The 120,718-nt window shown below is 43.3% G+C and overlaps 3 protein-coding genes across 6 annotated transcripts; 2 read left to right on the forward strand and 1 right to left on the reverse strand.

The window, feature by feature from the left end:
- Positions 1-1,361: 1,361 nt before the first annotated feature.
- alpi.1 (alkaline phosphatase, intestinal, tandem duplicate 1) lies at positions 1,362-45,369 on the reverse strand. 3 transcript variants are annotated; one of them, XM_080771130.1, is made up of 11 exons: positions 45,160-45,369; positions 31,232-31,357; positions 27,686-27,801; positions 22,965-23,139; positions 14,688-14,860; positions 13,691-13,825; positions 10,247-10,322; positions 7,936-8,070; positions 7,046-7,237; positions 6,512-6,628; positions 1,362-4,095 (listed from the first exon to the last, which is right to left on the reverse strand). In XM_080771130.1, the coding sequence occupies exons 1-11, from the start codon at positions 45,209-45,211 to the stop codon at positions 3,791-3,793; spliced, it is 1,602 nt and encodes a 533-aa protein (XP_080627256.1). In that variant the 5' UTR covers positions 45,212-45,369; the 3' UTR covers positions 1,362-3,790. The 3 variants fall into 3 exon arrangements, with proteins under 3 accessions (XP_080627256.1, XP_080627255.1, XP_080627257.1); XM_080771129.1 differs by lacking the exon at positions 45,160-45,369 and adding an exon at positions 33,930-34,086; XM_080771131.1 differs by lacking the exon at positions 45,160-45,369 and adding an exon at positions 33,496-33,621.
- Positions 45,370-66,709: 21,340 nt separating this feature from the next.
- srek1ip1 (SREK1-interacting protein 1) lies at positions 66,710-71,376 on the forward strand. Of its 2 annotated transcripts, none has more exons than XM_080769420.1 (5): positions 66,710-66,848; positions 68,535-68,582; positions 69,331-69,489; positions 70,090-70,168; positions 70,694-71,376. In XM_080769420.1, the coding sequence occupies exons 1-5, from the start codon at positions 66,815-66,817 to the stop codon at positions 70,968-70,970; spliced, it is 597 nt and encodes a 198-aa protein (XP_080625546.1). In that variant the 5' UTR covers positions 66,710-66,814; the 3' UTR covers positions 70,971-71,376. The 2 variants fall into 2 exon arrangements, with proteins under 2 accessions (XP_080625546.1, XP_080625547.1); XM_080769421.1 differs by having other exon boundaries at positions 70,093-70,168.
- Positions 71,377-91,348: 19,972 nt separating this feature from the next.
- On the forward strand, positions 91,349-95,370 carry LOC308319573 (glucosamine-6-phosphate deaminase 1-like; the record flags this gene model as incomplete). Its single annotated transcript, XM_080769675.1, has 6 exons — positions 91,349-91,472; positions 91,807-91,908; positions 92,024-92,206; positions 93,319-93,494; positions 94,301-94,475; positions 95,315-95,370. 6 exons carry the CDS (start codon positions 91,349-91,351, stop codon positions 95,368-95,370), a joined length of 816 nt encoding a protein of 271 aa, XP_080625801.1.
- Between the last annotated feature and the right edge of the window lie 25,348 nt (positions 95,371-120,718).

Raw genomic sequence — 120,718 nt, forward strand, 5'->3', positions numbered from 1 at the left:
GAATAAAAAATTGGCTTAAAACTCTTATTCGTCTATAGTACTATTGTTGACCTGGAATCCTATAGTCATGTGTGTATAGTTTAAATATACAGTATATTCTACACACTGATGATAGGTTCTGGATACCTATGATTCTAGATTACTATTTCTATGCATTTCATGTGTTGTGTTGCTTTGTGTTGTCCTTGGTTACTGTAAATCATTCTGAATTAAGTGTGAGTGGCAAACAAAAGATAATAATTAAAGTCTGCAGCTAGTTTAATACTCCACTTATTTCTTGAGTAACCTTCTCTTATCTTTCATGATTATCTGTCCTGCACCTGGACTGGTGAATGTGGGTGGATCTTCCTTATCTGAGTGACAAATAAAACCGTGCGTGCCTGCCTGCATGTGTGTGTGTGTGTGTGTGTGTGTGTGTCTGTGAATGCGTGTATGCGCCAGTGTTAGTACAAGTAGTACTAAAAATAACTTAGTACTACTTGAGACTGAGTATAGGCTACTTGAGTACATATCTAGGCCTAACTTATATTACTTGAAAGTTAATCTGGTAGGCCCGGCCGGGCCATTTGTGCCAGACTTGCTCCCCTACAAGAAAATGTAGTGGAACAATGAAAGGGGAAAGTCATTTACCACCAGGTAAATCGTAAATGTAATATAGCTGATAAAATAAATATCTGCAAGAAACTATTTCAAGCATTCATTTTAAGGGTCATTAATTGTGCTCTTGAAACACAAGCGATGTCTGAACGAATGAAGATGCTGCCCGGATGCAGCCAGGAGGTTATTGAAGGTTGTGCATGTAAAGTGTAAAAGATGGCTGGTACTCTGAGGGAAGCATTAACACCAACTGCAGGGTCTGGGTGATAGGATAATAGGACAATACTGGGTCCCGTTTGCACTACGATGATCTTACAGTGCAGTACATAATAATCAGTCCATATAGTTTGTATAAATTATTAGGTGTCGGAGTTGATGAATCTGACTAAAAGTAATTTGTCCAACATCAAACTTGGAACGGAGAGAGAACATCCGCCATCTCCCAGTAAATGTAGTGGAGTAAAAGAAAAATGTGTTCTTGTAAAAACGCAATTTAATGGGATATTTCACTTTCAAATAAAATAAAATAAACTTAAACTAAATGAAAAATGTATGGAAAAATCACAGCCAGCCTCATGCATTCAAATGTTATTTTAAAGGGCGATGGGGCTGTCATTTTTCCATTATTTTCTTTATTTTATTATATATAGCCTACACTGCAGTATATATATATTTTAAGTGAAATATCCCCAGTATAAATCCTCCAAAAAGTACAGTAACAAAGTACTCAAAAATGAACTGGACTCTGGGTCACAGAGGCAAAGTGATTGTTCAGTTTTTCTTTTAATTATTTTGTACATAACTAACCCTTTGTAAAAACATGGTATAAAAATACATTAACAATATAACTATCTGGTTAAAAAATACATTCATGTTTTCATGTATTCAAACACAATCTCGAAGAAAAGAAAAGCCTTTTGACATTTGGAAGCCATTGAGGTTTACTAAAACAAAAGCAACCTTGAAAGCCACACATCTTTGTCCTTGGTGGTGAGGGAAGGTTTATGTGTTCCCCATGTCGTCCCTGCCCGTGACATATTGTAAAGCAGCACGGCGGCAGTGGTTGTCATAGAGACCTGTCCTACATCCAGATCCCGTCCATAGCTAACCTGTGCCCAAACTGTCATGTGCCGCTTGAGAAGGACACACTGAAACCCTCCTACCTGCTCACGCCATTAAACATTGCCCTGGAAAACGGTGTCAGCCTGAATGTTTAGAGTGTAATAGTTAAGTGTAGAGTAAATTGTAGCACAGTGTGATAGTTGGATACAACAGTGTATCATTCCAGCATTATTCCTAATGTTGATTTCATAGGACCGTACCTATATGTATTATGTACCCTATGTTCCCCAAGCTCAATATACTGTAGGATTAAATGTTTGCTCTGGCAGCAAACATTTAACACAGTCTGGCCAGACTGGCTAGCCTAAAACTCTGTCGTGTGCGTAAAAAAACGAACCGGGGCAATTTTAATGCAGTCACGCAACGCAACGCTGGCAGTGGAGGCGTGGAGCCACCCTTCATTGATTAAAAAGGGAACATTCCCTGGCGGTGACGGAGACGCGACGCTGGCGTGCCCGGTGGAGCCCCGGTGGAGCCCCGGTGGAGCCCCGGTGTAATGCGTACTTCATTGTCAGGGACTATTATGTGCGATAATAACCTATTCCGTCTGCCATGGCTTGCCACGTGGACGGCGCACCTGTCGACATGCAAGGAGGCCATTAGCTCGATGCTACTCGTCTGGGGTACACGTCTCACTGTCAAACACAGTGAAATCACAGTGATGGAGGCGTGGTTACTGTACATGCATATACAACTGGGGAATTACACTATAACATACAGTAGGACCCCCTTTTCATGTTCCCAAGTAGGACCCCGGGAACAAAGAACCCTGAATATATAGCAATGACGACAACCATTTTGAAGAGTGCTGCTAGAAACCAAAGTCGTCCTTATGTGTGTTTGTTTGTACCTCCAGGTGGTACAAACACCTCTGAAATCTCTCTCTACTCTGGTTGACCATGCATGAAACACGACCTGTCGCAAGAAATCTCCGTACCTTCATGCCAAGTGCCGGAGGGCACAGGGAGATCTGGGTATAGGCTGCACAGCTTCAGTGGCTCGAGCGACCGGCGGTATTGAACTCAGAAGAGTTCTATGGCAGAATATGAAACTTTCTTTGGACTGGCCAGCTAAAAAAAGTGTGTCAGACGTAGTATGTACAATATAGGCCTGTTAAATGAAACGGAACCCTAAAGCTGCACTATGTAACTTTAATCTTCTACCCCGGATTTGAACCCGGGGTGCTGAAATTTGTAGGCTATACTGTCTTCTTTTATTTGTATTTTCCTGTGTCTATAGGTGAGACATGACCTTTGACATCATCTAAAAGTCTCAATTGAAAAGCAGGGAGACAAAATACATCTAGCCAATTGTATAAGTAATACTAAATTAACATTACCATATTACCATACAGATTGGACAACAGTACATTGTATTAATAAAAATCACACTCGTGTGAAGTGGGGGCGCTCTCATTGTCGTACATCGTCAGACACACATGACATAAATTAAACTTTGAGTAGGACAAAAATAGCCGATTTGCTCGTCCACATATGACGTCAATTCTCCTTTCAAGGGCTATAGCGCCCCTCGAAAAATACTAAAATAGTTACATAGTGGAGCTTTAATTGGTATCCTTTGTAACAACCTGTCTTTACCCTACTATATCAATATGTCAACATTGCTGCTGTTAAAATAGGTATATCGATGGAGATATTGAAGTGCTTCAAAACCAGCCACCATGATGTGTGTTGTCTAAGTCTGGGTTGTGTTTTCTCCTTCCATTTAATCAGTTCTTGAGATCAATGTGCATTGGAACCGTGCCCAGGGAAACACCCTGTGAAGTTCTTTGGAACTCAACCTGTGTGAGATGTACCGTCTATTGGATAAAGCTTTTTTTATATATAAATATTGTGTTGGAGTGCTTGTGTTCGTTTTTAACATGATGAATACCTGCGTCTGCGTGTGTGTGTGTGTGTGTGTGTGTGTGCGCGTGCGTGCATGTGTGCTTTCTTTTTGCGTAGCGTATTTGTGTGTTGCGACCACACCACATATACGGTACATGTCCATCTCATACACGCACATTGTTCTCGCGTGCATATATAAGTCTACACTGTGTGTGCGTGTGTGGTCATCTGACCAGCAGCAGCCAGAGTAGACCGGTCAGACTCAGCATTAGCGGCGACCCAGGGTGCACTAGCGCTGCACGTGTCCCGGGCGCTCCGGAGGTGGTGTCCGTGGGGTCCCGCGGAGGGGGACAGTCCCTGTAGGGCTCCAGGCACGCGGCGTAGGCCATGACGTGAGCCACGTAGTGCTGCTCCTTCACGCCGTGGAACAGGTGCGCCATGGGCCCCCGGGCGTAGATGGCCACGTCCTCCCCGCCGTGTGTCTCGGCGTCCAGGGGCACGGCCGCCTGCTGCATGTACTCCTCGTCGTCTGGAGGTCGCGAGAGAGCGGAAGATGTATTCGTCACGTTTACAGCGAACGACCATTATGGTTGTGAAACCTCTTATCATACTTGATCTTATACTACAGCGACTGTACGCACAATAGTATCAAAAGTAGCTGTTCGGCAAGCTCGAAACGTGGAGCCAAACGATGCGTTTTGAGCTTTTAGATCTGCTACAAATCGTGCTACGTTTGAATTTGAGTCCTGAAAAGTAACAGTTTTGGACCATGTGTGGTTTCCACCCGACAGAGATGTTTTTCGACAGATAGAGATGACATTTTTCATTCTGACACTTTTCCCCACTGGTTGTAGAGGCAAGAAGCAAGTGAAACACAATGATAAATCCATTTAGAAGAAATGCTCCACTGGCACATTTGGGATGTTTAGTCAATTATGTGACATTACCACTTATAACCGGCTGAGGAAACACAATTCTCCTGTCCTTTTTCTGAACATGCAGCTGACAAAACCCAGAATTCACTGCAAAGAAATGGCTCTCAAGCAGTTCTTGGTGCCATAATCTGTGTTGCCTGAAAGGCCCATTTATTGATAATTACTATCAGCGATGAATGTTCAAAAACAGTGGAAATGAACAGAAGCTTGTTCAGCCATGGCCTCCAGCTGTCAAAACAGTGTGTCTGTATAGTGTATGGACTGCATGCTTCATAATGCAAGTCGTTAAAGACAGCTAAACTAATCTTTTTTTTATCAGTTCCACCGTGGTCAGGGAACAGTTTGGCGACAGTTTACGTTCACTGTGTTCAAGTGTGTTGACATACAGTAGCCTAATGCTTTTCCACGCCGTGATTAAAGTACTTCACTAAAGAATGGATCCTAATGCTTCCTCCTTAAGCCTCTTATTTCAGCCATAGCATCTCTGTCGGGTGGTAACCTCATATGTACAAGACTGTTGCTTTTCAGAATTCAACTAGAATAGCAAAAGTAGCAGATCTACAAGCTGTGTTTCAAGCTTGCATATCGTCTGCGTGACGCTGAGTGATAGGGCATTAATTTAAAAATTAAAAAACAGAATATGGAGATAAGCGTTTTTTCTGCCCAACAGCAACGATATAGAAAATGTCTACATTCTTACTTATTAGACAGTACAATGGAGCAGAGAATTTATACAGTACAGAGAGACGACATGTCAGAACAGCACAGACGTCCCATCTGGATTCACATCCCTGACATGCATTGAGCCATCAGCTCTGGCAGAGCTAGAACTCCAGGCCAAGGCTAATACATTATACATCCACATACATGTGGGTCTGCAGAGTGGGGATCCTTAACCAACATGTGGGCCAAGTGAGAGGGGATCCTTAACCGCTGCTCCAGTGGGGCATTAACTGAGGATTAACTGAGGAGGGCTTTAACCAAAACTTGGATTCGGTTTCTTATTTCTAAGACCAAAGCCTACAGTGGAAATGATGAGCCTCTCGTATACCAAGAGTTTGCTTCAACAATCTGTCTTGGCGTGCCAGTTGGATGCCGTGTCCGCTTCTGGGACAATTCTCTTGCTTTCATTGCATTAGTGTGTGTGGTTAGTGTTTCTCAGGAAGAAAAATAAGTCAAAGGATGGAAGAAGCAGATTTTTCTGCGGTTATAATCCAGTTCTCCAGCCCAGAGTGGATGTTATCTGCATCTGTATATTTCAGAGACATAAAAATCGACTGTAAAATGAATGGTGTGGAACAGGAATGGGTATAAAAGGGGGTGATCGATGTTCCACGCTTCCCGCGAAAGGAAAACAAAGGCGTTACATAAGTCAGGCAACGCCGCAACGCATATACAAACAAACGACAACATGAATAGAACAGAAACAAAGTCAGCATGCCCCTCAATGCCACACTCATCATATTTTATCTGCGGCTTTCTGAAGACTGATGCAGGAGTGAGTCATCCATAGAGACCGCATATAGGGTGACTGGGTGAGGGACTGAGGGTCTGCGTTGTCTATACACACACTCACCGCAGGGTGAGGGACTGAGGGTCTGCGTTGTCTATACACACACTCACCGCAGACTAAACTGCAGGCACGTTAGTGGCACAGCTGAAAGACATTAGGTCGTCGCAGGGTATTTGGACAAAGCCAAGAGGAATAAGTGTTAGTGTGCATTTTGAAACGTGGCTTTTATCTCGCTGTGTGTACTGTACCTCACTGCTCTGTTGCTGTTATGCCCTGATGAAAAACAAATGTGCACCTTTGATTTGAGGCCGTCGCGGGTCTGTCTGTCTGTCTGTCTGTCTGTCTGTCTGTCTGTCTGTCTGTCTGTCTGCCTGCCTGCCTGCCTGCCTGCCTGCCTGCCTGCCTGTCTGTCTTTCATTCTTTCAAAAACTAATTTCATTTACATTCCTTCCTTCCTTCCTTCCTTCCTTCCTTCCTTTAATTCCGGTCATACTCACAGTAGTCCACCATTGTAATGTTCCCTCTGGTTCCATTGACGTGCACATATCCGGGTCCGTTGGCATAGAGGATGCTGGTGAAAGGCAGTTTGTCATCTGCTCTCTTCGGCGACAGACCTGGATGATATGACAAACAAATGGTGGTTAAACGAATTTAAAACTGTAACACTACAATTGAAGCTGATATGGATACTGATTCGCTGAAATTGGCTACCCATCTGAAAATGTATTTTCTGTTTATTATTAAAGAGCTGGAGAGACGGGCAGACTCCTGTTATTGAACAAACACTCTTGCAATCATTACTATCACAATATATTAACCTTTCAAAAAAAAAGGAAAAAAATAACCTTTTGTTTTAACCAAAGCATGGTTGGCTTTTACAGCTTTTTTGTCCTAAAAACTCTTGTCACATTTACCATTGACAATGAAAGGAGAATATACGTCATATGTGTCTGAACAAATCGGCTTTTAACACAAACATTAAATGCCATTGACAATGAAAGGAAAATTCAAACACTCTCGGACACTCTTACCGAAGATAGGATTTCCTCGGGGGGTGTTCCCGCCGAACGTGAAGACATGGGAGTGGTCGGCGGTGACCACGGTGAGCGTGTCACTCTCTTTGGTGAGCTGCGCGGCGCGCTGCACCGCCCGGTCAAACATCACGGTCTCCGTCAGCGCCAGCTTAGCGATGCCGTCGTGATGTCCGTGGTCGATTCTCCCTCGTAATGGAGAAGGAAATAAGGGCAGTGCGTTTAGCTAAACGTGTGCCTGAACAGTGTAATGGTTAAAAATACAGGTAATCAATGTCGATGTGGACTATGTCTGTGGCTACATCTAAAAATAAAATGGGGTACTTTTAAGCCATTTTGGGCGGGAACCCCTTTTGGTGTTCTTAAAGCATTATGTTATACTTTAGCTATTGAAAAATAGCAGATCTACAAGCTCATAGCGCACCAGGTCTGCTATTTTTGAAAAGTCGTGAAAATGTGCCGCAAATCTTTGAATATATATTTCAGAGTGAAAATTTGTAACTAAAATATTGGCTTCTGGGGGGTCCCTGGAACTACATATTTTCAGATGGGGGTCCGTGGTCCAATAGAGATAATTCTGGGGGTCCTTGACATGAAAAAGGTTGAGCACAACTGACATAGAAACAAGGGTTTTTCAGAAAACTATTAGAATTTATAAGCCTTTTTTTTTAATCGACCACAGTCCAAAATGGGTTAAATAGCTAATGTTTGTGCAGGAACATCGTGACCCATAGCCAATAAACAAGGGATGTGGCCTTTCCAAGTTCCTGTTTCCCTTTAAGAATAATAATAATAAAAAAACTGTATTTTTAAATTGCTACATTGCTAACAGCAGAATTATTGTAGAGGTAGGTGGTGCTCGTGGTGGCGGTGGTACAGTATATACTCATCTTCAACAAACAGGAAGAATCCTTTGGGGTTCTTGCTGAGGATGTGAATGGCCTTCTCCGTCATCTCCACGATGGACGGGTCGCGCGTGCCATTCCGGAAAACCTCAAACCTCATGTCCTTTGGCTCAAACAGGCCTGGAGGAGAGACGAGGGGGAACACAAGACGGAGTCAGGCTCATGCAGGGGAAAAAGCCACAGCGGAAAAAAGAAAATTGCCAATAGCTTCTGACATTTAACAAGGGTTTGTTTTGTTTCATGTTCTACCCTCAAAGTAAATGTCATGTTATTCAAAATAAATGTGTACACAGGAAAGTGTCAGTCGACACTTTTTATCAGTTAAAAATATGTACTTATTTACAGTGTACAGTGAGTGGGTGCACTGCTACGTCCACAAGTGTCACATATGTTGTGTTATGTTATTTGATTTACTGTATACCCTGAAAAACAGTGAAAAAAGAATAATGTACTTATTGTTTGATACGTGTTGTTGATACTTGCTGAAACATTCTTGTGAGGAAGTGCAGCATAAATGAGCCCCAGGATTGCAGTAGGTGTAATAGTAAGCTAATATAATATGAACAGCAATATTCAACGACCCAAATATCTTCAGCTGCTGTTCAAGTCATTGTGACAACGTAACACTCATATACCGTAAGGCGCAATAATGTCAGATAACAACTTGTGACTTTACTGTATTATCACTGTATTACTATTATCGTCTTTCCTGTATAGAGACTGTAATTCACTGATAAGGTTTTATTTTTATTTTTAAAGAAAAAAAAGAAGGCGCTGTCAAAACTTTGTACAGTTTCTCCCATACTGTATGTGATGTTAAGATAAGTATGCAAACATAGACTGATCTACACACCGACAGATTACACATGTACCGTACATACATGTGTATCTGTCGATCAGTCTTGCATGGGCAGTTACTTATTACTATGCAATATGGTTCCCAAACGTTTTCATGTCAAGGACCCCCAAATTGACACTAATTAGCCCCGCGGACCCCGGTTTGAAAACATATGCCAGGGACCCCCTTAAGAGAAGATTTTTACCGCTCTAGCTAGTGCTTCTCAACCCGTTTAATTTCAAGGACCAGTGCCGTCATCAATGTTAATTGAACAAAAGAGTGTACAAATGGAAGGTCCATTTGGTTCCATTTGTACACTCTCAGAGTTACAGACCCATAAGGGTCCATTTGGTTCCATTTGTACACTCTCAGAGTTAAAGACCCATAAGGGTCCATTTGGTTCCATTTGTACACTCTCAGAGTTAAAGACCCATAAGGGTCCATTTGGTTCCATTTGTACACTCTCAAGAGTTACAGACCCATAAGGGTCCATTTGGTTCCATTTGTACACTCTCAGAGTTACAGACCCATAAGGGTCCATTTGGTTCCATTTGTACACTCTCAGAGTTACAGACCCATAAGGGTCCATTTGGTTCCATTTGTACACTCAGAGTTACAGACCCATAAGGGTCCATTTGGTTCCAAACTATCATTTAGCTGGGGACCCCTGGTACTCCCTCAAGGACCCCTGGGGGTCCCTGGACCCATCACTGTAATATTATTAGCAGTGATGGAAAGTAACATAAATGTAGAAGTACATTTACTTACAGTAAGTACGGTTTTGAGGTATTTCTACTTTACTTGAGTATTTCCAATATCCAGTACTTTTTTACTTCTACTCTACGCAAATATTGTACTTTTATTATACTACTTAGTTACTGGTTATTTGAGCTTGTAGATCGGGCTATTTTCAAAAGACGCTTATACATTTGAAAACTTGAAATAGGACATTCTGCATAATGAGTACTTTCTACTCGTGGTACTTTCAGTACATTTGTACTTCTACTCAAGTAGAAGTACAAATGTATTCTATATTGCACTTTTACTTTCCACCAACTGATTATTAGCCTAAATTTGGCCATAGCCACTTGCCAAAATGTGCCCAAATATGCATTTGTGATGATGGCTATATGGCTGTTTTTAGGCCAAGTGTTTTTCGTGCAAAACTAATGCTTGGAATGGATTCAGAATCGCATGATGCATGATGATGACATTTGGGACACTTTGCCCTATATATATTGACACTGGCGTGGTATACAAAAATGGCCATAAATGTTTTTTCGCAATGTTTTCGGCAGAGCAGGCCTCTCATTCTGTGGCGTGACATCACAGGTCCTGTCCAATTGTGGGCCTGTGGCTCCCCAGCTATTACACTCTGGCTGGCACAAAACATTTTGTTATGGGTGTATAATGGCTGAAATGTTACTTTTAATTCGTCAGTATAGACACAGTACCAACCCATGAGCCTGTCCGTGTTCTTTGTGCTGATCTCATCAAACTGCTTCTTGTGCCAGACGTAGTGGGACCTTTTATTCTGAAACACAAAGCAGAAGACGGACACAATGTAGCGATGGGACTTTTTTTATTCTGAAACTCAGAGCAAGAGACGGACACACACTGTCTTTAAACCCATTAAAGGAGAATTCAGCGCTAGCGCTTTTCTTACCATAAACCCAATGCCAAACTGCCAAACTGCTGTAGAGGCTCCAATGGGCACCGCTCTGGTGACGTAAATTCTCCATTCATTGTCAATGGGAATGTTGTGTTTGTGTAAGACGAACATCTACACTAATAGCTGAATGAAAAAAATTAAAAAAACATCTCTCGTGCTCCGCTATACATAACCAAGCCCTCTGATACTCCCTGGGTGTACATAAATAATTAAATATGCACCAATCAATGGCAGCAGTCTCAGGAGATATGGGATGGGAACCCTGCGAGGTCCGGTGGAAGGTCTGCACCGCCAGGTTGTGGAACAGATTAGTGAATGACCAGTAAGACGCGCAAACGCGGGAAGCTAACAAAGAAATTATTGAACTAGGACAAACAACATATTTATCCACATACTGTGTAGGCACATATATGAACCTGAATATGGCATATATGCACTATGCAGCATAGGCTATATTCTGCATATACTTGCCAAATTGCCATATTGGCATAATATGTTAATATATTTAAAATAAAACCATAACACCACCATGTCGGACACCCCCTAGAAGGCACCCGCGGACCACATGGGGTGCACGCACCTCAGTTTGGGAACCGCTTAAATGGACTAATCACACACAACAGATTACAGAGCATGTTCCATGCACCCCTGAATGCCCACACACACACCCAGTGATGTTTGTAAACAAGAAGCCTGACCTGTATATGTCTATTGATGCCTGTGAGGAAATGTGTCCCCTGCATTTAACCACATGAAGCCACGGACATTTGTCAAACATTTCAAACAGTCTCACAATGTGTCGCAACAGATCTCGCAACGCAACAAAAGCGGTGTGGTGTAGAGGGGGGGAGACCAATTATATGAGGGTCTTTAGTCTTTAGTCAAGAAAGTACCATATAAGGTTTGGGTATAGTCTTGCAGGCCTCGCCCTACTTGCAAGTATAGGCTAGTGACAAGTGGTGCTCAACTTTTTTCAAAGTCAAGGACCCCCAGAATTATCTGCATTTGGCCACGGAGTCGGACCCCCATCTGAAAACATGTTTTTCCAGGGCGCCCCTCCTCAGAAGCAAAGATTTGAGATTAAAAACTAGTTAAAAAGACAAAGTAAAATATTCTCTTCCCAAAGACGATGTCTGTAACATTACAGTGCTGACGTCATTAACTGACCTTACCGGGTACAGGCGTCATTGTACACTGTATCCATTGAAAACGGGTAGCTGGAACACATGAGTCACCTTTTTGCCCATATATGGGCAATATATAACTCCATGCAGTGACCACAATGCCCAAATATGTAGGCATTGCATCACATGCAATAGGGGAGGGTATAAAATGGCTGATGAACAGATAGATTCTGTCATTCCCAGTTTGTGCTCAGTCTTGTGTTTTAACGTCAGAACAAGAGACTATCATCAGAAATGGCTGCTAACATTCAAGCAATGAACGACACCGTGATGTCCGATATTCATGGAGAGATGGTGCGAAAACCGAGGAAGTTTGTGATCCTGCGTTGGGATAACGATGCCGGAAGCATGACTACTGACAAGGAGATCTGGGCGGAGAAACCTCAAAACTACTTCCAACAGTTTCTAAAAGAGCTGCCAAAAGATCACTGCCGCCTCGCTCTGTATGACGCGAGCTACGAGTACAACTCCAAAGGCGTTCTGACGAAAGACAAAGAGGTTGTCCCCATCCTCTGGACCCCCCAAGATGGCCAAGGAAAGGACGAGGCGGTTCGTTATGATAAATACTTTAAAGCGAATTTCTCCAAAGCAACACTTCTCTCCGCTTGCAAGCTCAGATCGAAAGACGAGAACACAAGTCTGTACGAAGTCGCCAAACATCTACGCATCGCCGCGAGAGATGGATGCTCTGTGGAAGGGATATCCAAAGTGGATATGCTTAAAGGGATGGATAAGGTGATATAGCCTGAAAACAAAAATCCAGAACCTCATAATTCTACTTCTCGCACATTTATGAAGAAGAGGGGCAGCGGTAACCTGTTTGGCAGAGGAGAGTTTGTGTTGTGGCTGAAACATTCCCGGTTTGATTCCCCGGCCGGGGAGTCTACTGCGTGGGGAAGTGAATGACCGACGACACTCACACCTCCCTCAACACCGTTGAAGTGCCCTTGAGCAAGGCAGTGAAACCCCCCCCAAAACCGCTCCAATGGAGCTGCTCAGTGGCCGAGAATACATGCCTCACCTGGATCAAACGAATAATACACATTCAACACTCCGAGCACTGCAAACCTAAATACCTGTTGTAACTGTATGAAGAACAAGGTTTTGTTCTCTGGGGTTCCATTTTGAATGACTGCAGAAGAAAAAGATCTCAGGGAAAATGTATATTCACCATCCTACACTAAACTTAATTTGATTTTTTTTCCTTTTTTCGGGGCCAACCCGTCTAGAAAAGGGTTTGTCAGTGTGAATGGGGATAACCAAGGAAGCAGCGCGTCATTATCACGCCCCCAATTCCCATCAAAGTCAATGGCAAAATGGCCTGGGCCATGGCTCAGTGGTCCAGGCACCTTGGCTAGTGGTAATCCAGTCTGGCAGTGTGCCGCGGGTTCGACTCCCGATCCCGACGGCCTTTACTGCATGTCTTCACCCCATCTCTCTCCCCATTTCATGTCAGCCTACCTACTGTCTGTCCCACCCTAAAATATATAAAATAAAAGGCGAAAGCCACAAAAAACCCATAAAAAAAAAAGTCAATGTCAAAATAAATTCATCATGTGAGCCACTACATCGTCATCTATACGCCATCATCAAATACTTGATAGTGGGTGGAGCAGATCAGAGCTGTGTGATGTCATGTTATCATGAGAGAAGGCTCCCCTCACTCATCTCTTTCTTCCAAGTGTTAAACGCCAGAGGGCGTTCGTCGCCCCATGTCTGAATGACCCTCAGTGGCTAGGAGACGCATAGAACATGGCAGGAACTCAAAGTAAAGAAATAAAAAAATATATATCTGTTTCAGAAAAAAATATTTATCTCCCATTGTTTTCCCAGACTGTTTTTGGTCAAAACCAGATTTTATCCACGGCCCTAATAAACCAATGGTCGCGGTTGATATATATATACAATGAGGCACGTTGGTAGACTCCCTTTGTTTATATAATATATACAATGTATTTTTACACGTGAAATAACAGACGATCCTCGGACACATCGCACGTGCAGTGGCTCGTCAAAAAAAAGGAAAAAAAAACAAATCGCTCTTACCGGTTTGGCCCTCAGCCACACGTCAATCAGGTTCTTCTTGTCTTTGCGATCCCCCTTGCGGGAGTTAGAGGTGGGGTACTCGGGGTCCGGTGTGCCCTTGGGGGTCATGTACATCCGTCCTCCTCCCAGAATCACCTTTTATAGGGAGACCCCACATTTAATTACTGTAGCAGTACAGAAATGTGTGTCTTTGTGCAGAAACATGGAAGCAAAAAAAGAAAAAAAAAAGAAAAAGAGAACCACCCACACTAGTACCGTTTCCTAAACAATTAACACAATATGCAATAGGATGATGTTTAAGTGATATTGTTCCTGATTAGTTTGACTAATAAGTAAAAATAATAAGCGTAAGATAGTTGCATTCCCTTTGAGAGCCACAAATGTAACCAATGTTCCCTTAATGTTTCAGGTCTGACTGTGTTCGGCATCCTGGCAAAGGAGTGCATGGTTTCTCACTTTGCCTAGAAATACAGAATATGTATTTACTATTTTCATATTGAAAAAAAATACAGTAGCCTGCAGTATAGCCTAATGGCTCACCAGGACAACACTTGCGTGGTTCTCCAAATATAAGTGGATAACATGTGGATTAGATATGACCGTCACAGGTACTAGTAATAACCATTAACCCATTCTGATCGGGAACCCGTTTTGGTGTCAGCATCATGTTATGCTTTAGCTATTGAAAAACAGCAGATCTACAAGCTCATAGCGCGCCACCGAGTGGTGCGCTATGAGCTTGTAGGTCTGCTATTTTTGAAAAATCGAAGAACGACTGGCATTTTTTAGAATCTGATCTCAGGTCAGAATGGGTTCATCAGACCAGTGTGTGTCCAGTGGAAACCTCGTATGAATCTGATCTCAGGTCAGAATGGGTTCATCAGACCAGTGTGTGTCCAGTGGAAACCTCGTATGAATCTGATCTCAGGTCAGAATGTCTTAAGTGTCTTGTAAAAGTACTTCGTTACTTGCCACCAGCGGTGGTCTCTATACGTACGTCGATGTCGACGTTGGTGACCATCTGGGTGGCGATGTCCACACAGCCCTGCTGGCGGGCGCTGGAGGGCAGGTCTGCGTCGCTGTACCAGCTCCTGCTGACCGAGTGGGCGTAAGCCGCGGCCGGGGAGGCGTGCTGGACGCGCGTGGTGGTCACGATGCCCACGGATTTACCTGAAGAGCACGCACACGCACGCGCACGCGCACGCACACACACACACACACACACACACACACACGCACACACACGCACACACACACACACACACACAGACGCACGCACACACACACACACACACACACACACACACACACTTGTGTTAATTATTTCCTAAAGAATTAACACAATTATGATTTAAAATTTTAGTAGCCTAATATCGTTCCTGCTGTTCTACATACTGCCGACCAGGTGAAGAAATCCCAGATTGAGGCTTTAACCTTTGCTTTTATGAAATATCTTGCATGCTTCCGAACATATTGATAGTTTTACCATTTCAAATGCTCTAATCTTAAAATAATGGCCGCTAATAGCCGATCTACAAGCTCTCAATGTGTCGCTGTGTGAAAGATTGAGAGCTTGTAGATCGGCTTCTTTGGTTTCTATATGGAATCCAAATGACTGAGATCAGTTGTTAGGCCAATTGATCTTTTTAATCACACGCAGACACACAAGGTGCCAGGCCAACGGATTATAAAGATTAACCCATTCTGAACGGGAACCCATATTGGTGTTGGCATCATGTTATGCTTTAGCTATTGAAAAATAGCAGATCTACAAGCTCATAGCGCGCCACCGAGTGGCGCGCTACGAGCTTGTAGGTCTGCTATTTTTGAAAAATCTTAGAACGACTGACATTTTTTTAGAATCTGATCTCAGGTCAGAATGGGGTAATCAGACAAGTGTGTGTCCAGTGGAAAACCTCGTATGAATCTGATCTCAGGTCAGAATGGGTTAAAGAATATATTAAAGATTAAGAATAAAGGAGTGTAGCCGCACACTCGTGTAGCTGCCAATGCCAATAGTTTATTATGGACACAGAGACTGGAAACGTTTTGGACAGACTTTCATTGCCATGAACTTTACCTCCTAACTGCTGATCATTAAATTACGAGGAATTTCTCGGCCGTTCACTACCAAGTTTATTGCCTTATTATTCCCAGTCAGTTGAACAGGTGAATGAGATAGGAGCGGTCCATATAAGATGGTAATCAAATATACTGACATTTCCAGACACTGCCACACCACAAAATGTGATTGATGTTAAAGACCTAGTGAAATGGAAAAATACGGGCAATACTGAAACGGAACGCTGTGTGATCAGAAGAACATCGCTGCATCCCTCCAGGGTTAGGGGACGTTGCTCAGCTGCATGTGCGTGCACAACACGTGCGTTGAGTTTGTTTGTTGACATGTCACAGAGACTTGATTTCTAACCTATAATGTTTTCAGATACATATTCTAGCGTGCGGATTACCTTTAAAATGAGTAATACACTATCTGGATGTCATCTTGAATGAGATTAAAAACTGAGTAGTTCATCAGAATGTAATCAGAAGACGTGCAACGGTGCAGCAATGCGAATCAAACAGGTAAATGAAATCAAACTTAATTTGTATTCATGCAGGACTCAACACTTCATCACACATAACGATTTAGTTCAGAGGAAATAATTAAAATTGGATTTTTATGGACTTTTGATATATAAATACACAAAAATGGAAATTTCCGCATTTTTTTTGGCATACATTGTTAGGTATGCCCATATGATGACCACAGGGCACGGATATGGTGTGAATTTTTTTAATTTCACTATAGGTCTCTAAGAGATGTGAATGTGGCAACTGTGGACCATTTCTGTACTGGATGTGTTTTCTTTTAGGCAGTGGATATTGAGTGGTCAGTAGTACTGCATTGTACACCAACATTATTTCAGCATGCAGCATGTTCAGATTAGTTACGGTTAAACACTATTTGTCTGCAGCTCAGTGGCCTTGTGGTTAAAATGATGAGTTAGTTCAGTCAGGGGTTTCATGCTGTGCTCAAGGGCGCATAGTCACATACATATACTCAAGGGGTTAATATGCTGCATTACTATGTGGGTGTAATCAGTGCATGACCCACATGTCATTCACTGATGTGGAGCTGTCAGCTGACCAATTGGGCGGGGGTATTTAAGCTCACTATAGACTGCATCCAAGAGGCCAATAGCAAGAGGGTGGACACATAGATATTAAAAAAATATAGATGCCTCATTGGCTGCTGCAGTTCGTTGGAGCCATGCGTGTTGACGGGAGGGCGGAAGAATGTACACTGGTATACGCCGGAAGAGTGGACAGCACACTAGTACATCACGCTGCCACTCAAGTGACTAATGTCCAATCACAGCGCATCTTTTCCGGGACTTATCAGACCCAAACATGCGCTCTGTGACGCACACTCATGCTTCTGCTGAGCTTTGCAAGGAATCTCTGGATTTTTGAGCACAGAGCCAAAAGGGGCGTCTACCTTTATATGTCTATGGGTGGACACATTATTAGGAAGAATATTGGAGTCTATTCATTTCCAAGTTCCAACTAATATTACTGTGTAGATAATAGATATTAGTCTGGAACGTCGGTGTCGAAGATTTTGTTTCCAAGAGTTTATACATTTTTATACATTTGAAACCATGATAGAGGACATTCTGAACAATGAGTATGGTATTTTAAGTACATTCTGATACAACTACTTTTGTACTTTTTAGTACGTTTCCGGACTGCAATGTCGAGTATTTCTACATTGCAGTACCGATACTGTTATTTAAGTAAGATGTATGAGTACTTTTTCCACCACTGGTAATAATTAAGCATTATAAAAATGATTTGCTGAGCTGCCTATGAAGCGTGCTGCGTGTCATAAATTGCTCTATAAACACATAACCTTGGAGCACAACATCATATTACTGACCAAACTAATTGTTTCAAAATGTCACATTTTGTTGTGAATTTTGATTTACAAAAAAAAACAACCTGGTAACATTTAGAGGAGAAATGGAAGATTCTTACTACTTTCCTGACCGGACGGAGCTTTTCAAGCTCCTTGTCTTTAACCACCCAGTATTGAACTAATGCTACACGTCTCCTGCCAGGCTTCTATGTCTCATGTTTCAAACATTATTTTATCCAGTCCAGTGATGCTGGCCTCCTGGAGGTCCCCCAATACCATGCTCCAAACCTGGGGCGACAAGGCCTTCTCTGTGGCTGCCCCCTCCCTCTGGAACGCACTCCCCAAACATATCAAAACCACCCTGAAAACCCACCTGTTCAGAATCGCCTATCCGGGTTGACTTTGATTTCATCGTTTTTTTTCCCCCCTAATTTCCTATAGTAAAGTTGTTTTTCTTCTCTTCCCCCTCTGGCCCCACACATGTAAAGCGTCTTTGAGAACTTATAAAAGTACAATATAAATATTATTATTCTTTTAATGGAGTTGGTAACTATACATCTGAAGTTCAGGAAGGAAAGAGCAAGCCTCGTGTCAATCAATGTGCATTTAAACCAAACCTTGTGTACCTGTAAAACTGAAAACTGAAATATAATGACTCTAACCATAACCAGCCGTTGGCCTAGTGGTCCAGGCACATGCCACATATAGGCTCTGGCGACTCGGGGGGGTAGGACCAAGGGATTTGGGATTTGTTTATAAACATTTTGGTATTTGTTTATAAACATTTGTGATTTGTTTATAAACATTTGTGATTTATTTATAAACATTTTGGGATTTGTTTACAAACATTTGGGATTTGTTTATAAACATTTGGGATTTGTAAGTCTCATGGGGGGGGGGGTAGGACCACTACCAGTTGACCTGTAGTAAGTCTCATGGTCGGGGGGGTAGGACCAAGGGATTTGGGATTTGTTTATAAACATTTTGGTATTTGTTTATAAACATTTGTGATTTGTTTATAAACATTTGTGATTTATTTATAAACATTTTGGGATTTGTTTATAAACATTTGGGATTTGTTTACAAACATTTTGGATTTGTTTATAAACATTTGGGATTTGTAAGTCTCATGGGGGGGGGTAGGACCACTACCAGTTGACCTGTAGTAAGTCTCATGGTCGGGGGGGTAGGACCAAGGGATTTGTGATTTGTTTATAAACATTTTGGTATTTGTTTATAAACATTTGTGATTTGTTTATAAACATTTTGGGATTTGTTTATAAACATTTTGGGATTTGTTTATAAACATTTGGGATTTGTTTACAAACATTTGGGATTTGTTTATAAACATTTTGGATTTGTCTCATGGGGGGGGTAGGACCACTCAGGGCCGGTTCTAGGCATAGGCGAACTAGGCGGTCGCCTAGGGCCTCAACCACTGAGGGGGCCTCGTCACAGGGAGAAGATTTTTTTTTTTCATGTATCCCTTACATGGGCTACTGGCCACATGTGGCCCCCACCTAGCTTCTTAATTTTGATCTCAAAGTGCACCAGATTGAAGCATTTTCATGGCAAATTTACAATTTTTATCCGGCGTGGCAAAGCAGGAGGGGGGGGCGCCTCTGTATAATATGTTGCCTAGGGCTTCAAAAGGCCTAGAACCGGCACTGCTCTGGCCTGATAGCATGTTGCGTGTTCGAGTCCTGTTCATGACGACCGTTGCTGCATGTCTCTCTTTCCTGTCATTCTTCACCAATGAAGGTAGAAAAATAAAAAAATCTGTCCTAATAGTAACAAATATTCTCTCCAGTTTTTCTTGTGACACATACTGTATCTTTGGGGGAAAGATTTCCATGTACATACAGTACCGTAATATTACATGAATGTAAGGTTATATAAACTAACAATGTCATTCAAGGGGTGCCGTGGAAGAAAAGGTTAATTACAGGGGTGACTTAATTGAGCTTGAGAGTTTGATTCACTGTTCTATTGTGTATTAGTCCTATGCTATACGACAGATGTCAGTGTAACCATTCGATGGGCTACAAGATACGCAATATACCCAGACACCCATGTACTGTACCTGTCAAACTACTTCCAAAACGTCAACGCCGGGCCACAACCACAACACCAGAGGGAGCTCTACTAATCCCAGATTAGTAGAGACAACCCAGATTTGGCTCAAACAAGGGGTTAAATTAATTCTCCTCCTATATGCCAAAAAAAAAGTGGAATCCCTACTCTCCTTTAAAACCGCTCTCAAAGAGACATGTGGCTGCAATTTGAAACTGCAGGCCCCAGTAAAAAGTCAAAGCATATTACCCCCGCCATATCACTCTCTAGAATAGAATATATTATTGGCATTGCTTCTACTTAAAGTTTGAGTTTAAGGTTTTAATATAAATGTGTGGTTGGAAGAATGGTGCTGGTGGAATAAGTGGTCATATAGGTGAGAGTGTATTACGCATTTTAACCCATTTTGGGCGGGAACCCCTTTTGGTGTTAGCATTATGTTATGCTTTAGCTATTGAAAAATAGCAGATCTACAAGCTCATAGCGCGCCACCGAGTGGCGCGCTACAAGCTTGTAGGTCTGCTATTTTTTTTTTTTATCGAAGAACGACTGACATAGAAACATAGCTTTTTCAGAAAACTGTCAGGATGTAGAAGACATTTTTAGAATCTGATCTCAGGTCAAAATGGGTAAATGCTGCCCCACCATGAGAGACATCTCAAGTTTTAAGGCCCTGTTAAGTGTAGTTAAGTGTGCCCCTCATGCTCTGTGTGGGTATACTGTACCACCACGCTGCTAAACGTAACTCAACCTTTTCTGTCTGAATGTACAGTACTGCTTTTCTTTCCTCCATGGTACTGACCTACGATAGAATCTTCCTTGTAGGCGAGTTAAAAATTAATTATAGATAAATGGTGCGTTTATACAGTATGGCGCCTAATTTATCCATGGTGATTTACATTCTTTACATTCTGCATTCTACATTCACAGACAGAGGGAACCATGCAAGGCACCAACCTGCTCATGGGAAGCAATTAGGGTTTCAGATTCAGAGTCTTGCTCAGTCTTGCTTCCACACTAACTGGGGGAGCCCGAGATCGAACTGGTAACCTTCCGGTTCCCAAGCTTCCCAAGCTTTTTGTTATTAAATCGCGTAGCCTTTTGACCTGAAACATTCTGAGTCAACACTAAACCGTGGGCATAATTTACATTTATTGTCTTAATGTCTTCATAATAATGGTGTTATTATCTGTTCCCTAAACCAGGCTGATGTGTGTATGATCACTCGTGCATTTTATCCCATTGGGATTTCCAACCTGGTCTTCGTATAGTTGGTCCTCACTAATGCTCATTAGAAGTAGCATTACACACTCTCCTCACTGCGTGTCTCAGAGGAGGGCTGGTTTTAGTCATTTATAACCGGATTTCACATTTAGTGTGTTCCCAATTAGTTCCTAATTGAGAATGCAAGAACTGTGGCTTCAGTCAGTGCGCTTTAAAGTGAGAGAATGTCTGTAGTTTCTATTAGCGAAATCCCCTTTGAGGACCCCAGCCGTGCGAGTAGACACCATTGTATAATGAGCATTAGTGAGGACTAGTATCAATTAGACTATGTTGAAAATGGTTGAATGTCCTTGTTTAAGTTCTTATCCTTTTTTTACTAGCAAGGTTGAAGGTATCAGATCTATGATCGATGTTGATCCGTTAATTAATTAAACTTGGTAGAAACAAACCTGGAGTGACAGGGCCTTCTCTGTGGCCACCCACCCCATACCATATGGAACTCACATCAAAGCTACCCTCGCCACGTTTAAAACCCACACTCAAAACGTGCACCTTTTCAGACTCTCATTTAATCCCCACCTAATCCTAATCCTCCCTTAGTTCCGTAGTTATTAACCTTTTAATTTAGTTTCTGTTTTGTAAAGCAACTTCATGAGTACTTCATTTGGACGGCAACGTTTTTTCCCCGTCTTTTTTTCAGTCATAGTCTTTTGAATAAAAGGTCATCATTTTGATTTCATCATATTGTAGTCTGAAATGATTTAGCTGTATAGTCTAGCAGTAAGCCTGGACGGGCGAAACATTGTTATTTGGTTACATTTTAACCAAACATTTTTTCGCCCGTCTATATTGAGTGTATAAAACTAATAAAGTTCAACAGTGTGTAAAAGTAGGATAAGATAATAAAGGGTCCAGAGTGTGAAAGTGTGTAGTAATATAATAGAGCGTAAGAGTTTATAAAAGGACGATAAGATACAGGCTAATACGATACGAGATACGGCTAATACAGTTCAAGAGTGTGTAGTAGCAATGCTGCAAAGTAACAGTAGGCCTACAAATAATTTACTCAAGTACTTAACAGTACAACCACCTGCACCTCAATACTGCAATGCAGAACTACTCCATTACAAGTAAAAGTCCTGCATTCAAAAATGTACTTGAGTAAAAGTACAAAAGTATTAGCAGCTAAAAAGTAGAAAGTACTCACTATGCAGAATGTCCCATTAATTTTTTTTCAAATGTATTAAAATATTTAGAAAATAGCCGATCTACAAGTGACTTGGCACCACTGAGAACCACTGACGGACGGCAGGGACGGTTAACCCCCACGAGGGCACCTGGGCCAGTCATTTCTTTGTGGGGCCCCATAGCGCGTGCTTTTATCTTGTTTTTATCACATTTCTGACATGCAGGAGCCCATTTCAGGGCCTCAAACAAACCCAGTACAGAGCCAAGGGCCCCCAAGGGCCACGGCCCCCGTGCACTGGCCCAATGGCCAGTGTTGTTTTTGGCAGCAAATTTCTATTTTAGTTTTAGTCATAGTCTCTTGAATAGTTTACATTTAGTTTTAGTCACATTTTAGTCACCTGGAATGTTCTAGTGTTTAGTCTAGTTTTAGTCGACTAAATGTCATACGATTTTAGTCGACTAAATCAACTGTAGATTTAGTCGACTAAAATGTGTTTTGATGTCATTGTAATGACATATTTTACACTTTGGTTGCATGATGAAAATAGCAGATATACAATCTCACAACGCGTCGCAGCGCGGCGCGTTGTGAGATTGTATATCTGCTATTTTCAGCATGCAACCCAGCTTAAAACTGGATCTCTTGTCCACTAGTCCCTTCCTAACATTTTAGTCTAGTTTTTATTTGTTGACGAAATTGTCAGTATATTTAGTCTTAGTTTTAGTCATCATAGATTCGTTTTTATTTAGTTTTTGTTTAGCTTTAGTCAGTGAAAAAAGGTAGTCGACGAACATTTTTCGTCTTAGTTTTAGTCGAGGAAAACAACACTGCCAATGGCTAATTCGGCCCCGAGTGGGACGGCGTACCTTGAGCCTTAGCGCGGCGCAGCACGGAGAAGACCTCGTTGCCGAACGTGGTGTTGCATTGGTACGCCACGGCGTTGGCGCTCACGCCCACCGTCTTGGCGTTGGCCTTCACGCCGCAGTGGTACGCCGTCGCCGTGCTGGCGCTGTCCGCCACCTGCTTGTCCACGCTGTAGGTCTGTGTGTGCAGAGAGAGAGAGAGAGAGAGAGAGGACAGGGGATAGAGAGAGAGAGAGAACAGGGGACAGAGAGAGAGAGGACAGGGGACAGAGAGAGGACAGGGGACAGGGGACAGAGAGAGAGAGGACAGGGGACAGAGGACAGGGGACAGGGGACAGAGAGAGAGAGGACAGGGGACAGAGAGAGAGAGGACAGGGGACAGAGAGAGGACAGAGAGAGGACAGGGGACAGAGAGAGAGAGGACAGGGGATAGAGAGGGAGAGAGGGGACAGAGAGAGAGAGGGGACAGAGAGAGAGAGAGGGGACAGAGAGAGAGAGAGAGAGGGGACAGAGAGAGAGAGAGGGGACAGAGAGAGGACAGGGGACAGAGAGAGAGAGGGGACAGAGAGAGAGAGGGGACAGAGAGAGAGAGAGAGAGAGAGAGAGAGAGAGAGAGGGGACAGAGAGAGAGAGGACAAAGAGAGAGAGAGAGAGGACAAAGAGAGAGAGAGAGAGGGGACAGAGAGAGAGAGGACAAAGAGAGAGAGAGAGAGGACAAAGAGAGAGAGAGAGAGGACAAAGAGAGAGAGAGAGAGGGGACAGAGAGAGAGAGGGGACGGTAAGTGGTGCATTTTATATAGCGCTGCTTTTATCCAAAGCGCTTTACCTAGAAAGATTGTGCATTACATTCACATTTCACACACGCACGCAAACGCACGCACGCACGCACGCACGCACGCACGCACATTCATACAAGAATGTGTATACTTGAATAGGTGTCATATAATCCCATGAGGGATGGGCCACAAGGGGGCATGACACTTAAATAAATTCATCCATCCATCCATCCATCCATCCATCCATCCATCCATCCATCCATACATTCATCCATTCGCGGTCATCTCTCCCCGTCATCTCTGACTGCTGTTAAATGGACGGGGCGGCGGGTGGAAGAAGGTGGGGCAGCGTGTTTGTGGAGGAGATAATTCTCTCCCTCTTCCCTCTATGTGGGTGGGTCAGTATAGGACAAGCTAGGCTTGTGTCCATATTTCACTGTCTTTGTTCTGTGTGGACATGTTGCGTCCTGCCTCGAGTCCACATTTTACTCGGTCTCGCCCTGAATTTGACTTGGACTTGACTCTGTCTCGGATCAAAGGGACTCTGGACTCTGCCCCCATACCGAGTCCTCTCGAGTCACGAGTCACTACAACGCAATGGAATTGAGATGAGGTGAGGTGAGATGAGGAGCCCATTCATATTAACATAATAAAGAGAGCTGTCTGGCGCTTATAGACAGCTATAAAGTCTGGGAGCCAGGACCCCACATTTGGGCCATGGGAATAATTCTCATAAAGATAAAGATAAAGAAAACTTTATTGTCCATTAAATTTGCATAAAATGGAAATTTCTCTTTGGCACACCAGCAGTCAGTTACAATAAAACATTACATAAAATACACAGATGCATTAAAATACTATATAAAATGCATTCACAAAAACACAGCAACAGTGATCATGAACAGTGGGTGCCTGTCAAATTCAGAGCGAAGAGGGTGGGTAGAATCATTGTAAATCTGAATTGCTTTTTTGGTTATGGAGCGGTTGTATATGTCCTGAAGTTGCAATTGTTTGTCTCCAATACTATACTATACTTGCCTGGTTGACTACAGTCTGGGTGATTCTGAGAATCTCTGAGAGATTCCAAACCAGGCCACGATTAAAAGTGAGAACACTCTCAGTGAGTGATCTAAAGACCATGGTCAGGGTGTGTGTTTACTGGCATTAAAACTTCTCTGTTTCCTGAGAAGATAAAGCCGCTGCCTTGCCTTTTTGTAGATGTTATCTGCATTGGTCTGAAAGGTGAGTTTATTGTTGTTCCCAGATATTTAAAGTCAATGACCTGCTCCACTTCCTTCCCACTCATAGTAACAGGCCTAAAGATGGACCCTGAGCCCTCTGCTTTTCATAGTGATGTTTGGGAAGGTACGTATACACGCCTAGTGCTAGAAAATGTGATAGCATTTCAGCATGGTAGCTTTCTCTCCATTCATAACCCCATACCAAAACACACTTTTTCAAAATTATAGATATACAACCTAATGAGGCATTCCACTTCAAACTGATGGTTTCATCTCATAATTGACCCTGTCTCTTCAGAAAATGGTGTGCATAGCTCAGACAATATGTTTTTCAGGAAAGTTGTTCATCTATTAGGCCTACTGGAGGTGGCTAGACTGGCTACATATTGACACATATGTACAGTACATGAACAGTTTATGAACGATTCTAAGGCCAGTCCACCACACCAATGCAACCACTTTCAAGACAAGACCGGTGCCTTTGTTTGTAGAAATGCATTGCAGTTTACATGTAAGTATTGCAGTTGCAACTAGTTGCGTTGCGAAGCATTGGTGTGGAATGCCCATTACACAAAGGTTTCCACTGTGAATAACCTATAGATTTAATATAGACTGACCATACGGCCTCTTCTCCCCGGGGTCTGTCTGGGGGGAGGGGGGGTTATAAATTCCTTTGAATGTCCAGGGTTTTGCGTGTATCACTCTGAGTGGCAGACTTCCATCCCAAACACCGGAATGTGTATTATTCATAACTAAACGCTGACCTAGCCAGCAGCATACTGTACGCTCTGATCCTCGCGAGTCGCGACACGTAAATCATAGCAAAGACTCGCTGCTCCGGCTGCACTAAACCTGAGCTCTCCTCTCTGTGAATGAATGAAAATGTCGAAAAACACAAATGACATTTCACCATTGAAATGCAGAAAAAGTACTGTTTTCTTAGTCTTGACCAATGAGTATTGTCTGCCAGTGCAAAGCTGGAACTTGTGTCTGTCGCAAATAAAGGTTCTTTAGACCTGCAGGCTGCAAGTCCATGCCAACTATATAAGCCGAGGTGAGCACTTCTGCAAATTAAATTGACCCAATATTTCTTTGTACAACCTAGCAAAGCATAAGATGATGGTTTGGATAATGGGCTTCCTCTCTTTTTAGAAGATAAGCCAATATTTAGTGTAGTGTGTGTAATGCATAGGATAACTTTTACTTTATCATTATATACATGAATATCACCTTTGGCAGCAGGTGCTTCTTTCACAACAGTATACATGCAAGGCCTGCAAATTAGCTAATTCATTATGGTTTTTTTTTACCTTTTCAAATTTAGCCTATACCTGTACGTAGAACCGAAGCATACTTATTATTATACTTAATTTACTATAATTTACTATTTAAAAAAATGACTACATCGACTACATGTTGTGAGCTTGTAGATCGGCTATTTGAACTATTCAAAAAATGCTTTTCAAATTTGTAAAAAGAAAATCACACCTGTGTGAACTGAGTGGTGCAATTCCCCTCTCTCCCCCCCCCCCCCATCTCTCTCTCTCTCTCGCATTAGCAGGCAACAGTATCTTTCTGACACAACAGCGCCCCTACTGGTACTAATAGTCATACTCATGCTCATTAACACATAGGCGGACACAGACATTGCTGTTCCTTGGAGTGGTTGCACCACTCAAAAAAAAAAGAAAAAAAGGCAAAGAAGTTTAAAGGCATAATGTTAAGGCACCTATAAGGCCCATTGCCTACAGATTCTGAGCAGTGGGAACTATATACTCCAACAGACCTGACATTCATTCGACAGCGTCATAAAAAGAGAGTTGAGGGATTAAGCCTTGGCCACAGGGCTGAACGCTGAACACTGAACCTCAATTTTTTTTATCTGGCCATAAGTCTAATTTCACCATTTTTCTTGCAGCGTCAGCGTTTCAACAATCCCCGTCCCCCCCCTGCCCCCTCAGCCGAGGTGGGTGAGAGGGCTTAACAACGTTGTGGCGGGGCTGGAATGAATGAGGCAGGACGCAACATGTCCACAACAGAACAAAGACAGTGAAATATGGACACAAGCCTTGTCCTATACTGACCCACCCACATAGAGGGAAGAGGGAGAGAATTATCTCCTCCACAAACACGCTGCCCCGCCCCGGCCATTTAACAGCAGTCAGAGATGACCGCTCTTGAACCCTCTCCATGGACAGCTGCGGTGACAGGGGTGGGTGTTTGCACATTTATGCGTCTGGGGGACTTTGACAGTCGTCACAAAACTCAGAGAGATGTTGTGTATAGGCCTACTAGAGTTGGGGTGTCTCACCTTAAGACAGGGCCAGGTATTGCGTGTACAGTGTGGTGTCTCACCTTATAGACAGGGCCAGGTATTGTGTGTACAGTGTGGTGTCTCACCTTATAGACAGGGCCAGGTATTGTGTGTACAGTGTGGTGTCTCACCTTATAGACAGGGCCAGGTATTGTGTGTACAGTGTGGTGTCTCACCTTATAGACAGGGCCAGGTATTGTGTGTACAGTGTGGTGTCTCACCTTAGACAGGGCCTGGTATTGTGTGTACAGTGTGGTGTCTCACCTTAGACAGGGCCTGGTATTGTGTGTACAGTTTGGTGTCTCACCTTAGACAGGGCCAGGTATTGCGTGTACAGTGTGGTGTCTCACCTTAGACAGGGCCAGGTATTGCGTGTACAGTGTGGTGTCTCACCTTAGACAGGGCCAGGTATGGGAAGCTGTCCATGGCCAGCACAGTGTCCTCCCCGGAGCCCCCCTCCATCTGACCCCTCAGGATACGAGCTGCAGACACCGTAGACACACCCATCCCTGGAACCCAGTCAGTGGAGAAAAATTGATTAAAAAAAAAAACCCCATCTGATTCTTAAGCTCACAATGAGTTGCATTGCGACAGGTTTGTTATATCTTGTAGATCGGCTATTTTTGATGAGCAAAAGAAAGACTCAAGTACAGTTAAATTGTACGTAAGGCAGCGAGTGACAGGTGAGAGTCACAGTGACTCACTGACTTAAAATTGTATGTGTGTGTGTATATTTGTTATTGTGAACGTGTTGACATGTTGATTGATTTGGAATATGAATAATGCTAGGCGCTTTTAATGTTTTTAATGACAAATTCAGCTGTGTCCTGCCGGAAAAGCAAACTGTGGCTGGGTTTTTACAATACATGAATAAATCAACACATAGGTGCTTTGATGTTTTCAAGGCAGCTGCATTTGCAGCATGCCTCAAAGACAAACCCCTGTGTGTTGACAGAAAGATGAAAACCAAGAAATCAACTATACTTTTGCCTTTGACATTTTTATTTAATCATCCTCACACCCCTTTCACTGAAGAAACCAGCTGGAGGCCTGATAAACAACAAATACATAATAAGCTTGTTTGTTTGCAGTGCTGGACAAAGTATAGTAAGTATAGATACTCCTGGTCAAATGTTACTCAACTGCAAGTGAAGTTGGTCAGAGTTACTGTCGAAGTGTCCTTGAGCAAGACACTGAACCCCTAATTGCTCCCGATGTGCTAGTTGGTGCCTTGCATGGTTTCCGCTGCCATCGGTGTATGAATGGGTGAATGTAATGCACAATCTATGTAAAGCGCCTTGGATAAAGGCGCTATATAAATGCACCATTTACCATTTACCATTTACCACTGGTGGTCCAGCCTGAGACATACCCGCGGACTGGTTGTTGGAGGGGGTTTCGGACTTACTGTAGGATGCATGCCTACATTACTTGTGCCCATGGAATGCTGGGTGACATGACATTCTTGTTGTATCGCGACATATTCCTTGATTTTGTGGATGTAACTTTGCTGCACCTGAACTATTTATGTCCTTGTATGCAATTTTCTCTGTGTGGACATAAATAAATTGTTAAAATGTGTGTGTGTGTGTGTGTGTGTGTCTGGCCTGGGCCGTGGCTCAGTGGTCCAGGCACCTTGACTGGTGATCTAGTCTGGCAGTGGGCCGCGGGTTCAACTCCCGATCCCGACGGCCTTTACTGCATGTCTTCCCCCCATCTCTCGCCCCATTTCCTGTCAGCCTACTGTCTGTCCCTCCATAAAAAATATTAAATAAAGGCGAAAGCCACAAAAGAAAAGTGTGTGTGCGTGCGTGCCTGCATGCCTGCGTGTGTTTGTGGTGAAATCCTGCTCGCTCACGAGTCACGACCACCCAGAAACCCAACAGAGTACATCTGATTAAGACCAGAGCTTCTGACAGGCAGCTAACACAAAACACTCTTAAAATCTGTGAGCCTTTAAACCTCTCTGCCTGCTAAACAACGCTAGTCCCAGCAGCACCAACACATAACATACCATACTGTACATACCACCCAGGCAAGTCATATTTGACAATTTAAGTATTTAAGTATTATCAAAGTCTTAAAGGTCCTTAAATTGTCACTTTAGAAAGGTGCAGATATACCCTGTATAGGCCTACACTTATACTGTTTACTGTGTGCTGGTTTGTTTACTGTTTACTGTGTGCTGGTTTGCTTACTGTTGTTGAGTGACTAAATTATGTTGCACAGTAAGGTAATCATCTGGGGACCCCCCTGAGGGTTTGAGAATCACTGCCCTATAAGCCAGTGTAGCCCCAAGCCAAGACCCAGCCCGCAACAGCCCTGCCAATCGGGCTCAGCCCTATTGGCATGCCGATAGGTTGCGCGTTGGTCTGGTGAGTGGGAGCCCCGGGTTCAATCCCTGCTACAATCTGGCGTAATCGGCAGGACGTGGAGCGTGATATCCTCGCGTGAGGGACATGAGGGACATCGTGTGCGCCGGTCCGCGGTGTGAAGTGAGAAGTGTGAGGACGTGCTTCAATTGCTTCGATTGTAGCCCCCAGCCAAGACCCAGCCCGCAACAGCCCTGCCAATCGGGCTCAGCCCTTGTTTTGCGACAGTGGCAAGAGAAAGACTGGTATAACGGGTTTGGAAAACATACGCAATCTATTTACTGTTGCTACGGCCGGGGTACCGGTCTGATTCGCTTCAGTTATCTCATGCAGATTGGCTACTTTCGGCGTTTGCGAGCACGCACACATGTGGGCATTTTGTTGTCCTCCTCGGCGTGTTGTCCCCCTCGGCGTGTTGTCCCCCTCGGCGTGTTGTCCCCCTCGGCGTGTTGCCCTACTCGGCGTGTTGTCCCCCTCGGCGTGTTGTCCCCCTCGGCGTGTTGTCCCCCTCGGCATGTTGTCCCCCTCGGCGTGTTGTCCCCCTCGGCGTGTTGTCCCCCTCGGCGTGTTGTCCCCCTCGGCGTGTTGTCCCCCTCGGCGTGTTGTCCCCCTCGGCGTGTTGTCCCCCTCGGCGTGTTGTCCCCCTCGGCGTGTTGTCCCCCTCGGCGTGTTGTCCCCCTCGGCGTGTTGTCCCCCTCGGCGTGTTGTCCCCCTCGGCGTGTTGTCCCCCTCGGCGTGTTGTCCCCCTCGGCGTGTTGTCCCCCTCGGCGTGTTGTCCCCCCTCGGCGTGTTGTCCCCCTCGGCGTGTTGTCCCCCTCGGCGTGTTGTCCTACTCGCATGTTGACCCCCTCGGCGTGTTGTCCCCCTCGGCGTGTTGCCCCCCTCGGCGTGTTGCCCCCCTCGGCGTGTTGCCCCCCTCGGCGTGTTGTCCCCCTCGGCGTGTTGCCCCCCTCGGCGTGTTGTCCCCCTCGGCGTGTTGTCCCCCTCGGCGTGTTGTCCCCCTCGGCGTGTTGTCCCCCTCGGCGTGTTGTCCCCCTCGGCGTGTTGTCCCCCTCGGCGTGTTGCCCCCCTCGGCGTGTTGTCCCCCTCGGCGTGTTGTCCCCCTCGGCGTGTTGCCCCCCTCGGCGTGTTGTCCCCCTCGGCGTGTTGTCCCCCTCGGCGTGTTGTCCCCCTCGGCGTGTTGTCCCCCTCGGCGTGTTGTCCCCCTCGGCGTGTTGTCCCCCTCGGCGTGTTGCCCTACTCGCAGTGCGTATGGCGCGTGTACATGCAGGCACCATGCAATTAAGGTTTTATCACTCTCATTATTCTTTTATTAGCCTTCTATATTATTTTGTTGATGACATTTATTAGCGTCTAATATTGAATGCTCTGTTGATTCAACAAATACGTATAATTACCTTTTTTGTGTTATCCTTTTAGCCTAAATGTCTGTCTAATAAAGCATTCAAATATATTATCTTTAAAACTTAAAAAGCGAAAAAGGCAAAAGAGAGAAAGAGACAGAACGAGAGAGAGAGAGAGAGAGAGAGAGAGAGTCCATGTGGGTGGTGTATGTCTCTCGTCCTACCGTCTCCCAGGAACAGGATGATGTTCTTGGCTCGATGCTCCAGGGGGCGGAGCTTGAGCGCGGCATCCAGCGTCCCCCGAGCCTGCGTGTCCCAGAAGGATGGGTCCTTCTCTCTGTCATGCTGCGCTGCTCCATGGAAACACACACGCACGCATACACACAGTTAGACATTGTGGTAGATATGTTTTTCTCTCCATTTTACACGTGTGTGTGTGTGTGTGTGTGTGTGTGTGTGTGTGTGTGTACACGTGTGTGCGTGCGTACATATTTGCAAGCACCCACGTGTTGTAGAGGTATGTAGAGTAGACCTATACTCTATCTAGGTCAGTCAGTGCTTCTCAAACATGTGAATCTGAACAGATGTCATATATGGATCCCCCTTAACAGAACATTTGTGTTAACACTTTCGGGGCCTTAGATTAATCTATCCATCCTATCTCGGCTGCCAGGATTGATCTATTACCTTTGGACCATACGCCGAAGTATTTGATCGAAAATAGTCCCATGGTTTGTTGTTGAAGAGAAAAACATGCATGCCGCCATTACGATGCGAGACGAACACAGCCTCGGCAGCATGTTGTAGTCCAAACAAACCCCCGGTCACTTGCATTGAACTTATTTTCCCAGAAGCCCTATAGCAGCCCAGAGCATGGCTTGATTTACGGTTTCGTCATCATAATGCGACAGCCTCTTCACCAGGTCCGCGACAAATCCGCTCTCTTGTTTTTAACAGTGAATTAAACACATTAAATAAATAGCGGGTTTAGCACCGACACATGGATTAAATAGCGGGGAACGCGGGTTAAGCAGTAGAACTGTTTTAAAGGGACATTTCACCCTTTTTGCAAAACATTATGTTAAGGATGTTTAGAATATTTAGAACACTTTCCTGGGGGTCTTTATGTGTTTTAATATGTGGTTTTAGATATTTTAGATATTTAGCAGTGAGCCCAGTGTCTCTGATGTCATGGACACTGGGCTCACTTACTTCCTGGACTACAATTCCCATAATGCTTTGGTGCACTCCTCCTTGGATAGGGGGAGAGCTGTCTTACTGAGACAACATGTAGTCCAGTAAGTAAGTGAGGCCAGTGTCCATGACATCAGAGACACTGCATGGCTCACTGCTAAAATCAAAAATATCCAAAACCACATTACATACATAAAGACCCCCAGGAAAGGGTTCTAAATGTTATAATCTTTGTGTCCCTTTAAACTCTGTTATAATTTGATGAACATACTGTAATATTATGTTTCCAAAACAGCAGATCTGCAAGCTCACACGCAGGGAAATGTTTGAATGGCTGCCGCTGAAGCATAACGTAGGGTTAAAGTAGTTAACCCAATAACCCATTCAGGAGCAAACATTTGTCAAACTGCTTCTTTCCTCAGTGGTCGGTTTGAGTACAGAATAAATGCAGCACCCCCCAAGACTCAAGAGGAAAGGAATATAAAACACACCTGAGGCAATAAGGCACGCCGAGAAAAACCAAGGAAAGACAAACAGTCCGTGACTTTACATAAACAGGTATGGACCGGACACACCAAGACAGAAATACACACACGTGTTCGCATGGACAGACACACGCACACACTAAACACAGACTCGTCAATTACACCTACACACCTGATTTAACCTTACTTAACCTGGACTGTCTGAAATAAAGTTCAAGTGTATACACGCACGCACACACGCACGCACAGACTGCCACTTACCCACGCACGTAGACTAGAGTATAATATGTACAAATGCAGTCACACATATACAGTATGCGTGGACACATAATTATCCCATTCTGACCTGAGATCAGATTCATACGAGGTTTCCACTGGACACACACTGGTCTGATGAACCCATTCTGACCTGAGATCAGATTCATACGAGGTTTCCACTGGACACACACTGGTCTGATTAACCCATTCTGACCTGAGATCAGATTCTAAAAAATGTCAGTCGTTCTTCGATTTTTCAAAAATAGCAGACCTACAAGCTCATAGCGCGCCACTCGGTGGCGCGCTATGAGCTTGTAGATCTGCTATTTTTCAATAGCTAAAGCATAACATGATGCTGACACCAACATGGGTGCCCGGTCAGAATGGGTTGTACACATTATTATGCTCCTTTCGCCAACACAAACATTCTCACTTCCCCGGCACTCGCATGCATGCAAGCCCAGTAGCACACACACACACACACACACACACACACACGCACGGACGCGCACGCACGTGCACACGCACAGACACACACTAAGTTTACTCACCACCAGACTCCTGCAGACAAGGTAAAACATTGTCACCGGGTGGAAACCTCATATGTCCAAACCTGTTACTTTTCAGGATTCAAATTCAACCTTATAGCAGATCTACAAGCTTAAAAAACTAAAACAACAACAAAAAACAGCTTGCCGTTCTGCTACTTTTGATGCTTTTGCATGATGCCATAGTGTGATTTACGAAAAGAAAAAAACGGGGGAAAAAGTTTAAATGTACGGAGATAAGAGGTTTCTGCCCGACACGAACGATAAAAACCTAACATAACCCCGTCCTCTGTCTGTCTGTCTGTCCGTCCATCCGTCGGTCCGTCCATTAAAGTGTCCTGTTTGTCCGCCCACAGAGAGGGCCACTAATATCCCAAACCAAGCCAGTGGCGGTGGCGGCATGCACGCAGCACAGTGTCCAGTGCTGAGGTTCTCACCTTGGCTGTGGTCTGTGGTGGGGCTGGCTCTGCCTGCAGCCATCAGCAATGAGAGCCCGGTGAGGACAATAAGCCCCTGGGCCCGGCACGGTGGTGCCTCTGGCATCCCCCCCCCCCTCCCAAAAGCCCAGGACCCCCAGACACACTCCGTCACTCAACGGAGCTGAAGTCACACACACACACACACACACAGAGAGAGAGAGAGAGAGAGAGAGACAGAGACAGAGGGGAGAGACAGAGGGTGTGCTAGAGACGCAGAGAGAGAGAGAGAGAGAGAGGGTGTGTGGCTGCAAAGACCTCCGGTCCTGCCTTTTAAAGACCCACTCTGTCTCTGTGTGTGTGTGTGTGTGTGTGTGTGTGTGTGTGTGTGTGTGTGTGTGTGTGTGTGTGTGTGTGTGTGCGTGCGTGTGTGTGTAAGGGCCCGCGCCAGCTCATAGGCTCAGAGCCACAGGAAAGAGAGAAGAGAGAGAGAGAGAGACTGAGTCAGAGAGAGAGAGAGAGAGAGAGAGAGAGAGAGAGAGAGAATGAGAAGAGCTTCAAGATAATCGGAGAAAGAGGAAGAAAGAAAGAGGGAGAGAGAGAACAAAGGAAGACAGCACGAAGGAAGAAAGAGAAAGAAAGAGACATCAGGGAGGAAGAGACATTGAATTGAGTTGAGATTGAATGGAGAGAGAGAGAGAGAGAGAGAGAGAGAGAGAGAGAGAGAGAGAGAGATTTGCCAGGACCACACAAGAGCACTCAAGCATCGCAGCGCAGGTCCTTTTTTTGTTTTGTTTAAAAAAAAAACAAGCTTTTGTTCATTTATTTCTAGCTGTTTTCTTCCAGCTTGCCATCTCTCTCTCTCTCTCTCTCCCCCTCCCTCCCTCCCTCCCTCCCTCTCTCTCTCTGGAACGCGTGTGTGTGATAGAAAGTCGAATAGCTCGCTCTTTGATGTGGTGAACGTATAATGGGTTCCTTTTTATGCGCCCGTTGATTTCGCTGGGAGAGACAGAGAGACAGAGAGAACCCAATTTGTGTTGGCATACATCATAATATAAATCATAACGGTTTTTCTTTCCATCTCCTTTCTCTTCAGAACCCCCAACCCCCAATGGAAAACAGCCTGGCAAGAGAACGAGAGACAATATTCTCTGGGCTGTTTTTCATGTTAGGGAAGATGGTTTTATTTGCACATCATTTCCATTTCACTAAGTCTCTCATTCTCTCTCTCTCTCTGTCTCTCTGACATCTTTGCATTAAAACGACCCCAATAACTTCCCCCCGCTCTCTCTCTCTCTCTCTCTCTCAACTTGGACGTGTTTCCGTGGGAAGTAAAGTCGGCGAAGGCATTTTTCATCCATGAGGTAGCAGCGAACAGGACTGCCTGCCCAATGAAAACTGCTTATTTTCCTGTCTTTTCTTTCCTGCTTCTGCCATTTCTTTTGCACAAACACAACAGTTTGTGTGTGAAATGAGGTGAGCGGGGCCAACTCTGTTCCGCACAGCCAGGGGGAACGGAATCACGGCCATGGATCCCCCCCCCCTCTCTCTCTCTCTCACTCTCTCTCTCTGTCTTTCACACTATCTCTCCCCATCTCGCTCTTTCTCTCACCCCGCCCACCTCATGAACGCGTCGAGGCTGCACCTCATTACCGCGCGTATAGCTCCAAGAAGACCTCTCTCGCCTCCTGCCAACCAACGCCGCGCCAAGTTTGCCAACGGGGGGATTTGCGGTCTGTCACGTGGGTCCAATCAAGATTCTAATAAAATCGGAGCAGTTATAGTGCCTCTCTGGGTGTAGAGGGGAGCGCAGAGGGGCCTCACATGATGGCGGGCGGGCGGGCTCCACCCCCCCCCCCCCCCCCCACCACACCACACCAAGTGAAAACACTGGCAAGGAAAGGCTTGCGGAGACACGTTCCATTTGTTAAGGGATCCATGCCCGGAGAGGGAAGGGGATTTGCGCTGCATGGGAAAACGTCGATTCGGTTTCCGCCGAGACAAGTGTAAACAGCTGGTGGCTGTTTCTGGTCTCAACGTGGATGATCCAATCATCGGGAAGATAAAAGGTTGCTTATAGGCGCCTTTGTTTGGTTGATTACATAGACAGCTTGGAGGCTCACAGGAGCCGTGTAGCCTTATGGGAATGGAGGCGGCTGGTGTTGTTTAGCTACCTACCACCGCCACAATAACATTAGAGTCATACTGTACAGCTCCCTCCAGAAAGCAGCTTTCTGTCCTTATACACCTGTCTAGCTCGCTGGAACTTTCTGCATCTTTCATTAGTATGTCCTGGAACTTTCTGCCCCTGCATCTTTCATTAGGATGTCCTTGTTGGAAGGCCGCGGTGGGACACCCTCGGGATTGATTGATGTCTCCCATGGTTTATTGGCTGGGAGTTCCTTCATGGTCTCCTAGTCCAGTGGTTCTCAACCAGTGGTCCGGGGACCACCAGTGGTCCTTGAGGGGGTTCCAGGTGGTCCCCAGCTAAATGATGGAGAGTTGGCAATGGTAACCAGTGGTCCTTTTTTTATTTGTTTTTTATCCCACGATTTTGCAACCCATTTCTTTCACCCAGTGTCAATTATCTAATCTAATCCTAATCCTGGGCGATACACCTCCTCTGCCAACCTGGGGGGGGGGGGCAGCGGACTGCATGACCTCATGCTTCCTTCTATGCATGAGGAGTCCAAGCTTCTTTTCACCTGACGGGGGAGTTTCTCCAGCCGGACGTAGCGCGTGGAAGGAACACGTTTTTCCGACCAGTTCCTTTCCCCTCCATCAGGCATACAAAATCCGTATGCGAGGCTAAATGTCATCAAATGGCGGTCCGTGGTTCAACTGCCGAAAAAAGAATGGGCCTTGATATGAAAAAGATTTGGGGGGGGGGGTCCCCGAGTTCCTTGGTCCGAGACCGTGTCAAGGCCGAATCAAATTATGGGCGAGACCAAGACGAGACAGAGTAAATGGAAATGTGGACTTGAGACAGAGACCGGGACTTCCAGGGACTTCCGTATAGTAGGGCAGGCTTCAGGGTCCAGCATTCACAGCCATATGGGAGAAAGAACAATACAGTTGAAGAGAAGATCCCAACAGTAGATTTACAGATCACTCTCTTGTGCACACACAAAAAGGAAAACATAAAATGTCCATAGGCTTGGCTGCTACAAAAACTACGGATCTACAGTACCAGCTCTGTGAGCTCTTGGAGATCTGGCATTATCACTATTTGAGGAAGTAAATAGGGCTCAGTAAATGGATATTGATCTTTGGTTGTTTCAATGTTTGCAAGAATGTTTTGAGACTAGTTGCCACTGCTTTATAAATGGTAAATATTTCTTCTTGAACAAAGCACTCGCTTCTCTTTCAGTTCCATGTCATATTTCCCTCTCTTCTGAATCTTTGTTGTCTGCTCATGCCATGCATGCACATGAGACTTATTTTCCTTTGTGTTTCATGCACGGTTGTTTCTGTGAATAAAAATAAATAAATAAAAGAAATGGCACAATAGCGTGACAGGCTTCAAAGTCCCGCAAGGCGTGAAGGGACCGAAGAAAGGCCTACGGTGGCGTATCGTATGCACCTTCCGCCCTCGTTCCCCTGCACGTTTCTGACTGAGCAGAGCACTACTGAAGCTCGCACAGGTTTACTCACTATAGTGAGTCAGTACACTTCAGAACCCTTTCATTGCAGCATCTGGATCCTGTGTTTGATGCCACTAAAACTAAATTACAAAGGGCAAAGGTTTAAGGGTTCCCCCTTCTCCCCCCACCACTCAGAGCTTTCTCAGCTTCCTCTCCAGCAACCTATGGATGCTGTGAATCACGGCGGTTAGACATAGATTACAGCTCACAAAGGGAAATGTTAAGGTTGAAGCTGTCGAGACAAGGCCGCGGAGTGTGGGTGGCAGTGGACCACACAGCCCTGCTTTCAGAGGACGGGCCAGAAAATGAGTTTTTCCCACTTTATTTCCAGGAAGGTCAGATTTATTGTACTTCTTCATTGCATGGTTGTGCCGCGCACCGGAAACAGCCAATGTACGAGCTCACAACGCATCGCCACGCAGTGTGCCACCGACCGAGTAGACATTAAAGGAGCATGTACAGTAGGAGCCATGAATTGGTTTATTGTTGTTTATATGCTTTGGTTATGTTGGCTGTTTACATATTTGGTCAATGCACTGGTCATCACTGGTATGTGGTCACGGGCCTCATGGCCATAGGGGCGGACACCTGATTACCTCAAAAGCACCACCTGTTCACCTGCTGAGAACAGACAGAGAGAGGAGGTGTGTGGTGAGGTCGCATTTTCTGTTGACCGACCGCCTAATTCACTTTATTCGTTTTGCATTGTTGTTGTTTTTTGCATTTATTGATAGTTACAAGTGAAGATAGACAGGAAAGAGGGAGAGAGAGAGAGAGAGGGTCATGCAGCAAAGGTTGTCATGAACGGGACTCGAACATCCGACACGCTGTCAGGCCAGAGCCTAGATGTGGCATGCGCCTGGACCACTAGGCCAGCGGGCGCCCCTGCTTTATTGTTTTGATTGCTGGAATTATGTTGCTATAAGTTTGTTAGTTAGTTAGTTCTTTGTGTTGCTGTAATGAACTCTCAAAACGCATTTAGACAGGAAACACTCATGTCAAAGTAGATTGACCATTTACTGCAACAAATTGTATGCCGTTAAACTTAAACATACAACTTGAATGCATTTTAATGTTAAAGCCATGCATAGAACATGCATCTATACAGTTTACTTCAGAGCCATGCACACGAGAATTCCAGTTCAACATTAAGGTTTACACATTAAGCAGTACATAAGTATGTGAGCCTATATATAGCCAGACTTCAAAAGGTCAAGGCTGGGGTGATGGAGGCAAATTTGGCAGCAGCAGCAGCAGTGTCTGTGAGACTGCCTTGTTGAGGGAATGAGGTGTGATTGGAGTATGGAAGTGTGGCGTCATGATCAGCTGAGAGGTGAATGACGAATAGGAAGCTATAGGCTGATTGATACAAATGCAATCAGCTGACTGACAGCTGATTACAGTTTAGGCATGCAGATTAACGTGTCCCTGTATGAACTAACGACATGATTCATTTGTCTGGAACTCTGGATCCATCTTTTTAAGCGGAACGCGTCGGTCAGTGACCTATAGTTTGGTCACCTCTTCTGCAGTGCATACAGAGCACTTCACCTAATTTTAAAGGGTAAGACCGCTTTTTTAGAGGTTTGGGTTGTTTTCTTACCTTATTATGGGCAAACCATTCCATTCCATGAATTATTTCGCTCCGTTGTGTTGTTTATTAGAAATGTAAGAAATACAAAATAGGGTCCATTGACTTCGATTGTAACGGCGAAACAGCTCTCAAAGTCACTCTTTTAGCACATAAACGAACGCAACAAAAGCTGATTCTGACAGTTTATGACATCAGGAAAACTCATGCATGTTTTCTTTTTAATAGAAAATGTCAACTTTGTCTTGTTTTGACTAATTTGTGTAGAAAGAAGATCCGGTAGGTATATACGCCGAACCGAATCACTGCTGTTCGCATTGAGTAAAAAACGATCTGATTGGACCAAAACTGTATACCACTCCTGAAGCGTATTATTGGAATGTTGTTGAGCCACGACGGGGATGTAAACAAATGGATTTGATCTCGTCCGCATACAAAACATACACAATGGACGTGTTTGAGGGAGACACTTTAGAAGAAGTGTCTGTGTCTGGGACTGCTCGTATGCGAGGCTGCAGCTGGGTGCATCTCAAACAGAGTGGAGACTTGTTTACAAAAGGAAACCTCGCAAGACGTCCCCGCGAGAGTTGGGAACACCGCAGTACTGCTTCAGTCTATCTCCGACTAAAATAGTAACTTTATAAATCTATCTTAAAAGACGGAAAAAAAACTGCATGAGTTTTCCTGATGTCATAAACTGTCAGAATCAGCTTTTGTTGCGTTGGTTCATGTGCTAAAAGAGTGACTTTGAGAGCTAGCTGTTTCCCTGTTGCAATGGAAGTCAATGAGCGACTATTTTTCATTTCTTATTGCTAATAAACATCACAACGTAGCGAAATAACTCATGGAATGGAATAGTTTGCCCATAATAAGGTAAGAAAACAACCCAAACCTCTCAAAAAGTGGTCTTACCCTTTAACCCCATTTTCATGGAAATGGTCCTCCTCAGTAAAGCTCATTGTAAACTGGCACTATTTCCATCTACTCCCTCTGGGTCTCAATGGTGCGTGGGCTATGGACTTGTCTATTTTGGGGTAAAACAAAATGTTATTTTTGAGCGGCTCCAAGTAGAGCGTGTCTTTGTGTGTGTGTGTGTGTGTTTGTGTATAATAGGTTATAGTTTAATATCCATAGACTATTTGTTTAGTAACAGTGGTTTCCTTGTCTCTCCAGCTCTTTAATAAACAGAAAATTCACTTCCAGGTGGGTTGCTATAATGTAATGCAGGTTCCAGGTTTGATTGCCAGCTCCTCTTGGCTATATGTGTCCTTGAGCAATACTCTGAACCCCTTAACTGCTCCCGGTGAGCAGGTTGTGGCCTTGCATGGTTCCGCTGTGTGAATTGTAAGTACATTGTGAAGCGCATAGGAGAAAAGCGCTATATAAATGCAGTCCATTTACCATTACTTTAACAAGGCAGAGATGCCCAACAGCACTGCCACTGAACCATTACCATGCATGTCTAATTTAGGCGCTCACTCAGAGATGATGTGTGCACTGTGCATGGCCTGCGTGTCTGTGTGTCTCTGTTGCTTTCAACGAATGACTGTGTGACTGTGTCTGTGTTTGTTTGACTTGGGCACGAGGAGGAGAAAGGCCCGACTTTGTCTCTGTCTCTGAGAGGAGTGACAGAAAATGAGATGAGCAAAGCCACCAGACAAACAGAGAAAGATGTGGAAAGACAACTGGCGCTCTCGGGCAGAGAAACAACTCCCAGCTCTCGTTATTACACACACGTAGAGAGAGAGAGAGAGTTCATCCATTTAAACAGGGCACATAGACAGTGACGGAAGTACTAATTTATTCATTGATACCTGGTGCGACCTATACGTTGTTTTTCTTCGATCAATACGGATGCTACCTCTGTGTCTCATTAGTTATTGCTCTACATGTAGCAACAGCATTATCTAATCTATGAACTTTTTTTAAGGTGTTAATTAGAATCGGCCTCAGGTATCAATTATAGGTTTAAGTATAGAAATATCAATACCACAATGCCGATTAGGTTACAAGTGAAGGTCCCGTATTCAAAATTTGACCTGACTAAAAGTATTTATTGGCATCAAAATGTATACGTATACCAAAAGTAAATTAGGCCTATACTCAATATGAGAAATAGCAGATCTACAAGCTCACGACGCTGTTTTTGCAGATATTTTCAAACAGCAAAATTATATATAGGGCTGAAAGTGGTTCACGTTCGTTTTGTAATAGTAATCCAAATCTGCAAAGTAACTAGTTTACTGACTTTTTCAAATAGTTGTAATGGAGTAAAAATATATTGTCTCCGAAATGTAGTGGAGTAGAAGTAAAAGTATAGAATATTGGAAATCTATCATACCTCCAAATTGTACTTAATCCATTCTGACCGGGAACCCATTTTGGTGTTGGCATCATGTCATGCTTTAGCTATTGAAAAATAGCAGATCTACAAGCTCATAGCGCGCCACCGAGTGGCGTGCTATGAGCTTGTAGGTCTGCTATTTTTGAAAAATCGAAGAACGACTGACATTTTTTAGAATCTGATCTCAGGTCAGAATGGGTTCATCAGACCAGTGTGTGTCCAGTGGAAACCTCGTATGAATCTGATCTCAGGTCAGAATGGGTTAAGTACAGTACTCAAGTGAATGTACTTAGTTACTGTCCACCACTGGTCATAAATGACGTAAAGCTATATGTATACAGACAGCATTGCTGTTGGGAGGCTGGCTGTAAAAGGGCCTTTTTTTTATGGAAGGCACACACCGCTTGTTTTAGGGGGACATTAATAAACGAGGCACCGGCCGGGAAACGCAAGTCACGTGACGTCACAACGCGACTGTCAAAGCCGCCAATAAGCCTGTTAGTCACATACGTAAACAACATCAAACGGAACTGGGGCTGAGACGGGCCTCCACGTCTGTGCGTAATTGGACCCATAAAGGAAATGAGGTTAGTGTGAAATAGAGACGTGCATGCACGCACGCACGCACACGCACACACACACACACACACACACACACACACAGAAAAGATTAAAGAGGGAAAATGTGTGTATGTCTATGCTGTATGTACTGTATAATGAGAGTGAAAGAGGTAGCAATAAAAGATCATTTGTGTATGATCTATAGCGTTGCATGTACTGTACACAGTGAAATCCTTAGAAAATGTTCACGTCATTCGGAGAGTGTATTCTAATGGAAATAGAAAATAATACGAACATTTGCATATTTGCTTGATCTTATACAGTATGCATACAAATAAGATAAAGAGCCAAGACACACTTGGAAACGGGGCATGTGCAGTGAGGAACGTTCAGAAATAGAGGGGGGGGCATTATTTAGTATCATTTTTAGATAATGTGCGGTATGGTACGGTGCGGTACGGTACGGTACGGTATCTACAGCTATTCATCAAGTAGGGGTTCAAGTTCAACTAGGGGATTATGATGTCATGGATTCACAACGCACACTGACTTACTACACCCCTAACCTCTATCCTCGCGTCCGGTTCGACACGAATTTTCTTACCGGCTTTCACGTTTCCGACCACAATACAAGGCAAAAGTGCTTCTGGAGCTTTACTGGCACTGCATCTCTGTTTGCTTCAGCCAGGACAGGACAGCTCTCTCAGAGAGAATTGTTCACAATTCACATTCACTCCCCCATTGGAACTAGTAATAGGCCTACTTCCGGTCTCCTAAAGTGGCGACGACCTACGTCACACAGATGTAGAAAAGCCAGTTGGGCTGTCTGTCTTGCTCTTCTATTTGTCTTGGTTCAGACTCTAACAGCTCAGTCCGTGGTGGCCGTGATGCTGCGGTTGAGCGCCAAGTTTTGAACATAAAACGGGATGAAAAGCTAAACAAGCAATTAAGGGCAGAAGGGAGTTCTTCACGTGGTCTCCTCTGTGTATCCGAGGAGCCTATTCCCAATAACTCCTCCATCACTCCCACACGACCCCTTCTGGGAGGCTGCACCGCCGTTGCATTCCATGCTCCACAGTGTCTCACTGAATCACGTCTGTGTGTAAAATCTTATTCTTAATCCTTCATGAACGTAATTATAGGTCCAATCTAACCAAATCCTAAATTCATACAATCTCTGTGTATGCATAAGAGCGTATCGGCCCTTGGAGAATCTCGAGAACCGCCCACAACCGGCTTCAAAGTAAACTCAACCTGCATACAGTGGTGTAATGTACATTTCATTTCTCCACTACACTACAATTATTTGAAAACCTTAGTTACTAGTTATTTTGTAGATTTTGATTATTATTACAAAACATACATTAACTGGGGACAGGGAGGAACTCCTTATGGTCCCCGGACACTAGGGAGACAAATCACGAAATAATTAAAAATAAAATAAAAAAGGGTTATTTGAAATAAGTGCCATCACTGAATATACCTTTTAACACTTCAGCCAACATACATTCCGACAATTTGTAAATAGCCGATCTACAAGGTCAAAATGTAACAAACATCGCATTATGAACTTGTAGATTGTAGTTTTTCCACCACTGCCTGCATATTGCAGACGTCCCGCGAGGGAGTGCGGACGGTGCCCGGCGTTAAGTTGCTCTGATAATCTCTGGTCGCCAAACAAGGAATGGAGATGCACTGGACATTCCAACATGCCCAACTAAGAGATGCAAGAAATCACCGAAACCATGTGCAGACTCTTAAAAAATTGTGGATTTTAGATTTGTGTTACCGTATATAGGTTATTGGATTTTCAGCTAGGCAATTGCATTTTAGATTTGAGGTTTTATATTGTAATCAGCAAAATAATTGATTGATGTTTATTTTAATGAAACGTGTAAATGGTAAATGGTGCATTTATATCCAAGGCGCTTTACATAGATTGTGCATTACATGCATTACATTCACCCAGTCACACACACACACACACAGTCATACACTGATACACTGAGGAAACCATGCAAGGCACCAACCTGCATGCTCATCAGGAGCAATTAGGCATTCAGCGTCTTGCTCAAGGACACTGCCACACTAACTCTGGGGGTAGTCCATTAAACTTTAAAACGTCGGTGATCATGCTCAAACTGCTGAATAAACACAAACAGACATAAACTTGCTTTGTTCCTGACTTGCATCATTCGTGACCAGTGCGGCGCAGCAATTAATAATTCACGTATTGGACCGTAACAGCACTCCGAGTTAAATTAACACTAAATATTTTACTGTGCGAGAGAGTGTTCGCCCTTCACTGTCTTCGAATATTGCTCAGAGAGGGACAGAGTGTACCGTGTGTGTGTGTATGCACACACAAACACATGCATGCACACTCCAATACAGAGGAATTGAGTTTACGCATGTGCATCTGTAAAATATGGTGTTTGTTTGTAATAGCTTTGGGTTAGTTCTTCTAGGTGATGTCAGAAGACGCACATGTTGCGGAGCTATAACTTAATTTCAGCGTGCAGTTTGTAGTGTACACAACTCCACATCACCTCATAAACACAGCCTTTCATGTGAACCACAGGATGACCACATGAAACATGTTGCTTTCTGGTTCTCAGACCTTCTCCCGATCCCTCTGGTGCAACGGCCACATGAGGAGAGTTCATTTAAATCAGTGCTTCTCCAGCGTGTTTCATTACAAGGAGCAGGACCCTCATCATAACTCTGAGGTGCCGTCTTTTCCACCGGTTCTAGAACTGGCTCCGTCAGTGATGTAACAATTAAGTTGATTCTAACCCCTCGCTAACCCCATTAATGGATTCTGAGATAGAGTTGCTCCCATACCAGACCGGTATCGGAAAAGTACTGCCTAAAATGCAATCCCAATTATGTGTCAGACTATACTATACCATTCCAATACCATACAATTTATCAATTTAAAGTACATTGTTGTTATTGTTGTTGCACTACTGTTTACTCTTTATACCAAGTTACATTATTATTTTACTAACAATTATTAATGGATACGTTTCCATTACGCGTTGTAGGCTACTATAGGTATATCGGCCGATACGGGGGTATCGTATTGGGAAAGAAATAAAGTGGCCTCACCTGTGCAGTTGTGTCCGACGAGGACAATCATGCACATGGCCGCTATAAGCATCGTCTTCCTCCTGAACCAGACCAGTACCTCTCCTTCTTTCTGTCCGTCGTCTGACTGGCGCTGTACTTTATTCTTTTTTCCGATTCAATAATAATTCTCATTCTACATTTCATATTTCACCCCCATTTGTCTTTTCCCCCCGTCTTCCACTGCTCTGCCTCGCTCCGCTCTAAAAAGCCCAGAGCTGCAGCAGTGGCCCCTTACAACCTCCTCCCCCCCCCCCCCCCACACAACAATGGCTGGCCAAGTTTCCTGCCTCCCAGGAATACAGAAAAGTAATAAATGACCCACGCTAAATGGAAAGGGGGTGGGGGGGTGGGGGGTGTTTCAACCACTTCCACCCTCTAGCCTTGGACTTGCATCTTTTGTTTCAGGGAGAAGACAGCGGAGGACACACACGCAAGCACGCACAGATGCTATGCTGTATACATACAGTACAGTACAGATGCACAATCACTCACGTACGCACACACACACACGTTTCCTCCACCAACTGTCACTGTTGCACAGCCTAACACACACACACACGTGCGCACACACGCACACTGCATATCGGATTTTTGAGTGTGACAGTACAGTACCGTGACAGTACAGTATAGTACAGTACAGTACAGTAGAGGGACCCCCTGGGGACAATGATTTCGGACGCTGGTTCATACAATCTACAAATGGACGTGTTGCATACGCATCAATACTGTATAGGGCTCACTGAGAATACAAATGTATTTTTCCGTTTTGTTTTTAGACCAGCATCAAACAACATAAATGTTGCACACACAATGTATAAAACATTAACCACTTAAATCCCCACCGACGACTCTCGCAGGAAAATAGCAGATGTGCAAGCTCACAATGTGTCACATTGGTGACGTATTGTGAGCTGGTATATCGGCTATTTTCAGCAAAGCAGTACTATAGGGTAGGGTGATAGAAAAGGAAATGGTACAGAGCTCTGGTCAACCATGTATAGGTTTTAAGTGGTTACGGTATACGGTATTGTTGTTGTTGTTGACTGTACGTTTGAATAACGTAACGTGATGGAAAAAGTAGGCTACTCACATGAAGTAAAAGTATCAATACTGCAATGTAGAAATACTCTGTTACAAGTAGAAGTCCCATAATCAAAATGCACTTGAGTAAAAGTACTGTGTACAGTCAGCAACGCACTACACAGTACACACTACACGTTTTTTTTTTCTTCGTTTTTAGCCATTGATAACCTTAGCCCTGAAGCCAAAAATAGCAGATCTAAAAGCTTATATACACACATGTATATAGGACAGGGAGAGAGATTTATGAGCTATAGCAGGTAAAAACAACATGAGTGACAGGATGGAAGAGTGATTGAGGCAGGGAGAGCCATGCTCCTCACAAAAGTATCAATCAAAAAGTAATGGATTCCAGCTGTAAACGGCTCACCTGGCATGACCCAACAAGAAGGAGCAGAAAATAATGAAAGAAAAGGGGGGGGGGGGGGGGGGAGTGACTAAATACATTTACTCAAATACAGTACTTAAAACCTCTTGAGCCCCATTGCGGCTGTCTACCTCTGAACAGCGCTCAGCGTGTCTGTCACAGCCCTGGCCACTGTCTGTGCCACACCCACTCATCCACTGCCCTGATGACTTCCTGGACCCACCTGTGTGTCTCACCTCACCTGCTCCCTAATTAACCTAGTCTATATATAGCCCTTGATGCCCTCATGTGTTTGTTGGATTATCAGTTTGCTCTGCCTTGTGAATAAGTTTATTCTTGCCTTGTAATGGTGTACTATTATTTCTAAGTAAAATACTTTAAGTTATTCCTTGTGTCCCGTGTTCTGCATTTTGGATCCTTACCTGGGAGAGAAGCCTGACAGTGTCAATGGAGACCCTTAAAGGTTCCAACTCCGATGTTGCGGATTTTCCCCCTGGGGTTTAAGCATGTAGATTTTTGATTTTTGAAAAATGTTGACAAATTGTTAGAAAGAAAACGTGTGAAATGGGACATTCTGCACGAGTACTTTTACCGTTGGTGCACTACTATATTTTGATGCCATATACTTGCTGCCATGTTCACACATCTTTATACTATATCTTAGGTGTAAATATGTATTGTAAATATGTCTTTTTGTTTCTCGTTTTCTCGTCTGAACTCCTTCCCTCTTCCCTCTTTCACCCACGTTTTTACTTTGTAAAACTGTGATGTGACAATAATTCTGATTCTGCATGATTCTGAAAATAAATAAATACGATTTTAAATACGGGACTATTACTTGCAACTTGAGTATTTCTCTATTGTGGTATACTGCAATAGCAATAAAGGTACTTTGTCCACCATGACTGCTAAAGAAAAGTTATTTTATCTACAGAGGCCATCAGAGCGAAACCTTCCAACCAAACGAAGAGAGAAGATTAATGTTAGCTTGGTGTGCTAATGCATGAAACAGCGATTTCCACAACGCAGCGGGGAAACAAAGCCGGGAGTGGAGAATAATAGAAAATCCCTCCAAAACGCCTTGTCGTCACTCGCTCGCTCGCTTTTTATTTTGTTTTTTCCGCTGGCTCACTCAGACGTGGTGGGTCCATTTCTTTTTCCTGCACGTCCGTCCAGCCGTGACCACGCTGGAGGAGGGACGTCACGCCGAGGAGGTGCACGGGAGGTCCAACGCGGAGCCCGAGGTCAGACGTGGGGTTTATTTTCACAGGCACCGTTGCTGTGGGGCCAAAGCAGGGCGCTTGTCCAAAAACATCCTCCACACTGACCTCCATGCCCTGCAGGTGCTGGCCAGACACAGCCTTCATGATGCATGCGAGTCCAGCATCCTACAACACTTCCCCCCTGTATCTACCCTGTGCGTTATTATTACCCCTAATAACTTTCTATATGAATGTTGAATACCACTGCTTTGCTTTCTATGATTGTTGAATATCTCAGTTCTTTGGTAAATTAATCCCCTACTTGACCACACCACACGACCACAGCGTCACACAACAGTATGAAAAGCTCTGATGAAGGCTGCATAGCCGAAACGCGTAAGCATTCCTTTTTGGTGTGTGCCAATAAAGAAATGGAAATGTGAGTACTTTGTCCACCGCTTGTTTAATTTTTGGATGTGCTACCTTTTTGGAATTTTTTTAATTCTTATTTTTTGAAGCATGAAGGACCACAAGCTTGAAACGTGGAGCGACACGTTTTGAGCTTGTCGATCGGCTACGGACGTTTTTGAATTTGAATGTTGACAAGTAACCGTTTTGAACATATGAGGTTCCCACTGCCGACGGAGACGATATTATAAACTGTATTATTAGCCCTAACTGTAACACAGAACTCTACAGTGAGTTTTAAGACATTTGATTCATGAGCAATGCATACTTAAATAAATGTACCCACTGTATGTGATTTTCAAGATAATGCCATTTTAACCTAAAATACTGAATTAGTCAGTGATTCCCAAACCTGTGCGTCGCAAGGGTATTGCATGTCAGTGGGCTCCCAAATAATTGGCAAAACACTAAGATTATAATAATCCAGGACATCCGTCAGGAATCCCTAATATATGTGAAACTTTAAATGTATTCTTGACCACGATTGTGACCTTTGAGGCAGTGTACTTATAATTGGGAATATTTTATTCAAATCTGCCAGTAGTTTTTTTATTTCAGATGTGACCTTATTAGCAGAGTGGCTCAGGAGAGGAGGTAATTGTACTACAGTTTCCATTTTTGAAGTAGAGTATTAAAAGGTACAATATCGGACGGAGGTCATATCGGATATCGAACAAGCTTTTGTTTGACCAATGAAATGTTGCAATCTACAGTACTTCCTTGTCGCATTTGATGAGGAAACGTAGTATTCAAAGCCATGCTGCATTTTTGCATGGCACTGGTGTGAAATGGTTTACACTTTACAGCCTGGCCAGGGTCTAAGTCCTGGTTGCTACTATGACACCTACAATGCTTGACATTGACTGTCTGTGGATTGATATCACTGATGTCTCACCAGGAAAATAATGTACTCACGGTCTGAGCCAGAGGCGGCCGTCACAGGGGACGTACAGGCCATACAGCATGAGGGGTGCCCAAAAGATTGTGATCTAGATCACAAAGGCTGTTCAGGTATGACATTCCCCTAAAAATATATAATAATACAAAATATTTTTTTGGCATCTGCCACTTGAATAAGGTGACTTGATTGATTGACATCAAAAAGGGCCTGTCAGCTCAAACCCACAATGCAATAATTGCACACAAAGTCACAAACATCAGAAGCATTAAGGTTATTTAAAAGAAAAACCCAACCAATTTCCCACCTCTATTTCCCGTTTCGCCAGTGCCGCTATTTTAAAGCCCACTCAGGTACATTTTTTAACTATTTTGGTGGGTAGATATTGTTGAGCTGGTCAGATTGAAAGTAGCTCTCAAGTTAAAAAAAGCGTGGGCACCCCTGGTGCATATAGCACTGTATACTGTAACTGCATTGAACCACGTACATCCTATGTACATTGTTGATACTGGGCCCCCTCCTTTGTTTAGCTTTGCTGAAAATAGCCAATCTACCATCTCACAATGTGGCACGTACAGTACACTGCGAGGCATTGTGAGATTGTAGATCTGTTATTTTTGGAAGATATTTGCCTATTTTTGCTGATTGTTCGCTTAGTTATGACATGCCTAGAATAGGACCTATTAACATACCCTAAGCCCTTAAAGCCCAAAGGGCAGTAAGTACGTTTTTAGACACACTGAAGTATTTGTCAGTATTTATATTGAGGGAAAACAGTTGCCTCAAGAACAGATATCTTATAATACAATGTCATTTATATACCGATAACCCTTTTGGTGGGCCAATATTGACACACTTTGAAGTCGGTTAAAAAACTATTGTCTTATTTACTCTGGGCGGCTGTGGCCCAGGAGGGAGAGCAGGTTGACCATGACCCACTTGGGGGTGTTTCGAAGTGGCGGGGCTTCGGAATGCCGATCTGTTCCCGATCCGGTTGTCAGTGGTTCGAATGCCGGCTCCTCCCGTCTACATGTCCAAGTGTTCTCGTGCGAAGTCACTGAACCCTACTATTGCGTCCAATGAGTCGGTCAGTGCCTTGCATGGTGGCTTCACTGGCTTGTCACCACTGGTGTGTGAATGTGGGAAGTGAGGAAGCTGGCCTCGACTGTTCACCGCTTCGCATTCCAATGTATGAATGAATGTACCATTGTAAAGCGCTTTGAGCACTTGGAAAAGCACTATAAAAATGCAATTGATTAAAAAGCTATTCATTACTGCACTTTGGCCTTGTAGGGACAGCAAAGCTAAGTATCGACATGTATTCCTATATAGTGGACATTCCAGTTATTACAGTATAGACGAGGGTATGCGCGTGACATCATCATCATACCTGGAAGTTATTATTGAAATGCTTGCCCTACTGAGTGGCAAAAAACTATTTTCTGGCCTTGACAGTACATACATCCAAACAGAAAAGTCCTATTTTGATCGCATTAAATGACTTTAAACAACATTAAATTCACTTTGTCACTCACTTCACCACTCGATTTGCCTTTATGCGCATGTGCTTACCCTCTATCCAGTGGTTCCCAAACTGTGGTGCGTGCACCCCTTGTGTTGCGCAAGCGCCTTCTAGGGGTTACGCGACATGAAAAGGCTAATGGTCGTGTGGTTTTATTATAAATTAACATAATATTATTATGCCAATATATGGCAAGTATATGTAGAATATAGCCTATGCTGCATATATATTATATGCCATATTCAGGTCCATACTGTATGTGTGCATATATGTGTTATATAGGAAATAATATATAGCTTGTGCCATTTATATTTCCATGTAGGGGGTGCATGGCCAAAAAGGAACCGCTGCTCTATACAATACAATACATTTCATTCCTATATGTTGACTGCTGTCCTCCAAGGCTCTTATTTTTATTTATATTCCTTTTTTGCCTGCATACCAAATCTATTTTCTGAAAATAACCAATCTACAATCTCATAATGCGCCACGCTGCAACGCATTTAGAACATTTAGATCTGCTATTATGCCATTATATTTGTTATGACATGCTCAGAATAGGACCTATTAACGTGCCCTTTGACTAAGAGGAATGATGTCATTTGTGGACCAATTATGTCTGTATTCTCATATTGCCAGTGGTTAGGCAATAGATTTGAATATAAAAAATTGTGTGTTTGTCTTATCAGTTGACGGTAAACCCAAGTCAGCAGGTTCCAGAGTCCAACTTTAACAACAACAACAACCTATAGTACGTTGTAATGTACAGTACACTGGCACAGCAGCACATGTCTCTGGCTGCAGTATCACAAGAGCGTCTTGCTTCTCCTCTGCATCTCTATTACATTTTAGTTTTACACTTTAGTCAACAAAGGGATAATTACTGTCAGTATTGACTCAGATTTTAAATGAAGCCATGCATAGGGCTCCAGAAGTTAAAGCTTTATTTGACTTTCACATGCATTCCTTTTTTTCCCCCCCAGAAACAATAGAGCGTCACAGTCCCGCCCCCTATCATGACGACGAATTCCCCATACATTTTTCCCATGGACGTTTCAAAAAGACGTTTTTGAAGACCTTTTAAGACAACTCTTGTTGTGACAAATCATGACAATAAACACAACGTTTTGGGCCGATCAAATAATTAGAAAGAAGAAAAAGAAAAGGGCAGGGTACTAACTTTTTGTTTTTCTTCTTTCTAATTATTAGATCTGCCCAAAAACATCGTGTTTATTGTCATGATTAGTCACAACAATAGTTGGCTTTGTCGAGGCTTAAATGTCTTGCAATAAATACTTTTTGAAATGTCTATGGGAAAAATGCATCATTTCCTGGGCCTGTCATCATCATGAAAGGGGCCGGACTGCGACGCTCTATACTACACACACACACACACACACACACACACACACACACACACACACACACACACACACACACACACACACACACACACACACACACACACACACACACACACACACACACACACACACACACACACACACACACACACACACACACACACACACACACAGTAGGCTGTGACACAGGCAGCTACCCATTGCTCTTGCTAGCTACTGAATGTTGCCTTTGGAACAAGTCAATTTCTTTACAAAGCACATTCTGTACAATATCTCACAACCTTTACAGCCAACACTGCATGCATTATTCACCTTCCATATCCTTGTATAGCAACCGACACAAATAACATATTTTATATGTCTGTGGGAGTCACGGCCTTTCGCCTCTGTGACTCACTAAGATGTGAGTCTACTGTACTACTCAGACATGATTATTAGGGAGGGAGACGCAGCTAGAATGAGGTCTCTGATCCAAAACATAAAACATGAACTACTGCACGCACGGCATGTATAGCCACCAAGACTCGGGTGCATGACTTCACCACTTCAACCCTATTATACGGTGGACCTGGAGTCCCTCAGGGCTCTATACTAGTGTATTTTCTGTTTTCTGTTCTTACGGGAAAGGCTTCCGCTGGAAAATAGCAGGTCGACAATGCGTCGTGAGTGACTCATGAGCCTGTCAATCTGCTATTTCCCTGCGAAAGCTCTCCCCGCAATATAGATGCTGGCTTTTTAGTGGATAATTAGTTGAGTTTAGCTGTACAGAAAATGTAGGTTGTGCATGGGTGGGTGCGTGCGTATGTGTTGCATGCGTATGTGTGTGTGTGTGTGTGTGTGTGTGTGTGTGTGTGTGTGTGTGTGTGTGTGTGTGTGTGCGTGCCTTCACCGGTGGCGACAGCTGTGGCCGGAGGCATTCTGATTTGGGGTTGTCAGTGAACAGGATATATCTCAGGAACACCTTGAGGGACTTTCTTCAGGCTCGGCACAAACAAACGTCCACTTGGACTGAAGGATGGACTCATTAGACTAAGTCTAGACAAAGTTCAAGTTCACATCCGTTCCATTGAAAGGAACGCAAATCAATCAATCAATCAATCAATGGAAAACATTCTGGCCATAATCCAATCATTCATACACTATACAATATGACAAGATTTCACACTGTCAAATAGGGGGGAGGGATGATTAAGTGATGACATTTTAGATCTGGAAGGTCAAGGGTCAACTTCACTGAGCTCACAACACATTGCATTGCCTATTCTGAAGTTGGAATATGGAGATAAGAGCTTTCTTCCAGACAGTGACGATTATGAGTCTGGAGTGGACAGACATGGACGTTAAAACTGGAGGCATATATTATACGACTGCAATGCGGTATTCATACTTTTTTCTATATTTCTTTATGTTCTCTAATTCTGTGGCTTCTTAGGGTGCTACTTCTTCAAGGGTGCTACTCTTATGAAAATATCAGCTCTCTACTCAGCCACCCACATCTCCCACCAGGCCTATGTTCTCTCCTACAAGTACAATGAAAATTGCAGAAAGCAATCGCCTGGAGAATGAGAAACTGAGATGAAAAAAATTATAATAAGCAAAAGCCCTATAAAGTTTTTTATTTTTACAGTCTGGCCAAATGAATTGTAAGACGATCTCTGAAAATGTGGTGATTTATTGACATAGTATGAGGTTATTCCTTATCCATATTAACGCTGACCTAAAGTCATCAGCCAGTGTGGTCACTGGCACACATGCTGCATTCAGCACATGGTGGGAGAAGTACTCCGATTGTTCTTTGTACTCACGTAAAAACAATATTTAACACATTCTGACCTGAGATCAGATTCATACGAGGTTTCCACTGGACACACACTGGTCTGATTAACCCATTCTGACTCGAGATCAGATTCTAAAAATGTCAGTCGTTCTTCGATTTTTTCAAAAATAGCAGACCTACAAGCTCGTAGCGCGCCACTCGGTGGCGCGCTATGAGCTTGTAGATCTGCTATTTTTCAATAGCTAAAGCATAACATAGTGCTAACACCAAAATGGGTTCCCGTTCAGAATGGGTTAAAATGTATGTTTTGTATTAATAATCTAAATCGTAACCAAAGTTCTCGAATAGCCCAGTTGAGTAAAAATTACAATATTTTCCTCTGATAGCACAACTATCAGAAATGGAGTGTTACTCAAATGGAAATACTTTCTGGTTTAAAAACTATAACTAGGTTTTTTTTGTTAAAAGGTAAAAGCTCTGTAGTCTGGTTGTAATCATTGCTAGAGTGTTTGTTCACTCTCCATCTCTTTAATAAACAGATAAGTCATTTTCACAAACACTAGCAGAATATAGAGCTATTTAACACTTATTTTAACCCATTTTGGGCGGCCCTTTTGGTGTTAGCATCATGTTATGCTTTATAGCTATTGAAAAATAGCAGATCTACAAGCTCATAGGGCGCCACCGAGTGGCGCGCTACGAGCTTGTAGGTCTGCTATTTTTGAAAAATCGAAGAACGACTGACATTTAGAAACATGGCTTTTTCAGAAAACTGTCAGGATTTAGAAGACATTTTTAGAATCTGATCTCAGGTCAAAATGGGTTAACCAAATAAAATCCCTAACCCTACCTTTAAGTACAGTACTTACTACTAGTTACTTTCCACTACTGCATATTCTGACCTCCGTCTGACTGAAACCACAAAGCGTCTGCTTTCCAGTGACTCGTGTGTGAGCGGTGCTCTCTGCCAGGCCACCACCTGAAAAGGGTCTATTTCAAGTGGCTATAAGTGGGGGGAATTTACGAGTTCAGCCAATCAAAATACACCAGAATTGTTTAAGGGTTATACTGGCTTCCCCCCCCCCCCCCCCTTTGGAAGGCAGTGTCGTGAGTCTGGATATATATCCCATGTTGAAGAGAATGATGTTAGTTCATGAGCAATGCGACACCACGCCTATATGATAACAATTAAACTAAACTACACTGAACAAAAAGGACACTGTGAAATGTACTTGTTGTCTGAGCTCATTCACCACGGGATCTATTTCAATTGCTGGACTTTTCACGACAAGCTTGTAGATCGGCTATTTTCGCTTACGGTGATGGGGCTACAGCTGTTTTCTAGAAGGAATTAACATCCTAGGCACGGCACAAATACAGTAGGCTATTTACCAATTGCGATCACCCACAGTGTGCAAGTGGACCAGCTCTCTCAGCTTAAAAAGAAAAACTGATGATGATAAAAAGGTGCTCATACAGATCAAACGGGATCAAGGCATAAATTAAAAAATCAGACCCGTCTGAACTCTGAAGTGAGTGGTACTGTACTGTACCGTACAGTACTGTACTGTACAGGCCTCCTCCCTGGCCTGTGTGTGTCTGTGTGTTAGGCTGTGCAACAGTGACACTTGGTGAACAAAATGCTACAATGATATGTTCGTGCTCGGACACAGGGACAGACTCAGGCACACAGGCACACAGGCACACAGACACACACACACACACACACACACACACACACACACACACACACACACACACACAGCTGTCTATAGGAGTGGTTGCACCACTCAAAAAGAGACGATATGGGCACTCAAAGTTAAAAAGAGGATGAAAGCCTTTATTAAATTAAAAAGGCAAATGCAGTCGCCGTTTTAATTTAATAAAGGCTCTTTTTAACTTTAAGTGCCCAGATCGTCTCTTTATGTCATTAGAGTGTGTTCATTCATGTGCCGTTGGTTCTGATGTTGTAGTTGGTAATCTACCAGAAACCCTTATTTCTTCCTTCCACTGATTCATTTGCTGAGAATTGTTGTTTCAACGTCTTACTGTGCCATAGTTTGGCCTCATTCTTTCTTTTCAAAACATGTACTCAGCCCTCTTTGTCTTGTCTGTGTCTCCACTCTTGAATAAACCCTAAAAAAAAGCCTCTCCTTCTCCAGACCAAGCTGACTGCATTTAGCTGAACCATGTACTGTATTAGTATAGTCAAGTAGTGCGTAAATTTACGAGAAAAAAAAAAGAAGATAGGAGATGATAAGTGGTTTCTGCCCGAAAGCAACATCAGTATATATCAATTTGAGGACAAGGTTATTGCAAATTGTCAAAGCGCTAGCCTAAGAATGTAATGATGAAACCACATTTCATTGTGGTACTGATGAATAGGAACTTAAAGTGCACTTCTGCACATGTAATGGGTTCCATCGATCTAAGCCGACAATCACACAGTCGATCGATTGATCGATCATTGAAATGCTCAAACTATTTTGGATAATTTACTTTGACTTCACTACACATTTCGCAAATACATGTTGCCCTTTTGACTCCACTACATTTCTATGAACTAACCACCAGTGTTGTTTTTGTTTGATTTTAGTCGTAGTCTCTTGAATAGTTTTCATTTAGTCACATTTTAGTCACCTGGAATGTTTTAGTGTTAGTCTAGTTTTAGTCGACTAAATGTCATGAGATTTTAGTCCACTAAATCTACGGTTGATTTAGTCGACTAAAATGAATTTTGGCGGGCCTTGATGCCGTTGTAATGGCTGATTTTACGCTTTCTGAAAAGAGCAAATCTACAAGCTCACAATGCGTCGCAGATGCGACGCGTTGTGAGCTTGTAGATCTGCTATTTTCATCATGCAACCAAGTGTAAAATGACTTACTTGATCTCTTGTCCACTAGTCCCTTCCTAACATTTTAGTCTAGTTTTTATCTGTTGACGAAATTGTCAATACATTTAGTCTTAGTTTTAGTCCTCATAGCTTAGTCCATTTAGGTTTTGCCAGTGGAAAAAGGTAGTCGCCGAACATTTTTCGTCCTAGTTATAGTCGACAAAAACAACACTGCTAACCACCTAAGCCATCTTTCAAGTGAAAATAGCCGATCTATAAAGCTCCTGTGTGTTGAACTATAGTCTCGCTCTAGTGCCACGGGAGAAAAAAAAGGAACACAACAAAGTGTAACGCAGAAACCAATGGCCTGTAGAATGATGTTACCATATAGGTGGACGTCACTGTTTTCATGACGTGGTGTAGTGTAGTCCTAATGGACAAAAGAGGTGGCTGAAATGTGCCTGAAAATATAGTGCATTTTATATTAACTGTACAATATGTGAAGACATTGAGGGCGGGATAATATGCCTGCCCTAGAACCTTGGCAGAGTATGAATAGTCTGCGGAAGTGTGGAGGCAAGTGGAGTGTTGGTAATTAAGCTCTGCCCTATAGTATCAACCAGACACCACGTCTAACCTATTCTGATTGTGGTAGTGGGATACAGTTTGCAGGGGGGGGAAAAGCACAGGAAAGTACAGTGCAGGGGTTGAGTACTTTTGTAAGATTTGCATTCAGTATCTCACCACTGCACAAACCTTCACCTTCTGCTACTGAACTAAACGCACAATGACAACAGTATAAGCAAGAAAGAAACAGCTCTCCTTTGTTACTTAGAGAGCCAGTGAACGCTAACAGACGGAGACAGAGACGGCATCAGGAGCCTTGATGGAACAAAAGGAGTGTACAAATGGGACCTCGCATCAAATATGAACGGAAGGCGCAGGAGGCCGACAAGTCGAGTATAATGACTTCAATTATTACACATCACAAAACGGAGGCGTATTTTTTTGCCTTCATTGTCAATGGCGGCATGCAGTCAGGATCATTAGTGCGAAATGGAACCGAGATCGCAACGGTATTCTCTTAGGAACCGCAGGCTCGGGCCTGTCAACACCAACCAATAAGCTGCTCCTTAAAGCTTGAAATGTAATAAAGCCTTGGAGATGAATGGTTGAAATGGGAGCATTGTATTAAAGCAGATTGGATATCGTCTCTGTCGGGTGGAAACCTCACATGTGCAAGACTGTCACTATTCAGCATTCAAAATAAATGTAGAAAAAGGTAGCAGATACAGGCTAACAACTTGGCACTTTGCCATGTTTGGAGCATGCAGATCTACTTGTGATGCCTTTGTGTGACACTGTAGTATGATCAAGTAGGGCGTTAACTTACACAAAACACAAAAAAGAGATAAGAGGTTTCTGCCCGACACCAGTGATATTATGTTAGACTACTCACTGCATCTGCAAAGTAAAAAAAATAATATGAAAACCTTTGGTCAGACGGATAAAACAGAATCAAATAGAAGTGTGTCGCCTGAGGACATCTGGAATGATAGTTTATTATACTATATGCCTCACCATTAACTGACATTAAAGTCAATGCTCTTATTATAAATAATATATTAGCATGCTTTTTTTTTTTTACAGAGATAACATCGGTGGACCATTGTATAAGTGCCCAGCTCTCCATTTAACCCCCCATTAGAGCTGAAATTGCAGACACAGTCTATTATTTTCAAAATGTTGTAAACTTGAAACACAAAGATTCAATGCAAACCCATGTGTCTCTGAAGTAAGTGGCTCTTGATCTGCAGGAGCCAGGTTTTCTGTCTAGCCATGGCATGATCGAGGACTAATTTATTGGATGAAATTATCTACTGGGTCCAAAACTGTCACTACGGCATTATGTAGTCACAAATCAATACTTTTCATTGGTTCAATCAATATTTATAAAACCCACACAAACACAATTAAACAATTAACTTTAAATCTCAAATGGCTTCAAAACATTTGCCAAAATAGCAAGCTCACATCAAATATCATGCAAGCTTTTAAATTAATTAACTTGTAGAACGGCAATTTTCGGGACACAAACAAAACAAAAAAGTTGATATATGGAGAGATAGGCCTATACGGTTTCTATCCCTGCTATAGCTGGCAGCTTGAAGCATTCCTTGCACCTTCTAGTGGCTGAGAAGGGAAGAGTTTACAGTATTTCTTCCAACGAGGTTAGCCACAGTGCAGCAAACACTTGCTGTGGATCTACAGTGTGGGAGTAGAGGGCAGGGTTTCTATATGAGTTCCACATGTGTCAAATGTTATGAACAAGCAGTGAGCGTGTCGACCCATGTTCTGGTGGTTTGGGACCCTTGCGTCTGGGACCTCACGTGCCTAGAAGTCTCTGCTGCATGGATCCCAAGACTGAATTCTGCCTGTGCTGCTGTCTCCCTACTCTGACTGTCAGCATTCTCTCCCCGTGTTGCTGACTGTCTCCCTACTGTCAGCATTCTCTCTCCCTTTCAGTAGAGGGAGTGGGGACAAGCGTGCACAGACATTTTGAGAGGCTGGTGCTCAAGTGAAAAAAGGGCACCTTGTGCAGCGTGTGTATAACCGCCGGGCGCCGGCTGTCTTACTAGTGTGTGGGATTTATGGATTTTTGGACATAAATTCCTCCTTCCCATCTGAACTCTCAGGCTCACACCATACTGTACATACACTAGCATGTCATGTCTTATGGCTTGTGTGGGTGTGTGTATATATACAGTATGCATACTCCTTATTTATATTTTTACTTCATTGCTTATTTTTCTATTTATTATATACTACTGTACATACTGTACATTCAACAAACAAGTGTATTTATTCCCATTACTGCATTACTGTATTGCACTCTGGCTAGACGCCACTATTCATTTCATTGTCAAGTATTTGTATACTATGTGCAGTGACAATAAATTGAATCTAAAAATATATAATATATTACCATGCTTCTAATCCAGAATTAGGGGGTCCTCAGAGTTACTATTGGATTCCGTTCGGTCCTCATAATCACCAGGGCTGGACTGGGTCAAAAAGTTATCTCTGACATTTGGCCCAAAACAATATTAAAGCAAGGGGGCCGGCCCATTCATTGGGCGGCCCATTCATTGGGCGGCCCACTGGACATTAATTACGTCAAGTGGCCAGTCCAGGTCTGATAATCACCGGCGACGAGTTTGCAAAGCTGTGCTTCGTAAGACGAATGTCATGTTGTCCTGTTTAACTTTCAATGTGATCTATCCATGCCGATCGTGGTTACGTTTACAACTCAAGGTGCCGGCGGAAGTGTCATCCTCTTTCAGAAACAGAAAGAGGGGGTCGAGCAGAGGAGGAAAAGCCTTCTAGCTCTCTGCTGCCAAAGGACTAAGCTGGGACGGGGATTGAACCTTGACCTAGCTACCAGACTCAGGGCGGACACTATAACCACAAGGCCAATGAGCTGCCAAAATATTAGACCAGAGATTAACAAAAAGAGAAGAAAGTATGGCTGGGAACCTCAGCCAATTAGTAACAGACCTAATTAAGATTCTCAGGATTCCATGCAGGCTTATGTAGAACATGTTATCCCCCCTCTCTGCTAGATAGATAGATTCCTTTGTCATTCAACATTTACAATGCATAATTTAACTTAACTTACTGAACCGGCTTACAAACTATTAATGCTAAAACAATACTACACAAAAGTAAATAAAATCACAGTCAGTTCATAAAGAGTCAGATATATTGCACAACAGGAGTCCTTAGCTGCATATAGGAGAACGGATATTGCACTTGTGGGGGACTATTTCACCTTTCCCCCCCCCCAAGTTTGATGCCTTGGAGAAAGAAACTCTGCTCCCAATGCTGTAGTACCTTTTGCTAGAGGGCAACAGAGTGAACAGTCCATGATGTATCTACCGTATCTAGAAAAACAGATATACTTAAAAATGAAACAAATAGAACAATATACTTCTGTATACTGTACATACAGTAGGCATGTTTAGTGAGAGAAACTGCCTGTGGCAGCCCATTGAGAGAGCCCGCCACGGGCAGACCTGGCTCCCAAGAGAAGACACACAAGTTGAGGTGTGAAAAACCAACCGAGCTGCACTTTCCAAGTCTGTATACCAAGACATCAGAGACACTCCCACAGGTTTACAAACACCCGTAAAGATGTTGAAAACATTAACTTGTATAACAACAAAACTCCCATGGGTGAAGTATAGCAATGTGCAAACACAGCAGCAAGGTTTGTTGTGAGCTGTTTTGACAGCAAACGGATGTCCAGTGGAATCCACCCATCATTAAAGACTGTCAATCATCATCCGCAGCGTGCTGACATCAGGCATTTTTGGTATCAACTCCGTTGGGGTTTCCACACAGAGCTGACGTAATAAATACCAGAGGGTGACGTGAAAACACAGCAGAATACGGATAGGTCGGAGAGACTTCCATATACTGCATGTTCTTTCTTTCACTGAAATCAATTTATTCATTTATGAACAAAACATTATTTTTTTAACTATATAAAATGAGTATGTTAAGTCCTATTACAATGCAATACAACTATACAACTGCAATGATTGGAGATGCTCTCTACTCTCCCACTGAGAAATGCAGACCCTGGCGTCAATAAAGTTGTTTGACGCAGATGCCAGCCAGCACACTAGATTGGACGTGGTCATTCCCAAGGGAGAACCCTGCACCCAATCACTGTGATGGTTAGTGATCCACGAAGGGAACTGGGACGTTGCACTTGATGCCATGCGACGCGATCAAGCATCCGCTCAGTGAGGGCATTCACTCACCTTGCAATGACCTCTATCTGTCAGGAGAGGGAAATGGCCATAGAACGTACAAATTGTAGCTTTAAGCCTAATTTATATTTCGTAGCATGACGGTGTCGCTTGGCGACAGCACAAACGCTACCAATGTGTTGAAGTATATAAATCAGGGCAGGCTTTAGCATATAAGTTAACCCATTCTGAACGGGCACCCATTTTGGTGTCGGCATCATGTTATGCTTTAGCTATTGAAAAATAGCAGATCTACAAGCTCATAGCGCGCCACCGAGTGGCGCGCTACGAGCTTGTAGGTCTGCTATTTTTTGAAAAATCGAAGAACGACTGACATTTTTTAAAATCTGATCTCAGGTCAGAATGGGTTAATCAGACCAGTGTGTTGTCCAGTGGAAACCTCGTATGAATCTGATCTCAGGTCAGAATGGGTTAAGTAGACGGCGCATGAGGGCGCCTGACGGACTCCACAGACGTGATGATGAGGGCATGTCTGGGGGCCCCCATGCACATTATGTCCACATTTTCCATGTGGGCCGTCTGCCTTCCATTAACCTCACACACCAACCACATGAGTGGCTTTACTGGGGAAGTCCAAATATAGCACTTGTTTGAGCCTGCATGGAGTACCAGATGGGAGGGCTTCTCAGGACAGTTCACAGTTGTCAGGTAAATCAGGAGGTTCTCAGGGTGTGGTCCACGGACCGGGCCCGCTTGAGCAGTTACACTTCCATATTTGCACAACACTGAGGATGTTAGGGTGTAGTTTGGGGTCCCAGAGATAAACAATAAAATAAATCACATCAAACTGGGGGTCCTTGAAATTAAAACGAAAATCACTGAGGTGAATTATAGAAAAGCAAACTCAACTTCATGTTTCCATTTCCAGTAGGAAAACCAGGTAAACAATGAACCTAGTATGTGTCTAAAATAACAAGCCATCTAAGTTACATTTTAACCTTTGCATGGCCGTTAAGACTAGGTCAAGTGCTACAGGCGTACAGGTGGAGTCTGAAGAGGTGCAGTTGTCCAACTAGAGATCTACAAGCTCTCAATGACGTTGAGAGCTTGTAGATCAAGAATTTTCACTATTTGTTTAGTGGTGAAAAGAGAAAATGTTTAGTTAAAAGTGGTTAATAAATGAATGGTTTAGTCCGGGCCCGGGGCACGGTGGCACAGTCGGTAGTGCTAACGCCTTACAGCTAGAAGGTCCTGGGTTCCATTCCCACTGGGGACGCTGGGGGTGTGTTCCCTGGGGAGATTTTGAAAACATGACCAATGACAAAAAACTCCCATATCTGCTGGGCGAAGTACAACAATGTGCAAACACAGCAGCAAGATTTGTGAGTTGCTGTGATAGGAGAAGGATATCAAATGGAACACAACCACCCTAAAGACTAATCATTGTGTATATTCCTGCACTATACCTGCATCGAGTTATCTTGGTACACAGAAGTTGATCTATTGAAGATTATGACCTTCAAAGTACATAATTTTTGTTTTGATTGTATTGCTGTATTGTTGTTTTGTTCTTTCTGCTTTGGCAATGTAAACGTATGTTTTCTCATGCCAATAAAGCCCTTTGAATTGAATTGAATTGAATTGGGTGTGCCCATACCCGAGGCGGGGTTGGCGAAAGGGCCTTTCTGTGTGGAGTTTGCATGTTCTCCCCGTGTCCCCTATAGGGTAGGTATAGGTACCCTCACAAAAAACATGCAGTAATCCTGGTCTCTAAACTACCTCCCCCTGGCCAGCCGGGGCGCCTGATGGAGGGGAAAGGAACTCCCCCCCCGGTGAAAAGAAGCAGCTTGGACATGCATAAAATAAAGGAAGCATGGTTAGTTTAATCTGATTGATCTGCAAAAAACTATTCAGAGTTTTGGGGACAATATGCATAAAATGCCCCCCCCTAGCTTAAATGTGAACACTAAGGGGGTGGCAATTGCCATCCCCTGGTGCCCCAGATGATGCTCCTGCCCCTGGGGCTCTTTAAAACCACTGGGATATAACATAGAACTTGTTCTAAACTGGTTTCACAACAGGACCCGCTGACAGGCACACTTAAAAAGTTAAAACACAATATGCCTCTCCTCAACACAGTGTCACATCTGGACACCCATGCACGATCTGCTGACTGACAGACATCGCTTTGAAGGTTTACACAACATTTGATTTGCTTTATGGGCATTTATAAATCTACAGAAAATCGAATTCCAATATAATTTGGTCGAGAAAGTTATATTAATAAAATAGTTAATAATAGGCTGAAGGTCAATAATAGGCTGAAGGTCTATTATTAACCAACTATAAAATATGTCATCTTTTCAATCAATATCAAAGCATTCCAACACAAGCGTTAATTCCCCTGGCAGTAAGGCGTCTGGCATGGTGTGAAATTACTACTGTATTAAATTAAGAAACAAACATCATCACTGCCTTATTACGCTCTTCAAAGGGAGAATGGTGTGAGTAATTACACTTGTTGAAGCCGTTAGATATATCATAAAAAAGCTCTGTCAAGCAGCAGCTACAAAACAGGCAGAATGCATTGTGGGTGGTATATGGTTGCTGTTGGCAGATCAAAACCTCCATATTCTAACTGTTTCTGTTAACGCCCTACTTGATCACAGTACAGTAACAGTACACAGTCACACAAATGTGTCAAAAGCATCAAAAGTATAGCAGATCCACAAGCTCGAAAGACGACGCGAACTTCCGCGAAGCTACACATTTTTAAGGATCCCCAAATAGATATGTACCTATTATTCTCCGTGGCCGCCCCTACCCTCTGGAACGCTCTCCCCAAACACAACCCAGATGCCCCCTCACTTCCCACCTTCAAATCCGGTCTAGGTGTGGTTTACAACGGATGATAAAAATTAAATGCAAATAAAAACTCCCATCGAGTTATGGTCCCCCCTGTTTGTTTTTAGTCTCGCCAGTCACTACGAGTTGGAATAAAATATAGCCTACCAAACAAACTATTCCCAGAATTACTTGAAGAAACTTGTCGGATTCATGTACCATATCAAGGCTTTTATTGAATGGAATTATTTTGGGTAATTCTGATTCGGGTTTGGGGGTCCTGATCATGACTATACTGAAATTAAAGCCTGGGTATCGAGGCTATATGACTATACTAGGCTCGGAAACCCAGACGTTTTTATGGCGCAAACATTGATCACTCTCTGCTGATTTCTGATCGTCTGCACCTTTGTTAAATTGACACACACACACACACACACACACACACACACACACACACACACACACACACACACACACACACACAAGCTGCAGAAACGGTAATAACAATGAATGATAACACAGTGTCACTACAGGCAGAAGCTCTGACAAAGACTCAAGAAGAGAGACTGAAGGTCAAGCCAGAAGTTGCAGCTTTGCGGCAACAGCAGGATATCACAGCCCATCAACAGCAAGTGCCGCCATGGAGAATGAGGGCATCACAAAGTCAACAACCGGTGCCACCCTATCAGTGTATTCAAAGCTGAGATATATTCTGCAGGTACACGCGCACACGCACACACACACACACACGCACATACACACTTCATGTGGCGGTCCTTACCCCAGCCTATCAGGTAGTAGTATACTTCATGTGGGCGGTGCTTACCCCAGCCTATCAGGTAGTAGTACTTCATGTGGCGGTCCTCGCTGAGGTTGACGGTGACCACCTTGCTCCAGAGCAGCAGACCCTCCACCAGCATCCAGCTGAACGCCGCCATGAAGAACAGATGGAGCAGAGCGGCTACCAGCGTGCACGCCACCTGATGCACACACACACACACACACACACACACACACACACACACACACACACACACACACACACACACACACACACACACACACACACACACACACACACACACACACACACACACACACACACACACACACACACACACACACACACACACACACACACACACACACACACACACACACACACACACACACACACACACACACACACACACACACACACACACACACACACACACACACACACACACACACACACACACACACACACCGGACAACTCACCAAAAAGTGCAGACAACTCACCAAAAAGTGCAGACAACTCACCCCGGGGTGAGATGTCTGGACTTTCGGGGTGAGATGTCTTCACTTTCCGGGGTGAGATGTCTTCACTTTCCGGGGTGAGATGTCTTCACTTTCGGGGTGAGATATCCGGTATTCCTCTGTGGCTCTCAGTAATTAGTCTCATGTCGCGCAGCTGCGCATAGTTGCCTATGCCATAAAAAGCATAGGTGAGTTCCAGGCTATGACTATAGAGCACTGAAGTCTGACGTCAATCCACAGGTTCATGTACTTTTTATTTGCATTATAATCCCTATAGGGGGATTTTAGATAGCTTCATATAAGAACTGTGTTTGAAAAATAAACATGTCACCCCGGCCGTTTCACTCATATGGATATGAAGAATCAACTGACTGAGAGAACGCTAATGTTACTGCTACTGAATTAGTTACATTTTTGCTAGAAACAGACTATCATATATGAGTGACTGACTGACTGTTGCAAACGATACAGAGACACCTCCCTGACAATAACGCAGAGACAGCTTGTTCATTTTTGGACCACAACACTTATATGAAAGGATTTTAAGATGAGCCCATGTTGTTCTCCATAGATAAATTACTTCCGCGAACCAGGGGAATCGCCGGGATGACCGGGTTACGTCAGGACTTCAGTGCTCTTATGTCCTCACGTAAGTTATCATAACGACTGGATCATAAACCTGGAATGGTAGACTATGCTTTACCCCATTTGAAAATATATAGTGCCAGGAGGAAAGTAAGGGAAACCCATAAAGAACCATTGTGCATCATTTAGATTAGAATGAGTAAATAATTCTGCTACAACTGTGAACTGTGCAACTGTCTCTAGGTTGGGAACTTTGGGAAGATAGCAGTGGAGAAACGGATAATGATCTATTTCCATACATTTTTTGTAGCCACTGAAATAAGAGTGGCACGTACTACTAAGCTGTTCCTTATTTTTGCTGCATGGGACCTCCTGGAACCACCTCAAGGTGCCCTCTGAGTCCCCGCTCCGCACTTTGGTAACCACTATAATATAATATTCCAGAAGGCCTTGTCTGTTCTCCCATGTGGGGGGGCACTATGCTACAATGACTGTAGTTTCCACCCGGAGTTATTTTGAGGGGGACCAACATAGACGTTTGCTTGGCGCGCTCAGCTAACTAGTAACTATATATTAATCTGCAGATTTCTTTAATTTGTAGCGACTGTGAACATGGCTATCCCAGGCGAGTATCACACGGCGCTAGGTTTGTCTTTGGATCACTGTGTGTACATTGCTAAATGTGGGAATATCACGGTTTAGTAACTCGCTAAAGAGTTATAAACATTTAGCATGGAAGCATTAGCCACAATTCCATAGTTGTGGTATTTATTTGCTGCGTTTGCGGTTACCGTGTATTTATGTGCTTGATTGATTACTTTATATCAACCGTTTGTAAACAGTGCAGTGGTATGATTTTATTTGGATTGTTAAAAGGACAACACAAATCGCCCCGATGTCTTTTCTTTAAGCCCCTTTTCTGCATTTGGGACGTTAGTAAACCGTAAACGCATCCCTTGTTTTCATTGTGGTCCAGACAGTCCCATCATCCACAAACGCGTATATTCACCAGTTTGGCCTTGAAATGTTATAAAGTAGTTTAAGTAGGAATTGAACAATTGCTTTACTTACATTTTGGAGTTAAATGCTGGTTGGTTGCATTGCACACCTCCTGAAGTAATATTGTTCAAACGCCCTTCAATACAAGCTGCAGACAGCACTTCACAATGAGTGCAGAAACAATCATTATTCAGCACGGCTGCATAACATTAAGTGACTGCATTCAATCAAGGCTGCAATTCACATTCTGTCATGCTCTGTACGTGGCATCATGTCCTACAGGTGGCTGCAATTCGCACATGCATGGCGACCATGGCCTAAATAGAAAGTCCAAGCCTATCATCAAAACGTTTTTTATTTTGATTACTACTCGTTTATATGATGTTTTTGCATATATATTATTATTCTGTCAATTAATGTTTCAATTAATTGAATACACGGGACGGGACCCCAATGGAAACAAGCAATAATAGTGTTTTTTTTGGGTCAGATGATTATCCTTTATTATATACTCCTGTCAAAGTGGGCATGGGTGAGGTAGGTTCACTCCCCGAGTGTGTACTGAGTGTGTACAAATGGAACCAAATGGACGGTTCCATTTGTACACTCACAGTTAAAGACCCATAAGGGTCCATTTTGTTCCAAACTATCATTTAGCTGGGGACCCCCTGGAACTCCCTCAAGGACCCCCATTTGGTGCATTAAGAGAAGCACACACTAGGCATACAATCTTGACCCCCTAAATCTAAGGTGGCTCTCATGCCATTTTCATGTCATGGTTTGGGTGAGGGTCCACAACTTGCCCCTTTAAAGGGAATGGTCACTGCAAGACAAATAGACAATACAAAGTTGTTCTTCTGGTTTATTAAATGGATCCCCATTAGCTGACACCGTGGCGACAGCTAGTCTAACTGGTTGATCCCCTTATCCTATTAATGAAACACTGCTGTCCTTGTAGGAGTGGTTCCTTCCAGGATGACAATGGCGCCATCCACAGGGCACTGAGTGTAACCACATTCATTTATGAGTTTGATTGTGGCCTCTACATTTGATCTCGGCCAAATTGAGAACATATGGGAGACCTGTTAGACAGCACTCCATGCACCTCGGCACCATCTTCATAAAAAACAACAATTTAATATATTTTGTTGGAACGATGACTGCCAGTAGAGTAGTACAGTTCCAGAGACTATGTTGTGGTGCACTGAAGCTCTCATGTTGGCCCAACACTGTACTAAGAGAAATGTTGTTATTTTTGTCATTGGACTTATGTCAACTAACAATCAAAACCGCTATTTCCCAGATACTAACTTTACTACACTGTATCCTCCAGGTCCAAATAAAGACACCATCAGAGCTGGATGCAAGAAATGTGGCTACCGTAAGTGTCCATTTGGATAGATGCTGTTGACTTGATCCACATGAACCACCCCCAGCATCCTTAGGCGCGATTCGTACTCCTATTTTAGAGCCGAATAAAAGTCCGTTCGGCGCTGTAGAGCCTACAATGTGACGTCATTTGAAGTTCGGGGGGGGGGCTGGTACCGTCCTAAAGTCGTCTCTTCGGTGCTACTGAAAATTTCTGACGAGCCGAAATCATTTCGGCTCTACAGCGGTAAAATAGGAGTATGAACCGGCCCTTATTCTGGGAAAGCGTTGAGTGAAAATGGCAGCTTGACGAGTTCATATTGCATCACATTGTGAGCTCGTAGATCAGACATTACGAGTTGAGAGATTCAGCAACTTTGCATAAATGTTGCATAGGTGTTAAATTGTCTCTGTTGGGTTTCAGGATTCAAATAAAAGTAGCAGATCCGCAAGCGCCAAACACGGCACGAAGTGTGTTTTGAGCTGCACATTTTGATGAGTTGTCTTTTGTGTGACACTAGTATGATCAAGTAGGCTATTAAATCTACGACAAAACGCAACAAGTTAGCACATGGAGATAATTTATTTGATATGTTTTGAACGGGTAACGCACCTACAGTCAGAGCGCTGTGGTCACATGAAGAGTGCCCTACAGCAACAAAATGTTTTTTGGATGTTATTAGATGTTAAAAAGATTGAATAATCCTAATGTCTACTCCTTTCTGTTGCTCTACCTCTTCCTCCTCCATGTCCCCCCCCAGCCGGTCACCTGACCTTCGAGTGCAGGAACTTTGTGCGCGTGGACCCCCAGAAGGACATCGTCCTGGACGTGAGCAGCACCAGCTCAGAGGAGAGTGACGAAGACGAGACGGTGGTGGCACGCCCTGACAAGCTGGGACGCAGCGGACAGCAATCCAGAGGTCAGAGGAAGTTAGCCATTATTATTAGGGCTGCAGTAGCCTCGTCTCCCAGGCTTATATTTCCGTTCGCATTCGGCTAGTGCAACAGCAGTTAATCAAGCTAGTTGATTTAATCTATAATAGAAAATAGTAAAATACCAATCAATATAATCTATTTTATTAATACATATACTGAGGAGTTACTAATAAAGGTCATTGATTATAAATAATTGGACTCAAAGCACCAATGAGCTGGCCAGATGTATGGAGAACCGGGATGACTGGAAGCAACGATGGAGGGCCCGTCTGAGGACGACCTATAGAATGATATCTACAAGCTCAACATGTCGCTTCGTCATGAGCTTGTAGAATGCTAATTTGCGGCAACTGAGTGAACTTTGTATTCTTGCTCTGAATGAAAACTACTACCATTTTCTAAGAAATACAGAGGTGTTCACAACGTAACTGTGTGAACATTCAAACGACAATCAAACAATGATGCACATTGGTGTTGAAACTTGAAACTGAATGTTACACAGTACGACTTCACTTTAAGAAAACTAAAATGCTGCTGTTCAGTCTTGACTTTGGTGTTTCCTGCAACTTTGTGCTTTGTCATAGTAGATGCTTCACCCAATGACGAAGATCGGAGAGACAAGCACAGACGGAGGAGAAGCAGAGACAGAAGACCAAGAAAGAGGTGTGTGTGTGTTTTTATTTAAAGAGTCCAACCTTTTTTTTCCTATTCTGAAGCCAGTAGATCGTCTATGTCCAACACTGTTACTTTTCAGGATTCAAATTCAAAAGTAGCAGATCTACAAACTCAAAACATGTCGCCACATTTCAAGCTTGTGTGTGTGTGTGGATCAGCTACTTTTGATACTTTTGTGTGATGTGGTAGTATGATCAAGTGGGGGGTGTTAATTTACGGAAAAAAACCACAAACTGTTTAAACATGGCGCGGCAGTTCGATCCCGGGCTCCCCCAGAGTTGGCGTCGAAGTGTCCTTGAGCAAGACTCTGGACCCCTAATTGCTCCTGATGAGCAGGTTGGTGCCTTGCATGGTTTCCTCCGCCATCGGTGTATGAATGTGTTTGTGAATGTAATTGTAATGCACACTCCTTGGATAAAAGCGCTATATAAATGCACCATCTATGGAGAATAGGAGGTTTCTGCCCTGGCAACGAGAGACGATCATCACTCCTGAACATTCTTTGTATTTCAGATCCAACACGTCGTCGAGTGACGACGACGACAGTCCAAAGAAGAAGAAGAAGAAGAAGAAAGAACGCAGCAGGTCTGATTCGTCCAGCGACGAGGAGGAAGACGAGGAGGAGGAGGAAGAGGAGCGGCAGAAGAAGAAGAAAAAAGAGAAGAAAAGCCACAAGAAGAAAAGCAGCAAGAAGCACAAGAAGGAGAGCAAACACAAGAAGAAGCACAAGAAGAAGGAGAAGGAGGCGTCCTCCTCGGACAGCTCCAGCGACTCCTCGGACACTGACTGAGTGAGACGTTATCTGAACTCTCGGGCCTCCCGGTTCCTACTGAGGTGGTTCTCAAAAACCTTTTCATGTCAATCTTTTCCCCCTGTATTTGTCCCCCCATCTGAAAATATGTTTTTTATTTTTTGTATGTATTTACTATTTCAAATAGCTGATGTGTACCGTTCAAGTGGATACCAGCGGCTTTAGATGCTATGTTAACTAATTTATCTCGGGACCACCCCACCCTCCACAAAAATAAAGAAGAAGAATTCTCCAGTCCGCCACTCTGACAGAACTCAATTAGAAAATAAAGTACTCTTATCTGATAGATTAGTCCTCTGATGTATACTTTTTTACTTTCCTTTCCTTTCCTTTTTTTCTTTTTTTCAAGTTCCTGTAAAAAACAATAAAAAAAACCCCAAGGAAATGTGCCTGTTTTCCTTTGAATAAATATGAAGAGGTGGATACATTTTCGGTCAAGTTCAGTAGAGGTGCTTGATCGATTGATCGACCACAGTTTTAAATCAGCAGATTTTCGGTGATCTGCAATTTACCCGATCTGGAGAAACAGATCTTTTATACAAATTTTTTTTTAAGACTTAAGTGGTACAACTTTGCATCTTTATGACAGGCCTAAACATTCTCCCCTTCTCTCCCCCACACACAGGAACAACAGTTTTGACATAATCATTTTGGAAATATTACATTTTTTCCCCTTGCGCACAAGATCGGTATCGGCCGATCGTGAGAAAATAATGCACTACATTGTTCACCATTGATATAGTGTGAACACTTTTTGTGGTTTTTCATAAATTAATGCCGTACTTTATCATAATACAGCGTCACACAAAAGTAGCAGATCCACAAGTCTGAAATCTGAGCTAGCTACTATTTTTTTTATTTGAATCCTGAAAAGTAATTGTTTTGGATATAATGAGGTTTCCACCCAACAGACTATCTTGTTAGTTGCAAGTCATTTTCAACGCAAGTTATCACACAAGATGCCTGTTTTGATCAAATCTGTCTCAGAAGATTGAAATCTAGTTATCAATGCAGCTTTGTTAAAGGGGGAAGCGTGTAGGACCTACAAATATGGGCTGTATCCTTTTTTTTTCTTTTAGATTTGCTTTTACTTTTCTGTCAACACTCACTGCTGCCCTCAGGGAAAAACCTCTATTGGACCATTTATAAAATATAAAAATAATGTTCATCATTCTATTATGATCCCACTTCAGAGAGCTTCTGACGCCATCTAGTGGTTTAGATGTGAATGCTGAGAATGTTGCCATGCTGTTGGATTAAACACTGGCCTTCACTATTATATCTGGATTAACATTAGTTCTCTCAAAGTGTGTGTGTGTGTGTGTGTGTGTGTGTGTGGGGGGGGGGAAGGGGGTCCCCAGCAAAATTAGTTAATTAAGCAATATTACACGAGAGGGGGTGGTTTAACGACATTAATGCACACCTGCGTTGCTGCTGATGTATCCTACTGACTCACCTACCAGTGAGGAGCCCCCACCAGGAGGACATTCATTGTACTCCTCCCGTCCAACACTCCTGTCCCTGCTGACAGGTGCCGCCCCCAGCCGGCAGTGACAAATTCCACTCTCCCTGCCCCCAGCTTCCCTCCCCCGAACACAGGCCAGTTGTGTTTGCACAGACGCCCGACAAAGCCGGATCCAGCACTATGCTGGATTCGAACGGCGGATTCGAACCCACAGGAGGTGGGCAGGGACTTTACCACTGTGCCCACCCGAGCGTTTATTTCTAATGACGAAGGCTGGCACATGGAGACAGACAGACGAGGACAGAGGTACTTGGAGGAGTGTTACAAAACCGCCCTGACAGTTGATCCCGGAGGAGACAGAAGGAGCTGAGTAACACGGCTCCTTGGCACCACGCTGAACACACATGGCACCACCGCCTGTGTCAAGCATCAATCTCACTCAGGAAAAGGTGCTGCACAATTTAATCAAGAGAGAAGCACGATTATCATGTCTACACGCTGAGGAGTACAGTGTGTAGACTGTACTCCTCAGTGTGACACACACACACCCACATAACCCACCCACACACTAGCCCGTTGGAACACGTTGGGGAACACACACACACACACACACACACACACACACACACACTGCCTTCCTTGTTTCCCCAACACGTCAAACATATCACCCCGACAGGCAGCAGTACAACATTACATTTGAATCATTTTGCAGATAGATTGACTGACAATAAACAAAGACAAATATTCACATACAGTAAATAGAGATAGGATGCAAAGAGAACAGCATATAGTGCCTCAAGAGACTGAGGGGTACCCGGTAAACCCCAAACGTACTGTAGGCCTATAGCATCTGTCTACAACGACAGAATGTTGAAACCATATGGGATACCTGCAGGAATCAACATTCTAAATAACAATCTGTACGGTATTGGTGAAACATTAGGATACCAGGTACATTAACCTACAGTAGGCCTATAGCGTCTGTCTACAACGACATGCTATCTAGCAATCTGTACCTTGAAACTATAGGATACCATGCAGGTAAAGGACGTGAGAACAGGTGACCAAGATATGTCTGCAGTGCAGCAAAGAGGCCATATGTTGGAGAGTCACTACTATAGCATCAATGGTATAATAATTGTCTTTATTGTCAGTTTGTCCCCTCAGGGATATTCATCTTCACGGTCTGTTCCAACAGAAAAACACATTCCCAGCACACAACAACATAATGCCAAGACAGTCCCCAGTATACACAAAAAACATCCTATCAGCGAGGCAGTTTGTTTAATGCCGCAATGGCTGAGGGGACAAAACGCACTACTAAAACCAACTTGTCCCCATTTCAAAGTTCTGCATCTTCGTCCAGATGGCATGAGTTCAAAGTTAGGGATGATCATTGTGAGTGCTTAACGTGTGATGGCTTTAGGTGGCAGGACGAAGGGGTACAGAGAGAGTAAAGTGTCTGGGGGTGAGGTGAGTGTCTGGGGGTGAGGTGAGTGTCTGGGGTTGAGGTGAAGTAGTGTTAATTTCTTCGCCAAAATAGAACTATGATGAAAAAATAATGTTCGTCGACTACCTTCTTTCAGTGACAAAAACTAAATGAAAACTAAACTATGAGCACTAAAACGAAGATTACATATATTGACAAGTTCATCGACAAATAAAAACTAGACTAAAATGTTAGAGAGGGAGAAGAGATCCAGTAGAACACATTTGTAGTTAGTTTGGTTGCGCTCGGGTAGCAGATCTACAAGCTCACAACATGCAACCAAGTGTAAAATCAACCATTACGATGCCATCAAGGCCTGCCAAAAAAATCTAACTAAGGCCCGACTAAAATCTTGTGATATTTACTCAACTGAAAATAGACTAAAACTAAAACATTTCAGATGACTAAAATATGACTAAAACTAAAGTAAGGACATTACGTTTTATTCAAAAGACTGACTGTGACTAAAACTAAATCAAAATGTGCTGTCAACATTAACGCAGCATGCCATGGAGCCAATTGGAAACTCCCCGCCTAGCATTCAGGCCTGATTGGTGCTGCTGAGTCACACCGTCCTCAGGGGAGGCGGAAGCACAGACAGGCTCCTGGCACGCTGGAGCAGGACAGCTTCCCAAGCCAATATCAACCCCCGGGGTGTGTGCCTAACATTGGGGCGGGAGCAGAGAGCGTTGGAGGGGCGGCCATCATTTCTTATTTGGTTAAGAACGGTCTAAACAGATCAAATGCCTGGCTACGTCTGTCGTACGCGTACCCTCCTTTTCGTCTGAAGGAAGTAAAAACACGTCTCTCTTTCTTTGGTCCCTGGTCGTGGACGTGGGACGATCGACCTGCAGACCAGACTCAAATTGGCCTCGAAAACGTCCTTGAGAAGTTTCAAATGGATCACTGATCGCCGTTAAATAAAGGTTAAAGAAAATAAATTCACCAGCCATCAGCTAAATTGTAAATTAGACATTTTAAAAGAAGGATCACTCAGAATGCAATGTATAACCTGACAATATTAATGCGTAACCATTCCAACAGTACAGGTTCCAAATCCTTCGATTAAAAAAAGATACCTGGAACATCATCCTAAAAAGTGACAGGTGTTTATAACAGCGCCATTATGTTCACTTTGCCCCAGGTGTGAAGCGTGTACGTACTGTATGTGTGAGTAATATGCGTGGAGGGGCTTATCAACGTAGCCTGGCTAATAAGCCAGACGCGAATCAGCCGGTGGCAATTTAGTCTGGCTTATTAGCCAGGTTATTATCAACGTGCACGTTATGTGCACGTTACGAACGTGCATGTAACATCCTGACATAGCTCTGAGGCCTATAGCTGTGCCTGCTGATACAATCTCAGGAGGATAACGATATGCAGTAGAAAACTTTCAGAAATCTACCGTGCAGTACGTGGTGGAAAGACATTCAGTCTGAGGCCTTTTTATACCAAGAAAGTGGAGCATAATCACTCCAGTCCTTAAATCCTTACACTGGCTGGCTATATTCTGTGTGTCATAGAATTGATTTATAAATGCTGACTGTTGGCCTGTGAAGCTTTGCGAAATGTTTTAGGGGCCAAAATACATTTCTGATCTTGTGCAATGTCATTCATGAACCATCCAGATCTCTCAGGAAAGGACTGCTCTCTATTCTCTCCATTTTAAACACAAAAACGTGGGGAAGGTTCTGGATTTGTAGTGAGTGTGGCCAAGTCATAGACCGTGACGTCACGTATGGGGAGAATGCGGAAGTGCTGTTCTCCTTTGTGGCCGTGATACGCATAGGAGGCCTTGCTATGTTTCACCAGTTTCAAATGAAACCGGCCTCCACCCTCAGGCGGGCTCCAAGCTCCGACAGTCAACCCCGGCCACCCTTGGCCCTCTCTCTCGCTCACTCGCTGCCTTGCTCTCTCCCACAATGTTTCCTGTTAATAACCTGGGTAAAATGTGCGGCATTGGGAGGTAAAGGGGAGACACTTTATTGTGAATGGACAACAGGATGAGGAGAGGTGTTGCTGTGTAATTGTCGAGGGTAATGGCTGTGTGCGATATTGAAACAGTCAAAACTAGCCTGTATCAATAGAATAATTATGTCATAGGTATATGGGGGCCTCATATTTGGTCTTGAAGCGGGCGTCCTGATTCCTAAGGCCGCCCCTGGTGATACGCCACTGCCTTTATCTCTGTGTTTTCAACTCAGCCCTGTGGCTCACGTTAGTGAGTGACCAATCACAGCAGGGCTTTCCTAGAACTGCAGTGATGCTCCCTCTCCCTGAACTTATCCCTACCTCTCTCTCTCTATCTCTCTCTCTCTCAACAAAACGGAACAACACAGACACAACACGGTCAGTGGCCAAAGACATCGCTGTCTGCCTTTGTTAAAAATGTACAGTTTGTGTGTCTCACTCGGACACACGGTATTCACGGAGAATTAAGCTTCTAGTACCCAGAGCCATAGAGTATAGACAGAGTTACACAAACTCCGTTCACTTCATGGGGCCAGTTCAATGGCCCCATGAAGTCTACATACCGGTAGACTTCTATTGGTTTGTCCCTATTTGAAGGCTTCAAATTGGCAGCCCTATTTGAAGGCTTCCAATAGGGACAACCGGAAGTTTACGGAATGCACTGGAGAAAAGGTGGGTCTTAAGCATTGATCCTCAGAAAGAGTTTTGGGGGCCAACAGCACGGCACGGTCACCATGTCCTTATCGTAATGATCTGAAGCTGAGAGATTGGTCTATAAGGGAGGTGCAAGACCGTTTCCCATGTCACTGCATGGTGACATATAGCTTTTATGCACCACATTATGTCATGGTGTGAATCAAGAAGGTAGGATCCAAATGCAGGACAGGGAAGCGCAGAGGCAGAGAAGTCAAAATGCAGGAGGTTTTATTCACCAAAGTCCGGGAACAAGCAACATCACACAACAGAGGAAACCAAGGGACCAAAAATACTACAAAACAAAAGCACAACAGAAAACGTCACGGATCGTGACACATTATCTGGAACAAGCTCTCTGCTGACCCTCTTATTTCTTTCAAAACACAACTGATCTGTTTGCCACTGACTTTGATTGAGATACTTTAGTTTTTTAAATAAATATACCCCCCAAAAAATGACACTAGATGGATTAGTCCATTTTGTAAAAAGAATATTAAATTCAAGGTCCAGAAAGCACCTTGAATTTAGATTCTTCTGGTTCAGTGAAGCTAAGGAGGCTTTGCTTGTGAGCTTGATATCAAAAAGAACATTAAAGTCAGGGTCCAGAAAGCACCTATAGAATAAAGATTCGTCTGGGTCCGCAGAGGTAATGAGGCCTCTTTCAACGACTGGGTAAACAACATTAACCACTTTCATAATCATCCATAACAAAAAAGACAATACTCGGGGAAAACTTTGTAATTGCCCAGATGGTATAAGAGGACGAATGGATGGATTGCGAGATGATGTTGGAAATGAAGTCAGGAGAATGCCGTGGAGTGTAGCCACGGCAATCCAAGCAGATGCTGTCGGCAACAACGCAACAAATTGGGGTTTGTCTGCATCAAACAGCTCATTGGCTTTTATTAAGCCCGCTGTGATGCGGAGGTAAGCGGAGGGGAAATGAGACTGGGAGCCATTTAAATGGAAATGAGACGGTCAGAGACAGCCTATACGGAGTCTTCAAGCGTCAGTTCAGCCTCCTCGCGGCCGTTACAGGGCCATGAGGCGTGGCAATTGATCTCCCTATAGCAGTCGAAAACACTTGTTTGCCGAACATTGTGTGGGGAGCAAAATGTGTTCGGCAGTATGATTGTACCGCAGGGGGTATTAACCCATTCTGAACGGGAACCCAGTTTGGTTTTAGCATCATGTTATGCTTTAGCTATTGAAAAATAGCAGATCTACAAGCTCATAGCGCGCCACCGAGTGGCGCGCTACGAGCTTGTAGGTCTACTATTTTTGAAAAATCGAAGAACGACTGACATTTTTAGAATCTGATCTCAGGTCAGAATGGGTTCATCAGACCAGTGTGTGTCCAGTGGAAACCTCGTATGAATCTGATCTCAGGTCAGAATGGGTTAACAGCCGGTGTAATATGTTTTCTTCTCTTGCTTCTTGATTGTCTGGGTGATATTGTAGCCTGCCTAACCTCAGGCTTTTGCCTCGAGAAGTCGTCAGCGTGTTGTCATCGCTCACGTCGAGGAGTCATAATAGCCTAAGTGTAATCGAGATATAATCGATCCCATAGGATAGGGCATGTGAAAGTTCAGAAACACTGAAAATAGCAGATCTACAAGCTCATGACGTGTGGCAATGCGACGAGTTGTGAGCTCGTAGATCTGCTATTTTCAGTTGTTTGCATGGCTCCAGATTAGAAGATTGACATATTGACATCCCTCAGCCATGATGTACAAGCATAGGCTACACTCTGTCCCCAATTCAAGTTATCCAATCCAACCCATTGTCTGAGTGCCAATTAGGCAGTGAGCAAGAGTCATTCATTTATAATGAGCGATTAGTGAGGACCAAATACATGAACATTGGGTTTGTGTGTGCGTGCGTGTGGCACAAGGATTATTAAAACATTTTTTTCTTAACATTATACATTTAGATCAATTATTATCTTCATCTTCCTCAGCATGATCTTCCTTTGAGTCATCTTCCTTTGAGGAGTCATCTTCGTTAGTCATCTTCGTTACAGTCAATCTTCGTTCGAGTCGTATTCGTTCGAGTTGTATTCGTTCGGGTCATCTTCGTTACAGTTAATCTTCGTTCGAGTCGTATTCGTTCGAGTTGTATTCGTTCGGGTCATATTCGTTCGAGTCATATTCGTTCGAGTCGTATGCGTTTGTCATCTTCGTTTGATTCATCTTCGTTTGAATCATCTTCGTCAGCCTCATCTACCACAGCGATATCTTCGTCAGACTCAACTTTGTCAGCCGTATCTATAGACAATTCCACAGAACCTGTTCCATGGATTACACCTCCGTAATGGCCACACCCGGAGCACCCCTCCGTGGGGTGCCCTATAGTATAGGTTAGGGTTAGGGTTAGGGTTAGGGTTACCCGACAGCAATCTCAGAATCTCTACGTCAGAATCATCTTCGTCAGAATAATCTTCGTCAGAATAATCTTCGTCAGAATAATCTTCGTCAGAATCATCTTCGTCTAAATCTCTTTCAGGCCCAAGTACGTCAAAATCATCTTCGTCGTACGGCCATCCACCACCTTCAAAGAATCAAAGAAGAATTTTAGTGTCAATGGTCAAAAGCCCACAGCAAGAAAGAGATTGGTTGAAAATGGTTTACTCTTACTTTTTATTTGCAAAATGTCCAAAACAAATTTTAGGCACTTAAGGCAGATTCATGCTTTCACACAATTACGGAAGTATTAAAAATAGCTTATCGACAAGCACACAATGGGTCAAACACACACGATCTCAAGGCACATCTGAACTCACAGCACACTAGTGTGTCTCAGTCACATGTGAACTAGTCAGTCAGCACACCGTTTGAGAATCACTGACTAGACCAGAGTCAAAACGTGTCGCATTGCGACACGTTTTGAGCTTGTAGATCAGCTATTTTTGAATTTTATTTTGCTATATTTGTATTGAAATCCTGAATTATATATATTTATTTGCTATTTTTTTTATTGGAATCCTGAAAAGTTTATTGTATTTGTTTTCACATCCATTTTGTTAAACTCATGTGAACTCAACTTTACTCAAACTCAGTCTTTACGTATTTAAATTAAAATACAAGTACTAGTAACATTTCAATAGAGGGTATGCGCGTGGCATCATCATCAAACCAGGAAGTTATGCAGGAACGCCCACTGAGTGGAAAAAACTACTTTCCTGGCCTTGACAGCCCATACATCCAAACAGAAAAGTCATATCTGATTGCATTAAACAACGTTAAACAATGTTAAACTCACTTTGCATGTTGCTGTGCCACTCGATGTGCCACTCGATGTGCCATTCACTTTAAGCATGTGCAATTGTGCATACCCTCTATACTATAGTCATTAAGCTACTAATAAAGACTGAAGTAATTAAAGTGGGTCATGTTTGCATGATTGGAATTGTAACAGCTAAAAATCTATAATATATCAGTATTCCGATATTAACCTGTGTGCCGCATGAAGTCGAAGCGAGGATACAGCATTGGTTGAGGAGAGACACTTACTTGGCTGAGTCCGCACAGGTCCAGGAGAGACCGGCTGGACCAGGAGAGGGATCAGTAGTCCAGGAGAGACCGGCTGGACCAGGAGAACCAGGATGGACACAGGGATCAACAAACACATCTTCATCTACAAACAGCAACGATGGAGAACACACAAGTCCATTATGTATCGACACACGACGGTCCTACTTATGTAAGTAATACGTATAAATATATGATCATGTTTGTTTGACAAAGTGTTATAGCGTTAGCCTGTATTCTGCTTTTCATGGTGCTAAACTAAAGTCAGCTAAAATGAACATGGAAATGGACTCACCGTTGCAGCTTGTGTTTGTCCCGTTGACTTGTTGCTTCTGAGCTGAATGTCAGTCAGAATGAGGAGCTGGACTTATAAAGGCTCACCATGAGGCCGTACTGTATGTCCTATTCATGCTCCAGTTTTAGGTGATAAGGTGACCAGTGAGTCAAACCATGTGTTGGGCTGAGCGCTGACTCACTTATCAAACGGTCATGTTGTAGTTTTCGGTGGTCACCTTATCACCTAAAACTGCTGCATGAACAGACCTTAACTGTGACACCATAGTTTATCAGGACACTGCATGTCCAAGGATGACAGTAGGAGAACAGCTGCTCTGATTGGTTTACTGAAGTCACGATGCCACGATTGTAGATCTGATAATATCGTGAACATTTTTGCAAATCTTAAAACATAATACTTTGCTTCTGGCGGTCCCTGGGACAGGATATTTTGAGATGGGGGTCCGCAGCCAAATACATATACTTTTGGGAGTCCTCAATATGAAGTACCACTGATGAAAAGCGCAGGTCTTAAAGGGTCAAGTAGGGCCAGTGGTTTTCAAAGCTTTTCAGGAAAAAGGCTCATTATTTATTCAGCATTTGAGCCAACCACCACCATTTGATGAGATAGAGTTTTGCGTGTCTTAACCCATTCTGACCTGAGATCAGATTCATACGAGGTTTCCACTGGACACACACTGGGTCTGATTAACCCATTCTGACCTGAGATCAGATTCTAAAAATGTCAGTCGTTCTTCGATTTTTAAAAAATAGCAGACCTACAAGCTCATAGCGCGCCACTCGGTGGCGCGCTATGAGCTTGTAGATCTGCTATTTTTCAATAGCTAAAGCATGACATGATGCTAACACCAAAATGGGTGCCCGTTCAGAATGGGTTAAGTACCAGATCTTATTCCCTAACTTGAGTAAACTAAAGACCTGGAGGCGTGATCAATGCTCTTTGGCCACTCAGAATAGCCAAATGGCATTGATCACGCCTCCAGGTCTTTAGTTTACTCAAGTTAGGGAATAAGACCTGGTACTTAAGACACGCAAAATACAGCCCTAGTCTCTCAGACCCAAAAACAAAATAATATTATGTTGTTGGATAAGATTTATTATAATTATGAGAAGTATTGATGTTGGTACCATTAGGAGAGATAACAGGCAGACGTTGATTAAAATAACAATCCGTCTACATTCTCTAATCGTGTCGACTAATGCAGATTGTTTAACAATAATGTAACCAAATGAACCCGTAAGAGTCCAAATGGGGTCCATTTGGTTTCACGTTACACTCTGAAGAGTTAAAGATCTAATAAGGGTCCATTTGGTTACCAACTCTCCATCATTTAACTGGGGACCACCTGGAACCTCCTCGAAGGACCACTGGTTGAAAACCACCGCCTTAGGCAATAACGCAATTGTAGATCTGCTATTTGTATTATATTCCTGCACCCTCAGAATATTGATGCTGGCGTTCAGGCGAGTATAATTTGATTGCAAATGACAATACTTTTGTAGTATCACTCAAACTATCAGACGTTTACTTGTAAAAGAGTAGCCTACTTCTACATTATGGTAGCCTATTGGTATTTTTACTTTTACACATTTAAAATAATGTGCAGTAGTTCTGTGATCACTGCATGAGAGATAAAGAAAGGAGTTGGTAATGATACAGTAGACAAGAAACCATGTTCTACAATGTATTGTATTGTACTTCAACAGTTACATTTAGTATCTTTGATGTCCTGATAAAACTGTGCTTGTGTTCAATGAGGCACTATACTCTCTCTGCAATCTATTCATGGGATTATTTTGGGATTATTTTGGGATTATTTTGGGATTATTTTGTACCTTGGTGTTTGCTGACTAGAGTTCATTCCACAAAACATGACTGAACGTGACTGAAAGTACCAAACACAGAATGTCGCATTTCACCCCCCCCCCCCCCCCCCCGCCAAATAACTACACGATGTGTATTATTATTTTTGTCTCCACCAGGCCGAAAGCATGGGGAGAGAGTATGTTTAGGACTCAGTCCGTGTGTGTGTGTGTGTGTGTGTGTGTGTGTGTGTGTGTGTGTGTGTGTGTGTGTGTGTGTGTGTGTGTGTGTGTGTGTGTGTGTGAGTGTGTCCGTCCATCATAATTGGCAACATTGGCTTTCAAAGTCCTTTTATGGACCAAAATAAAATCTATCTATCTATCTATCTATCTATCTATCTATCTATCTACGGTATGTACTTAAGCCTTACTGTGTTGCCCCCGGGCAGCTGATATATACAGTACATGATTGCACACATTGTAACACATTGTGAACTTGTAGATCAGCAATTATTAAAAAAAAAGTGTATCCTTGACTGTTTGAGAATAATGAGAAGCATTGTCATAGATGATAGAGGTCACATTATGTCACCATAAGATATGTGAGTCACTCATAACAGATAAAGAGAAGCTCAGGGAATGATCCAGTACGAATAAGGTGTACAATACAACATGATGTTCTACACTGTAGATGAAGATGTACTTCAACACTCTAATGCTGTGTGTCTCTGATGTCCTGATAAAACTGTGATCAGGACTGTTACGTCACCGGATGCAACATAAGTTACTTGATGGGAGCGAAACACGTCATCTTTCATAGTTATTTATTTACCCACAAAAGTTCAAAGTAAAAAAAATATATGACGACCGTCGAGCCGATTCTACTCTATGGCTCCGAGACATGGACACTTTCAAATAAATTAGAGAAACGGTTGGATGGCACTTACACCCGCCTTCTAATGTCAGTGCAAAATCTGTCTTGGAAGAGCCACCCATCGACTGATCTAATATACGGCAACCTTCCCCGTGTTTCTACACTGGTCCGATCCAGAAGAACACAGTTTGCTGGCCACTGCTACAGAGCTGAGTGAAATCCATGATCTCGACTGCGGTCGAAAGATGATGCTAAACCAAGGTTTGTCCCATGATACAACACTGCACAGTATTTGTGCTGATAAGTACTATATGCAGTGAGTTGATGGTAATCTAATCTAATCTAATCTAATCTAATCTAATCTAATCTAATCTAATCTAAACCACAATGTTTAAATGTTTCCTTTCCGGTCATACAGTCTGGACCACGACCATGAGCACGCGATTAAGCGGACGTGAAGCCTCCTCCCCGCTTCCGTTTCGTCATTTCAGCTGCGCAAATTAATCCTAATGTGAATCGAAATCATCTAAGCATAATTATGTAGCTTGCTGCTTACCAGAAATGGATGTTAAAAAGAAAAATGTAAAGATATTATATTAAAATATATATTAAAATATATTTCCGTGAACGGAAATAAAAGCTCGGATATCGGGAGGTGTAGTTCCAGACAGCATTAGGAGATTGTGTACTATAGTTGTCTGGTTACGCAAGACTTACCCACTGGTCCGTCGGTGCCGTTACTCCTCTGCGGTCCACTAGGGGTGCTGTTGTTCCTCTGCGGTCCATAAGGGTAGCAGCCTCGGTAACTGGATGATGGAGAGTGAGGTGGGGAACTGCATGCACGGCGACGTTTCCTTTGTACACACAGTAAAATGGTGCATTTATTTTTTTTAAATATATTTTTTATCCCACGATTTTGTAACCCATTTTTCACCCCTGTGTCAATCATCTAATGTGATCCTGGGCTCTACACACCCTCCGCCAACCTGGGGAGAGCAACGGACTTAACTCATGCTTCCTTCATGCCTGAGTGTCCAAGTTGCTCCTTTACACCTGACAGGGGGGAGTTTCCCTGGTTGGACGTAGCGCGTGGAAGGGACACGTTATTCCAACCAGTTCCTTTCCCCTCCAAAATGGTGCATTTATATAGCGCCTTTATCCAAGGCGCTTTACATAGATTGTGCATTACATTCACCCATTCACACACACACATTCATACACCAATGGCGGAGGAAACCATGCAAGGCACCGACCTGCACATCAGGAGCAATTAGGGGTTCAGTGTCTTGCTCTAGACACTTCGACACTAACTCTGGGGGAGCCCGGGTTCGAACTGGCAACCTTGCGGTTACCATCCGGCCACTCTACCCCTGAGCCACCGCCACTGTAAAACATGTTAAGAGGTACAGTACATATTAAGTGCGCCCCCTGCTATTTGTAACGACAGCTTCAATGCACTTCTTGCATGAAGACACAAGGCTCAGACACAACACAAATATGTTTACAGTATAATGTTCACAAAGAGGATACATTTATTACACAATTATACACACGACATTGTAGACAGAAATGGTACCATTATGTCCATACACGGACAAATGTGTGTCTGTGGCAAGGACTTGTTCTTGTCTGTGGCAATTTTTACATTTTCTGTCTTACATCATAATGTTCTTATTTTTTATCATAAGACCCACTTATTGAATGTCAACTCTCCCAAGTTTTCATCAGAATACTGTATGTAGAGGCCTATGACGCTTACTTACTACGACACTATGGCAAATTAGGAGTCCAAGTCCAACTAGTACTAGTGGTTCTCAAAGTTGTATTTGCAAGGACCCCCCCTTAACCCTGCGATGTACAAATGGAATCAAATGGACCTGTGAGGACAAATAACCCAAAGTGAACTGTGAAAGCAAAGCGCTGACAGCACCGCTACACCGTCCGTTACATATGGCTGCAAGCATGAATAAGAAGATGATACCGTCTGTGCTGACCGATGCGTTTCACTGCAGAAAAAAAAAGAAAAAGAAAAAAGAAGCACGACCGATGTCTTCCCACAGAAACGGAATTAATTATAAAACAATAATAATCCCGCTTTGCGTTGCCACGTCGGTGGGAAGACCAGCCCAAGCTGAGAGATGGCGCCATGCAGTTTACGCGTCTCTCGAAACCGCTGTTGAAATATTATTTCAGAGGCAGTGCCGTCCCTACTAGCACCTTGGAACACGGCGCTGCTGCTGCTGCTGCTCCAAGCGGGCTAACCCATTCTGACCTGAGATCAGATTCATATACGAGGTTTCCACTGGACACACACTGGTCTGATTAACCCATTCTGACCTGAGATCAGATTCTAAAAAATGTCAGTCGTTCTTCGATTTTTCAAAAATAGCAGACCTACAAGCTCGTAGCGCGCCACTCGGTGGCGCGCTACGAGCTTGTAGATCTGCTATTTTTAAATAGCTAAAGCATAACATGATGCTAACACCCAAAACGGGTTCCCGTTCAGAACGGGCTAAAGGGAGCAGGTCACAGAGGCCATGCAGTGCATTTGCTACCAATTTAGTTCCCCTGCTTGCATCTTAGATTTCGCACCCCTCTTCCTCTCCGGCGGGCCCCAGAATGAGGCCCTTTGCCGTAGCCAAAATGACAGTGGTGGGAAAAGTAGCCTATACTCACATTTTGTTCAAGTAAAAATACCAATACTGCAATGTAGAGAGATGCTCCGTTACAAATAAAAGTACGTAGACTAAGTACAAAAGTATATTGGCATTAAAGTACCAAAAGTAGAAAGTACTCAATCATTATGTCCCATTTCACAATTTTGTTTTTGCAAATAGCAGATCGACAAGATTGTACATTGTGAGCTTGTAGATCTGCTATTTTTAAATTGCCAACATGTATATTGAGCTGAAGTGGTTAATATATGTTTTGTAATAATAATCAACATTTACAAAGTAATAGTACGTTTTCAAATAAGTGTAGTAGTAGTAGTGGAGTAAAAGTACAATATTTGCCTCTGAGATGTAGTCGATCCGTATACGTAAATGTATTGAAATTTGGAAAGTAGTAGTAGTAGTAAAAGTACCTCAAAGTTGCACTTGAGTACAGTACTTGAGTTCATGTACTTCATGTTCTTGCCAAATGACCGCTAGGATAAATAGACAACAGGCTACACGTGTCACGAGCCCAGCCAAAACGGGAGGCTGTAATAAATACCACATAGCTTTACAGGAACGCGTGATCGACGAATTCTCCCCGAAAAACCTGCCGGGATAAGAAAACGAGGAGGCCGAATAGGGGGTGAGCTTCTGTTCATCGCTCTCTTCCTTTTCTTTTTTTGCTCCTGGAGGCCTGTTATTATCGGTCCGAGTTCCAGGGTTCCCATATCCCCGAGCAGCGGAGCCTGTTCATACAAACCCTGAGGTTTAGTGGTTTGATTGCCCGTGGCTGACTGGGTGGCTTTCACCGGGGAATTAGGGCTGGGTCGCGCTGCTGGACCACGATCAGCGACCGCTCTAATGCTAACCTGTGCTGGATATCCAGAAGAGATGAGTGCTTTGGGATGTTATCTCTGTATTTAATGTCCGTCGTCATCCGTTATCAACACCATTCCGTATTCAGTATGGACATTTCCACACACTGACGTTGTTGTCAGCCATTGTTGGTCCCATTCTCCAATTATTATTATTATTATAATTATTATATTAATTATTATAATATTATAATTATTATTATTATTACTAACCATTCCAACTAGTACGAGTGATAGTACAGTGGTTCTCAAATGTTTTATTTGCAAGGACCCCCTTAACTCCGGTACATCTAACACTCTCAAACAACCAAGAACCAAACTCCGCACCATGGGGGACCGGGCCTTCTGCTCAGCTGCCCCTCGGCTGTGGAACGCCCTCCCCGACCACCTGAGAGCACCACAGTCCGTGGACGTTTTTAAAAAGGGACTAAAGACTTTCCTTTTTAGTAAGGCATTTGCCCAGTCGGACTCTTAAGCTGCCCTGTTTTTAACTGTTTTATTCTTATTTTTATTTTACTTTTTTTATCTGTAGCACTTTGAGATTTGTTTCAAATATAAAGTGCGTTATAAATAAATATTATTATTATTATTATTAACTCTGAGATGTACCTACAAATGGAACCAAATGGACCCTACAGTAAATTTGGTTCCATCGTTTGAACACTATACAGACCAGTTATGGTCATTTAGGGCTAGCTCTTTCTGGTAATACTATTGTCCTCATTTTGTATGTCCGTGGCAAAAATTGAATTTTGACAAAAATGTCCACCACAAGCCAGCATGGTGATGTTATGTTCTATATATTATTTTGACAGACACTTGATGCTCCCTCACAGAGTGACTTACAGTAAGTGAGTCTTGCGGCTGATGATGGACGCACATTGGCAGGAATTATCAAACCTGTGAACCTATAGTTAATGGTCAGGGTCTGGTATCAATTTCAATGACAATTTAAGCATTTAGCAGGCACTCTCATCCAAAGCGATTTACATGCGAGTGCAAGATCTGAATTCTGAATAAATGGCCATGAACCCCATTGAACAAAATGACGAACGTGAACTAGAAAAATGTGTGGTTTGTTCAAAATGGGCCTCTTCTTAGCCATTTAGGATGGAATATGACAAATCGGACAGATCCGTCTTGATCACATGACTATAGAGATAATGTTTACCGCCTTGCGTGATGTTTGGACAACATCTGTAGGAGTTAAAATGATATTCACACAGTGTGTATATGTGAAACTCGGTGTGGCACAGGTTCTGCTCTGGCCTCGATGGGCACATTCACAAGGTAGCATCACCTTGCAATCTTTAATGCACCATCATTTACTATTTGTTACTACATTCTGTAAGAATGACCGTGTTAGTGGCTGGAGAAACAGTACAGAGGCATTGGTAAAGATTAACCAAAGGATGCACCAAAGGAGCACTACCAACTGGCATACATACATGAAGCTCTCTACTCCCAGCACAGACTTCAGTTCACTGGCAAAATGGCAGTCTTTTATACCCAGCTGGAGATAATGAGAATGGACTATCCCATTTACAGGGGTGTCTTCAAATGAGAACATACCATAAATGACCTTAAACCATACAAAATGTTACAAGTTTCTATGAACTATACAAGTTATATAATAAGTCCTTCACACTACATAAATAATCAATCCCAACAGCACATCTTAACCCCCCCTGCTATCCTGACATGGTCCAGCCCAATCATTACTGAAACACATCACAGGCAACTGTTAGGCATTCAATCAAACCTCAACAATAGAACGCCACATCATTGCACTTCCCAAACATATTGAATCTATAACCCACATTGCACTTGCCCCTCATGTTTGTTAATCACCAAGCATTTCCCCAGGTGGAACTCGTTGGCTGAGTGGCCATCTCAGCTAAACAGGCCGGAAACAGTATTCAACAATAAAATCATGACTTCAAAATACAACTGTGCAAGTTAATAAAGTGCCAATATATGCTGTGCAACATAAGTAACAGAGGACCACTATGTTACTACATTCATCCAAGCATTTGGCTGGCATTGTGTTGATGTGATGTGAGCTGTTCTCATTCCCTTTCATTCAACTCACGGCTTGTCTCCTCTAAACCGTCTTAAGCCCTGTTTTATATGTCACAGTATGGCGGTGTGATGCAGAAATAGCAAAAATAGCTGACCCAGTTGTCAGCTATCCTGACACAGGTTTATCAGTCAGGCACGGACACACACTCACGCACGCATGTGTGTGTATTACAGTATATCCAGCCTCTCTGCCCGTCTCCCTGTGGTCCAGAAGATGGCAGGAGTGGCACTGCTGAGTGCTGAGAACCTCTGCTGTGGAAAATAAACCCTGCCAACAGCCTCAGCACCAACGCCTCTCCTCTCCTCTCTCAGGGGTGTCATTTAGCCTTGTTCAGTTATTTTATAGGCATATTTGTCCCCAACTTGTTTTTTGCAGATTAATCTGATTTCAGCACAATAGATGCTTGTCCATCTACATTTGCTGTGCACATATAATTTAGATAAGTGTTTCATTGTATGCAACCATTAATTTATTAACCACTTTCAATGTGTATAGCATCCCTTTTTTTTGTACGTCATTATGGGCTAAAGTTTCAAAAAAGATCTCTTTTCACCCACAAACATTTAATAGTGAAAACAGTTCTCAACGCATTGTCAAGCAAGCAAGTTGAGAGCTTGTAGATCCACAATTGAGATTTTGTAGATCCACTATTTTCGCTATTTCAGAAATGGGGCTATATGGTATAACCTTTTGCCACCCCTATTTTTTCCTGAAATTATATGGCTAGAGCTGCAGTATCAGTGCTGATTTCGTCGACTAAAACTAAGACGAAAAAATGTTCGTCGACTACCTTTTTTCACTGGCGAAAACGAAATGGAAACTAAATGAAAACTAAGCTATGATGACTAAAACTAAGACTAAATATATTAACAATTTCGTCAACAAATAAAAACTACACTAAAATGTTCGAAAGGGACTGGTGGACAAGAGATCCAGTATAAGTCATTTTACACTTGGTTGCATGACGGAAATAGCAGGTCTACAAGCTCACAACTGCGTCACAGCACGACACGTTGTGAGCTTGTAGATCGGCTATTTTCAGCAAGTGTAAAATCAGCCATTACGACGACACCACGGCGCTCCAAAATAAAATTTAGTCGGCTAAATCAACTGTAGATTTAGTCGACTAAAATCGCATGACATTTAGTCGACTAAAACAAGACTAAACATTCCAGGTGACTTAAAATGTGACTAAAACTAAATTAGGTTTCATTCCAAAGACTATATGACTAAAACAAAAATAGAAATTTGCTGCCAAAAACAACACTGTTTGGTATGACGGTATAATAATGTTTTACGCGTTCCACGTTTCAGACACATGTGCCAAAAGCCACGGAGGAGGACATGGTGTCATCTCACATCTGCTCCACGGGCTTTAGTGTTCTTTCCACTGCGTACATTTATTGTGGAAAGTGTGCTTTTATTCTGTGGGGGGGGAGTTGCAGTCCCTTTTGTTTGAAAAAGACATTTAATGCCACCACCACAGGACACCAACACATTGCTCCAACATGATCAAAAGGTTTATTTTCTGCGCACTTACATTGTCGCCGCTGCTTTTAGGTCTTGTTCAACGTTTTTTTTTCTTTTCGTTTTTTTTAAGGGACAAATTGCATCAGAAGTCCGAGAAAAGTATTTAGAGCAGTTTTTTTTTCTTTGTTTTTATGCTGTCAGTTCTTTAACCCATTGGTTCCTAACCTTTTTATACTGAACTAACCACCTTCCGAAAATATTTACCACCATAAGAACGTCATGATGTTAAAATACAGCGTGTATACCTGCCCTTTAATTGTTCCATTAGCCAATAATGCTGCTGCTGCTCTGACAAAACTCTGTCTAATCACTAATCAGCACAAATTATGATATTTCAAATGTGATTTATCCGTTCTCAAATCTTCTATTAACGGCTAGGTGTGCTTGTCATGCTAATTTCAACACGGCTGGAGAGCCTTTTTCAACCAATTGCTTGGTCAGAAGAACTGTTTTCTCCATTTCTCTCCGACTCCTTACCACGACTCCTTACTGCTTACCACCTCAAGTACCACCAGTGGTCGGCCTCCAAGTACCAGTGGTTGGGAACCACTGCCTTTAACCTATAGCTCAATGATTGATAGCACAGAATGAAATCTTGCCAATTGGCATGCCCATGTATGGGCATATACTGATGTCATAAGGAATCTCCATGGGCATAATGAGGGACACAGAGAGACAGACAGACAGACGGGTGCTCTGAAAAAATTGCACCGTTCCCTGGCAGACCGCTGCCCGGTCTAGTTACACTGCACCCACACACAGTGCTGGCCAGTTTGTGGGTGCATTTGTGTAACTATAGTGCATGCGCACGCACGCACGCACGCACGCACGCACGCACGCACGCATGCATGTCTGTCGCATGCATGTCTGACGCATGCATGTCTACGCCACGCCTAAAACTGTTCCATAGACTCTTATCTTCAAATTAGAAGTCAAAACGAAACTTTCACATCAATTTGAAATGACCCCAGTCACGCCTTTATGAGCATACTGTAAAGTCTTGTTTAGCTGATGTGTTGCTTTCATTCATTTGTTCCGGCTGCTACTGACAGACGGCACGCTGTTGTTGATCTTTCAGGGGGCAACCATGAAGCTCGTCATCCTAAACGACTACGACCAGGCCAGCGAGTGGGCTGCCAAGTACATTAGGAATTCCATTTTAAGGTTCAGTCCTGGGCCAGAGAGATACTTCACTTTGGGCCTTCCCACTGGTAAGCACTTCTTTCTTGCATGTATAGTGTCTATAGTCTTGTGGTTATGCGGAAGACACTTGGAATGACATCATGGGCACCTTTTTATCTGAAGACTGGGTACTGCAATAGGCTACTCATGGGGACATTTGGGCAGAAACTGGGAACTATACTTGTGGATAACTGCGGGCATGTGTTAGTGACATTTACATTTTTGAGGAAAAGGCCTGAACCTTTTTGAAATGTGCGTTTCTCTGTTGCACAATTCTATAATCTTTGACTTTGTTATGGTGCCCAATTCACATGTATTCTTATATATATGCATATGGTTAATTTATTCACATAATCTCTGTAGGAGGGACTCCTATGGGCTGTTACAAGAAACTCATTGAGTATTTTCAAAACGGAGAAATCTCTTTCCAGTATGTAAAGACCTTCAACATGGATGAGTATGTAGGTACGTATTGACTGACCACTTTTCTCGCGTAAATAAGTTTAGTTCCAAATTAGAAACGTGATGTGATGCAGTGTGACTTTATACGTTGTAATAATCTGGGTGACATTTCAAATAGGACTTCCCAGAGATCACCCAGAAAGCTCCCACTCCGTCATGTGGAGCAGCTTCTTTAAGCACGTTGACATAAAAGAGGAAAACGTCCACATTCTGGACGGCAACGCCACTGACCTCCAGGTGGAGTGTGAAGCCTTCGAGGAGGAGATAAAAGCTGCCGGAGGAATTGAGCTCTTTGTCGGAGGTGAGGAGGTCAAACGATTCGATCATGTGACTAGTGTTGACAATAACTACTGTATGACGGAGAATGTTGGTCGACTACCTTTTTTCACAGAGGAAAACTAAACAGAAACTAAATTAAAGACGATGCTACGATGACTAAAACTATAAGACTAAACCTGCTGACAATTTCGTCAACAAATAAAAAGACCAGAATGTCAGGGAGGTAAGACAAGTCTCTTTTGCAAGTGTGAACTGGCCAAGAGAAGAGGCAAAATAAGTGACACAGCTCTGCCAGTAACAATAAATACAAGACAATAACAGGATAAACATGAAACACCTAAATACAGTAGGCTACCCACTACCGAAGAAGCTCAAAAGGAGAACAGGAACATCTAATAACGCAACCAATAAAGGCTAATATATATAAACTAAGCAACAATATTTGCTAATACGTCAAAGCAGGAGTAATGCACCGCAACACGTTGTGAGCTTGCATGTAGATCGGCTATTTTCAGCATGCAACCAAGTGTAAAATCAGGCATTACGACGCCATCAAGACCTGCCAAAATACATTTTAGTCGACTAAATCAACTGTACATTTAGTCGACTAAAATCTTATGATATTTAGTTGACTAAAACTAGACTAAAGGTAAAACATTTCAGATGACTAAAATGTGATTAAAACTTAACAGAATTTTATTCAAAAGACTGACTAAAACAACATTTGCTGTCAAAATCAACACTGCTGATGTGACCATAGACTATTGTATAACACAGTGGTTTCCCAAAGCTTTGAGCTCAAGACCGAAATGATAAAATGAGACGTTTGCCCGGGCGGGGACCCAAACTGGTGAAAATAGCAGATCTACAAGCTCAAAACGCAGAGCGAAAGGATTATTATAGCTTGTAGACCTGCTATTTTCCCTATACTTCTGTTTTTTCTTTGTTATGGAAATGACTAGATTTTCTGGTTTTATTCATGAAAATCTTTTGAAATAATGTATAGGCCTATTTTTAAATGACAAAAATATGGGATATTTAATCGCGACCCAAAAAAATTGCTCCGCGGTCCAAGCATGGTATGGGAAATATAATAAGCACATCATGATGATGTGTTGTTCTTCCATATGACAGGTGTCGGGCCAGATGGGCAAATCGGGTTCAACGAGCAGTCTGCAGTCTCCAGTCTGGTCTCCAGGACCAGGGTGAAGACGCTGGCCAAAAACGCTCGCTTCTGTGACGGCAACCTCTCCATGGTGCCCACCATGGCACCGACCGTGGGCATGGGCACCATCATGGATGCCAAAGAGGTCAGGAGATTAGATTTGAACAGTGGTGTGTTTACAGTAACTAAGCACAGGTACTCAAGTAGGCTACAACTTACATGCACTCAAGTACAATTTAGAGATATTTTTAATAAGCAGTTGGCTCTGTTGTCCCTAAGCAAGACGGTTGTGGGTTTGAACCCAACTGGGCCTGTGGCCACGTGGGCTGCTTCAGTGCTTCCCATACCAAAAGCCATGCATGCTGCCTGGGCCATGGCTCAGTGGTCCAGGCACCTTGGCTGGCAACCCAGTCTGGCAGTGTGCCGCAGGTTTGACTCCTGATCCCGACGGCCTTTACTGCATGTCTTCCCCCCATCTCTCTCCCCATTTCCTGTCAGCCTACTGTCTGTATCATCATAAAATGTATAAAATAAAGGCGAAAGCCACACAAAAACAAAAAAGCCATACATGTAACAGTAATAAAATACCAGTGCTCTAGGTTAAAATAGTACAATTTTCATTGGTTTTAGATTTTCTTTCATTTTGACTTTTTGCTTTCGATTATACTTTCGTTTTGAACCGTTTGTAAAGCGTGTTTGCTACTGTAGTTTAGTTTCTGTTTTGTGAAAATAATTATTTTCAGTTTCGTTTTGACTATAGTTTTAACGGGGGATATAGTCAGGGTCGAGATTAGACAAGTCATTCAGCAGCAGATATCAAAGTGTATTCATTCAACGTCATATATGTTAATGTGACAAAGCCTGTGTGACCTGACCTATAGACTGACATGGTGACAGACAGGGCTCAGGGCCTACGTATGTTCAACAGCCTATACTTGATTATCTCCTCAGGTCATGGTCCTGATCACAGGAGCACACAAGTCCTTTGCTCTCTACAAGGCCATGGAGGAGGGTATCAATCACATGTGGACGGCGCCTGCGTTCCAGCAGCACCCGCAGGCCGTGTTGGTCTGTGACGAGGACGCCACTCTGGAGCTACGGGTCAAAACTGTCAAGTACTGTAAGGGTGAGGAGGACTGATGTCATTAACCCATTCTGATCGGGAACCCCTTTTGGTGTTTGCATCATGTTATGCTTTAGCTATTGAAAAATAGCAGATCTACAAGCTCATAGCGCGCCACCGAGTGGCGCGCTATGAGCTTGTAGGTCTGCTATTTTTGAAAAATCGAAAGAACGACTGACATTTTTAGAATCTGATCTCAGGTCAGAATGGGTTAATCAGACCAGTGTGTTTCCAGTGGAAACCTCGTATGAATCTGATCTCAGGTCAGAATGGGTTGAGACTGGGTCACTAAGGGTGAGACTGGGTCACTAAGGCCCGGGCTACACGTATATGGATCTTTTGCAAAACGGATGTTTTCGTCCTCCGTTTTAGAAAAAATCCCTGCCCATACGACAAAGAGTCCACACACAAACACAGAAACGCATTGAACACAGGATAAAATCACTGCAGTAGCAGGTTTCATTTGTAGGCTATATTATATTTGATTTTATATTTACACTTTTTTTTAATGAAGGAATAAGTACCACATTTTAAAAGCCACCTAAAATGTGAGTGGAAGTGGAACATGTTTCTTTCATTGTCTGTCAGCATGTCACACCATACTATGCGTAAATCTCCAAATCCCGACTCGACCATAGAATAAAATACCTAGTCGTGATTGGCTGCTTCTAGCTAATGGGACAGCAAGCAAGCAACGGCAAAGCTACCTCTGGCCAATTGGAAGGGGAGGGGCAAATATCCCTGCCACCCACAGAACGTTACTAAAATAATAATCATACTATATATATATATATATATATATATATGTGTTGACACACTGCTTTGTCCGATTGTCTGTTCAGGTATGATGCATCTGCACAACAAGCTGGTGGACCCACTGCCCTCTGTGTCCAAGTGAAGGACAATGACCTCCTCTTTCATCTGCCTCTTCAATTGATTCCTTCATCTCCTGGTGGGAGAACCTTTGAGCTGCGTGAACAACAGACCTAATCATTACTTTTTGCTTTGAGTACCCTTTGACATTTCCAGTTCGTATTGTCTTGCTATGTTTTCCTTCTTAAAATATATATATTTTTTCCAAGTACTATGTGTGTTGAGTTCTTTAAACAGTCACAATGTTTTCAATATTTTTGCATGACACATCGTCGTGCAACAAAGTGTAAAATAGGGATTAAGCTGGTTAATCAATTTGTTGAATAGTACAGGCTAAAAGAAATGTAAAAATTAGAATACATAAAAGAACAATCAATAGAACAATGGCCATGAACAAGATAATGGATAGTTCATACCAGTGTAAAGCATGTCAAGGACCCCCAAATTGACACTAATGTATTAGCACACGGACCCCCAAAGGACCCCTCAAGGACCCCGGACCCCACTTTGGGAACCACTGGTGAGTCAGTCACCGTCTGACCTCTGATGTGAGGTGCCCCAGAGTGCCCTCCGGTGGTGTGAAGGTGTTAATGCCACAGGCTTCGCAGTGCAGTCCCCCAAGGTGTGTTCCATTACTCTGGCTGGTTTAATGGGCCAAGGTGATGTGATCTCTATTATCACTACCATGGAATGGGAGGAGGGGAGGGGAGGGGGGGTGCTCCTTAGAGTATATAAGGGGTGCTCCAATGCACTTCAATTTCCTGCAGCAGTGCGTGTGCGTGTGTGTGTGTGTGTGTGTGTGCACATACGCGTGCGTGTGTGTATGTGTGTGTACTCTGATATCACAAGTAACTCACGTACATTTCCTCTCTGTTTGTCGCACATGCACGCACAAGCGTGCACACGCACACATACACACACACACACACACACACACACACACACACACACACACACACACACACACACACACACACACACACACACACACACACACACACACACTGCTGTAGGTAATTGAAGTGCATTGGCGCAGAAGTGCATTAATGACTAATGAGGATAAAGAACACCCCCCACCAGAGACGAAATGTTTTTATAATCGTCATGGGGGCCCGTCCCCGCCCCCGCTTCGTCCCACACAGTCTACGTCACTGCCCCCCACCTTCAAAAGACGAATTAAGCCTGGTGACGAGTTTACTTTGACTTCTAAGCCTCCAATACCCGCGTGCATAATTACTCCTGCAATTCATTATTTGACTAATGGTATTGTTTTTAGTTTACCCTCGTTGAGAATCGAGCTAAGAATGACGGAGAATAACAACCCACTGACGCATCCAGGACTTTATCTGTCACCAGACAGCTGCTGGTTCAAGGCAGGGCTGTCCTCACGTCAGCCTGGCTCGCTGGAGAGTCGCACTCTGGTTGTTTCTGTCTCTGCAGTCACTCACACTGAACTTTGATTCTGCCAGTGCTTTTCAATGGGAACAGCTTTTGGAGAAAAAAAATCACACCTGTGTGAATTGTGTGAACTATATGCGGTGCAACTATACGTCTGTACTGTAGTACAGATATGTACACTTGCTGCAAGTAAATAATCCATGGTGAGCAGATGTTTAATGATATGTTTACCATAGGATCATAGCAGCGAATACATCAGAGGGACAGCCCATGTTAGATGTTTTGGAGATAAAGCCAGACAGAGAGGCCAGACAGAGATGGTTTGGAGTTTGGACATGCACAGAGGAGAAGGTAGAAGGATGCTGAGGTTGTAAGTTGGAACTGCCAGGCGGGAGGCCTAATAGAGGAATACCAAAGAGGAGATTTATGGATGTAGTGAAAGAGGACATGAAGTTTGTTGTATATTGTTTATGTGCCTCAAACATATTCCTAATGGTTTGAGCCTAACTCACCACTCTGATGTAACCCTTAGCAGTCCATGTCATTTCTGCCTGGCTTCTAAACCAATAGGCTATACCACAATATCCTGATATGGTGGGGGCACTGTGTATGAAAGTTATTTTCTCTGCCACATCCTCATGCCAGCTACTCCCCATCCCACATCATCGTTGACTCATCATAATAAGCCCCTCCCCTCCCACAGAAAATGCACTTCGCATTTTATGAGGGTCCAAATGCATTTCGTATTTTATGTGGGACAAAATGCTAATTTGGAACTGAAGAGGGGGAGGGCATGAAACAAAATAGGGAGATACCTGTGATATCACGAGTATATAGCACCAAATCAGTTGACGTGCTGTGAGAGACCACTGTACATAAGAACCCAAATATGATGAGAAAGCCTGAGTGTCCAGAATTGGGTATTTGTGGGGATATAGAAGACACGTAGGGGAGCCCAAAAACAAATGTTGTAGGACCTTTAACTGACAGCCTCTTCTCCCCGATGTCCAACATGGAAGTTCTACTGACAGTTTAACTAGTTTTATATTTATACTGAGAGCTGCAATACTATACGAGGCAACCCGTTTCTCTCCCTATTAACCCATTTTGACTGAGATCTGAGATCAGATTCTATAAAAATGTCTTCTACATCCTGACAGTTTTCTGAAAAAGCTATGTTTCTATTCTATGTCAGTCGTTCTTCGATTTTTCAAAAATAGCAGACCTACAGTACAAGCTCGTAGCACGCCACTCGGTGGCGTGCTATGAGCTTGTAGATCTGTTAAGCTGTGTAGATCTGTTAAGCCATCGCAGTGGACTCCGGCCTAGTGTGTGTGCTTATATAAAGCAGGTGTTTAAGGCAGATAATACCTTGACAAGGGTCCAAATACTCCCACACCTCCCCACATCTGTTACATTGGTCAGCTTCATCATTCCAGAGAGTGAAAAAAATAAAACTAAAACAAAGTGTAGCGAAAGAAATTCCATGAACATTTGAGCGCAAAGTCACATTCTTGTACGACGTTATGGCTAAATGACTGTGGTGTCAATATTTCCCTGGATACAAGTCACCAAAACAACATCCCTGCACAGTTTCACCTTGTTCAGTAGAAAGTTAAATGTGATTCTGCTCGTGAGAAGAGAAGTTTCCAGCCTCCTGGTATTTTAGCATGAATCAGCGATACGCAGAGTGGACAGCTGCTCACAAGAAATGATCATTTTGTCTGTTTAAACTCAAACGCTGTCCTGATGGATTATCAGGAATGATATAAAACAGAACATGTTGCCGTTTTTTTTTTCTTTTCCTTTTTTAAGTCATCAGTAGATTCGAGGTTAAAAATAGTCTTTGGGGCCCAGACAGACGGCTATAGTTGTAGCAGTCCGGGAACCTATCGGCTCAGCGTATAGCCTGCGTGTCTCGGGTTCCATTCTGGCCTTTTCGCGGTTTCGGTTTCACTCCCCATCTCTCCCCATTTCCTGGATAACTATACTGTCCTATCAATTAAGGCATAAAAGCCCAAAAATACATCTTAAAAAAGGTATTTGGATAATTTCCCCTTTTTAGTGGTACAATTATAATTGCCGTCATGGTTTCACTTTCTGGGCTTGTTTCTCTCTCTCAGTGTTTGTTCCTTTATATAAAAACAAACAAACAAAAGAAACCTGAAATGCCCACGCCTGGGCCCTTTTGATCTGAAAACCCATGCAGTTATAAAGTCAATTTACGCCACTGTGTACATGACGAGTATATATTATGGGAGCCACTGAAAACCGGAAACACACACAGGCCCTAATCGAGTATAAGGAACAGCTGAGACAAGGCCCAAGCAGCCAGAGCAATCACAGGTGACACTGATTGACAGGCGAGTCTCTAGTCCAGCTGTAGATCACAGCATCAAAGGCAGAGTAGACTCTGATTGACAGGCGAGTCTCTAGTCCAGCTGTAGATCACAGCATCAAAGGCAGAGTAGACACTGATTGACAGGCGAGTCTCTAGATTATTACAGTGAGCAGTCACATACAGTAAGTATGTGACTGCTATTACAGTCAGTATGTGACTGCTGCTATTAAAGTGGCTTATGTGACTGTGAGATCTGCTATTTTCAGTGTGCAACACCATAAAATTACTTGTCTTTTAGTTCTACTGGATCTCTTCTGCACTACAGTCCCTCCTTAACATTTTATTTAGTCAAATTTTTATCTGTTGACAAAATTGTCAATATATTTAGTCATCGTAGATGGTATACATTTTATATAGCGCTTTTATGCAAAGCGCGTTACATACTGTAGATTGTGCATTACATTCACCCATTCATACACATTCATACACCGATGGAGGAGCAAGGTGCCAACCTGCACATCAGGAGCAATTAGGGGTTCAGCATCTTGCTCAAGGACACCCAGGATGGAACTGGGAACCTCACAGGTTTCCCCATCCGGCTGTTCTACTGGCCATTCTACCCCACAGCCACTGAAAAAGGTAGTCCATGAACATCTTTCGCCATAGTTTTTAGTAGACGATATCAAACACTGCCACCGTGTGGACTGAAGTGGTGTGTGTGTCACATTCCATGTCTATTATAGTTCAAATGTCTGTTCTTATGGGCCCAGGGTCATGGAATCAAAGGCTTCAGTGTTATCTCACACAACATCCAAGCCTAAATGGGGAAAGTGGTACTGTATTTATGTTACACTCTTTTATCAAGCAAAAAAAAACAAAACATATCCACTTCCAACTGCCAAGTTTTCTTCTCCTAACTTTTGTCTTTTTTTCTCAGGGGGCGATTGGAAGGAAAATTGCTTGCAAATTGAACGAGGCCCAAAAAGCTTTCAGATGATTTAAGCTCCCTGACTTTTCCACTTCATATTTTACCTGTCAGTGAAAATCAAGAAATGGAAAGCATTAGATATCGTGTTTCAGAGCAGAAACCCACCGGGGCGGAAAGAAAATAAACATCTCTTTATACCTGAGGTCAATCCTCTCTCTTTTGAGCCTTTGTTTGGAAGTAATTGGTGTTAAAGCGATCACACAAAACGTCTCGAAACATGTTGCTGCAGCGAGCAGAGGCCCCGTTGGTGATCTGCCAGTTTATCCGCTGTGAGTTTGGATTAGCGTGGATGGACCGCCGCTTACAAAGGGCCCCGTGTAGAGGCTGGGATTTCAAAGCCCCTGCAAAAGGTGTAGCCTATTTTTGAGTCCTACAACCAGCAATGTCCGTGTTCACCTATGTGTTCACCTATGTACCTATGTGGTCATGAGCACCAGTATATGACTACCAGTAAGACGCGCAAACGCGGGAAGCGAACGCAGCTCGTACATATTTGGGTTTTTTTAACATTTATTTTGAAGTTATTATTAAGTTTTTAACTTAGCCATAACCATATAAGGAGTCCCCAAAGCAGCTATACGTCCAAATATGGAGTGTCAATCACAAACAAATCACTCAGCTCCATATATGGGCACAAAGGTGGGACACACACACAGACAGACACACACACACACACACACACACACACACACACACACACACACACACACACACACACACAGACAGACATGATCTCACTGCGTTCACAATCACTGCGTTCGCAATCACTGCGTTCGCAATTAGTACCAGTAGAGGTGCTGTTTTCCAGAAACAGAGAGAGATAGTGCTGCACTGTTGCCTGCTAATGAGAGAGAGAGAGAGAGAGAGAGAGAGAGAGAGAGAGGAGATGGGGGGGGGGGGAGGAGAGAGGGGAGTTGCACCACTCGGTTCACACAGGTGTGATTTTTTTAGATTAGTAGTAGATTGAACAGTTTCTTTGGGAAGACGTTGAGCGAAAATTGGGCAAATTAAAGGCCTGGGGACGAAACAGAGTAATTTAATGGAAATTGCTTCGCTTTTGTTAGCATTGTGTAACAATGAGTGTGCTGAAGGGGTTCATTGTAATTATTTTTCTACAGTTTTGCAGCACCTCATTTGCAACACAAATAAATAAATAAATAAAAATCACACCCACGTGAACTGAGCGGTGCAACTATACGTACTGTATTACTGGTACTACTCATGCTGTACTGTACTGTACTGTGCGGGTGAGAGAAGGCCCTCCTCCTCCACCCTGGCCTCTGTGTGTGTGTGTGTGTGTGTGTGTGTGTGTGTGTGTGTGTGTGTGTGTCAATAGGTCATGCTACAAAACTTTTCTTTTTTTAAAGATATATTTTATGTTTTTTTTATAGAGGATAGGTTACAGTAGGCTGACAAGAAATGGGGAGAGAGATGGGGGGGTGACATGCAGTAACTTAGGCTGTCGGGATCGGGAGTCGAACCCGCGGCACACTGCCAGACTGGAAATACCAGCCAAGGTGCCCAGACGGCTACGCCAGCCGCCCGTCGAGCCACTACAAACCTTTCTGAGACAGAGCACTTGTTTGAGCCAGAAAACCCCAGACCACAGAAAATCTACTGAATGAACCTAAAGAAATTACAAAACTTTTGACAAAATGTCACAAAAGTAAAACAGTATACGTTTTTCCACCACTTGCTTGTAGTGGGCGGGTGTCAGTCAGTCAGGAGTGTATCAGGTGTTTTCTAATGCTTGCACCACCACATGTTTCTATCAGGGAGGGAGGGAGGGAGGAGGAGGAGGAGGGGGGGGGGGTAGTGCAGCAGCGGAGCGAGGCGATCCATCACCCCAGGGTGGGGGGGTGTGTGCGAGGGTGCCGATGAAAAGCTCTTGTGTTGAGCTGCTGTGATTGATCTGCGCAGGAGATTGGTCATGGCCTGGGAAGAGGGGAGTGCCTCCCTCCACGCCATCTGAGGGCCCGATTATAGTTACGGTGAGCAGACGGCGCGGGATTGTCCCCGCTTTCACGCTGGGTGATCTGGAGTTCTCCGACAAATATACGTTTAAAACCGTGGGTTAAAATTACCATGCTTTGTTTGGAGCGTCTCACGTTGATGTTTATCCTGTTCTGTTCAAAGGTGCCATCGCTGTAGGCGTGCTAACTACTGCTAATTGTCCCCCATACCGATGAAAGCGGCGAAAGGTATAGCGAAAATAGCAGATCTGCAAGCTCATCCACAAATTAGTCACGATGCAACGTGTTTTATGAAATCGGATTTTAAACACACTCAGCGTTACAGACCCACAAGGGTCCATTTGGTCCCAAACTATCATTTAGTCATGGGGACCCCCTGGAACTCCCTCAAGGACCCCTGAGAATCCCCTATTAATTATTGTTCGATGTTGAAAATGAGTGTTAATAACTGCCACTGGCCCACGGTCAAACTCTTTTCCTGCAATGTCCTTAGTATTCTATGTCTCTCTCTCATCCTATCTGGCGAACTTCGGCACGCTGCCCAATCATTCTGCTTTTGAAAAATCCTCAATAATGGGCACTTTACCAAGCAATTATGCTAAATGTCTACGTTTATGTCACGGTTCAAGTCAGGAGAGCTTGTAGGACCCAAATTCTGCAGGAGGAGGCAGAGCAGGTCATTTGAAAAAGTTTAATAACTAAAAAAAAACTAGAATACAAACGAAAAGACTGGAAGCACAAAGTTGTCAAGACAAGACACACGCAACATACTACAATGAACTAGCAAGGAAACACTGGGATCAGGGGGGTATAAATACACAAGGACACAGGTGAACACAACTGAAAATCACTATAGGTAGGCTAATCACAGCACAGGTTAGACAAGGCAGGCAAACAGTAACTAGGCAGACAGGAAACACTAGAAACAATTTTACAAAATAACTGTCACGGATGGTGACAGTTAAAGGTGCATCCTTTTATTCAGCATTAAACTGTGCCTCGACTTTAATCTAGGATTCAGACCAGACCTATATATATAGCCAATGCAAAACTGTGAAGGCAAGTAAACAAAAAGTACAATCAACTCAAGTACAATTTCAATATTTCTACTCCATCTCAGAGGCGCAACTGTATAATATTGCATATTATAATGTTACTTTGCAGATTAAGATTATAGGAATACAAAACATACATAATGAAGCCCTATTTTTTATACTTCAACCATTCAAAAATAGCTGACATACAAGCTGAGTATATAAAGGTGCAAGTAAAAGTACTCATCATGCATATAGTCCATGTGCATGGGCTCTTTATAACTACACTGAAAGTACTGCAAACTTGGCCCAGCTTTTATTGTGAAATGGTGATTGTGACCGTGAGGGCTCAGCTCAAAGGGCCTTATCGACTGCACTTTACACGTTTTTTTTAATTTATATGTACGCCAGCTGTTGTTCAACGTAATGTCCTGATTAGACAATATGAACCGACGTAATTCTCCGTCTCCTTTTCATGCCCTTGTCGCCATAAAACCAGGATACAAGAGAGAAGAGAAACGGCTGGAACGGGGGGGAGGGGGGTCGGTTGAATGGGAAAGGAGTAATAGATGTGTGTGTGTTTGTGTGTGTGTGTGTGTGTGTGTGTGTGTGTGTGTGTGTGTGTGTGTGTGTGTGTGTGTGTGTGTGCGCGTATGTGCATGCGTGCGCATGCGTGTGCAAGCGTAATATGGCTATATTCAGACCGCAGCCATCTTGCATATAGACAGTGGCTGCAATGTTGTAAAATAAAATAAAAAATAAAAATAAAAATCCACCATAGTCATGTTATGAGCTATACTCAGCGTATGGAAGCGCTCGTTATCAGTAAAGCAACCTGCTGCTGCCTCCTGCATTATGTGCATCCTGCATTATGTGCACATTGAGTGATGGAGTGAGGGAGTTCCAGACCCACAGGAACGCACCCAGGGTGCCGGCCCGATTCCGGAGAGCCGCTCCGCCTCCGAAACAGTTGAGAAATGACAGAGTTACCGTGTGGGGGTCCCTCTACTGTACTGTACTGTACTGGCACATCGGAAATCACCATACAGTGAATATGTGCGTGTGTGTTTGTGTGGGTTGCGCACAGGTGGTGAAAAACAACCATGCTGTTTTCGTGCTCAGACGCACCCACCCACCCACACACACACACACACACACAGCTCCGTAAGGGAGTGGTTGCACCCATAGACATATGGTTGCACCACTTAAAAATCACATGCAAGGAATTTCTTTACATGCAGGAAGTAGCTCATAAAATGTCTACGGTGGATAACCTCATTATGTTCAAATTAACAAAATGCACCAAAAGTATCAGATCTACAAGATAAAGCTTGCAGATATACTACTTCTGTAGTATGATCAAGTCGGGCGTTCATTTTCAAATTAACACAAAAGGTTAGAATATTATGGAGATGAGTGGTTTGATGTGCAAGCCTATATACGCAATCCATCCACCCACTCATTGATGCTTAAGCCTTATACTGCCCTGTAGGACACGTTGGGGGATGCTAAGAAAGAAGGCAGAGCACACACACACAAAAACAAGTTAAGTGAATTATGACTTCTGCTGGGGGAGAGCCAAAATAACAAAATATCATACCGCTGATTCATGTATACCTAAGACGTCATCGGAAGAGCTCTATACTTCCGCACGGTAATTGAAAACCAAAGCAATCAACCTTGCTTCTTTTTTTCCCCTCTCTCCATGTCCTTCTTTTGCTCTCTCCTCCAATACAATCTGAATAATTTCACCTCAGGTGACGTCACTTTCTGGGCCACGGCGACAGGGAACTTCAACTTAAGTGATACTTAAGTATCAGTACCGCCATGTGGAAATGTAAAAGCGCTAAATTGTTGTCATCGGAATATTCTCAAGTACCAAAAGCAAAAAAAATAAATAAGAATCACTATTTTGAAAAACATTTCTGAATAGTTTAAAATAGCCAATCTACATTGACACGTTGTGAGCTTGTAGATTTAAAACTATTAAAAAAATGTTTTTCAAAGGCAAAGTAGTTTAAGGATAAGGGGTTTAGCATGGATGATGCACTCAGTCACTTTCCACTACTGCAGTGACGTCACTTCACTCTCATCCATTGAAGAGCTTTTCATATGGTTATTGTCGGGCAGAAACCTTGTATCTCCACACTTGCCGAGATGTTTATTCTCTCCTATTCACCTGTTTCCTATAGGCTGTGTGTGTTCCACTTCCTGTCTATTTGATCCAATGAAATCCAATGAAACTGGTCAGATGACCAATGATGTCCAATGAAATCGACAGGAAGTGGAACACAAACAGCCTAAGGAAACAGGTGAATAGGCTTTGAGGGAGTTCCAGGGGGTCCCCAGCTAAATTATACCCTTATGGGTCTGTAACTCTGAGAGTTACAGTCCAAATGGACCCTGACGAGTCCATTTGGTTCCATTAGTCACTCTCAGAGTTCCATTAGTCACTCTGAGAGTTAAATTAGCATTGATTGTACAATATAAATTGGGGGTCCCAGAGATAGAAATGCCATTAAATGTGGGTCCGTAGACTAATTATGTCAAACTGGGGGAATCACTGCTAGAGCCGTAAAAATCTTCTTTTATGGAAGTCCTTGGCGTATATTTTCTAATGGGGGTCCGCAGGCTAATGGGTGTCAATTTGGGGGTCATTGACATGAAAATGTTTGGGAACCACTGCTATACTATCATAATAATAATAATAATAATATAATAATAATAATGGATTTTATTTATAACGCACTTTACATTCGTAAGAATCTCAAAGTGCTAAAAGTATAGTGACAATATATAATCGATATGCAGGCTCACAGGGGCGACGCTGTGTGAGCTTGTAGATCGACTATACTTTCACAATTCTACAACATAAAAAGGGACATATACAAGGTTTCCTTCCACCCGACAGCAACGATATTCACTGACGGGCAGTACTTAGAACGTGCTTCCCATTGAATGCCTGGTTGAATTGGATCAAGTTAAGATTTCAAAGTCGTTTCCCGTTGGCATGAAGGACCCAGAAGTGAGCCCGGCGAATGAGAACCCGGGTTACTGGGTTACGCTGTCACACAGGTGCCTTTGATCTGGGCATATTATGTGAGCAGCGGATCCTGTTGTCAATTCTTATCCAATCAGATGTGAACAAAACAAGACCCACGGAGGAAATGACCATACTTCTTGGTAAGATTCTACTAGTACTATGCCATCAAAATGGACTACCCGTCCCTGACACACAGCAGTGGTTCCCACAAACGTTTTAGCCCGTGACCCAAAAGAGTCCCTGTACTGGGACTTTATAGTCACAACAGCAGAGTTTGTAGAGTATTTTTACTACTATACTTTTCATTCTTCACATTTTCTTCTTTGATTTCTTCGTTAAATTACTGAAATAAATCATTGAATTTGACGTTAAGAGTGAAGAGGAGCTTTTGAGTGAAGAGGAGACTGCACACCCGGTTCCTTTTTAACCCATTCTGAACGGGAACCCGTTTTGGTGTTAGCATCATGTTATGCTTTAGCTATTGAAAAATATCAGATCTACAAGCTCATATAGCGCGCCACCGAGTGGCGCGCTACGAGCTTGTAGGTCTGCTATTTTTGAAAAATCGAAGAACGACTGACATTTTTTTAATCTGATCTCAGGTCAGAATGGGTTAATCAGACCAGTGTGTGTCCAGTGGAAGCCTCGTATGAATCTGATCTCAGGTCAGAATGGGTTAAGCATGTGCGTATAGGTAATAAGTATAGGGATGTCCCGATCCACTATTTCCGATCTGATCCCGATACCACAATTTCTGCGTTATAGCCAATACCGATACCAGAGAATAATATTTATAATGATACAAATAGAAAAACTATCCACCGACCGGGAATATTTTTTTCTTGTCTTTCTTGTAATCAACCATGGCATCTAAAAACACGAACAGCTGCACCTGACCTGTATTTTGAGCAATATAATGCCTTAAAACAAATAGAATCTAAAAAGATGAAGACCATATAATGTGAGTATACACTTTGTATACCCATCCCCTCTTTTCCAGAGGTGGCTCTCCTGATGAAGGGTCCGAATATTGACGAATGGTTTCCCAGATTATCTCAAACTTTTTGGATTGTTAATTGCCCCCATGACTAGTTTCCTAAATCTCCACTGCACCCTATTGCTTTGGGTGAGTGAGCAGGATATGCGTCGTGCACTGTTATGGTTTGTGTAGAGGGTGTGTGTGTGTGTGTGTGTGTGTGTGTGTGTGTGTGTGTGTGTGTGTGTGTGTCTGTGTGTGTGCGTGCGTGCGCGTGCATGCGCGCGCGTGTGTGTGTGTGTGTGTGTGGAAGTGGTCTCATGAGAAAAGTCACAGCCCTTTTCTTCTGCTTGCTCACTTGGGCGGGTCAGCGCTGACCTGTGGATAACGCTGCATGTGATCCGCCCTCCGTCTGACAAGTAAAGACGGTCTCCTCCCACCGGGACCGGTCCCGAGAACAAAGCGAACCCCACAACGCAAACAGTGGCCTTAATCTCAAACAATGACTTCATCCAAGAGGGGAGGAGGAAGGGTCGTGTTTTTGCCGTTTCTCTCACATCATCGACGTGGCCTATAGCTATCTCAGGACAACTTTATCAAAATACCATTCCACAATGAACTAGAAATGCACCCGGAGAGATGCTAGTATACACCCATTGTAAAAGACAGAGAATTCCCAAGCACTCCCATGAAGACCCTTCTGGTACTTTTATTAGTTAACCCATTCTGAACGGGAACCCATGTTGGTGTTAGCAATTAGCATCATGTTATGCTCTAGCTATTGAAAAATAGCAGATCTACAAGCTCATAGCGCGCCACCGAGTGGCGCGCTACGAGCTTGTAGGTCTGCTATTTTTTGAAAAATCGAAGAACGACTGACATTTTTAGAATCTGATCTCAGGTCAGAATGGGTCAATCAGACCAGTGTGTGTCCAGTGGAAACCTCGTATGAATCTGATCTCAGGTCAGAATGGGTTAATTAGTCGTCGCTGTCGGGCCAGAAACTAAGCCAATAATCTGAAGATTATTTTAAAAATTAAAACCATATTTTATTGACACAAGTATCATACTATACTTGTTACTGATTATGGGGGAATTAATGTAATCCATTATTTGCTGCACAATGGAGTGATGAAACTGAACGAGCGAATGGAACCACGCACAATGCACGGCACAAATCAAATAACTTCTTGGAATAGACAATTATATCAACACAATGAATTATCACTCTCACTTCTGCTGACTAGGAAAATAACTATAGGGTTGTCCCGATCCAATCACAGGATCTGAAATCGGGGCTGATCACGTCTTTTTCAAATCCGAATATAAAAACGAATCGGAAGCAAAAGAACGTGATCGGAACATCGAATCCCCTAGTATCAATATAATATATCCATATCATGATGGATGGAGTTGTTTTTACGGCAGGGTTTGAACCCACAACCCTCTGCATGAAAGGCATAATGCTCTAACCACTACACTAGGGCAGATATTGTACTATTGTGATACGATACTATACTATTGAGATATCGGATCGGGGGAAAATCGGTATCGGCAGATACTCAAAATCGGAATCGGATCGGGAGCAAAAAAAACTTGATCGGGATATCCCTAAAGGTGCATGAGCATAGCAGCCACTGCGTACTGATCAACATGGGCGCAGGTGTAAAACCACTGCGCTGAAAGTTGTTAAAACACACTATCTCTATCTCTCTCTCTCACACACACACACACACACACACACACACACACACGCTTTTAGCTGTACCAAAGAGTCGACTTTAAGCTCTTTTTAAATCCAGTCACGTATTGCAGAAACAGAGCCCTGATGTCATGCAACAATTCATTAGACATTTCTCTGCTGTCGGGTGGAAACCTTGTATGTCCAAATCCATTATGGATTAATTATATGCTGATGTAGCCTATATCAGACTTTATTTAACCAGTTAAAAACACATTGGGACTGCGTCTCTTTTACAAGTGCGGGAACTGGCCAAGAGGCAGAAATAAAATTACACTTCAATACTACATCATAATGTCACATTTTGGGAACGGCAAATAAAAACATCCATAATATACCTCAAAGTACCTATGAAATAAATACAACAAATCACCCAAAGTCCTAAATCTTTTAGTAGCACTGCTAAAACTGCACTGCTGAAACTATAACCTTCTTCCACTTAATACAATATGCAACCGTTTATGCAGATGTGTTCTGGGCTGTCCATAACATGACTCATCATTGCACCCTGCATGATGAATCACGCAGAGTTGTTTTGGCAGCAAGTTTAGATTTTTGTTTTAGTCATATAGTCTCTTGAATAGTTTTCATTTAGTTATTTTAGTCACATTTTAGTCACCCGGAATGTCACCACTGAACGCCTGTTCATATTCGGTCAATAACATCTTAAACAATATATATATTTTTTGTAATAAATAAAAAAACGTTGCTGTCCTATAGTCTCACCTTGATACTACCTGCTACCTGTTCATGTTTTCACTAATTATCAGTATAACAGATCTATGACTCATATATGATTCATATATATGTTCTGAGTATTGTTGTTGTGTTATTGTTCATGTTTTGTTTTGTTCTCCCCCCGTGGTGGTATAATTATGTGTAATCATGTATATTCTCTAATTGCGGACGCCATTGAAAACGACATGGTTTAACTCAAGGTCCCTCTGAACCCCATCTCAAGGGGTTATTCCCAATAAATCATTTCAACACAAAACTGAAATAGATACACAGACAGACAGACAGACAGACAGACAAACAGACAGACGGACAGACGGACGGACGGACGGACGGACGGACGGACGGACGGACGGACGGACAGACAGACAGACAGACAGACAGACAGACAGACAGACAGACAGACAGACAGACAGACAGACAGACAGACAGACAGACAGACAGACGGACGGACAGACAGACAACTTCAGATAACGCACTAATAGATAATACCAATAATACACGATGATAGTCACTTGACAAATTATTTTACGGGAGACTAAATCGTATAAAATTAAATAAACGTTGAAACATGGAGATAGGATAGGAGGTTTCCGGCCGACAGCAACGGCGCGACCCTGCACTTCACTCTGCTTCCTGTTGCCTTTTCCTCCTCGCCTTCCTTCCTTCCTTCCTTCCTCCCGAGTCACCTTGTGGATCATCAGACGGCAGGATGTCAAAAGGACGGAGGGAAAAGGCCCAGCTGATGTTATCGTGTGATGTAATGTAGCCAGTGATGGATAAAAGTACTCAACTGTTTTACTTAAGTTAAAGTATCCATATACTGCAATGTAGGCACAGTCGGTACTCTTACAAAAAACATGCAGTAATCCTGGTCTCTAAACTGCCTCCCCCCTGGCCAGCCGGGGCGCCTGATGGAGGAGAAAGGAACTGGTCGGAATAACGTGTCCCTTCCACGCGCTACGTCCAAACGGCGAAACTACCCCCTGTGGCCCTGTCAGGCGAAAAGAAGCAGGTTGGACTCCTCATGCATAGAAGGAAGCATGAGGTCAGTCCGCTGCCCCTCCAGGTTGGCAGAGGAAGTTCAAATTTTCAAATGCATACAAATCTTTTGAAAATAGCAGATCTACAAGATCACGGTCAAAATGTATAGAGAGCTGAAGTAATGTATGTTTTGTAACAATAATCGAAATCTACTGTAAAAGTAAAACTACTAAAAGTTTCATACATAATTGTAGTGGATTAAAAGTCCAATATTTGCCTCTGAGATGTAGTGGAGTGGAAGTATAAGTATTGGAAATTGACTGTACAAATACCTCAAAAGTGTACAGTACAAGTGTACTTGGTTACGTTACTGTGTGATGTAATGCAGTCCCGGTGCTGAAGGACAGCTCCCCACGCTGCCCACTGGCCTCCATCGTGACAACACTCATGGGCCGCTCAAACAGGGGTGATCGTTATTATCGTTTATCGTGGTTAGAAACAACACAAACCAAACCAACAAACAGAAGAAAAAACAAACGGACATACATACAAAATGAGTGGACAAGAAACACAACAGAGCTAGTCCGGCAGTCGAGGTGGACGGGTGGGAAATTTGGTATTTTTTATTGGCCTAAAGAATTGTCTATTATACATACATTCATGAATCCACTTGCTGACCGGCTGTAAGTATTGGACAATTTTTGTATAGGGGTTTCTTGTGACCCTATTAACCATACCATTAACATATGGCAGGCAAAAATGACAAAAATGTCAAACTTTCCTTTTGCTTTAAGTAGTATGTGACATGTCAAATTAGGGTTTTTTTCATGATTCTGAATCCATTCCAAGCATTAGTTTTGCACAAAATACACTCCTTGGTCTAAAAACGGCCATAGACATCATGACAAATGTGTCATTGCATGTCACATTTTGGGCACATTTGCTTTTAGCCCAAGGAGTGTATATGTTGTGCAAAAATAATGCTTGGAATGGATTCAGAATCATGAAACCCCCCCTAATTTGACATGTCTCATGAAGCAAAAGGAAAGTTTGACATTTTTGCCTGCCATATGGTAGAGTCACAAGAAACGCCTATGAATAAATTGCCCAATACTGACAGCCGGTCAGCAAGTGCATGGATTCATGAATATATGTACTGTATATAGGCAATACTTTAGGCCAATAAAAAATACTATATACCAAATTTCCCACTCTAAACAAAATAACCCTGTAGGCAGCCAGACTAATAGCCTTAATTTAATGACCATAACAGGTCTGTAGAGTTAAGGGGGTTCTTGCAAATAAAACCTTTGATAACTCCTACGTATATGCAAGTGTCATAGTAAATAAGTGTCAAAATTATTCTGAAGAAAACCTGGAGACTGACATTCAGTAATTTTGTGTTATGATCAAAATAAGAACATAAAATTGCCGGGACAAGACCAAGTCTTTGCCACGGACTTACGGTAAGTCGTGTGGTAAGGGCATGGAGCTGTATGGGAGCTGAATGTATACGTGTGGCGCTCCACCTCACTATATCCATCTCCCATATAGCACGTTGTAACGGGGACAGACTCCCGTGATTTTTACGACAATAAGCCTCTCCTACAGTACCTACAGTAGGCTACTTACTTTACATACACATGGGATCAATTATAACCTTTGCTGAGCTGCATATTCGGTACCACTTAAAACTCTCCATTTAGTAAAACACTTGGTATAAGCTTCTTTTTTGTGTCTATGAGGTGACAGTACTTCATTAGACACCCTGGAGTCGTTCTTATGTGCAATGGTGTATTAACTTTGTATTTAGGGTTTCTTCCTGGAGGCTGAACCCTTGACAGTCAAACGGGCCAATGAAATAAACAGTACTAAAGTGACACACTATCAGCCCCTCCCCTAACCCCTCCCCCTTTATCATACAACTACAGCTGTGGGTGCGGCTTCAGTTCAGGGTGGATCACCACCCATCACCCCCCCCCCCCCCCACCGGGCAAACCAGGCAAACTTAATGAACTGGTGGGCGTGTCCACATAAAAGCACGATTTTAACAAATACTGTACACTTTTTGGAAAAAGTTCTCCCTCCTTATATTACAATAATACCCGATGATCATGTTTTAGGGTGGAAAGAAATCGTGGCACTCGTGGCACACACGCATTAACCCATTCTGACCTGAGATCAGATTCATACGAGGTTTCCACTGGACACACACTGGTCTGATGAACCCATTCTGACCTGAGATCAGATTCTAAAAATGTCAGTCGTTCTTCGATTAAAAAAAAAAGCAGACCTACAAGCTCGTAGCGCGCCACTCGGTGGCGCGCTATGAGCTTGTAGATCTGCTATTTTTCAATAGCTAAAGCATAACATGATGCGAACACCAACATGGGTTCCCGGTCAGAATGGGTTAAGAACGGTGCATGCACCGACTAAATAGCACAATTTATGATCACTGTATTTCCTATACGTTTTTCGATAAAAAAAGTAAATAAAAAAAAACCGTCACGCATGCATCTTTTATAGGAATGGATTTATGGTGGGAATATATTCCTCTTTGCTCTCCGATAGGTACGAGGCTGCATGTGTTGGCTCACACACTGTTACTGTATTGGGTCAAAGACTTTTAGCATGCACCTGGGCTGGCATCCAAAGCCAAGGAAACCCTCCCTCCATACCATCCAGTTTTGTTTGTGAGGGCAACTCAGCAATGAGCCCAGAAGTGTTTTAACGAAGCCCCTGGAATCTCTTCTCACACAGGCTTATGCTCTTTAATTGGCTTTCCTGGATGACTGCTTGCTGCTCTGTTGATTTATTTTCAGGTTTGGTTTCCAAACAAACGGTAATAGGCCCGCATTCAATACGATTACATTTTGTATACCGGCGATGATGTTAATTGCATCTTGCACAGTCTCTCCCACGCTCTCTCGACCTCAATTTAAGGAGCAGACTCCAATGTCAAAGGCAAGTAAATGCCGTGAAACGTATACAGTAGTTCTTCTGGGCGAGCCTGCTTTAACCCATTCTGAACGGGAACCCGTTTTGGTGTTAGCATCATGTTATGCTTTAGCTATTGAAAAATAGCAGATCTACAAGCTCATAGCGCGCCACCGAGTGGCGCGCTACGAGCTTGTAGGTCTGCTATTTTTTTTTAATCGAAGAACGACTGACATTTTTAGAATCTGATCTCGGGTCAGAATGGGTTAATCAGACCAGTGTGTGTCCAGTGGAAACCTCGTATATATGAATCTGATCTCAGGTCAGAATGGGTTATAACCCATTCGAGACACGCATACGGGTATATTTTGGGGCGTGTTCCGATTCCGCCATTGCTTCATGGTCGTGAAAACAACACAACTTAGACAAGATATTAACCATGTTGTCTTATACAGACCAGACGGTCTTCGCTATAAGACATACAGTACTAAGGGAATGGTGGCATGCAGACTGAAAATGAAAACATCTACTCCAATGAGAGCAGGAGGAAGACCTAACCATGCTCTCATGCATATAACTCCGAGCCTCGGTACCTAGGCTTTTATTTTTCGTTCGCATTCGGCTCAAAAAGCCTGAGGAAACCCATTGAACAATTTGACATAGGAGGCCCACTTCCTTGTGCAGTTTGTCTTTGGTGTTTTCCGCTGTTTTCTACCGGGGAGGGGATAGGAAGGGAGGAGGGGGGGGCGGGTGCACAGATCGGTGAACACTGCCTGTTTCTCGACCGGCCAGAATTGAGAAAGGCCGGTCGAAAACCACACAGGCTGGGCCACTGGGCCAGGCTACATAACTCCAGTACTTTGTAAATGATATACTGCTGGTGGTAGAACGTTGCATCCCTCCAGGCTATCAGACGTAGATCCATTATATGTGCGACGGGTGCACGTGCGTGCTGTTTGTTTTGTTTACAAAGTCACAGAGAGACGGGCAGCAAAGCTTGTGGCTTATTTCTAACCTTTAATGTCTTCAGAAACATCTTTTAGCGCGCTGATTACGTTTAATATGAGTAATACACTGTCTGGATGTCATCTTGAATGAGATTAAAGACGGAGTGGTTCTGTAATCATCGTCAGCTGTGTTTGGGTGGAGGATGGGAATAAAACAGGTGAATACAATCAAGCTTCATTCATGCAGGACTCTATATATACACGTCATCATGCATCAGAAATCCCCCCATTGTTTTGGCATCCATTGTTAGGTATGCCTATATGATGACGACGACGGATAATGGTCTAAAAGTGTGAAAAACTTATTTTTCATTTCACTAGGTCTTTAAGACCTATTTGAAAATGTGTGAAAACAGTTGCAACACAATGTGTATTTAACATTTAGTTTTTGCCTATAGAGAGCACCAAAGTCCTGACGTCACTCGCTCGTCCCCTCGGTTCCCCTGGTTCACGGAAGTAATTTCTCTATGGAGAATAACAGGGGGTCATCTTAAAATCGTGTTGTGATCTGTCTCTGCGTTATTGTCAGGGAGGTGTCTCTGTATCGTTTGCGACCGCCAGTCACTCGTAACAGTCTGTTTCTAGCGAAAATGTAGTAGCAGTAACAATAGCGTTTTCTCTCAGTCAGTTGGTTCTTCATATCCATATGAGTGAAGCGGCCTGGATGATTTATTTGTTTATTTTTCAAACAGTACTTATTTATATGGGGATTACAATGCAAATAAAAAGTACATGAACCCGTGAATTTGCGCCCTCTACCGACATTGACGTCAGACTTCGGTGCTCTATTAACCAGGTGAACCTGGTTAATCACTTCCTCCTACATACAGCGCACGCACGCACATTTAACCAATTATTTATGTCCACACAAAGGAGATGCATACAAGGACACAAATAATTATAGGTGCATTGAAGTTACATTTACATAATCATGGCATGCGCTTTCAAGGTACAACAGGCATGTCACTCAGTACTCTATGGGTATAAGTAACAACGTCTCCATATATGACGGCTGCCAATTATAGCAGAGACACCACAATACTTTGCCAGCCTTTTTGCCTCCTTTTTGGGCATCCCAAGTTGTTGGAACCCTCTAACTGTGCGTATGCCCTATTATAAAGACAACTAGTCTCCACCTATAGCCCAGCTCTGAGATGGTATATGCAGAAGTGGTCTCTATCTCTAATACAGACACTTCTCTCGACTCTCAACCACAACAATATCTGGTGTATTAGCTGTCAGAGATGTAAAGGTGTGGGTTATCAGTTATCACAGAGTTGGAACATGGCTGGAATGACACATGTCTGTACATTCTCACCGAGGATGCATGATATTCTGATAAGTATACTTTGCTATGAGTTCCACTATTCTCTCATGGCGTGCTTTGTACTGTACATCCCTGGCTTTGTATGCATATTGAATAACAGCCATTCAAGATGTGTGACAGTGTTTCAGTGATCTGTTCTGTGGTGTGGTGCAAACAATGAGGGACCCGAGTCCCACGCACGCATGCACGCCAACTATTACTCAAAGTATATATATCTTTAACACATATATTTCACTGTGTAGTTTATGAATTGAACACATTGATAAAGGTCCCTGCTACGTTTCCAATTGCTGCGTATGACAGTGCAGTGTGAAGGCAAACGCAGCAAATTAAATATGCAAAAAATGATGCTACTTCTCCGCCCATTCGCATCGAGTCTACCGAATTAGAGTCTATACCCTGGCCCTTGGACCTCACGCTAGCCCTATTTCTATCTGACTATCCGTGCTATCCGTTGTCGTGGACTCGTGGCAACATAATTGTACCATTTGTACACTCTCAGAGTGAAATTAACTTTGATTTTACAATATAAATCGGGGTCCTATAGAGATGCCATTAAATAGGGGACCATAACCTAATTCAGGTCAAACCGGGGACCCTTGAAATCTAAACGGTTGAAAGTCACTGCTAGCTGTAATCTCTTATGGGGGACCCTTGGCATATATTCAAATGGGGGGTCCGCGGGTTAATTAAGGAGTGTCATTTTGGGGGTCCTTGACATGAAAACGTTTGAGAAGCAATGTTCTATAATATGCAGCAGTTTATAGGAACAGTTTCCCAGACTATATGGTCTCCCTCCCCATTTGCCCAGAGGAGAGGCCTTATCCCTTTACAGAACAACAAACCAGCCCAATGTCCAGTCCTACTCTCCACCTTTACTGCCAAAACAACAAAGGGCTTTTCCATTGGCACCGTAAGGCAGCGTGATTCATTATCTGGCCATAAGCAACACAAAAAGGTTGGGTAACCTCAGATTCTTTTTTTCGTTGCAGCATTGCACTGGGAACTTTTTTGTTTGTTTGTTTTTCGTGCGATTCATTTGTGTTTTTCACACATGCAAGTCTGCTTAAAGATGATTCCGGAGTTGGCATGCGCCGAGGTTTGCAGAATGATTTCATATTGGTACTGGAATGGTTGAATCATTGAAAGCTAGTAAAAGGTTTTCGGGGATTTTGTTTTATTTTTGGACGGAGAATGCAAGTAGAGCGTGGAGGCAAAAGGAACGAGAGAGAGAGAGAGAGAGAGAGACAGAGAGAGAGAGAGAGAGAGAGAGAGACACAGAGAGAGAGGGCCGCAGATGAACACGATGACGACGGATTTCCGTCCTCCCGGGCATCCTCCTCGGAGATGACATTGACGCCGCGCCTGTGAAATCCCCCCGCTGTGATTAGTGACGTCATGCGCCCGCCGCCCGGGCGAGCGACAAGGACGAGCCCAAGCCCAGATAGATACATCTCCATACGCGGTGGCACTCATTAAGGGTTCACACGTCTAATTATAGCACTCTATTGCCCATGCATGTTATCGCCGTCGTTCCGGAGGCGACGGGTGATTCCCCAGTGCTCTCCCTGTCATTAACACCGCGGCGAGCTATAGAAAAAACTAAACGTATACCCCCCACCATCAACCCACCCCACTGCTGGAATGACCTATTATTGGACAGTGCTTTTCAAAGTGGGGGCCACGGCCCCTTGCCGCGGATGGCGTCACTCGTCACAGGAGGTGGGATTTCATCTGCTCTACGAGACCCCAGAGGCGGAAATTTGCCGTCATGTTCTGTGGCCAGGGAAAACATTTGGAAAGCAGAAGAAAAATGAAAACAATTTTACATAAATAAAATAGAAATGTACCCCCCCCCCCCCCCCAAAAAAAAGAATAATTGGCGTACAAAAATAGGTCTACTACACGCTCACATCACATTGGCAGCTATTATTAATTATTATATGTCTTGAGCCATTTCACAAAAAAAGGGGGACAGCTGCAGCCAGAGACTGCAGGGTGCAGAGAGGGTGTCTTTGGCGTGGAAAAGTTTGGGGAGCCCCGCAGCCCGGCCTAGGAGGAGAGCAAGGACGTAAAACCCACTTCTGTACAATAATACCCCTGTGTGTGTGTCAGCATAGCTTTCCAAACTCCTCGAGACCCCTAGTAAATCTCCAGGCAAAACTTTGACTGAACTCTAGTGAAGTCCAGAGATGAAAAGCAGCAAGAGGAAGAATTATGTCATTTGAAATGGGCTCAGGTTTGTTGACCGGGCGAGGCCTCAGTGGTTCTTTAACGGCGGAGAGGAGAGAGTGCACCGCACCAGCAGGCACAGGCAGGCAGGCAGACAGGCAGGCAGGCAGGCAGGCAGGCAGGCAGGCAGGCAGGCAGGCAGGCAGGCAGGCAGGCAGGCAGGCAGGCAGGCAGGCATGAGGCCCCACCTCCTGCCTCACAGCTTCCTGAGCTGTGGGAAAACCCAGGCAACTAGTGGAATATCCTGAGGATTCCCGCTCGTATTTACCTGCCCTGCGCTCCCCCCCCCGCCCCTTCAAGCATCAGGGGACTTGTTTTTCACCACGTGAAAGTATACTACTACACCGGTTTCTATTTTTGGGGGGGCCCAAACTACATGGGCCGGGGCAAATCGAATGATGTTGCAACCAAAATAACTCCATAAACTTTTAGTGGGAAAGTTTAATACCTACGGGGGCTCTTGTGTGGTCTCGATTTCATTAACCCATTCTGACCGGGAACCCCTTTTGGTGTTAGCATCATGTTATGCTTTAGCTATTGAAAAATAGCAGATCTACAAGCTCATAGCGCGCCACCGAGTGGCGCGCTACGAGCTTGTAGGTCTGCTATTTTTGGAAAAATCGAAGAACGACTGACATTTTTAGAATCTGATCTCAGGTCAGAATGGGTTAATCAGACCAGTGTGTGTCCAGTGGAAACCTCGTATGAATCTGATCTCAGGTCAGAATGAGTTAAAAAAAAGAGAGAAGAAAGAAGAAAAAGAGAGAGAAAAAAAAGGGGCCCTCGTTTTCCACTGGAGCTCTGGAAACTGCAGCTCCATCCATGGTAATGTCGGAGAAGTTCCTGGGTCCTATAGAGGTCTTTCTCAAGGGCCCCATGCAGGGCTGAGGGCTCTGGTTGAGGGCCTAGCCAGGGAACTCCTCTGGTGGCAGCTCTCCTAACTACATACATCCTTTCCTCTCAAGTGCCTCTCAATCCGTTTGTGTGGCAGCCATACCATACCATACCGCAGCCGTGCCGTATATACAGTATACTAACTGATATGAACAATAAAGCCATCACAACGTTTAGCACTCACATGACTTGCACTCAAATGACACTGTACTTATATAGATCATCACCTATATCGTCACTTCGAAGTCATGCCATTTGGACAAGATGCAGAACTTTGATATGGGGGGGGGGGGAAAGGTATTTTTGCACGCCCCGGGCATTGCAATATATTGAACCAATTGCCTCGCTGATAGGATTCTTTTGTGTGTATATATACTCATTGTCTTGGTGTTATGTTGTGATATGCATTTTCCTATATGAAGACTATGTGAAGATGAATATCCCTGAGGGGACAATAAAGACAATTATTATTATTATTATGAGCCTTCTGATGTACAATAACATCAATGTGTTTGTTTGTAGATATTTTGGCTTGTCTTGCTTTTATACATTGTCCACAGTGAAGAGAGACGAGAGGCAGAGAGAGGGAGTCGGGGACTATAAGTATAGTCCGGGCACAAAAGTCTGGAGCACGAACACACACAAATACATTTTAAATTAACTAACTGTAAGTTTGGTGTATACATGATTGAATATTAGTTGAATATTCTCAGTTTACAAGTTAATAGCCCTATAGAATGTCTGTGATCTAATATGCGTTTCATGTATTCCAAATAAATACACAGCCATAGATTGTTTCTATCCACGCACGGTTAGCAGACTGACCTCGTCTGCATTTAAACTTTTAACTTTTAACTTTTAACTTTAGCTTGGAGTCGTTTTGGGGACTATAGTTTCATATTCATTTGGAAGTTCTGGCAGAAAACATAGGCCTATAATTAGTAAAATACGGACAACATTCTCTCCAGCGAGGGGCCCGCAATGAGTGCAGGACTGAACATATCAAAACTTACTTTAGGAAGCAAAAATGTACGGGCCACATGAAAACAGGTGGTGTGATCAATTATCACCTGTCAATTGTGTGCGGTGCCCCATGCGTTTGTGCTTCCCAAACATCAACTGTTCTTGTATAATTGCCCACAGTGAACCAGACAGTGCTAGTTAGTACACAAGTGCAGTACAGTATGTACTATTTGGAATCTATTTATAGGTGGTGGTGAAGTGGTTAACCCATTCTGACCGGGAACTCATTTTGGTGTTAGCATCATGTTATGCTTTAGCTATTGAAAAATAGCAGATCTACAAGCCCATAGCGCGCCACCGAGTGGCGCGCTACGAGCTTGTAGGTCTGCTATTTTTTGAAAAACCGAAGAGCGACTGACATATAAGACATTTTTAGAATCTGATCTCAGGTCAGAATGGAAAACTGTCAGGATGTAGAAGACATTTTTTGAATCTGATCTCAGGTCAGAATGGAAAACTGTCAGGATGTAGAAGACATTTTTAGAATCTGATCTCAGGTCAGAATGGAAAACTGTCAGGATGTAGAAGACATTTTTAGAATCTGATCTCAGGTCAGAATGGGTTAAACACGATGCCACTCAATCATTTTCCTGTGACAGGATTTCTCCAGCCACACATTGAGCAACAGAACAGAAGATGTCAAGACAAATAAGTGTACGTGATGTCTATAGACTATCGTACCACACGAGAGCCATTAGAGGCACCTAACAAAAGCTGATTCAGATTGATTAACACGTCAA

Source organism: Protomyctophum bolini (assembly GCF_963924005.1).
Source record: "Protomyctophum bolini genome assembly, chromosome: 8".
In the NCBI taxonomy this organism is placed as follows: domain Eukaryota; kingdom Metazoa; phylum Chordata; class Actinopteri; order Myctophiformes; family Myctophidae; genus Protomyctophum; species Protomyctophum bolini.

Excerpts from the sequence above, each read along its gene's own strand:
- alpi.1 (XM_080771129.1), bottom strand. The coding sequence starts at position 34,035 with ATGCCAGAGGCACCACCGTGCCGGGCCCAGGGGCTTATTGTCCTCACC. Across the intron at positions 13,826-14,687 it reads TCACCAACGTCGACATCGAC|GTGATTCTGGGAGGAGGACG; the intron begins GTACGTATAGAG and ends TCCCTATAAAAG. Across the intron at positions 10,323-13,690 it reads TGTGGCTGAGGGCCAAACCG|AATAAAAGGTCCCACTACGT; the intron begins GTAAGAGCGATT and ends TTTGTGTTTCAG.
- srek1ip1 (XM_080769420.1), top strand. The coding sequence starts at position 66,815 with ATGGCTATCCCAGGCGAGTATCACACGGCGCTAG. Across the intron at positions 66,849-68,534 it reads CGAGTATCACACGGCGCTAG|GTCCAAATAAAGACACCATC; the intron begins GTTTGTCTTTGG and ends TGTATCCTCCAG. Across the intron at positions 68,583-69,330 it reads ATGCAAGAAATGTGGCTACC|CCGGTCACCTGACCTTCGAG; the intron begins GTAAGTGTCCAT and ends GTCCCCCCCCAG.